This window comes from Ammodytes marinus (assembly GCF_949987685.1).
Source record: "Ammodytes marinus genome assembly, chromosome: 11".
NCBI classification, from domain to species: domain Eukaryota; kingdom Metazoa; phylum Chordata; class Actinopteri; order Uranoscopiformes; family Ammodytidae; genus Ammodytes; species Ammodytes marinus.
Window position 1 is genome coordinate 19,061,707 of NC_137215.1, and position 123,651 is coordinate 19,185,357.

Genomic DNA, 123,651 nt, shown 5'->3' on the forward strand with positions numbered 1-123,651 from the left:
TGCTCTGCTTCAGTATGTCACAGTACATGTTAGAATTCAATGAACTGTAGATCCCCAGTGCTGGCAGCACTCATGCAGCCCCAGACCATGACACTCCAACCACCATGCTTGACTCTAGGCAAGACACACTTGTCTTTGTACTCCTCACCTGGTTGCCGCTCCACACTCTTAACACCATCTGAACCAAATAAATGTATTTTGGTCTCATCAGACCACAGGACATGGTTGCAGTAATCCATGTCCGTAGTCTGTTTGTCTTCAGCAAACTTTTTGTGGGGTTTCTTGTGCATCATCTTTAGAATAGGCTTCCTTCTGGTATGACAGCCATGCAGACCAGTATGATGCAGAGTGCGGCGTATGGTATGAGCACTGACAGGTTGACCCCCCACCCCTTCAAGCCCTTCAGCAATGCTGGCAGCACTCATACGTCTATTTTCCAAAGCCAACCTCTGTGTACGACGCAGACCATGTGCACTCAAACTTCGTAAACTGGGCCGCAGGGTGGTATTGCAACATGATAACGACCCCAAACACACCTCCAAGACGACCAGTGGCTTGCTAAAAAAGCTGAGGGTAAAGGTTATGGCCTGGCCAAGCATGTCTCCAGACCTAAACCCTATTTTTTTTTTTTTTTTTTTTCAATATTTTTATTGAAAATATGGCACAGTGCATACATAGACATGTAAACTTGACGAGTCAAAACAAATGCCATATTTCTGATTTTTCTTTTTTCACAAACATTACAGGAAGGGATTATCAAGCTGTAATAAACATCATCATCATCATCATCATCATAATAATAATAATATTTAAAATACAATAACATGTACAAATAAAACAATTAGCACACAAAAATAAAATTAAATTAAATAAAATTAAATAAAATAAAATAAAATAAAAGGGGGGGTGGGGTGGGACCTAACAGTCAGGAGTAGATCTGCAACGATTAATTAATTAATTACTCAATCGTTTCAGGTCATTTTTTTTTTTAATAAAACATTTCCAAATTCTCTGATTTCAGCTTCTCAAATGTGAATATTTTCTGGTTTAATCCTATTATGACAGTAAACTGAAACATCTATGTGTTTTGGACACAACAACACATTTGAGGACGTCAACATGGGCTCAGGAAAATTTATCAACACCCTTCACCATTCTCTGACATTTTACGGACCAAAACACCAATCGATCAACAATCGATTAATCGAGAAAACAATCGGCACATCAATCGATCATCAAAACAATCGTTAGTCGCAGCCCTAATCAGGAGGCATAGAAGAAAGCGAGTTGAAAAACGTTAAGAAGGATTGCCACTTGTTGTAGAACTTGTCTGTGTTACCTCGCAGTGAATATTTAATCTTCTCTAACTTGAGGAAAGACATGACATCACTGAGCCATCGAGAGCTGGAGGGAGCTTTAGTTGACTTCCAGTTAAGGAGAAGCTGCCGTCTCGCCAGTAAAGAGGTGAAAGCTAAAATGTCTAAGTGCTTGGAAGTATAACGCTTGTAATCAACAGGAATCCCAAATATAGCAATGTGAGGAGAGACAATTATTGTCCTCAAAAGTATTTTTGACATTGTATCAAAGTAGTTCTGCCAGAAGCGAGATAGTAGAGGGCAAGAATAAAACATATGGGTTAAATTACATGATGAAGAATGACATCTGTCGCAGCTATCGATGACACTGGGATAAATTTGTGACAGTCGAGCTTTGGAAAAATGGACTCTAAATATCACTTTGAACTGTATGAGTGTCAAACGAGCGCAAGTTGAGCTTTTGTGAATTTTGTCAAGAGCTAACTCCCAGTAGCTATCCTCTAAGTTCAGCCCCAGTTCCTGCTCCCAGGCCGTCTTGACCTTAGTGGATGGTAAGCTGTCATAGGACAGGAGTTTGTTATACGTTTTAGAAATAAGAGATTTTTGAAAGGGGCTGGAACAGAGAAACTCTTCCCACAACTGAACCGTAGGTGAGGAGGGGAAGTTTGGAAACAGCGATTTGACACAGTGTCTGATTTGAAAATAGCGAAATAAATGAGAGGGAGGGAGCTGATATACACAAGACAGGTCTGTAAAGACCTAAACCCTATTGAGCATCTTTGGGGCATCCTCAAACGGAAGGTGGAGGAGCGCAAGGTCTTTAATATCCACCAGCTCTGTGATGCTGTCATAAATGGATGGAAGAGGGTTCCAGTTGCAACCTGTGAAGCTCTAGTGAACTCCATGCCCAAGAGGGTTAAGGCAGTGCTGGAAAATAATGGTGGCCACACAAAATATTGACACTTTGGGCCCAATTTGTAAATTTTTTCTAAGGGGTGTACTCACTTTTGTTGCCAGCAGTTTAGACATTAATGGCTGTGGGTCGAGTTATTTTGAGGGGACAGTAAATTTACACTGTTATACAAGCTGTACACTGACTACTTTACATTGTATCAAAGTGTAATTTATTCAGTGTTGTCCCATGGAAAGATATAAAGAAAAATGTGAAGAAATGTGAGGGGTGTACTCACTTTTGTGAGATACTGTATGTCAACAAGCAAACGTGTATGCCATATTCCCCTTTACATGCCAAGCTCCGATGCATCAGCCATTTTGCAGTAGTGTAGTGTTAAGTGTTAAATGGTAATGCACTCCAGCCCAAGCGCGGCTCTCACCTTAACTGGCCCATTACAGGATAAACTGAGGGCACCTGGGAATGAGAGGGGGAGAAACAATCCTTCAGAGTGCAGCAAGGAGGGCCCCCAATGTGAATAAAAATTAGGAGGCGAGGGAGGACACACATCCACTTCCAGTGAAAAATGACACAGGAGGTGTATGAGGGATCTCCTCTCAACCTGCCCAGCAAGTGCTGCACACAATGATTGAGAACATATGTTGAAATCAATCATTGTGTTGTTTCCATGTCACAGTGCACTTAAATGGGAAAACGTGAGCCGATGCATCCTTGGACTCCTAGCATGTACGGTTAACACGATAGGAAGAAAAAACAACAACTTGCAGCAAGGGTAGTGTCGAAAGGAGTGAGGGGTATATTGATCCAGGTCCAGGCTGACAAAGCCAATTTTCCCAACAAGGTCCTTTGAGATTACTGTAAAGGGGAAACACAGCAGCAGCTGCCCTCCGTGTCAAAGGTCAGTAAAGATGCATCTGTATTCACAAACATCTTTGATCGATCATCTAGAAGGAACAAGCCCAGAAGGCCGAAAGCTCATGATCACACACACATGCCGACTCTGTCCATGGTGCTGATCCTACTGTACGTGGAAATAAGATGGGTCTTCTGTACCTCTGCAGCTTTTAATGGACCACTTTCTTCCTCCCTATTTATTTTTATGATTAAAAGTCAAAGCTTGTTGCATGTAGCTTTTGCCGGTCTCGATTTTATAAATTCGAGGTTTTCCTAAATAAACTCAAGTTGTCCTGTAGTTAAGTTACTTTATTAGTCAATGGTTACATTGAAATTTGTCTTTCTGCATAATCCCCTCTCAAATTAACACGCTTCGGAGGGGTTAAGAGCGCAGGGTCAGCCGTAGTATAGCGCCCCAGAGCAGTTTTGGGGTTAAGGGTCTTGCTCAAGGACACAATGATAGAGATGGTGGGCACCATAGACATAATACCAGCCAATACTAGTATTATAACTAACACCCTCCTGTCTGGTGCCGGGGATCGAACCAGCGACCTCATGGTTACTGGTCGGCCACCTTTCCTGTAGGCTATCCTACTACCCCAAATATTGAATCAAACACAACTTTAATCCATGTACAGTATGTGTGTTTCTGGTTTCTGTCAGTGTGTGTGTGTGTGTGTGTGTGTGTGTGTGTGTGTGTGTGTGTGTGTGTGTGTGTGTGTGTGTGTGTGTGTGTGTGTGTGTGTTTGTGTGTGTTTGCTTGCTGGATGAAACCCACTCTTCCTGCTGAGAAGGATTTGCCATCAAGAATCCCGATAAAAATTGACTGTTGCCCGACACTGGAAGGGGGGTTATTTGGGGGGCGGGGTAGTTCTAAGGGAGCTCATTCAATCGTGGAACCTGCATTTTATTTATTTGAAAGACATCTATATCCACTTGGCTTCTCAGTTTATCAGCAGGGGATTGAGGTGAATCCTGTCCTACAATGTATGATTTTCCACTCTACAGGGTCCCTTGCCTCCCACACGTCTATTTCGAAAGCAGGAAGTTGTTTTGGATGTGATATCTCAACTCTTTTATAGGGTTATCATGTCCAAATCCATCTCCTGTACCTTTTTTAAAAATAGATATTTGTGTTGTTAATGCCTTTCTGCATTGCATTCACTTTGGCCACACTACACACTCTTTGGAGTTGGACAAACTTTTTGTACAACCTCAGAATCGTAGCCTTTTTTCCCTGAGAGGAAAATCTTGTGTAGAGCATTTTTCTCTCTACTAGACCCTCATGACAACAGTCCACTCAAAATCTGCTGCAGCAGTTCTCCTATACTTATGTGCCTTTTCAATCCACCCACCTCTTCGACAGCTTGCAGCTCTCAAGGGCAGCCAGAGGAGTGGAACCCACAAACTAACTACATCATAACTTTTTTCGACAGGCCTGAAATTCACAAAGAGGAGGAAAGTTTCAAGCATCCCCCAGGGGCATTTCAGCCAACATGTGCCAACTCTTTTACCGTCATAATCTTTTTATCGAGCACCACTTCAGAATGGAAAATGCTAATAGGGGACGGCCTGACAGTGGATAAGCCTGCTTTGGATGCTTATCTCCCTAACACATGCTCGTATTGGTAACCAGCTGCAGTCCATGTGTTGCAATACTGTTGACTTGTTTTATATTCAAACCCGTGCATTATCATGTTTAACTTTGGATTGTGTCATTATGAATTGAGTAAAACTAATTATACCACTGCCTGACAGAGCACATCGAGGCATTGGCAGTGCTTTTCTTATTTAGGTTGTTTTTATTGTGTTAAGACCACAAAGAAACAGAGGCCAAACTTACAAAGACCGACAGGAGGCTGAGATGTAGGCGAGGGTCTGTTAATTACTGGTGAAATGGCTGATCGGACAGCTTTACCTCCCACGGGCTGCTTCCCGGGCGGTTGCTGCAAATCCCTAGAAGCAGCAAAATGTCACGGTCTAGTGCGTTTTGCTGTGATGCCAGAGCTCCGGGAGTAAATCTCACAAACGTCACACCCTACGTCCTAACTGTATGTTTATTTACCCCCAAATGCCAGTTCTCAAAATCCTCAACCGAAATGTTTAATTTTTTTTGCAGGAAGCAATAAAAGCCAATATTACTCCTATTTATTATAAGATGATGAAGCATGACGCAGCCAATTGATCCCAGGATAACACAATGCCGTTTCATGTTTGGCCCGTTGAGACTTCTAACTGTAAAGTGAAGCCAATCTGGCTCTCTCCCCCCCGCGATTCATTTATCACAGTGACAGCCCCCTCCCCCCCCCCCCCCCCCCCGCCCCCCCACCTATCCCCCACGTCCATAGGTGCTATCTTCCACTTCCCCACTACTTTAATCTAGATTTGTGGAGATAGTATTCTGGCTTGGGACACATTGTTTCAAATACCAATCGACGTTTGAAACACGTGGGAAACATTCTGTCACATACCTGCATATGGAAATATATGTTATCTGTTTTGTAACAAAGGCCATCTGTGGATATATTCTATATAGTCAGGTTGGTTGTGCTGCATAATACCACATGGGAAAATCCTACTATTGTCCCCTTTACTTTCATGAAATACATTATCTAGAGGAAAGTAGCATATACTGTATATCTAGGTGATCTTAAAGCAAGTCAGTGCATAAGCTCTATACAACAGGCCAAGTTTATCATAATTAAAAATAATATTACAGAAGAAATTTGAGACAAGACTTAAGACGATGTTTTCCCCCGCATATGAAATAATCCTACACCATTCTAAAATACAAACATTGTTAATTTGGATTTACTCCTACAGCAGTTTTCTTTAAATCCGTATGATATAAAAAAGATAGGAAGTAAAAGAGGTAAAAAAATCAGAGGCAGTCTAAATTTCAATGCCTTAATCCTCAGAGAAAAATGTTCAGCAAATAATGCCTGAACTTACATGTGTGTGCGTACATGCCAAATTGAGAAAAGTACCCTTCAAGAAAAACAAAAGTGATGCAGTAAAACTCCTGTCCGGATTCAGTAAAATGAATCTGTGCTTTTAAATATTTTTGGCATTTCCACTAAATGACTCACAGAGGGCAACCACAGCAGCTGAGAAACACTCTTGTTGCAAACTGGATGTTAAGCAGCTTTTGGCGAGGGCGTTGCAGTATGTTTTCATGTTGTTGAACAGAGGCGAAGAGGAGAAAGAAAAAATCTTGTTGCGGTGCATTAAAAGTGATTTGATAAGGTATGCTGCATTCTCAGCAAGCGTCTTAGTCAGCAGATTGCTAGAGCCTGGCGCAGCCCCTCAACGCTGTTAAAGGTTTTCAAGCCTCTCTCTTTTCAGACAGTGGGGTGACTGTACTAAACTATGTATGGATCCAGCCTCCTGTACTGTAGGTCATGGCCTGACGAAGTGTGAATAGCTCACACACCCACACATAACAAAATAAACGTTTTCCTCCAGAGTTTTATACCTGTGAAATAGGATATAAACGGCAGAGTCCTGTTGCAAAAATATATTGTAATAGCATAAAACCTGTTCTTTAACCATATACAGAAAAGGCCGATACAGTTCTCATGCTGCACCGAGCTCATGTTAAACCAGATATGCTGCTAAAATTGAGATTGAAAGCCTTAAATGGACAAATAAAGAGAAATGACATGAGAAACACAAATTAATGATCCTCTGCTAACACATCTACATACTCCTGTGGATGAGTTTGACTTTATATAGAACTATGTCATATAGCAATGTGATTAAGTACTCCCACAGGAAATAATTGCCAGATTAAAAAATTAAATAAAGAATAAATTGGAAGAGGCTGTGCAAAGTGTGACAATGTGAATAAATTGGGCAAAATGTTGGAGTGAAACTTCTCCTCCTTACTTCGAAGGTAACTTCTTTTTTTTTTAACAAAGCAATCAACCATGCCCTTAGGTGGAGAAGAAATTATGGGTAGAGTAAAAGTCACCCTCACTGTTCATCTGAGTTATATTCCATCAAATTGACTTTGTTCATTTCACATAAAGCCTACTTGCAAAATTGGAGGAATTGGGAAGATTATTGTCTACCCTTATTGTAGGATTTAGCCCTTCAAAAATCTATACCTATAAATGATATTGTCAAACATAAACTGGTGCTTTAGAGCAGTAATGGGATCAATCAATTTAAGCATAAATGGACTAAAGCCTTTTTCAATCGTTATTGGTTACTTTGTCTTATATTGGCACTTCATTAGTCATGCAATCCGCATTATGAGCCTGTACTCATAAAGCCCAACCGAATGTTTTTAAACAGTCAGATGAGTAAAACAAAGGTTATCATGATGATACAGACCAGAAATGCACACGTCGTCATCTGATGTTAACACCTACCAAACAGGAAATGTATGTCTATTCCTGGGCAGAAGCTTGAGATCATGGCACAGCTGACTGATGCTGCCTCTCCCTCTATAGGACATGATCAGATTACTGCTTCTTTCTTCTCTAATGGCTTTCTCGGTCTCAGCCCCACCTCCAAGAGCTCCGAGGGGGAAGGGGGGGGGGGGGGGGGGGGGGGGGCAGCACAGTTACCAGCAAGGTTGCTTTTATCCTCTGCCACAAAAAAAGGGTGTTATTACAACTGGCATAGTGATAGTGGGGCAGGTATAGATAACCCCTCTTGCCATTACCCAAAAGAAACTCCCTTCATACCCCGTGCTTTGTGAGACTAGCTGTTACCATCAGCTCTCGCCTTTATCACAACCCCATTCAAGGTTGCACCGTGACAATGGTGGCCCCAGTAAGGACACACTGGAGACATTTCTAATAGGCTAGAGTGATGTTTGTCTGATCGCTGTCAGCAACAGCTGAGTATCTATCTGGGTTGCCAGATGCCTTGCAGCGTTCAACTTTAAAAGTGTATCTAATTAGACAGACATTTGCAGCAGTGCAAAGGCTAATTGGAACTCACTTGATGGGATTCAGGGAGATAAGAGAGAAGTTTCAATAGTGGCCCAGCAAGACTGCATTATAAAGTTGTAACACAGTCTGGGCTGTCAATAGCCTGGTGCTACCAGAGCATCTTACTATTTCATTTGTACAGAAGGTCTGGAACTGCTGTAATTGGCAAACGTTCACTCACTTGGAGGTGGGTGTCTGTTGAAGTTTAAAACTATTGGATCTGCTCAGTGCCACTCTGGATTAGCCAACCAATCGCACAACGTTTGGTCGTGCCGTACGTCATGAGCCGGCTTCTGACGTGCTTCTGGTGCGTTCCAGTTGTACTGGGAACTCGGAAATTTCCGACTTCACTACATATTGTAGTCTATGGATCTACCGGTACCTGGCAACGGTAACTTGGTAGAGCCTAACGTTTAGTTATTTGGATGAGAAAGGTTGTAGGCGTCCATACTTTCCCGAGCAGATGCACTGGAACACAGACAGGTCGGAACTCGGAACTACCAAGTCGGAAATTTCAGAGTTCCGAGTATAAAGGAACGCAGCATTCAACTGAAACTGGTGCGTGACTTCGACGTCATCGTTCTCAGCCACTCGCTCTGTTAGCTGATTGGACAACCAAATCTCTGGACGAGCAGAATCCCACTAATACGCCTAGACTGACTAGGGCCCAATCTAGATCCACCCCCTACACCCTATCCCTATCCACTATCCCTCCGTTTGCGCGTTCGCGGGGAGGGCCCGCCATATTGAGTGCCGTCCCAAACCATCGAGCCTCGAGTGTGAGTGGGTTATGAAGCCCTCAATCACCGAGTCTGCATCGATGTTGCCTCAGCCCTACGTTTGACACAGGTGTCCGCCAATCAATTAATGTCCGGAATGGAGGAGCCAACCTCAACAAATGAGAGTTCCATGGAGTTTGTTTCCCGAATTATAAATGAAACGTACTCTTACCTCAAACAGACATTTGATTGATTACTTTTATGCATAGCCCTAAATGACGGAACCGGAGGGTAGCCTACAATATCGGAACGAACATGTTGTTTTACACTTGTTGATTTGATTATGCCACTTGTCTACCGTTAGTGTATTTTCAGGTCCATGGATAAATGATAAAACGAAGCAGATGAAGAAAATGCCCACAAGTTAATAAGGGACAGTGATTATTATTTCCTTAAATTGTTAGTAAGATTTGTGTTACTGTTAAAGCCGATGAGGGGTAGTAATAGCGGCGGTGACGTCAGTCAGCTAGAGCGCATGACTTTTCTTATTTATGACCACCCTTGCAGTGCATTATGATTTATGCACGCTAATTAACTGCTGCGATTTGCGGGTCGTATTGGCAGATTAACGTATCATGACAAGTGGAATACATGCTTTGGCAGACTATTGTTCTTTTCCCTGGTTTTGTATGCTCTGCATGTAAACTAAAAGAATAATTAAACAGCGGATCAAACACCCACCCGTTTTCTCCAATACAGACTGAGCTGGTAAAATTAAGAATATGCAGTTAGAAAATGTTTAACAAAAACTAAATTATGCAGCCAAAAAAGCATGGGAGTGAGTTTGTTTTTATTCAATATTACATTTTACTCTCACATGCGTAGCCTATATATGAATGTAAAGAGTGTTTCAGGTCAAATATAAATGTGGTGGAATTTTATTTTAGGGTGAGAAATAAAGACTTAACAAACTAGTGTCTCTAGGTTTCTTCCTGTTTCCGTCTGACAAAGGCAAGGGCTTACCAAAGCTGCATCGTTGTTATACCCTCTCCCTTAATGATCGAGTGGCACTTCACAGCCGCGAGGGTGACTCCACAGCAAGTGACACTCGCTCACGGAGTGCCTAGGGAGTCATTTGGGATTGGGCCTGCGCTACTGAAGGGAAAATTAAATTTGGGCGGAAGTAGGTGGGTGGGCGGAGCCATGCTAGGCTGTCAACCTGATATCATGGGTCCATGTCCCCCACAATTCACTGAATCTGTATGTCGAGCGAGCAATGAAACGTGTTTCCTATGAACCCCTTAAGCATAGGAAGTTAATTGCAATCCACTGCGAGAATGGCAAAAGAAAATAATGTATAGGCTACACTAATATTTGCAGGATTTGATCATATTAAATGGCGATAGTTGAAAGATATGCCAACCATAACATCGAAAAACAGGGTTTGATTTCATGAAAAGGCCACCATGAGTAACTTTGTATTAGCATAACAGATAGATATCTAAACTACCTGTTGTTGTTGTTGCTACAGCCTTGAAAAAAAATGCTGTATATAACCACACATGTTTTGCTATAAAATATTGTAGAGAGAGAGAGAGAGAGAGAGAGAGAGAGAGAGAGAGAGAGAGAGAGAGAGAGAGAAAGATTTGTCCGTATTCCGACCTTTTTCATGCCAAATACCTAGAAATTAGCACTAATGAGTCTGGTAGATAAGATAAGACTGGGGCTGAATCTGCTGTTTAAAGCATCGGGGTGTTAATGGCATCTGGAAATGCGAATGACGCTGACCACAGAGAGAGGATGGAAATCTAATTGCTTGAGAGATAATCCTGTGGCCAGTGCAGGCTTCTGGAAGCATTATCCCTGTTACATAAAACATGTTCATCAAGGTACTGTATACCTTCCTCCCCTCAAGATGCTGAATCTTTTAACAGCTTTGTGATGAATTCTCACACTCTTATCAGACCAATACAAATACAACCTATTCCCGGATGGAATCACCACGGAAGACCAACATGACTACAAGTGTCCTCATCCCTTAAACTGCCATGTTATTTTTTGTTATTTCCAAAAGTGTCATGGTAGTAAAAGAGCAAAGGTAAATTGCAGCACTGCAGTCAATACTTTCAAAGAGCAACATTAATCTTTTGCTTTCTCCCACAGCAATGATAAAGAAAGTTGTGATATATGCTGACGGATGGAACAAAAGGGGGAAAACTGAAAAAAAAAGCAATTATGCCCTCGGGGGAGATGTGTAGTTTTGTGTGTATCCCCAGCTATGGGAAATGCCCTGTAATGGATCCTATATCCGAGGGAGACTGCAATTTAACTGCTCAACATTCAATATATAGTATTCTTCCCCAAGAGCGACTCTTGATGTTTAGATGCCTGTTTTTCTCCGCCAAATCCCACCTTTGATGTCACAAGGGGAAATAAATGTGTGGAAAATAATGAGATGGGGGGGGGGGGGAAAGCCTCGAAGTACCTATGGAGAAACAGATTGGTTGGCATGTTTTTCACATTATTCAAAGACCCCATATACCACCTTTTTTCAAAATGTATTAACAGCCCATGCCTGCAGAAATTCGATTCTGACTTATGTTGATGTAATCACTTTTCATACAGAATATAAATAAGATATAACTTGAACTGTGTAAATGAATACAGATCTGATCGTTGACTTTCAACATAATCTTTATTGGACGATTCTTCTGTTTATTAAAGGTCGATTATGTAACACTGAGTGAATAGTGACCAACGTAACCAAGATATATAACGTATCATTTTATGTGGCACTCTGTCCACACGCAGACATCAAAATCGGACACAAAAACCAGAGGGTTTTGAAAATGATGGCCAAAGTGGAGAGATTGGAAAACTCTGTATTTCTGTATTCGTATTCGGAAAACACTGAGAATGCACCAACCTCACTCAACAAGAAGCCTAATCTGATGCTCACAATGTTCTTCTATGGTTTTTGACGTGTCACATTGTTGACCAACTACTGGCCTGGTATGATTACGTCAGTGTTTTCAATAGTTTTTTGCATTGTCCTGTGTTCTAGGAAAATATTTTCTAAAACACTGTCTGGTGTACGTGGATTTCTCAGTAAACAAAGGAGGGAAATAGCTGTGTACCTGTGGGCACGGCCTAACAATGTCACTTTTCATCAGTAAAAAGTAATGTGTGATTTATTTTCCACACCCACCTGCTCTTTATTCTCAAATTAGCTACAGTAGTCGCCAAGAATATCTGTTTTGACTTCCTGCTAATGCCTTGTTTAACTGAGCCATTACAGTTAAGATTCTGGTTTATTACAGCGTAGTTTCTCACTCTTTCAGTTTTGGCCACCATTATTCACTTGTAATGATGTGGTATTCTCCAGTGTGACTGCTGAGATATGGGAATACATTGACATGGACAGAGGTCCACAGCACTCAAGAATGCAAGCTGTCAGACAATTAGAACAACAGGGTTTTGAGCAAGCCAACAGCAGTCACTGTGTCTCAGTCTGCCATTAGCATGTTTATCATCTATTCTACACAGTCACAGCTCATCGTGGGACACTTGCATATAACAACAAAACCATTGCTAATGTCACTTTGATACACGGCAATAGAGTCATGCCTGCTGGGAAAATTGTGCAATCTGCCTGATTGTTATGGCTGATTGGCTCACCTTATAAATAGAACAGAGCCATCGTTGAGGTTATTAGTTACACCTGCACATTCCTGGTACGACAGGTCAGAATAAGTGCTGAGACAGCAGTCTGTGTGCCAAGTATGCAAGGTGACTTGTTAACAAAGATGAACAGCTGCTGTTGCAACAGACCCCCCCCCCCCCACCACACACACACACACACACACACACACACACACACACACACACACACACGCACGCACGCACACACACACACACACACACACACACACACACACACACACACACACACACACACACACACACACACTCTCTCCCCCAGGATAATATTATGTCAGGCTAAGATAAATACACAAATAATGTGTATCAGGATGTGCAGACCTATGAGTTGTGCCATGGTATTTATGCATGTATACTACACTTCTATAACACTGTTGACTTGTGTATTTCAGGTGTGTGTTCTTTAAGCAGTGCCTGATTTGACCCTTAAATATTAAAGCTGTGTAGTTAGGCTGGAATTAATTATCATGGGCTGTTGCAGATAAGGCCAGTTCTATAAGACAGGCAGAGCTGCATCGTCTCTCACTCTTTTGCTCCTTTCGTAACATATGGCACACAGCCTGATCGTGCGCTGAGTAATGTGGGTGGGTGGCAGTGCAGGGGTAGCTCCATCTAGTGGATCCACTCTACATCGAAAAACCAAAGCAACACTCAAAAAAGACTGTAGCGATCATTGCTGCAAAGACTTACTAATCACAATCAGAGAGTGTGTCCTATATACAGTAAATAAATATATCTGTGTGAATTGAATGTCTATGTGCATGCAAGGGATAGACATTGGGACATAGAATTATATTGTATATATTGCATTTATAAATACAGTATGATTTATTTTTGGTTGGTGAGAGTGAGACTACGTGCAGGCCATGAAAATGTGTTTCATTATTGGACAATAAAGTCTATATGAAAGGTACTTTTTAGTCTTGGCTTAGGCATTTGGCTTCATTCCTTCATCAGTGGTTTATTCAGCTAACAGCCAACCAAATACTCATCAAAACGCTGCAGGAAAAACATTTGAAAATCATCATGTACCTTGTGTGTCTATGTTTGTGTGTGTGTGTGTGTGTGTGTGTGTGTGTGTGTGTATGAAACAGGGCCCTCAAAGATGATTTGCAGTGCTCTTTGCCGTGCAGTGCTAATCCCCCCATGCCAGCTACAATGACGTTTTTGAAACAGGCCCTTCAAGCTGGCACGGCCTCACTGTGACAGGAGGCATGGGCACAAAACAACCAGATGATGACACCATGGGAGATGGGAAAGGGGCAAAGGCCTGGTTTGTGTACCAGCCATTTATCATCAATCAGTGTCCAAAACAGTTGAGCAATAGACAATTTTTTTCGACTTCAAATTGGCAATATAGAGTAAACGTTTTTACAAAAAAGTATACTTTATACTAGTTCATTTTTGGTGCAGGTACAACATTTGAGATCATGTCAGACAATTATGCGAACCTCTTCAGTATGAGGGGGATTTCAATACACTTTGAATAAGCCAATCTGCATCTCTAAATTATTGGAGAAATTAGTTTATGCAAGAATATCCAAGCACTTAACTGATAATAAGATCCTATATGCTCACCAGTATGGATTTCGTAAAAAACATTCAACAGAGCATGCATTACTCCAGATAACTAATATAATTTCAACAGCTATGGACAATGGTGAGTTTGCCATTGGGATATTTTTGGACTTAAGCAAAGCGTTCGATACGGTTAACCACAGTATTCTGATAAGCAAATTAAATAGATATGGAGTAGAGGATATTGCCCTGAACTGGTTTAAGAATTACTTAACTAACAGAGAACAGTATGTGTCGCTTAATGGCTATTCTTCTTCCAAGTCCAGAATTATACATGGGGTGCCACAGGGCTCAATACTGGGCCCTTTATTATTTTTGATCTATATAAACGATTTAGCCATGTCTTGCAAACATCTTTTTCCTGTATTATTTGCTGATGACACTAATCTCATAGCAACTCATAATGACTTTAATTATTTGATTGTGAATGATGAATTATGCTCTATTGCCAAATGGTTTCAAATTAATAAATTAACACTTAATGTGAAGAAATGTAACTTTGTGATCTTTTGCAACATAAACAAGTCTTACCCCAAAGAACAAGCAAAAGTACTTATTAACGGATCAGAAATTATGCAAGTAAAGGCTACCAAATTTTTGGGAATTCTAGTTGACGAAAGACTTAATTGGTCAAATCACATAGACCTGGTTTGCAAAAGGTCCACAAAGATGATGGGCATATTAAGGAAAGTTTGTCCTTTAATTCATCCTTCTGCCCATTTAACTTTATATTATAGTTTTTTGTTTCCTTTCCTGAACTACTGTAATCTGGTCTGGGCAGCTTCATATCCCAACCATTTCAAAAAATTATGTATTATTCAGAAGCGATTTTTAAGATTCATCTCACATTCAAACAGATATGCTCCGTCAGCACCACTTTTTATTCATTTTTATATATTTCAAATTCACAAATTGAATACCTATCTCATATGTTTATTCATTCACAAGTTTATTTACAGAAACCAAGATCTCCCGGAAAGCTTTCTGACTTTGTTTACTTATTCATTTAACATACATTCACATCACACTAGACAGAGCACCAATAACAACTTATCTTTACCCTTTTCCCGCACATCACATCATCAATTTAGTATATATTATAGAGGCCCGGCTTTATGGAATGTCTTACCTCCTCTTTTAAGATCCATATCATCCCACTCACTCTTTAAAAAGCAGCTTAAAAAACATCTTATCTTTTTGTGAATCTTCTAATAACCTCCTGTCTTCTCCTTTGCTTTTTTCTTTTTCTTTTTCTTTCTAATTTTTTCATTATCTTTGACATGTATTTATCACATTTTTTTCCCATCTATTTTTGATTATTTTGAGTATTTATGTACCTTGTCTCCTTAATTTCTAGAGTTTATTTGTTAGCCTGAATATGATTTCATTGTGATTATTGATAGGGGTGGAACTCTGTACAAGCCCATTGGGCTTCGTTCCCTCCTTGCACCATTAATTGTTAATGTGTGCTAAATAAATAAACTAAACTAAACTAAACTAATTGGCTTTTGGTAGTATGGTGGGAGTTATTCAGATTTGATTGCCCGCTTGACCCCTCATACAGAGGAATGCAGGGGTCGACTATAATTATTTGGTCTTTAGACAGCTTTTAGAAGGAAGAAATAATGAGAGGCAACTCAAGATGACCATCCTTCAGGCAGAAAAAAAACAGGTGAAGCCAAGATCCGTGGAAAGGTTTTTGGAGAGGAAAGAGGTGAGAAAGCGCAAAGACAGACGACGGCAAGTCAGATTAGAAGTTTATTAATATTTAATCAGTTTGGCCCTTTCTCTGAGGAGGCGGCGTCCTGGAAGACAATTATGTGAGAAGCTCAGAGTTCAGGTGATAATGCATGAGGCAGAGTGTGTGCCCATACACCTCTACATTTAAACACATAGGCCTATAGTATGTGCTGTTCACTGTGGTGATTCTCATTCTCTAAGCAGACCACGCTTTGTAACGTTTGCTTGGCTTCCAGGTCCTCTTCTCTTGCAGACATACTTTTAATTGGGCATCAAAATCTCTGGGGGCTTCATAGCTTTCCTCTTATCGATCTGGTCTTGAGTTTGAGTGGCACATTGAGTTTATAGGTATTGGACTTCAGCCTTACTCCCGAGGTAATGTGCTGAGTGGTCTCCCCCATCAAACTATAAGCCCCCCAAGGTGTGTGTTATGTAAGTGACTTTACAAGAAGGCCCAGTTAGAGGTTTCTGAATGATGACAGATATGTAGATTTCAGTTAAGAATATATCAGTACAATAGTTCAATTTTTAAAATGTTTCATTATTCCAATTGCAATCAAAAATAAATAGTTGTCAAATTAGAACTTGCTTTGATTGAAATTACACATGGAAGCATGAAAATATTCAGTGGTGGAATGTAATAAAATGCATATTCTTTATTATAGTATAGTATTTCTACAGTATGTTATGCTACATCATACTTCCACTCAACTTCATCTCAGAGGGAAGAATTGTACTTTTTGTACAGTGCATTTATTTGACAACCTTAGTGAAAAGTACAATTTACAAAAGAAAATTCAACAAAAAAATGGTGCATTGTTTAATATTATATAGTGGTTCCATACATTTTTGGCTGGTGAAGCAAAGAAAATCGAGTGTCTGCTTTTGGCCTCTTATATTCCATGTCTATGATTTATTAGCACTTCCACCAAAGAGACATGTTACATAGTTTAATTTAAAAATGTGTTCACAAGGCCCAAATAATGAATATCACAAAATAAGATTATAATTTATTTTACGTCTTTCCAACCACATTAATCATCTCGGGAGTCCGGACTGCAAAATACGACTTAAACATATGTTATGATAACAGTCTATGGAAGATTTTATTGGATTTCCACTCATTGGAACCTTTTTTTTGGTACCTCTTTTACCACTGCACACAGACATAGCACTGTAGATAAAATGCAGAGGGGTGTGTGTGTGTGTGTGGGGGGGGGGGGGGGGGGGGGGCACTTTATCAACATCAGCACTTGTAGAATATACAATATCCAGTCAGCATCAAACCATGGGAGTTGACAGCACATCTCCTCCCAATAGGGCTTTTCATAGGCAGTTTGTGTCCCACTTAGCCATGACAGTGCAGCCAGCATGCACTATACCAGGACCCAGAAACTGCAGCACCTTCATGGAATTCGGCCATCATTACCTGTGTTACAGACACCAATTTGCTTTTCCTCCAGTGATATGTCAAAAGGTCTGTATGCTTCTTCCACAAAAAAATGTGTATTATATTATTCAATTCATAAATACTTTATTCAAAATACAAACAACAGCAGTGCAGGAGTATTATAGTTGGTTGAAGACCATATGATATGATTCAAAGCTGCTGAATGGACCTTGTAGGTGAGATTGTTCTGTATACTCAACTGTTTCCAAAGCGAAGAATGAAAACTGGGCTAATTCAATTTGTTTGAATCCATGGGATATAATCGAATGCTTCAGAACATCAGCTGATATGATTTGACTGCACATCCTCCCTGCTGAACGCCTCAGGGTGAACTGCAATGTATAGGGGAGCTCAATCCCTCTGCCGTTAACCACCCATCGTTCACACTCAGTGTTCCCGGCACCCATCATTGATCAAAAGTCCTGCTGAGTCGTGAAGATTTCTATCAGAATGGTGAAAAGATGCAAATCACAGCATCATTTTAAGTCTTCTTCATTCGAATGGAATTGGCCCCAAAATGCCAATTACTTTTCAACCGGACAGCAAAGCCTGACTAAGAAATATAGGCCTATCGCAGAGATGTTTGCACATAGCCATATCCCAGAATTTAAAAAATGCCACATATTTAAACCATGACTCACTCCTACAGTGTGATCTTTCCTATCAACTTCTCTGTCTGTTGCAGTTTTCATTGCATCAACCAGGGACATTATGACTCAGATACTTTCTATCTTTAGATATGCACTGGTATGAGACTGATATAAAACATCAGAATGCAGGGATATTACCACAGATCATCGGATGAATAATGAACTTTGATCTGTTGGTATTGCATGGACCAATTTCTACAGTGAAAAAAATCCGATCTACAATACGAGTAAAAAAGCTGTGGCTCAGTATAGGCCCCAATAACAAAGGCATCACACAAATGATATGTGCTGGCCCTAACATGATGCATTGTTCACCACCCCTTAAGCAGAAAATAAAGCAGATAAAATGTATAACTATATATGTGTCACACACACGCCAGTGAAATTTGTTCAATCTCAACTTTTATAGTTTTAGGTTTAGTATCTGCAAATTTCTTATGTGCATTTTAAGGGAGCTATACATTTGATATAATGCTTCTAGTGGATGTAGTTCTCCTGAATATAAAACAGATTTTCAGCAGTTTCGATTGGTTATTGAAAGCATGAATCTTTGAAAGAAAAAAAAATACTGCAGTAGAAAATCTCCATGCTGCTCAATACAACCTTTACAAAAAGAATGTTGTAGTTAATATGCTTGTGATGGCATCACACTGGTAAAACTAGTTAAGATGGGAGAAACATAGCCTACCACTCGTGAAAACACATGACTGGTACTGGACTCATTAAAACTGACCTGAAGCAAAATGCAGTTAAACGTGCTATAAGAGTGCCCTCTTATGTCCAAGCAATGCTGTTGTATGCAGTTTCAGCACTACCTTCTTATTCTTTTTCTGTGGAACAGTATTTTTCTTTGTTTTTTTTTTCTATTTGGTGCTTGAGTTTGGATAATAACCTGGGGAGAAGTAAGTTACTTCCAATTCCCAAAAAATCCAATAAGGATAATTAAAGGGATAATAAAAAGAGAGAGATAATAAATTAAGGAAACTTAAGCCACACATTTTACCATTTTAGTCTTGTAAAAATTATCACATACATATTAGAGTACATTTTACTTCATTTTAGAAAGTCTCACGCCAAAGAGATTTAAATGCACAGTGGCACACTCTCTTGTACATGAATTTGGATTGCAAAAAAGAAAAAAAAATATAATATTATGATCGTGGGGTTGTGTTTCAATGCCAAATACTACATTTTGTATACAAATTGTTGTAGCAGCATTACATTTTGAACACAGCATAACAACTCTGTGTTTCAGCCAAACCTTGTGATTGTGATATAGCCTTGTTCAAAAAAGCATAACTTTTTCTAAGCAAATTGTAACTAATGTTTATTTGACCAGTTAAATCTAACCAATAACGTTTTCCAATATCACAATCTGAAGATGGTAATACCATCATCAGGAGCTATTTTGAAAGTGACATGAAAGATATTGTGCATAGTGCATTTCTTCCTTCAAGTGGCGCTGTCGCCAATACATCCCGGACTGGCCCTTTAACTCTGACGTTTCAGTTTTCCTCCACGTTGGCCAGACATGCGCAGACAGTCCGGTCACCTGCTGGAGATTAGGAGCGAACAAGGAAGTCTGAGCACTGAGGATTGGATGTCAGGCTAAAAGAAAACCAAACACATCTCCACCGGACAGTGGTCATCTGCTCGTCTCCCGTTTGCTTCGTTGGCGTGACAAGATGTTTAAGAAGCTGAAGCAGAGGATAAACGAGGAGCAGTCCCCACAGAGGAATGCGCAGTCACCACAGCAGGCCCAGGTCAGTTGTTGTTGCTGTGAGCTAAGTCGCTAAGCTAACTACTGTTTACACTGCTGATGTGCTAGCCAAGGACGATAGCTGTCATTTCGCATATATGCTAGTTCACGCTTCGAAAATGAATGCTTAGTAATATCTTATTTACATAACTTTATGAGCTGTCAACTTTTGTTATCTTTCTTATGTCAGCTTGACCCTTTCTTTTTAAGGTTAGCACCATGCTAATTAATTTAGCTGCTTAACATAGTTGTCATCAGCTGCTGCTGGTGAGCTGCGTTCAAGAAAACTTGTAACTGGTAAATCTCGTTGTCCTACCTATGGGCAGCCAAACGTGAACTACTTTGTAGCCTAAACACAAGTCAGAAATTATATTTTAGACTATGGGCGTATCTGTTTTAGTGTTGCTTACCTCTGCTGCAAGTGGACCTCAGCTTGCAGCTTCATTTGACAAATCCAGCAGGTGCCTGACGCCTGCCATCGCAATTCATGAATATTAAAAGTCAGCGATATGAAAGGACAGTTTTCAAGGTGGAAGTTATAGTAAATAATCATTACAAGCATTGCTACAAGCTGCTTAATCTCTTGCTAAACAGTAGTTTGCAATGCTTGGTTTAATCCTAACCCTGCTGTTCAGGTTCAACCTGTATTTTATGTCACTGCTGATTTGTAAAAGCTTTGCATATGTTGTTTTAATTTTGAACTATTCTATTGACTTTATGAATGGTTGGGGTTTGCTCTTTCTAAGGCATGAGACAATATGAAATTATAATGTATAATAATTTTTATTGAAGATCAATCTTAGCGAAAAACAATTAAACAATAGTAAAATAATTGGGGGTGGGGGGGCGGGGTGGAGCTATACATGGACAAGTGAAACCTTATTTCATGGATACAGGTTAAGGATTTAGGAATGACTGGAAAGATGCAGCTCCCCTTAAAGGCAACTCAAAATAAATCAGGAAATTAATATACAACTTTCAATTGAACTCATAAGGATACAAAGGTCCATGATGACCTTGATAATAGAAATAACCTAAATCGACATACAGTAGCCTATAGTGTGCTTTATCATGATTTAAATAATACATCCTACCAGCCCTATAGTCTTTAAACGTCTCTTGTCGGGTTTGTGGAGCGAACTTCAATGTATTAGTGTTTTTGTGTTTGCAGTTCAGGACATCCATTAACCAGGACATTAAGCTGGTTGGGGCCAAAGGTGAAGATTGACAAACAGTGGGGGATTCAATGACAAGAAAAAAATTAGATCATGCAAATAGTAGTATCATATTGGTCCATCAAACCCTTATCAGTAAAGAAGGGGGTTTGTGATTGTGTTTGATTTTTTTTTTTAAATCTAATAAATACACCTACTGTTTTATATGTTTTAACAGATGGGCAGTGGAGACCGGCGAAGCAGCCAAACTCCTCCGTTGCCTCACGATGGCTCTCCGTCTCCCAGTGACAGAGAGGTGAGCGCGGTGTCAGTCTGTGACGGATACATGATTAACTTCCTGTAGCGATGTCTTGTTCTCTCCCAAGCTTTTCTTCAAATTTTCAGCAGAGTGATGTTTCCGTCAGCCCTCCAGAGCCTCCCGTGTGTTTTGTTTTGCGCTTAATGCCCCCTCAATAACAAGCCAGTTCCTTTTTGATTGCTCGGCCAAGGGGAAATAAATCGGTCACCAAGTAGTGCTGTCAGTTTTTAAAATCAGTTGGCTATTCCTTTTACACTACTCATCTTCTATTCTCAAATGCAGTTTGAACAACAGTCTCATAGCTCTGTCTGATCTTAATTTGTTAATATAATAAAAGACTTGTGTTATTCCCTGCTCTTAATTCCCAAAGCATATTTCTTCTGAAGTCGTGGCCGCTCCATTGCTTCAGGCAACGAATGACAATCTGCCACCCGGGTAACAATTACCATTGTATTTTGATGAGAACACAAGAGCCGCTTTAAAACCTTGAAAACTAATGTCACGGAGTAATCGGCTCTGTGATCTCCTTACACACAGGTATGGTCGGTTAGGTTTTCTCTTCATTCAATTGCATGTCTTATCACATGGGACAGTGAAGTAAAACATTTAAATTCAAATCAGGGGCATTTTCATGTTAATCTTCAAGAGCATTTGGCCAATTATTATTACAATGATGTCTTAGGTTAAAAAGCTTTTTAATATGAATGACATATAATTCAAGATAAATCTCATTTAACATTAAGTTTTTCTTTATCTATTCTGAAAGTGCTTGCCCCAAAAGAGATTCTCATTCAGAGACATTGGAAACTGTACTTTAAAGGTGGCAAGCAGCCCGCATTTCAGCATGAGTATGAATAATTAATGTTTTATGATTTGTTGCAATATTTTTCCCCCAGTGGATTATGGGCAAGTTTATTCAAAACTTTCATGACGGAGGTAGACCGACAATGAGGTACTGACCATGACTGTAAAATTGCTGATGCAACATACGGTCAAATGCATCTATTTTCCAGCATAAGACATGGATGTTTACGGTAGTGTCTGTTTTCTTCATTCCGACACTGATAAACCCTAAACTGGAATTGCGACAGTTCCCCCCTTTTGGTCAGGTTTCTATATTCTCCTTTCTCCAATGGAAACACATATGTGTTGTTGTAACCCCGGCCCTCAGATTAGAAGCTTCTTATCATCGCAGCATCCTTTTTTCACCTCTCAGAAATCTCTTAAAGGCCTACTTCACCGGTTTGAATATGAAGGTGTATTGAATTCTGAGATCCTATGTAGTATAAATGTGCAAAAAAAATTAAAATCGGTTCATCCTAGCCTGAGAAAAGGCAGAAAGAGTGTTTTTTTAACCCTATATTTCTCTTTCTCGTGACATCACAGAAAGAGAAATATAGGGTTAAAAAAAACGTACTTTGTAAATATTACTGTGATGTCACAGTAAAAGACATCACAGTAATATTTACAAAGTAATTTTTTTTTAACCCTATATTTCTCTTTCTGTGATGTCACGAGAAAGAGAAATATAGGGTTAAAAAAACACTCTTTCTGCCTTTTCTCAGGCTAGGATGAACCGATTTCAATTTTTTTCGCACATTTATACTACATAGGATCTCAGAATTCAATACACCTTCATATTCAAACCGGTGAAGTAGGCCTTTAACACTTTGACATCTGTGAAAGAGCTTATTTGGTAATTGATTATTGGAGGCATATTTAGCCTGTTTGGTTTCATAACATCCTTACTTAAAAATGCACGCAGAGATGTCAAACTGTTATTCATAACATTAATGTTGTTTGAGTGATTCACTTTCCCGTTTTTCATGTTTTTCTTCCTATCCCATATAGTCTCTCTCTCCTACTGTCTCTCTCTCTACCTCCCTCCCTCTCTACCTCCCTCCCTCTCTCTCTCTCTCTCCATCCATCTCAGCCTCTCTCGGCCAGCCTCTTCCTGGACAGTCGGGCCATAGACACACTCCCCTTCAGCGCTCACTTCACGCTCATGGTGTTGTTTTTTTCTCATTGCTCTCTGTGTTCCTCTCGTCCCGTTACCGCACTGACGGGGGTCAGATGCTGGCCGGGATGATAGCAGAACCCGCTTTTCTCTCTGAGTATACTATCTTTGCTCTGGACCATTCAAAACAACCCAAAACGGCCCAGGTAGCCAGTGTGGTGAGTTTGTCCTCACTTCCTGTCTCTTCCTCCTCCTCCTCCTTCTCCTCCTCCTCTTGCCCTGTTCCCTCCGCCCGTCTCCGCGCCTTTGGGGAACCGGTAGAGGACTGTGGCCCCAATGTAGGGACAGCTTGTTCCCTTGCTCTCTGTCTCCTGTTTCCTTTGGATTTTAGCAACAAGAAGGCATCTCGTATCTAGGCTAACCCTGCATCCAATGGGAGTTATGGTTTACATTATGGGAATAGAAGCTTGTGTGCTTTGTCTGCCATATGTTGGTTTACAACCCCTACCTTTCAGTTATTATTCTACGTGACCGAAATGAATATTGCCCCATTGTCTGAAGGAATCTTTAGTTGCTTGCTGTAGAGATCCCCCAACACCCTGTTATGTTGCCTGATGGCCTTCGTCCCTTCTCCCCCTGCCACATGTCTGTTTATTTGGAGAGTTTTTGGAGATGTTTTTCATTTTACAAGCTGTGTAGACAGGCTTTGTAAGCAGTTGAAATGTTAAATGGCTCGTAACTCTTCCAAGTAAACAAACAGACCGTAGCACTTTTGTATTTGCCCTTGTGGACCTGAAAAACTAGATGTTCAGTACTGTGGTTACATGTGGAGGCAGTAAGAGGACAATAACATTTGTAACTACTAAGCATTCATCAATGGTGATACCCAACAGATTTTAAATGTGTACAGCCCATTCATTTTTAACATTCTGTATGTCTGTTTAAATGTCTGAGATCAGATCCGTTTAATGTAGAGTAAAATGTCTGTTTGATCTATATTAGATATTTGTGTTTTGACTACTTACTAACTACTCCTTGTGAAGGGGGTTTAGCTAACTATTTGCAGTTCCTGTAACGCACGTGTATTTCAAAATATCCAAAATCTATAATTGCATTATACTTAACAGGTTAACCTTAAACCTTTTCCAATGATCTGGAGAGTTTTAATGTTTGCTGTTACATATACATCTAGGGCCGTTATCATCTTTTGTAATGATCCGCACATATCTTAAGTCCATCACACTAGTCCAGTGCCTGTGTCATCACTTGGATTTTGATGGGCATCTATTCATGCTATTACGGTAGCAGACAGTGCACTATCGTCCCTTTTTTGCCACACCCAAGCACTCGTACTGTAACAGCGCTGATAGACTTGCAACAAAAGTCCAGCTGGCTTGACAAGGTTTTCATCGTTTTCTACAGATCTGCTGATCCAAAACACTTGACATTTCACTCCCATGGGTCCTCAGCAATACACCTGCCAAGTGTGAAGTAGACCGGATGAACAGTTTGCTAGAAACTCTTAAGGACAGACAAACGGACCTTCACAAACGTTTTGTTAGATTGTCTTTGTCATTTTCCATCTACATCTTATAAAAATTTTACCAACATGTCCTCACAAGGTTTCAATTTCTCATTCCATTGAGAGTTATCCCATCAAACTATCTCATTCATTTTGTTGATGTCTACATTTTATTTTGACCACAGCTTTATTCAAGGATTCCTTCTGTCTCTTGGAATAATGTTGTGCATGATTGACGTGGTAGTGATAATACTGTTGTGAGTCACAAAATCTTGCTTTGAGGACCACTTACAATTTGAAGTCAATCATGTGTTGCCGGTAGAGACATTGGTGTATTGGTTTACTGTAGGCAAAGTTGTTTAGCATCTTCACATGGTGAAGACCTTTGAAAGAAGTCAGTAAGTATTGTGTGCTATATGGAGTTAATTTTGGTCTTTAATTCACATGTAGTAAGATATCAAGTGTGTTAGTTTTGAATAAAGAGTTTTCTTGCACACTCTGACTTCCAACAATATTTTTTTTTAATTTAATTTAATTTAATTTAATTTAACCTTTATTTCACCAGGAAGGTCCCATTGAGTTACAGTAACTCTTCTCACAGGGAGTCCTGGCCAAGACAGGCAGCAGAAAAGAAGTTGCAGAATTTGCACAAGGCCACACACACACACAAATAAAGTACACCACAATTGACACTATAATGCTAAAATTACACTTCATAACAGGCTATATAAAAACAAGCTAATACATACAGCTAAAAAAACAAATTAAAAATAAATAAAAGGCATCAGGTTAAAAACAGTTGCAGTGTTCTTTTAGAGCTGATTGTAACATGTTTTTAAAGCTACTGAGTGGTGGGAGTGATTCCAGCTTTAACCCTTTACCCTTCTGAATCGTGTAACTCACAGTATAATTGGTTCTTTCTCCATGCTCTTTCAGCTCTGTTGAATCTAACAACTACCCTGATACACGGTAGAAATAATAAAAGACCAATATTTATTTAATGTCCGTTTAAATTCAGGATCCCTTGCGCCCCCCTAAAAAAACAAAAAAAAAGTTAGGATTTAAATGTCTAGGTTTTCAGAAAAAAAAACTTTCCTAACCTGTAAAACCCACTAAAACGTATCCCCGAGGTGAAGAACATTTCCAGAAGAAACGGGATAGAAATATTGTTCGTTTTGAACAGTCACCCAGACTGGTAGGAGTAGCTCGGAGCCGGACAAGGGAGGAGAACATTTGCTTACTCTGATCCTGCTTCTAACAAGTCAACTTAACCAACTGAGCTGCTCAATGTGCGCTTACTACAATTTTTTATATCTTGGGCTCTTGTAATACACCTGCACACGACACCGGCAAGCATCCTACTCAACTTTAACTCTCTGTTTGTTCTGACCTCATGGCTGTTCTTGTAGAACCTAGTTTTTAACCCTTTTTGTTGAATGTATATGTAATGTATGTAGAGATGCCTTCTTTTATGTATTTAACCCCTCTCTGTTTTTTCCAAGTTGCATGAGGGTACCCATTGCCCCTGCATTGCTCTAAGCAATACTAATATTGCTCCTCCCAGAGTAATCAGAGAGAGCCCCGCTGGGTGTGGATGACTAACAGGCCCAGGACAAGTCCACTGGCACTGTTTTCCTTTCTCTCATAATGTCTTTGTATCTGCAGAGTGCCTCTAAAGGACCAGCAAGATCTCCCAGAGGTAGCATCAATGGAGATGGACATGCTTCTCCTCTTGTAAGTTTATTACCTAGTCTTCTCCCGATTCCTCTGTGATCTTCAAGTTAAAGGTGGAGTCAGCGATTCTAGAGAACACTTGTTGTCAAAATCACTTTGTCAAAATAATTGAATATCTCATTATTATCCCCATACCTGTCTATACTGTGTGCATTGAACAAAAATATTGTGTTAATACATAGCCTAGCCTCTCTCAACTGGTATGTTGCTAGCTACAGTGCCCCCCCCCATGTTTACATACCCGTTTACAGAGCCTAGGCTGTGTTTTAACACAATATTTTTTTCAGTGCACACACAGTATGGACAGGTAGGAGATATTCGCTGATTGATTAAAAAAAAATTATTTTGACAGCAAGCGCTCTCCAGAATCGCTGAATCCACCTTTAATGTTATAATGCATATTCCTTGATGCATTAAAAAAATAAATAAAAATGCAATTTCTCGCTCCTACCAACAGAGAGATGAGACGCAGTCGTTCGCTCAGAAACTGCAGTTAAAAGTTCCCTCTATGGAGTCGTTGATTCGAGTGGGTGCCAGTCGGGCAGAAAACCTGTTCCGCTCGCCGTCTAAAGAAAGCCTGGTCCGAAGCTCGTCGCGAGAGTCCCTGACACTTGTGGGAGAGAGCGAGTCCCCCGGCCCCCCCACGTATGACCCCCCCTCAGACATTGAGAGCGAGGCTGAGGAGCCACCAGGGACTACCGAAGCCCTTTCCAAGGAGCAGCTGTTGCATCGACTGCTAAGAGTGGAGAGGAGCCTGGGCAAGTACAGAGGGAAGTACTCAGAGGTGAGAGTCACACAGAGAATGGACCCAAGAAGATTACCATTTCATTCACCTCTTTAGTATAGTAGCACAGAGCAGTACAAGTGTATAACTACAAATGCTTTAAAAGTAACATATTATGCTAATTTTCAGGTTTAAAATTGTAATTTGGGTTTCTTCTAGAAACAGTTTTCATGGTGTAGTGTCCAAAAAAACTTTATATTCCTCAGTGCCATTGCTTAATCTCCTGTTTTAAGCCTTTGTCTGACCCATGTGGGGGAACAGGCACCACCTCCCACTGCCAGTTAGATTTGGGGGTTTCTGGGGGGTGTGCTGCTTATTAAAGGTGCAGGTAGTGTTAAGTTAGGTTGGTGAGGAGGATAATGAGGGGGGTGTGTCCCCTTATGACGCCACAAGGGGAGAAACATCTGGCTGGGCTTTTTGAACCCAGGTTTTCAGCAAGGTAGATCTCTGTAAACACCTGGGACCCATATGAATATTGAAAAACCATGAAATAGTGCATCTGACACAGAATCCTCATTCATGTTTTTATCTCTTCTCGGTTTCGTCCCTTTTTACTCGCCTCGACTTCTCCACACTGCAGCTTGTTACTGCGTACCGAACTGTACAACGAGATAAAGAAAAATCGCAGGTAATTTTTTCTAACCTGCACGTTGGCAAACATAATGACATCTTCACACAATGTGTTTCCGGTGATTTGGATGTTCATTTCTGTTCTGCGTCCCCCTCAGGTCATCCTCAGTCAGAGTCAAGATAAAGCTCTCCGTCGGATAGGGGAGCTGCGGGAGGTATGGCTATGTTTGTGTTATGAATGTTGTTGTCTCCCTGGCTCAACATCTGTCTGGCTTTTTGATAAATGATTTGCCGACGAGTGAACATATTCAACGATTCGTAGGAGCTTCAGATGGACCAGCAGGCCAAGAAACATCTACAGGAAGAGTTTGACGCCACGCTGGAGGAGAAAGACCAGATGATCACTGTACTCCAAACACAGGTGTGTTTGGGGACATTGATGGTGGCGTAGTTGTTTTATTATACAGGGCAGCAGCAGCTTTTAAGACATTTGTGTCCTCATATACAGTACTCTCTCTACTCTAATTAATAAGAAATAAACATGGCTGATTAAGAAAGATTAAGATATTATAAGGCTACTTTACATGTTTGCTTTAAGATATTTCATAAAGTAATTGATACTGTTTTATATTTAAGTTTGTGACTACGTAACGTTTTATTTTGCTAACTTTTGTTTTTGCTGTTTCCAACAGGTCGCTCTGTTGAAGAAACGAGCCAAGGGAATCTCCGGTGCTGTGCCACCTGAGGGTGACGGTCCTCAAACTGAAGATGTTTCAAACTTACCCTCTCCCATGCAAAGCCCTATGAAGGAGCACGGAGCAGAGCCTGAAGTCACCGAGGGTAGGCAAACCATTTTTGTTTTTAGCTTGGGGCAAAAAGCAAAATATTAATTTTATGAAGATGAGACTTACTCTAAATGCGAATTATTTCCACAGCCTTTGCTATGCGTTCAAACCAAAAGTGTCAAATACGCCTGTGGGCGCTCGGGTCGCTCATATCGCGCTGCCAGCCCCTCTTGCAGTCGCTGTCAGGGGCGGGACTTTCAAGAAGCACTGCAGACATCACTCTCACTTTGTGAATAGTCAGCTTTTTAGTAGAGTTATGCAGAACCAAGGAAGTTAAAATACATGTTTTCTACTGCATATTACTTCGTACGAAAACATGAAAATTAATGGCTGCTGGCTGCCAGTGTTGCTCATGTTGCTTTTGCTGTGAACGCAGGCCGGTGTAATATTATCTCTTCTTAACTGGTGCATTTTATTTTCTGGACAGGAGAGGGCAACAGCGATCCAACCAAACTCCTGGAGGCTCTGCAGAAGAGAGTGAAGAGGCAGGAAAACCTTCTGCAGAAATGCAAAGAAGTGATGCGCACACACAAGGAGCGCAGCGCCCAGCTGGGCACTGAGAACGAGACTCTGCAGGAGCAGCTGCAGGAGAGACTGCAGGAGCTGGAGAAGATGAAGGTGGCTAACCGTGGTCATACTGTAACATTAGGACATTTTTATGAATTTTAGATAATGTCTCAGCTTATAATCTTTATCACTTTGTCAATAATGAATTTAGGAAAAAGTCCAAAGTAACCACATATTTTAAATCATCTTCCTGGAGACAGCTGCTCACTAAGAATTGATGTGGCAGTAAACTGTGTAATTACAAAGAGGTTTGATAAAAATGGGGCTGGGCTGAGATGCCGCAAAAATGGCTGAACAGTGTGTTTAGGGTCGTTAATGTTGTGTTGCAAAGTGTCTGCCAGAGTCGTTGTGGTCCCGCTGATAATGTGACTCCATTATCACCGTGACGCAGTGGCTCGCTGTGACTCAGAATCTGTGAAATTCAAATTCTCTGGCCAAGCTCCAGGGTGCGAGTTCATTTCAGTGTGACACGATTCAACCATTGTTTTCATTGATTTCAAAACATTTTGCTTCGTGGTATGATCGGCTTGTTTAGCTTGTCCATTGCTGCTCTTATGTTCTGCAGTGTCTGATAACAGATGGTTGTTGTTAGAGAGACGCTGTGATAATAGGCAGCTTGTCTGTGACTGTACTTTCGATTGAGGGCTTTTCATTTTTTTTACCATTGCTTATGTGTTGAGTCTGTGAGCGCTCTGTTTGGGAATAGGGCAGTTCCTGTGTGACAAAAAGCAGAGGTTAACAGGCGTATAGCCCCCTTAAGCAGCATGAAGGCATCCTGGAACTGCTGGGCGGGCTGGGCTCATCCCCTGCCTCGGAAAGATAACCCATAAAACAGACCATCTGTCTATGATTCCAGACCTACAGCTCAGGGCGCTTTTTCTTAAATTCTTAATTAACAGTCTGGTTGGCAGAATATACAATTTGACATATATATCTCAAATAGTTTTTATAAATTCAAGATACTGTTAATCCAAAGTCTGCATATGACACTCGTGCCTCCTTGCAAACATGAATCAAACAACAGAGAAGTACAGTCTGCCCAGCATTTCCTGTTTAGTAACCACTGGTTACATAGTGGTGTCACGGAGTCATAGCTACTACATGCCGCTGCTGCTAAAAAGGGCTATAATTTGGGTCTACATGTTGGTTTAGCTGGGCTTGTGTACACACTGGTTATTTGGCTTGTGGGTGAGGCATCATGGGTGGTGCAGAAAAACATCTCATATTGAAGTCATTTGACCAAAGCATAAACAAAATAATCCAGAAATCAGAAATGGGTGAATAATATGTGACTTTCTCATTTGTTATTCAGTCAAATGTTTTATGTTTTATAGGAACTGCACACTGCAGAAAAGACTAAGCTGATCACTCAACTGCGTGACGCCAAGAACCTCATTGAACAGCTGGAGCAGGACAAGGTGGGTGAGGAGTTTGTTAGGCATTGGATACATCTTGATTAAAGGTCCTGCACATTCAGTTGTATAAGAAGACAGTACTTATTTTGTTGTCCTTACTCTGCCATTGAGCGTAGAGGTCAGACACCTTGAAGTCCCATATTGTTTCTCTTAAACTTTGACCCCAGCTCTGCATGATGGACAGCAGCTGATGCGATTTCTGTGAGGAATGCCAAAAGCACTTTAAGTCAAAAACTAGTACAGACACAGGGCTTGAGCTGGGTGTAAAATACAGAGATAGTACTTATCAGATCAAATCAACATCAACATCAAATTCAGTGTCAATTTGCTGTGCTCAGACTACACTCAAAAGTTTGATTTTCTTTCAGGGAATGGTTATTGCTGAGACAAAGCGCCAGATGCATGAGACACTGGAAATGAAAGAAGATGAGGTTGCACAGCTCCGTTCCAGGCTACAACAGGCTACTGCCCAGAAAGAAGAATTACAGGATCAGAAAGAAAAGGCTGAGAAATCTGGTGAGTGGAATCCACATCTGTAACTGTAAAACAATAATTGTCCTTTCTGAATATATTCTGAATTTTTTTTTTTACAAAAGTATTTGAAGAACTTGAACGGGCGCTGGGTGTAGCTCAGAGGGCGGAGGAGGCCCGAAAACAGCTGCAGGTTCAGCTGGAGGAGCAAGTGAAAGAAGTTGAAAGGGCCGGCGAGGAAGAGAGGAAGAGTCTGCAGCAGGAGCTCACAAGAGTCAAACAGGAGGTCGTCACTATCATGAAGGTCAGGAAGTGACTTCTGCTGAATACTTGTGTATTTGTTTACAATTTAAAGAAGTAATTAGTACATTAGCATTCATGGTATTACCCTGTTGTAATTGTTTAAACATCTGAGGTCACATCCTGTCACTTATTAGAAGCAAAGTATGGTAATTACATTGACCAACGGATTCACATTAGAAAAAAATATTTTAGAAGAGCATACTGTTATTAACAATATTGCCTGTTAAAACTACTCCACCACTGACATGGAGATGCATTTTTTGCTTTTGATGCACATTTTGAGATATTTGCAATATTTGGTATGTGATTAAGGGTCTTTGTGAACACAGAAATGCACTATATCAATCACATTTGTTGTTATCGTTATCAATTATATTATTAGAAATCATCAGAGGAAACTGTGGCCAAGTTGGAAAAACTACACAGTGAGGCTTTGGCTGCTAAAGAAGAAGAGATGAGTGCCATAATCAACAAAGCTGTGGTTTGTGCCAAATGTTTTCATTAATTTAAGCACAACACATAATGAAGTCAATCAATTGAAATACAATCCCTTTTGAAATGTTTTGATTTGACTTGATTGTGCTGCCTGTGTATTTAGGAGCAGTGCAAAGTGGAGTTTTCACAGTTAGGAAAGGAGCAAGAACAGCAGGCGTCTCTGGCTGTGGAGGATGTAGAGTTACAGAAGACCGCTCTGAGGACAGAAGCTGAAAGCAAGGTTAAAGAGATCCAGTTGGAGCTGGAAGCTGCAAGAACTGTGAGCCTTTATTTTTTTTTATACAATATTTTTTTTTTAAAGTAGTTAATATTGGACCTAATTAAGACTTAAGTATGGCTTACTCTGAACTTTGAGGCTGCAATGTATGTTTAATCCCCTCTTTTTTGGCAAGCTGTTGGCTTTACAGGAACACGCACGCACACACACACACACACACACACAGACACACACACAGGATGTTTAAGATAAATGTATTCACTGCAAAATCCTACTTTAAAATAAAGGAATCAGGCAGTTAATTAATAATCAATGAAGGTCACTGCTTTTGAAATCCTCCACATATTTCAGCATACTTGAGCATATTTATTTAAATTGCAAAATGTAAGTACAATTTCAAAATATCTATACACTTTCATTTTAAGTCATTCCACATGGAAAAGGGGTAGATAAAAGTGACATAATAGTGTCTACCTAAAAAAACTGAAACAAGGTGCTGTTCAGAACTACCACACACCTTCATCCCTCCACGCCATTAAAGCTACCTGTCCTAATTCAGTACTGTCAAACTTTAAAAAAAAATGTTTTATAGCCGTCTCACGATAATTTGTAGTGATGTTATAAAAGGATCTAACTTCCTTAATGTCTGTGATTGCAGAGAATATTGGAGCTGGAGAGTTCTTTGGAGAAGATCTCACAAGATGGATCAAGTGTGTCCCATGAACTTTCCAGCCAGATGGAAAAGCTGAAAGATAAACACAATAAGCAAATTTCCGCAGTGAAGGAGAAGCACCAGAAGCAGCTGGAAAAGCACAAGGGCACCCTAACCCAGCAGCATAACACCGCTGTGGAGGGGCTCAAGGAAAAACACAGAGTTGAAGTGGAGACCCTTCTGAAAGATAAAGAACTGCAGTTCCAAGGACACGTCGAAGACATGAACCAGAAAACTTTCGAGAAACTGGAAGCAAAACAGACAGAGGTAGAGGCAGTTTCTGCTGAACTTTCTGAGGCTTTGAAGAGTAAACAGCTTCTGGAGGAGGAGTTGGTAGATGCTCAAAGGTTAGCTCAAGACTATGAGAAGAGGCTTCAAGATTTGGCCGCAAAGCACAATGTAGAGCTGGCCAATGTCAAACAGGAGCAGGGTGGTATTGAGAAAACTCTTAAAGAGGAACTTAACGCCATGAATATTGTTCTTAGGGAAAAAGAAAAGGAAATGAAAGAACACATTCTTAGAGAAAAAGCACTACAAGAAAAATCACATTCCACTGTACAAGAATTGAATTTTAAGGTTAAGGAATTGGACAAGCTGCAACAAAGTTTATCCCAATCCCAGCTGGAAAATGGAGGCTTAAAGGAATCTAGTGCACAGTTAAGTAAAATCTCAGATGATCTTGATCATTGTAAGAAGGAGTTGGCAGATTTGCAGCATCAGTTGGAAGTAGCAAAGAATGAATGTCAACAAAAAGAGAAGTCTCTTCAACAACTAGAGCAGCAATTACAACAGAGCACACAGGAGCTCTCGGAGAAAGAAAAGTCCTTTAAGACAGAACTGAACACTAAACAGGAACAACAAGCAGGCCTGAAGAAACGGCTGGATGACGAAAAAGCTGCCCTTGAGAAGAAATTGAAAAACACTAGAACTGATCTGGAAGCTAAGCTGAAATCACAGGAAACAAAACTGGAAAAGTTTAAACAAAAGGCCAAAGAAATGCAAGAGAGTTTTAAGAAAAAGCTTCAGCAGAATGAAGAGAACATGAAGGAGGAACTTGCTAAGAAGGAGAAAGAGCTTCAGCAGAAAGAGCAGCAAATCCAAGAGAAAATTGTAGAGATGGCCCAAACAAGCTCCCAAGGCCAGAGCAGCGCAATATCAGAGCTGCAGGCCAACCATAAGGAAGAAGTGGAAAAGCTTCATGAGACCCATAAGCATGAGATTGAGAAGCTGGAGCGTTGTTGGCAGGAGAAGTTAGGACAGCAGGAGGAAGAACTAATGGAGAAACACTCGCAAATACTACAGGAGAAGACGCAGGAACTGGAGGACATTTCTCAGCAACTTAGCAGAGGCAAAGAGGAGAACGAGCAATGGTTGCGTGACATAAAAGCTTTAAAGGAGGACCTGGCGATCCGAGAAACCACCGTGCAGAAGCTGCAAGAAGAGCTTAACCAAGCGGCAGTTAAGCTTGAAAGTTTGTCTCAGGAAGAAGCAATGCTCCGGCAACAGATGGAGTCAGTGGAAAGGAACCTTAACCAAGCTCTAAATGAGAGGAACTCCCTCCAGGACCAGTTTAACACTGCTAAGGAACAGGACGGAGAGAAGTTAAAGACCTTGACAGATAAGTTTGAGGAGACCGAGAAGCAGCTTAGAGCTCTGGAAGGCTCCAGGTGTAAGGAAAGTGAGGACTTGCAGAATAAATTTGAGGAAACTGCCGGTCAGCTTCAAGCCAAGGAGGCAGAGTTCCAACAGCAATTAATCGCAATCCGAAAACGAATGGAGGATTACTGTAAGGAGGTTCAGTCAAAAGTGGAGTCCGGCTCTAATGAACTCTGTCAAAGAGCCATATGTAGGTTGAACGAGCTGAATGATCGACTGCTCTCTAGCCAGAAGAAGGTAGAGCATCTCAAAACCACTATCCTTACGAAAGGAGATATTATTTGCACTTTAGAGGAGAATCTTCGCCAGCGAACGGAGGAGAACAAGAATCTATGCATTTCATTAGAACAGATGACCACTCAGGTGAATGTTCACACGGAGCATGTTAAATCGTTAACACACAATAATGAGGATCGCTCTCAGTCTCTCAGTGAGAAGGTTCGGAAAATTGAGGAGCTGAGCGAAGCAAACCGAATCATATCAGAGAGTATTAAAACAAAGGAGTCACAAATCAGTAACTTGGAAGGCATCATCAGTGACATGAAAAATCAGCTCGCAAGTAGCACAAAAGAGAAGGAGGAAGCCATAAATCAACTGAACCAGCAGTATGAAGAGGAGAGACGAAAGGTGGCCGCTAGAATGGAGGAGACCATTGAGAGACTGGAGCAGGAGAGAAAGTCTGCTTTAGAGCAGGCCGATGCACTAAGGAACAGACTGTCTGAGTGCAAGAACAAGGCAGAGACAAGGTTTGCGCAGAACGACAACGCTATTAAATCTCTGCAGAGCCACCTTGAAGAGCTGGAGCGTGAAATCTCTGAAAAGAACGAAGCCCTGCAAAGGATGACTTCAAGCATCGACAATCAGTCCATCAGCAAGTCTGAGATGGACCAGGTGTTGAGTGAGAAAGAGCAAAAGGTCAGCGGACTCACCTCTGAGCTGGAGGTTTGCAACAGTCGACTAGTTGAGCTCCGGGAGCAGTTGGCCTTGAAGACAAAAGAGTGCGAAAAACTCACGGCTGACCTCGAACAGCAGCAAAACATCAGAGAGAATGAGAAGAGAGAGCTGGTGGAGCAGCTGCAGCAGAGCCAGACACAGTGCACTCAGAATGGCGATTTGGAGCAGGAGATGGTAGAAAGACTACGCTCTCTTGAGGAAGACAACCAAAAGTGTGAACACAAGCTCCAAAGTCAAAGAGAAGAATTTGAGAGGATCAAAGATGAAATTATCATAAGCAAGGAGGTGAGTCTGAGGACCACTGAAGAGAGGTTGGCGGCAGAGAGCGCTCGCAAAGTGTCTGAGCTGAAGAAAAAAGCCGAGCAGAAAATCGGTCAGATTAAAAAACAGCTGACGGCTCAGCTTGAGGAGAAAGAGAAGGCCGTCAAGGATCTTCAGAGTAGCCTGGAGGAACTCAAGAGTAACGAAACTTCAGGCAAACAGCATGCAGAAACATTTGAAGAGAAAACGAAGGCACTCGAGGAAGCTCTCGCCAAGCTAAAGGAAGAGCAGGAGAAACAACTTGAACAGGCTCTGAGTGATGAGAGGCTTGAGAAGGAAAGGTCTTTAGAGGAATTGAAAAACGTGTACGAAGAGAAGCTGTCGTCACTTCAGGGAGATGCAGCTCAACAAGGGGAGCTCAAAGAAGCTGAGGCGTCGTTACATGAAATCGAAGCAAAGCTAAAAGACGCAGCAGAGCAGAACGGAAACCTTCTCGCAGAAATAAATCATCTGAAAGAAGAAATACGTGAGAAGGATGCCCAGCTGGATCAGGCCACTATCAAGCAGGTCCAAGATCTATCAGAACATGGTGCCGAGATGATGGTGAAATGTAGCAGCGTACAGCAAACCAAAAGTGCCTTGGAGAAACACTCTCCGATGGAAGAAGTGGATGGGGATTCAGTGGTCTCTCTCAAAGACGGTCTGCGTCAAGTGAAGAACGAGAAGGAGAAAATCCACAAGGACTTCTCCAGGCTACAGAAAGACATCCGAGTACTGCGGAAAGAGCACGAACAGGACCTAGAAGCCCTGAAGAGAGAGCTTTCAGACGACAATGAGAAAAAGATGAAGTAAGTTTATGATGTCCCATTGCTACAAGTTTATCTTCAGTAGTTACAATGGATTTCTTGTGAAACTGTTTTGTGGTGTCCGTTCTAATTTATTATATTTACTTTTACCATCTGTTCCTGTAGACTAGAGTTGGAAGACATGGAAATGAAGCACAACTCTGCTCTCAAGCAGTTGATGAGGGAGTTCAACACACAAATGGCTTTGAAAGAGAAGGAGCTGGATACAGCAGTGAAGGAGGCCATTGGTGAGCCATAAGAAAATATTACAGTCTACTTATGTTTTAGGCACCCAAACAACTTCCTTAAAATGTGAAGCTTTAAGTGAATATTATTGCTTTTCATGTTCAACAGAAGGGTGGAATCACTACATGGAAAGATTATGATTTTATTTATTTTTTAATCTCGTCACTGGGTGGAACAAAATGAAGTGATCATTGCATCTGGAAACAGTTTGTCTGAATTGCCCTGTGTCCTTGTTTCCTCCTTGGTTAAACCATGTTAAAGTCCAGATGGGATGTGACTTGAGTGGTTTGGAATATTATTTATATATTATTTATTTAGTCTTTTTATGTGTTAACACTGGCCTCTTTCCTCGACATAGGGAAGGCCCAGAGTGTTGAATCAGAGCTCATCGATAGCCATCGAGAAGAAGCCAGTCAGTTGAGGAGGCTGATTGACCAGAAGGAGGATGATCTGCAAAGAACTGTTAAGAAATATGAAGAGGTTATACAGGTACTGTAAAAAACATGTACATTTGATATGGTTATCATGGAATCATGGAAAGGATATTAACCCCACCCACCATTTGAATGCTGTCACTGTTGGCATAAACTTCATTTCAAAAGCAGCAGTGGTTCCCAACTTTTTTGTCACACACACCCCACAGCCCTGCCGGATGATATTTTAGCTACAGTATAACGATTTCAATCATATCCAATACCAGTCAGCAATTTTGGCTATTTCAACAATGTATCGAGTACGTTTTGCTTTTTCGAATCATTTATTTTACATGTATATGAATATATTGAAAAATGAAATATTACTATAAGATATAAGTAAGGGTACACTTCTAACATTACAAATTAGATTTGTTGATGTAAAGATAGTTCTTGTCTAGTTTAAAGCCAGACTGGAATACAGAAATCACTGAATTCTGACACTTAAGAAGAAAGGTTACTTTTAGAAAACGTATTTAATTTGTTAACCATTTGAAACATTTATCCATTACTTTTTGTAAGATATTGGATTGTTTGTTCATTACTCTTTTGTCATTACACCGTCAACAGCTTGCTAACTAGTTGTCACACATTCTTAACAACATTGTTTAGATGTTATAGCCAAATTACTATGTGGATATATTTGACAACCCTTTCTCCTGCGGAATCTACTAAAAGCTTGACTTCTTAGTCAACGCCTGATGCACGATGTATATTTGGAAATCCATCAAAGTGTTCTTCATTGAACAGTCAGCTGCTGGTGAATAATTCTCTGTTTACTTTTTTCTAGACGTAATTAAGGGCGGTAGCTCTGAACCAAGGCTGTGACTTGACTGAGCGATGTGTCTGACAAACTTGAGTTGAGATGAAACATAGGAAATGGGCTAGCCATTGTTTAAAACAATTTATTGTCTTGTTTTCAGAGTCGAGAGGAGGAGATGGGAGACAGGGTGTGGCAGGTCCAGAAAGAACTGGAGGACTTGCAAGGAAAGAGCCATAACAATTCTGAGGTACAAACAATTCTGACCCTCTGCACACACTCACCAGGTCTTTAAACATCTGCAATCCCTGTCACAACTGGTTGATGTATTGCCGACATTTTTACGTTTACACAGCTTTAGAAATTTGTACCTGCAGCTATTAAAGCCCACTATATACAAGACTGGAGGTTAACGTTACGTTTATGCAGTGGTTCTGTTGAAATCATAAGTCACTTTACAATGGCTTCATGGTATAACAATGGCTGTATGGAATCATTTCTTTTCAGCTCCCTCCTCTGAGATAAGGCTGGAGTGTGATAGAAACATTACTCATTTCGATTGACAGCCTAATCCAGATGAGCTTTTGTGTGTGTGCCAAAATATTTTTTTTTATTATTTAAAAGTTCACATTCAGGTTAACAGACTAAGCAGTTTCATCTTTTTTCCTTGGTCTTGCTTGGTAATTGAAGGATTCCGTCTAAGAGCTCAGGGACAATTTGCTTACATACTTTGCTCTGATCAGTCTTGTGCTCCGGTCGTGTGGCTGCTCTCCAAAGCGCGCCGGATCCTACGAATCTTGTTTGAAACGCTCAGGAATGCTCTCCTCGGGAAACAGAGATTGTGAGGCCGCAGCCAGCCTCCATCCCTGTTCTCAATTATTATCGTATGTGGTGATTCTTAGGCCTAAGATTTATACCTCAGCAATACTCGCATGCAAGATGTGCATGCTCTAAAAGGGGCCAGATAGGACAAAAACCTTCCCCGGGGAGTGATTTACCCAGGTGTTGAGGTGCCATGAGACCCCTGCGCATTCTTTTGCCGTTACACTGTGTCCAGATGCACACAAACACAGAGTTACGCTGCTCTCTCTCTGCTGCATTTTTCTGAGGTAATAACTTTATGAGTGGATTGTATGGGGTTATTCTTCTGGAGGCCTTTCCTTACTGCGGGCCTCACAAACCATTCTTCATTTAGACAGTGGGTCAGTGCGTCCCTCCATACAGACAGCAGACAAATTCTCTTTCAAAAGTACAAGTCTGTTTAGTCTGTCTGAGCTCACTTGACTGGGCTCCAACAGTCCTTTACCTGTACTGTGTTATTAAAAGACTAGGCAGCTGGTACTCCATATAGAGGATTAGTATTATGAGTGTAAGTCCATCCCTCAGTACTTTCTAACTTCTTCCACATGTATTTGGTTCCCAAAATTTCCGAAAAAATACAAACTATTTATATATCATTTTAGTATACATACAGTATTATAATTTCACAAAGAAACGTACTCTTTAAAAAATTTACAAAACATTGAGAAATGTTAGCTTTTAGAAAACATCCGTAAAAAGAGCTGAATCACCTATTTGTCAGGAACTATTTTCAGCAGTGGATTGATACACATTTTGTTCTCTAGCCAGTACTGAGTATGTGGGATTGAACTCAAAATAAACTAGTGCCCACATTTATCGGATTCAAGAAACATGTCACAGGGAGTGACAGTGTGTCACAGTTCATAGTTCATGTAAAACAATATAACTTGGTACAGAGCAGTACGCTATATTACACTTTGCTAATACTTGTTCCTGGGTAAGGATGGGAATCGAGACCCGGTTCCGCTTCAGAACCGGTGCCGAGTCAACCAATTCCCTGGAATCGTTAACATGCATGCTTAACGATTCCGCTTATCGGTTCCGCTTGTTGCAAATGTGTCATGACTTGACACTCGCGCTGCTTTGTTTTGGTTCAGAACGCAGCAAACATGGCGTTGAGACAGAATCTCTCTAAATGTTGGTTGTTTTTCACTTGAAAAGACGACAATACGGCCACTTGCAAACAACAGTTTCCATTTCGTCAAATGACACGCGCACGAGCGCAAGCGAGCAGACGGCGATCCTGACGGTTAAACGTTTAAATGTCCGCTGCCTGTCTAGTCGACACCAGAATTGCCCATTGGACTTGTACATACAATGTGTGAGAATTAACGTGTGTAGGCATATGTGTGGGCTAATAAAAGAGGGAGAGAGATAAAAAGGTGAGAGCAGCATAAAGCAAAGCAAAAAGGTGTTCTTGACCACTGCCTTAAGCCCCGCAGTGTTTACTCACATTCGTCAGCTGGTTTGTTTCTTTTTCCTCCAGTCAGCTGTTATAGTGCTGCCTTTACGCACGGCGGGTGGAGACGAACCCTTAACAACATACAGCGGAACTCTACGGTCCGGTGATAAGGAAACAATAGTCTACACTTAATTTAACAATAAACTTCATAAAGACACACTTAAAATAACGATCTCAGCCCATACAGAAAGCATTGACTTGGATAACTTGATGGAGCGATTGATGTTCAAAAACCATCCGGCACATGTGTCTGATGACGGGCCGTTATATTAATAATAAACAGCGGACGGGCTTATAAAAAAGGAAGAGAGATAAAAAGGCGAGAGCCTTTTTCTTTTTCCTCCCGTCAGCTGTTTTAATGCACCCTTTACGCACGGTGGTTGAGACGAACCCTACACTAAAGTTAAACATGACACTTTGTAACTACACACTTAAAATAACGATCTCTGCCCATACAAAAAAAAAGGCTTGGATTACTTGAGGAGCGACCGATGTGCAAATGTGTCTGATGACGGGCCGTTATATTAATAATAAACAGCGCGCTGCACATTAGAACAGCATGTACATAAAATATCTCGTATCCTTCCTGAGAGGGCATACATGATATTTTTTCTGCAAACAAATGGTTAATTTGCCAAAGTTGATAGTTGGTCTTATCTTTACAGAAGACTTCTTTGTATTTTTTATGTCAGTTGAATTTTGTTTCAAGTTGAATGCAAATGAGCACAGTTAATATTCCAAAAGGCACAAGCTCTTCCTTAACTGTTTTCAGTCTGTGTTTTTAGTTTTTAGGGAACATAATGGCATTTGGGCTTAAAAAGGCAAACCTTTTTTTTTGTCCGGACCAATTAATGTGAAAATTGACAATTTCCTAATCCTAAAGTACTCTTGATAATCTTTGCACTCACTAGAAACACTTCTGATCAGATATTTAAGCAGGTTAATACAAATAAACACATTTGTACTTATTTTCTCACACAATGAGAATCGATAAGGAATCGGATCGATAAGCAGAATCGGAATCAGAATCGTTAAATTCTTATCAATTCCCATCCCTATTCCTGGGATCAATTTATTGTCGATTTTTATCTCTTCATGGGATTTGTAGACAAGTCGAACTGTATTAAGTATTATTTTTACATATTACTTTTTTTTATTCTATTCTAACATAATGTACTTTCCTTTTTTCATATTTATACAGGCTGAGATGAGCATGGAAGAACTACAGGTATGTCTGCTGGTTCTAGTCCCACTGGTTTCACTGTTTCCAGGATTCATATAATTTATGCCCATTACGGCTGTAAAGCTGTTTGATCGAGAAAACGTACATCCTTGCATTCCTTGTTAAACCTTCCACTTCTCTGTCCTTCTCTACCTCAGGCTCATCTAGCCGAGAAGACGACTATGTTGAGCGAGGCTCGGCTGAAGGAGCAGAGCTTTGTGGAGAGAGTGAGTGTACGGGCCACGTGTGTGTGTGTGTGTGTGTGTGTGTGTGTGTGTGTGTGTCTGTGCAGACGCTCTTCGCGGGGACAAGTGAAGAGCAAATCCCATGCAGTGTATTCCCAGGATTCTGTGTCCCCAAGCAAGAGGAGCTACTGCTCTCCCGCTGAATCAACTTAATTACACAGCACATCTGTTTACATTTGGTTTAACCCTATAAACAATTAGACCAACGCCTCCCACAGTTTTTCTCACACACATCGTCATTTTCACACGATCGACAATTAAGCTAATGTATAGAATTAACCCACCTGGGTCAAGCTCTCTCTCTCTCTCTCTCTCTCTCTCTCTCTCTCTCTCTCTCTCACTCTCTCTTTTTTTTGTATTATTCATTTGTGAATGTGTGTGTGCTTCTCCATGGTAGATTCACTCGCTTGAGGACAAGATTAAATGTTTCCAGAGAAAGACTGTTGTAACTCATCTCGGGAGCACGGGGAGCATGGGGAGCACGTTCAAAGGTAACGTTAACACCATGAACCGTTTAGTTCTGCTACTTGAGCCAATTTCCCTCTAATCATCACAACAAAGATGGTATGAAAAACGCCTGATCAGAGTACAGTATCAATGCAAAATCTAACATTAACTGTTTACTCTTGAAGTATTTGTCTGGTTACCTATGGGGATTTTTAAGTAGTAAAACATACAATATACAAACCAGAGCCTAGCTGCCCTGTAAGATGTCAGAGTTGGTGTTTTTGACACTCAGTCAAATCCAGTAAATCCGCCACCTCCCACAGTTCTTCATGGATCGGAGATGGACCAGAAGCTGCAGATCCGGAGTAGTGTGTGGGCGTGTGTGGTCTGGTTAAACTACAGTATGCTTTCAATGACATTTTGGCCCACTCAGCAAGATTTTAAGCTTACTGGTTAAGACTGGGGCTGCGGTTATAATTGGGGTCTGGTTAGGGTTAGACATATAACCGTTGTGGTCAAGGTTAGGCAAAGTCTCTAGGTACTGACTTTAAGTCAATGCAGTTTTGTCAAGTATATCATAGACTGAATGTGTGTGTGTGTGTGTGTGAGAGGGTATTTAGAGAGGTAGGTGAGATTGGGTGACATCTACATTTCTCTTAGTCCGTCCCTGCTGGTGTAGTAAAGAGAATATGCTGTCAGAAGGGGGGGGGGGGAAGACACCTATGGACTTAATGGGTTTTGCAGATTGTGCTCTGTAACGCTTCTCGCACAGGACCATGCAGCACACAGACTTTTACCTTTCAATACACATACAATATTTAGCCTTAAACCTACTTTGTCCTGTTGGACCTAAAGTACTCATTAGTGAAAGGGTCTCTCCGTTCATTAGAAATCTGTTGAGCTGACTTAAATAACCTAGAGCTGTGGTTGAAGGTAGAAGGGCCGATCTGGTTTCATATATTTAGCAGCGTGACTGGTGGGGATGGTCGGCTCAGCTAGGGCAACGTGGGGTCAGCAGAACAAAGGCTATGTGATCTATTGGTGACCCTGTTACCTCGCGTGAGAGATCAAAGAGTTATTTGCTCTTCTCTATCACCATCGCCTGCCCTCCAATCACACGGCCCTCTCTTCAAGAACATTTAGTGTCGTCCGAAATTATTATTCCAGACAGGCAGAGAGTGTGTTGGTGTATCCATATTTAAGAGCTGATGGGAACGTCTCAGTTGGTAGAAGCGTCAGTCTTAAGTGTTACCAGCCCCATCCATGTTTAAACACAGTTTTCCATTCATAGTTTTTAGAGGCATAATGGTGTTATGGCTTTGGGCGGAGAATTAAAAGGTTTATTCTTTGACTCCCCCAGTATTAATGTGCCTATGCCAGTATTAATGTGCCCATGCTGAGCCTCGCCAGTCTTTCCTGTGCTTATAGCTGCTGCTTAATTTGAGCCCATACTCCTTACAGAAAGTGGCTTCGTATATTGTCTGTAACAAGAAGAAGAAGCTCTGTTTTTGTGTCCGTTTGTGTATGTGTGTGTGTGCTGTGGGCCCTTACGTGTGTGGTAAATGCTAGTATTTGCTTAAACTAAAAAGGAAAATCAAATATACCTTAACAAACCGGATTTGTAAATTTTTTAAGAATGTCATTCTTAATGATGTCTTATAGCAATGTTTTGTTTGTTTATTTATTGTTTAAAACCAGAGAGATATTTTCCTTTTCACCAGAGACACGAGGCCCATTCGTACAGGATTACTACTATGGGGGAACGATGGCTATAACATTGTAGCCATGCTGCTCACTTATTAAACACGCCAAACGGCCTTTGTTGCCTAAAAAGTGCACTGGGAAACAGTAGGTTTCTGTGGCTGGAATTAATAAAGGGGTGGTGGGGCAAAAAAACACCCACATGTGTGCTCTGGACGGGATTTAAATTACTGGATTGTGAAAAGTAATAACCACATTTCCCTACCTCCCCTAGACAAACACATCCCTTCCCAATAAGGCTTTGGCCAAAATGGCAGCAGAGAGTAAAACACACATGACATATTATTTGAATGTGATGATAACATTCTTACTCAAATATACACAATAGTAACATACCAGGTTGCAGATGATAACATGGCTGTTATTGCTTGTTTTTTTTTTACAGATCCTGGATTCACTGATGCCATGTCAGAACCCACTGAGATGGAATACTTGAGGAAGGTGTTGTTTGAATACATGATGGGAAGGGAAACAAAGGTATGTCTCTTGTCTCCTTACAATATTATAAACAAAAATCATAGAATAATCAATTCTAGTTTTTTAAGTTCCATTTTCCAATATTAGTGATACTATTTAAATCTTACAAGTGCAACGACAGATACACGGCAGTAGGTGTTGTGCATCCCATCACTGGTCTCATTGCTCTCCAGCAGCTGAGCCAATCACAGTCTTCCTTTTCATTTTGAAAGGAGGACTAGTGAGTTATGACGGCACTGTGCCTGACTGTCATGGAACTTCATTTCTCACTTCAAGTTCTACGAAAACATCTTCCACCAAACTTACCTTCAACTTTCTTTGCGCTGTGTCACTCCTGTTTGCACCTCTCCTCCTCCCATAACACTGACGAGAAAAACAAACCGCTTTAGATCGTTAAACAGGGCTTCATGACTTAATCATTCTTTCCCTGACAAAGACAGACATGTCGTACTCCATAAATATGTGGTCAATAAAGCCAACCAAGCTTCTTAAAACCAAATGACCTCCATGTGCAGCACACAACACAAGACCGTTCAGAACCACATGTAAAAGTCATGTTGTGTCCGGTGTTTGTTGGGTCAAATTAACAGCGATCGCCCTCATTAACAGTGCTGTTGACACGGTCCTAAAGTCAGCAGGGCTTTCCCAGCTCGTCCTCTGCAAACAGTTAGTCTTTATGGCAGCATGGCAGACCTCCCCTGTGTGGAGGATGTCCCCCAGGCTGCCCTGCTGGGACATGCATACATCTTGCATGACGCAGACTTGCCATCCAAAGACATGCTGGCCTTGTTGAGTGTTAGTTGAGCGGTTAGGTTTCCTACACAGCAGACCTGTTTCTGATTAGGGTTACTGTGTATGCCCTGTGTTTATGGGGAAATACATGCACCCTGGCAGATAGGCCTGGAGTTGATTTGGGTGTGAGTGGGGGGCAGCTTTAATTGTCTCCGATCATTGTGTCAAAGATAGGAGTTGAGTGTATCTTGTGTTTGTGGAAGGGATATTGAAATTTGTACTAGTAACATCAACAAAGCATGCATTAAAGGTTCAGTAAGCGAAATGGTACTATTAGCTAACTTCCTGTCTGTGACTGCAGTAAGCAGTCCCCCTCCCTCGTCCCCATACCGCACGTGCACCGGCAGTGAGACGTGCCGGTCTGTAGCATTCGCTCTTCTGATTGGATATCAGGTTGTGGTCTCTAAAAGTTTATTTGACGATTACATGCAGAGCGGGTGACTGAGAGACCTGTGTTATGAAGCGTGCACGCTATATAAGTGATCACTGTATGAATATAGAGCAATTTAACACTTATATTAACATAAATATATTGCTCACTTCACCTGTAACAACAAATGTGTGTATACCAAAATAAAAATAAAAATAAAATATTTGGAGGTAAGTCAAAGTGCATTTATTTTGAACTAAAAGTCCAGGACATCTTTTTACATTTTTAAATTTGTGTCATGCATTTTCTCCTCATCCGCAGACAATGGCCAAAGTGCTTGCCTCCATGCTCAAGTTTTCTCCAGACCAAGCGCAAAAAGTTTTGGAAAAAGAAGACGCAAAACCGATTGTAAGCATCTGAGGATAATAATTTCCCTTTCAAGTCCCTTCAGTCCTGTTGCAGTTAAAAATACATAACTTCTATATTGAATTGATCATTGTTTGTTTATTTAATTCATTTCGTATGTGTCCATCTACAGCCTTGGTTACGATGAGGGTCGGAATGATTCGGGTAATTTGGGAGAAACATCTGCTGCTACTGCTGCTGAATGAGAAGACTGCCATGGATTTGATCATCAAACCCTTATTTCTGAATTTTTAATTATTTTATGTGTGTGAGTTTGTTTCTATGTTTTTAGCACAAACTGGGGCGTGTGTGTGTGTATGTGTGTGTGTGCGTGTGTGTGTGTGTGTGAGTGTGAGAAAGAGAGATGCTGTACGTCTGAATATATCTAAAGGTATGAGGGAATTAGAATAAATGCCAGAAACACAAATCTTCCATAAATCCAGTTTTATCTTTGAAATTTAATTAATTTATAATCTTTAGAATAAGTTATAATGTCTTATTTTTATTTTAAAATGTGTGTTTATACGGATTGGCTTGTGCAATAAATGATATCACTGTCACGTATTGATTTTGACAGGTCAGTTGACTTTGACAGGTTTCTGTGTTGTGCTGTTGTCTGAATCACTTCCTCTGTGAAACTGTAAACGACCCTTTAACTGTGCACTCGCACAACATTAAGATAATCTGTCCTCTTGACCGTGTGTGTTTAACACTGCTTTTCTATGCTTTATATTTTGTCACTCTGCACCAACATAGAAACCCAAAATACACAAACTGTAAATTGTCCTATGATAATTAAACCTGTACTTAAGGGCACTATATGACTTGCTATACATTTTCCAGACTAACAGATTAAATCTTATTTATAGAACAATTTTTGTCACTCCTTTATCCTGGTTTCCCCACACTATCTTATGTATTTAACTCAAATGCTCTTCCCATTCAGCCTGCCTAACAGAGGCTAAGGTGTGATAACATCCTGTTGAAACTGACACATGTGGAATGCAGACATAGGGACACATCTGGGTTTGACACATACAATAGGAAGGGTAAGCTTTGTTTGACTTGTATTTGAGGCACACCTTTCCTTATAAAGTACACGCATCTATCAGACTATAGAAACCCTAATTGAATGAGAATCGGAATACATATTTTACTTGCTCAAGTAAGTTGACACAATTACTGAATCTGACTCCTATTCACAATATAAGTAGCACAGTGCAGAAACTGAAAAACTTGATTTAAACGAATACAGTCTGAGTAAATTTGAATACCCTTCAGAACTGTTTCAAGACACTTTCAAATACTCTGAAGTCTTTTTCGATAAAATAAAAAATAAAATGGCTTTATTTATCACTTATCTATGAAAATGAAAATATAATATTTTAGCATCATGTTATTATCTAAACTGACTGTGATGTGAGAGCAAAGTGAGCACACAACTTCAGCACATGAATTTCTATATTTTTTTCTGCAATGGTGTGTTCTTTGCCATACATAGAACGAGAGGATATTTACACTAAATCCCCACAATACAGTGGTTCCAAACCTGCAATACATTGCAAGATATGACTAAGAAAATACAAAGCAGAAGGACAGCAATATTACACAGCTTTATTGTGCTTTTTTCATTCTACCTTTTAATCTTTAATTTTTTCTGGTAAATCTTTATACTGAATTTTGCCAGGACACTCAAGTTTTCAAATGAAACATGGACATTACAATCTTTGGTTGACTGTGTTCCCAACTGTAAGACATTGCTTAGTTTTAAGAGAACAGTGAGAGGAACCACATCAGAGGGGTCTCTTGAAACTGTCCTACCCCTAATTTGAACTCTTATAATGTCAGATCTTGAATCGATACATCAATTAAACAACAATCAACTTTATTTTAATAAACTTTTATTATGATATATAAGAAAATAGGAATTTACTCTAATCATTGTTCATTGTGATTGGAAAACGTTAGATGGCAGCAGCGGGCCCTCCTCTCCTACATTAGGTGAGTGGAGCCCCCAAAAGCCCACGGGTGAAATGTGATGCTTTGTGCCTCAAAACCATTCGCGTCTCTCCATGACCGCGTTACCCGTGTCAGTGCAACAAAGTTAAGAAAACAACATACAAATAAAATAGACAGATTCCGGGTTTACCCTTCACATTCAAACAATCGATTACTTTGAAGAGTTGTAAGAGGGGGTTCAAACAACACTGGTGCTTTTATTTTGAGACTATCTTCTCGTATTTCCGGTCCCATCCCGGCTAACTCTTGTTAACTTGACACACCTGACCGCATTTATCTCCACGACAGGGGAGCTTGGGAGCAGCAACTTTCTCAGATTGACACAGAATGGAGAGGAGCTGACGCACCGTTATTTACCGGACCGTTAACTTTTCCTCCTCAAACTTGTCTTCATGCCATCGCAGCCTGCATGCTGCGCTAGACCAGGAAACAATAACTGTAAAGATAGTTTTGGAACAGTTTAACCACTGAAGAGCTGACCAATCCTTCATTACTGTTTTTGTTCCCCCACCTCTCTTTTTGGACACTTCAACCGCGTTTTTACGCATGATGCGCAAAGGGATGGCTGCACTTCGGAGACACAAAACGGGAGTACAACATGTTTTCTATGTCTATCTCTCTATTTCGGCGGCTTACTCTTACAACATAGACTTGGAACATCCTTTGGTGTTCCGCGGACCAGAGTCTAGTTTTTTCGGCTATTCTGTGCTGGAGCATTATCATGACAACACACGCTGGTGAGTCTCCCTTTCTTGCAATGTTCATGGAAATGCTGTTTTATGTCCTGTCAGACAGTGATGCAATGGATTTTTGCACTTTTTAAGCAAATGTTGAAGCGTCACTAGAGCTCGGGCTGCACCCACACCCAGTATACAGCTCACAAAACAGTAATGGGTAATATTCCATTTCTGTTTGTACTGTACTTTTATTTGTAACTTTTATTTAAAGGTTTTAGCGACACATATTGAGCATGTTATGATGTGTTTGACCGGTCAAAACCCCAAGCTGTGTCCCATTCTCTCCCATCTCTCCACATGTGTGCAGGGTAATAGTAGGGGCTCCGAAGGCAAACTCTACCTACAGTAGCTCCGTGCACTCTCCTGGCGCTGTATATAAGTGTCGGGTTCACAGCAACCCGGACCGCCGCTGCACAGAGATGGATCTGGGAAGAGGTCAGTCTGTCACCACCGCCGTGTGCGGCATATACAAACAAGAGCACATGATTGACATACAGTACGCGCTGACTGACTGGAGCCTCAGGGCAACACATGATGCACCTACTCACTAGGCCTACTCCTAAATGCACGTTCATCTTCCAGCAAAGGTCACTCACTAGTATCTGGTGCCATATGATAGTCCCCACAAACGCTCACTGGAGCTTTCCTGTGTCTTTTTTTTGTCCCTCTTTGCTTAAAGCATCTGTTTTGTTTTATCAGAATAATGCAGCCTTATACTCGTATGCTGCTCTTAACAGTGCTACAGTTGTTCCTTTATTTATACGGTTATAGACCTGCAATATGGGGACAGGCAAAAGACAAGAGGGTTCTCTGTGCAGATTGACCCTGATAAATGTTTTGATATATGATTTATGCCCCTCTGCTAATATTTTCCAAGCATGTGAGCCAAAGATTCAAAATTCATGTCCCCCCCCCTACTCAACCCTACCCCAGCTCTGTTCTTGTGGTCAAGAAAGCCGGGGTGCAGTGCAGGCATTGCTTTAATATTAACTCAATATGTTCAATATATTAACTCAAGTTGTCAATATGTCAAAAAAAAATTAAATTAAAAAAATAAAAACATACATCAGCGCAGTCAGAGAGCGTGTCCTGCCTGTTGCTCAGCGAGACAACATGGACCAGAGGAGCTGAACTCTGACGGGCCCCTGGGAACCTTCAACACACTGTCACAGAGAAGCACTCACAGTATACATGCCATTGTGCTGAATGAATTGTCTTCGGGGAGAAAGAGAATAAAACTCGGGGAAAGGGGTGATCCAGGGTTCAAACTCACAAGTGTTTACAGCATTGAAAAGTAGCACAAGATACACATGTGTGAACCGTACAGTAAGTTATGTGGGTTATTATATTTGCGTTTGCTGGATGATGTTTCCTTTCCCACAAGGACATTTTAATGGCATTCTTGCATTGTTCTCTGCTGTTAACTGAGAACATGACTGACACATTGATGAATGCAAATATGCATTAGTTACAGCCCATATACGAGGACTCTTTTTTGTGACCAAACTTGTTCAGCACTCAAATATCGATATTCATAGTAGGCAGTGTATACCTAAAAAATCCAGTGTCTTTGGGCCATAGCCTTCTAACTGTCACAGTACATTTTTTCCTCATATATAGTAGGTGATACAGTTTGAGCCGTAACAGCTGTACAGTGACAGAAAAGTTGTTTGTAAATACTTCAGAAAAGAAAGAGACATATTTACACATACACTCACCGGCCACTTTATTAGGTACACCTGTTCAATGGCTTATAAAAACAAAAAGCTAATCAGCCAATCACATGGCAGAAATGTTATGCAAACCCCTTTCTTCCCCATTCTGCTGCTCGGTTTTAACTTCAATAAGTTGTCCTGTCCAGGTCTTCCTGCCTAAATGCATTGAGTTTCTGCCATGTGATTGGCTGATAAGTTATATGTGTTAACAAGAAAATGAACCGCTGTACCTAATAAAGTGGCCGGTGAGTGTATTTGTAATGATAACATTTGATCAGCTCGGTAAAAGTCACTTGCATGTTCAGCAGAAATCCCGAATTAAAACCTTGAACTCCAAAGTCCGTCCGTCCTGATGACTCAACGTCCTCAAACTGCTCTCATTGTCTTTCAGGAAACCAGCCCAGAGAGTCGTGCGGAAAGACGTGCCAAGGAGACAGGGATGACGAGTGGATGGGGGTCAGCCTGGCCCGCCAGGACACAGCCAACGGCAAAATACTGGTGAGTTCGGGGACACAGTTCACCCTGCCAAATTGTATAATGCAAACCACGTACTGTACACTCGTGAGAACGGACCTGATTATTATACCGACGTCAATGATACAAATGTCTTACCATGAACCGCACTGTTAAACCACAGCTGCTCTCAACATTGCAGCCCCCTCGTTCAGCAGAGAGAGGCCTTTCGTACCCCTCTCTGTGTTAAGCGCTTACAAACTCTGAATTGACCGAGTATAGAAACTGAACTTGAAGGATAATTTCTTTGCATGCTCAAAGAGCTAAAGTTGGACAGATTTTGAGACTTTGCTGTGTGTGTGGTTACATAATACTGTGAAACATTCACCCAGTGCTCGGAGCGAGACGAACGAGTCAGTGGAACTGGGTTTTGTCAAGAGTAGATTGTTGTTTATAAAAAGCGAGAGAGGGATTTAGAGAAATAGACTAACTAGTGGTGCTAATCCCAGAGGTGCTCGGCAGGGTATTTGCACAGAGATCATAGGGCAGCTGGCAAGAGTTTGTTTAGGCTTCGGTCCCTCTGCGGTGGTCCCGTCGTAGGGCAGCCAGCATTTCATTAAACATTAACCCCCCCTGTCTGCTGTGTGGTGGTGGGTATAGCGAGTGAACCTGCAGCAGCCCTTTCCATGACAAGTTTGAAGGCGACCGGTGGACCGAGACACTCATGGCAGGTGTGAATGTGTTTCGAATATCTGCTGCTGATTGACCTCCCCCTCTGGGAATTCTTAAAGAATCACAAGAATTCCTCCCCGCGTGCAGAGGTCCAGAGAAACTGTTTCGGCCTGTTAAACCTCTATTCCTTTCAATGTGTTTGTCTTTGGTCCAGTTCTTTATACCTCAGTCAGTGGAATGCATTGGCTTGAGTTTCAGACCAATACCCTTGGCCCTTACTCGTCGTCAGTGGGGGCCGGCAAAATGTGAAGGCTTCTTGGAGTTCTGTCAGTCTTGGGAAGCTGAGCGTATAGCGTTGCAGAACAACACAAGCTCCTAGCTGCAAAGCTGTTTTAGCCACCAGACAGGGTATGTCAGGATTGTACCAAAATGGCAGGCCAGAACCCAATAGCACGACAACAAACGGTTCAGGTATAGCAACAAAGTTTATTGAAGAATCAAACCAGGTGGTAGCGAGGCAACAAGTCCAAGAGGGGCAGGCAAAGGGATAATCCAAAATCCAAAAAGGAAGGGTCAAAACACGAATAGGCAGGCAGGTAAACAGGCAGGAATTCAGGATAGGCTGGAGAGCAATGTAACACAAAGACAATCTGGCAGGGAACTGAGGGAATGAACCGGTATATATACTGTGGGGCTAATAGCTGATGGGGAGCAGGTGAGTGTGGTTAGGCCAGGTGGAAGTAATCAGCAGGGAGTGCAGAGCAGGGGGGAGTGGCCGGGTCTGAAATGACAAGAGAGTTAATATGGGAACAGACAAGTGACAAAAAACTAAATTGTGGCTGAAGTAGTGACAGGGTAATAACAAATGAAAGGTGCTGATACTCCAGAGCCACGTGTCGTTGCTGTGCCTCCCATATTTCCCCTTTTTTTTAATCTCATCTGAAAGACGTTTCTATGCAACAGGAGGTCTGCTTGGCAGATGTGCACCGTGGTGATTTCATCTGCGCTTTCAGTAAAGGCTTTGTTTGTGACCAGCGGGCCCATTTAACTGAACAGGAACATGACAACGGCAAACACTCCATACAGAATGAAGCCATGAAGGCCTTCTATTGCAAGAGCTGCCTTTGCTATGTATAGATCAGTGGATTTCTTTCTTTTCAAATAAATACGCTTCTACTCAAGAGCGACAGTTCATGCTGGTGTTGTTACTACTGTTGGCCAAGCTGTCATTTGAAACACAAGTGTTTTCTTCTTGCTTCCAGACAGTTATCTGACCCTCTGTTTGCGCCCACCACAGTCTGCCGAACTCTTGTTTTCATTTAGATTGGCTCTGTTAGAGAGAGAGAGTGTGTGTGTGTGTGTGTGTGTGTGTGTGTGTGTGTGTGTGTGTGTGTGTGTGTGTGTGTGTGCGTGCTCGTGCATGCATGTGTGTGTGTTTGGAGTGACTGGGGTTGGGGACTGGGTGAGTTAAAAAAGTGCAAAGGGGAAATTAAGTGAACTTTGTCTGCACAGAGGCGTCCAGATCTGTCCCCAGAGCCACAGGAGGCTCACCACCATCCCCCCCCCCCCTGCGGGTACCAAATTATTACCACATTTACGCACAAAATTTTTGGAGAGTTGGAAATCCAGTCTATATTATCCTGTTTGCTTACCGATCTGTGGAATGTTTTATTTTTCAAAAAACACAGCAGCAAAATATTGTTTCGAGAATTGCTCACTGTCAGTTTTAGAAATGTTACTCCCCTGCATGATAAAGTAGGAGTTTGTTCTTTTGTCTTTTGATCCACTGTTTTTGTTCATTGTCTGAACTTTTGGCTTCTGCAGCAGCTGCCTTTAAGGCACTGGAGGAGCTTTTGTTCTGAAATTAAGAACTTTTTAAACATTGCACATTGCAAAACGCTGCTGAGGGATCGCCGATGCCGAACTGCAGCTAAGATATTCACACCACAGACCATGGCTGTTATGGTCAGGGTTATGGTCTTTAATTCCTCCCCTCTCATTGACGATCATTTGACAGCCGCAGAGACGGGCTGACTCCAGACCAGCCAGGGAAGGGTCTTTAACTATATCAGCGTGGCCCGAGAAACTGGCAGCAGCATCCCAAAGTGTTTGTGTTTACAGAAGGAACATGTGTCTGAACTGGTTTTCCGTTCTCTCTCTTGCAGGCTTGTGCTCACCGCTGGAAGAACGTCTACTACGACTCGGAACATATCCTTCCACACGGATACTGCTCCGTCATTCCTCCTAGTCTTCAGGGCAGAACCAAGCCGCTCATCCCCTGTTATGAAGGTATAGTAGGAGGCAGGCACCTGAAACTGTTCATTACATGTTCCTTTTATATGCAAAAACAAATAAATAAGAGGACATTATATAATTCTGTGTAGGTATTGTTTTTTGTCACTCTAGTGGTTTGGTCAGTACACCACTTTAGTACTAAAAATATCTCAACAACCTCTACATGGAAAACATTTATTCAATATTGTGCCTGTATTAGATCCCAGAGGATGAAGCATAGTGACTCTCGTGATATCCTTACTCATCTAGCGCCACCATAAGATTGACATTTATGGCTTTAATTGAAATATCTCAACAACAACTGGATAAATTGCCATGGAATTTGGTACACACATTCATGTCCCCCTCATGGGTGAATTGTAATACATTTAAAGGTCACTTAGCTTTACTCTTCGATAATGCCATAATGAGATCGAAAGTTTGATTTGTCTAAAACTTTGTACTTGTACTTTTGGTTCAGAGCAAATAAGCCAATGTTAGCATGTTAGTATTCTACTATATAAGGGTGGGGTTTTGCTAAACAAAAACTCATTATAGTTGTTTAGAATTGCAATACTGGAAATTCGCCCCTGGGAGTCATTTAGGGCGTTGAACTTAGCTGTTCACATGAACAGCAACATAAATAGTTAAAAAAAAAGGGATCTAAAGAGGGAAGTTAAAACCTTGCTAACTTTCTCACCTTTGCGCAGTGAAAATAGGATACGCATTCAGTAGCTCAAAGTAACACTGTGCCTTAAGTACAGCCTAGCAAAGCCGCTAACGTGGCTGTAGACTTGCCTTGCTTATTCCTTCAATAGTATTGTTACCCCTCTGATTTATCTTGGGACCCCTTCACAGGTCCAGACCCCCAGGTTTGGAGTTACAGGTTTAGTTGGTTTATCCTTTTCTGTGGTTATATTTTTATTATGGCACGTGATCTCTGTTGCCGGCACCATCAGTGCAAAGCCCCACATCTGTTTCTGGCTTCTCTATGGTGTTTTGGCACTAGAAAACAGTAGCGGGGAGAGCCTTGAAGTGTGATCTCTCTACCTCAGCCCAAATCGAGTACTTACTGGAGGACACAGTTTGTTAAGATGAATATATTGGCATTCGTAAAATGGAGATGGAGAGTTCATATTCCCAATGCAGCTTTTAACAAAAGAAAAAACATTTTCACAAAGGTGTAATAATGGTAGCCTATATACTTTGCTGAAGCACAGATTTTGTCTTGGTTAACCCGCAAAGATTGGCTTGCAAGGTGGAGGAATCTGATTTTATTATGGCTTTTGTAAATCATATCTATTTCGGCTGCAGGTGGTTTCCCTGTGTGCACCCTCTATAACACTTACAAAAATCAAGTTCCATTTAAAGAAATAATGTACTGTATAACATTTTAGGCTGATTCATGCAAATGTGTTCTTCACATGTTTTGATATGTGACTCAGAGCTATTCATCACAAGCTGTTTAACACCTTAATGGTGCTCCCAGGTCAGGGTTTTCACTTCCTTCAGTAACTCTTGTTGCCAACAGTTGAGGAGAAGCCAGAACGAATTAGCATAGGACCAAATTTACAGGGCATTTTGCACGGATCCAAACTCAATATTTTCGTAACCTGAGAGCACTGTTTCTCCCCCCCCCACCCCCCAAAAGTAAGAAGTCTTCTTGCATGTGGTGTTACACCCCTTCTCCCAGTCTACTTTTTGGCCCCCAAAAAATTCCTCGTGGATGGGATTGGGACTTTGACTAGCTCCATATGGAATGCAGGAAAAACTCCAGTAAATGCTGGCTCAAGCATACAACCAAATCATTTGCGGTTTGTTTTTTCTTGCAGACCATAAGCAGAAGTATGGGGAAGAGCACGGCTCGTGCCAGGCCGGGATAGCGGGAGTTTTTACGGAGGTCAGTAACAGTCCTTGTTCATCTTTTTAATCCGTGTAATGCTCTCTTTCTGCTAGTCTAACATAGAGATATTTGTTTGTTGTCATCCAAACTGTGTTGCCTGGGCAATCTCTGAGCTTCAACAATCAATGTACTGTTTGGTAAATTGAGAAGTTGGATCATGTCTTCGAATGTAATAACCGTTTGCATTTCCTGTTAGGACAACTAATACAACATTTTAGTAGTTCTCATCTAATTTACTTTCTCTTTTTTTTAACAGGGCACTCATTTTCTCACTTGAAAGTATGATTTTGTTAACATAACCACATCCCTAATGTTCTTCGCTGACTCTTTGTTGACTTTGACTCTTTGGCATTGTGAGGATAGTGTGCCGCGATGTCATAAATGGAGCTGAAGGGGAAGTTGTTTAAGTTGTCAAATGGTGTGGAAAATCTGAATTCTACAGCCGGAGATACTCGAGTATTTTTTTGCAGAGCAGCCAGCACACTGCTGAGGAACTGCTGCTAACTGTTAGCTTATGTTTCCATATGCTGTGGCGGCCTCACTTCACCCCTGGTGTGGCTCCACATGATAAAGTGTTTGAGAAAACACAAGATTCCTTTTCTCTTCTATAGCGCATACGCATTACTGTTTTTTATATGATGGATGACATCATCCTTGGTTGCACGATACCTTGTTCTGTATCTTACAAATAATGTAAGCAGTCTAGAAAGATAAAGATTGTTCAGCGAGTAGGAGTTGTGAAAGAAAGGTCAAATAGATTGAACGTTTAAGTGCAATTGAAATAATATATAGTTTGTCAGGAAACAATGTGTAATAACACATTTGGCCAGTTTAGACATTTGGCGTTCTCTGCATTAGTGATAAAATTATTTCCTGATGTTTCCCCGTGACTGACATGTTCTGCAAAGGCTCTTTTCAAGTCTTGAATAACAGTTACGCTCAATTTGGGACATACAGTAAAGTAGACTGTAGCTTAAATGTGTCCTTGGGGCACAAGCTGGGTGCCGCAAAGCTGTGCCCTTTTTACTGGTAAGAAAGCAACTTTCAATTTAGTAACATTATATTAGCCTCATAGTTATCCTGGAGTTAATCTCAAGCCCCTCTACTAGAGCCGCAAACAACTGTTAGTTGAAAGCTGTTTTAAACACTGATTAATCCTTAAAGTAATCTTTAAACTGAAATGATTCACTGGTTCTTCAATGTGAGGATTTTCTGCTTCTCTGTTTTATAATTTTATCAAATGAATAAATTCAGATTCTGTCTGTTGGTCAGACAAAACAAAACATTTGAAGATGTCCACTTGGGCAGTGGGACATTTTTTTTTTAATTGACCAAATGATTCATCAAGAAAGTAAACTGCAGGTAACAAAATTAATGGTTAGTTGCAGACTGAATCTCTACATTTACTTGCACTTTAAAATACACTTGACTCAAGAGCATGCTCATACAGCATGGAGAAACTAAAATAGGATCCTATCACATGATCTGCCTGCTAACTTGTTGAACATTTCACGACAGATTATTTGATATGCACTTTTCAATGCAGCGTCAAAGAGCCTTTGAGAAATATTGTCCACTGCTGTAATAAACACTCAGGCTTTCCCCAGTGTTGCTGTTACATAATGTTTATTCGGGCTTAGTTTCATTATTTTACTACGTAAACCTCTGTCGAAGAACTTTTTTTATGTTGAATTTATAATCTAGAAATAACTGTTCAGGTGTTGAACTGTACAAGTTTGCAGCAGGAGAATGTTAGCCAGCATCGTCTGAAACCTGTGAGTAACTCTGGAGAGAAAACTTTTGGCTTCAGGTGGGAAAATATTCTGATAACCTTGGATTCCACAATGAACCCAGTTGTTTTTTAAACCAAAAAAGAAAAGAGCATCAAACCTAGACGTTTTTCAGCAACTGAGGACGTCAGTGTTGATTAGAACAAACCCCTCCTTTGAAGGAATGTGTGGAATTTCAAGAAAAGATCTCCAACCGTTAAACCTTATCCTTGTCTGAACCTCGGTGTTCGTACGCCCTGGTGGTGCCCAGATGCTTGACACCACACCACAGGCTTTATAGACACTGCTGAGTCAGGTCCTTGCTGTGTTGTTCAGACGTTGTTTGACTTCTCAGTGGTAACTACACACATCCTCTGACACTGATAACATCAGGAGTGAGAAAAATGCAGGAAATGGTGAGCACTGCAATGGAACAGTACCTCTGCTGTTAGTCAGATCAGAGCATCTTAATGGTCGTGCTCTGGTCCCCTTTGATAGCCGTGGAGCATCGCGCAACAACATACAAAGCTGTGAACAACTCATTTTACAGCTGTCAATTTAGCTGAATTCCTCGTGGCATCAAAGGACGCACGCTTCAGCTGGCATGCCATCTGGATGTGAGGTTATACGAGCAGATAGCACAAACCAGTCTGTGGGCTGTTGGTTAACCAGACATACACCCAGCAAGGTTTTGCTATTTATTTTTTCTCTCTCTCTTTCACTCTCTCTCTCTCTCTCTCTCTCTCTCTCTCTCTCCCTCTCCCTCTCCCTCTCCCTCACGTTTCTCCAGGAGGCTATTGCAGTGCAGAAAGAAGGTGAATCAAGATCATTTGAATGAATGAATGTGTTATTTTATCTAAATTTCCTTTTCAGGAGCTAGTGGTGATGGGGGCGCCAGGGTCGTACTACTGGACCGGCACGATCAAAGTGTACAACCTGACCTCTGACACCTTCTACAGCCCAGTCAAAGAGGACGTGGACTCGCACAGATACAGCTACCTTGGTGAGAGAGTTATGCCTGATGTTGACAAGGATGATTGTGTTGAATGTCAAATATATCAAGTGGAAAAAGAGCAATGGCTGATTCTTTTGGACTGTTTTTTTACTGCGTCTCCTCTCCAGGCTATGCTGTGACCGCTGGACACTTCTCCTCTCCCAATGTAATAGACGTAGCTGCTGGGGCGCCTCAGCACAGCGGCAGTGGAAAAGTAGGGATCTTCATCTCCTTGTCTTGTTCCCAGCTGTTGGATTGAAGTCATCATGCTCGCTACAGTGATTTTGTTTTTCTCCTCCCCGCACAGGTTTACATTTTCAAAATCGATGGCTCGTCTTTGGTGAAGAGTTTTCAAGCCTCAGGGAAAATGGTATGAGCTTGGGACGCGATCTTAAAATTCTTATCCCATCTTAAATCATTGTACAGCATACAGCATATGTTGAGGCGATTGTCATGCTGTATTTTTCTTTTCATCGTAAACATTACAAGAGTTAAAAAAAAGAAGAAACGTAGGATGCCTCAGGGATCATGTCTTTGATTCTTGTGATCTTGTGTGCAGACATGCTACTCTATTGCTTGTCTGACTTTCACTGTTCACGTCTACGTCAAGAGTTTAGACAGCAGCAGGGATTTAAACAAGGAACACACTTGCCAGAAAACCAAAGCCAGGGAGGTAGCTAATGCATTCCACTCTCAGAGTAAATACCAAGGAGGTCCGGGAATAGCTTTAGGACGTAAATTGTGTAAATAATCCTTTAATATTTGGTGTAGATACAAAAAGAGATAGTCAGAGCAGTCAATCGTATGTCAATCATATGAAGTGTCTGTGTGATCTGACCCATTGCTCTGTGGCTCGGCTTGGTTCCAGATGGGCTCTTACTTTGGCTCCTCATTGTGTGCAGTTGATTTGAACCAGGACGGCTTGTCAGACCTGCTGGTGGGCGCACCCATGCACAGCCAGCTCCGGGACGAGGGCCAGGTGTCTGTGTACCTCAGCAAGGGCAATGTGAGTGGGATCCGTGGGTCAGTGCACTGTGGGAACATGATATCCTCACTCGAAAGGCTTATTCTACTACACTATGTCCAGTCTCGGTCGTTGAACTGCACAGATGTACATATCTATACTGTTTTTTTATCCCTGCACCACTATGCTCGCGTTTGATTTTTTTTTAATTATCATGATAGTCTACTAAAACAAATAGCGTGTGACAGAGAGAGAGATCATTTACAAGTATGTGATCGTGACTACAGCATCTGTTTGTACATTTTATACTGGTGAATTACTGCGAGGAAGTCCACTGACTCTCTTTTGGGTTGTTGGATTGTTTGGTTAAAAGCCAAAGAATCTGAGAGAAGCTGCAATCATTTTTATTGCAGCCGTTTATTGTAGGACAGTTCCTTTTTTTCTTCTGGCAGCTTATCTCTCCTGCTTTTTTTTTTTAAGGGGGTGATGGAGGAGTTAGCCGTTTTGAGTGGTGACAATGCCTTCAATGCACACTTTGGAGAATGCATTACGGCAATCGGAGACATAGACGACGACGGATACCAAGGTACTGTAATAACATATTAGATAAAGAACACTAAATTCCTGCTTTACACATTTTCATATGTTCACTTAGTATTGCTTGTTCCCGGGACTATTGTTAGTATTTCACAGAATGTTAACATGTTAAGAAAGATCGCAAACTACTATCTGGTGTTTATTTACTGTATTTTGCCAATGGAAAGCCAAGTTGGAAAGCTACTTAAAAGAGTGGTTTCCAAACTGTGGGATTCCACAATTCATTAATATGATGGAGCTATGAGGTGATTAATGGGATAGGAAAGAAGAAAAGCTCTTTCACAATTTTATTTTTCTTGGAAGTTTAAGCTTCTCGAGCCTCAAACAATAATTTAATAACACAACCTGAGTTATGTATAGTGGATAAAATCAGTCTTTAAAGGAACTGCTCACAATCTGAAACCTGAGTTAACGTGTCACTGCTTTACTCTCAGGGATCAACAGCCAAACCTCTGACGTAAAGGACCACCGTTGGAGTTTAAGATGTGTCAGTCCATTACACACTGATCACTTGAGTGCTGATTATTTTTACAAAACCAGGCCACAAGGCACAGGACCGACTTCTTAATTGGTTTCTACACTGCGATCAAAATCAACTTGCTGCAACTTCAAACCTGTTTGACGCAGGCATCACAGTCAGAGAGTGCAGAATTTATTTGTTTGTTGTTACCGTGAAAGTTTATTTAGAGTCCATGAATGCACCAAAAAATTCAAAAACTGCTGGCATTTGACCACTAAGCTATCCCTGGGCATGTAAACCGCCACACGCTGTAACAAAACACCGGAGCCACCAGCTAGAGGTCAGACCAACTCACATGGGGGTCTGTGGTTTTTCCTTTAATGTGTATAAGTCTTGTAATGGCCCTCCAGTGGTTGATAAATCTGTAGTCCAGGCAATGGCAACCACTTTGCAATAGTATATAGTGCTATTTGTGTGATAACGTCCTGTAGTCATGCAACAAAGCTTTTTCCTCCGTCATCTGGTGAATGATAAAGTCCCACACTTTATATTCCTGACCACAAGTAGAGGTTGGCCTGGTGGGATGCTCCGGAGGTGCAACAGAGCCCGTCATTTTCACAGACATTTTGTTTCGATTACCCTGCGGCGAAGGGGGGGCGGGGGAGGGGGGGTCTTCTTTAGAAAATATTGCTCTCTGTCACCCTTGTGTGCACAGAGCCATCCAGACGTAGACCAAATAATCCACACACCCACGGAGACGTACAACATTTTGGTTTTCGGTTTTCCTGGCACTCGCTCTGAGGGGCTTGACTCTGGCGTCCGTCTCCCACTCCGGGCTGGAAGCTGTGGCCCGGTTTCATCTCCTGCATGAGACACGCCTGGAGGCTTGCAGCCTGGCACAATGTCTGTTCCTGTGTGTGTGTGTGTGTGTGTGTGTGTGTGTGTGTGTGTGTGTGTGTGTGTGTGTGTGTGTGTGTGTGTGTGCGTGCGTGCGTGCGTGTGTGTTGAGAAGAATGGCAGCTAGGAAGTATAACTCATCCAGCAACGCTTCACTCTCAAAAGTGCCGAAAAACCAAGACTGACACTCTATTATTTACAGCTAAACTGCTACCGTTTAATTTGAAAGAATCTCTGTAGAAATCAGAAAGCACATTTTTTTCCACAGACAAATGACTTGTTTATTTCTTCTTCCGTATAATAGGTGATTAATGTGTGGTATTTAGAAGAAGATTTTTTTTATAATTTCTGCTTTGGTATTTGCTGCAGCAAATGGCACATTTAAGTGTTTTGGTTTATAAAAAGAAAGTTTAAATCTGGACTTGTTGTGGAAATGGGATAAGGAGTCATTGTTTCAGTGCGCGTGCCAGCACTTTATAGTCCTGTTTCCACTCTCTCAGAGGTCGCACACGTTTTTATGGCCACTAACAACACTTCATTGTCTATTAAGAGTCTTACTGTAACAGCTTGTTTTCCCAGGCACAGGCCGGCCCAAAGTAAACAGAGGGTTAATGAAAGCCTTTCTACACCATTAACAGATGCACAGTAATTTACGTGCTCATTCATTAATTTTTTATAAATTTTTTTAAGATATTTTTTGGGCATTTTTTATGCTTTATTGATAGTGAGAAGAGACAGAGGTGAAATGGGGCAGAGAGGGGAGTGACATGCAGAGGGCGGGAATCGAACCCGGGTCTGCTGCTGGACCCAGCCCGGGGGGGACGCCCTACCAACTGAGCTAATTGCGCCCCCTACGTGCTCATTCATTTCTGTGTTCTGTTTTCAAAGAGACACTTTTTTTTGTCTTCTGTTTGTCTCCTCAGATGTAGCCATTGGAGCACCTAAAGAGGATGACTATGGAGGGGCTGTTTATATTTACCATGGGGACGCCACAGGAATCATCAGAAAGTACTCCATGGTAAGATCTCTTCCTCGTGTCCGACTATTAGAGTGGTGTGCAAAGTAATATTATGATGTGATTTTCCCTCATTTGTGTATTAATAGAAGTTTCTCTGTAGCTTCATCAACGTGTGCTATGTTTTGATGAAAACCATGTGTTCACCTCCTTATGAAAGGAGCTGAGTCATATGTGGTAAAGTCGCAGGTGGAGCCTTTAAAGTACATTTAACACCCACGCAGCTCTGAATGAGGAAAATACAGTTCTTTCTTGGCTTTTTCTTTACTAGTGTCTACAATATATAAAATTATTAAGAAATGATCTATTTAGCCTACACATGCTGTTGATCATCATCACTGCTGAGTGAATGCTTTTACAATTCTTTGCATACAGATTAAACAAACAAGATATGCCCCTCTCCCCCACACAGTTGTTGCTACACTAACCAATGTGTTATTTACTGTGAAAGAAAAAGTAAATATAGTTGTATCTATGAAAAAGCAAACAGTGAGCAAACAATCTTACAACGTGTTCTTTTTTCCATGTTGGCTCATACTTGTTATTTGAAGACTGGTATCATCTCTTTTACAGAAACTGTCTGGGCGCAGTGTAAACCCTGGTCTGCAGATGTTTGGCCAGTCCATCTCTGGCAATGTGGACATGGATGGCAACGGATACGCAGGTACGGTCCTACCATACGTAATGGAAGCCTGAAAGATATTTTTTTCTTACCATATCGAGGTGGAAAAAAAGAAGAGAAAATAAATGTATAAATATTTGGTTTTCCACACTCATGGTTTTTCACTTTCATTCTCTTGTTACGACAACACTGCAAATACTCGTGATAGAGGCATCTTGTTTACTGCATTCCACAGCTGACATCCAGACTTAGCCAGCATAGCAGTAAAATACCTCTGTGCATTGTTTTGGATTTGCGGATGCAACAAGAGCTGTTAGCTGATGTTGCATAAGAAAGAAAATCATCTTTATGTGCGTTCTGAATCAATCATGTGTATGATTTTGTTGCAGATGTCACTATTGGGGCTTTCATGGCAGACAGTGTGGTGCTGCTGAGGTGAGTGGCTGGAGGATCACTCTCTGTGTTACACTGCAGTAGGTTGTTCTTCTTAAACCTCTGACTCGTTTTAATGTCCACTCTCTCCCTCGCTGTGTCGGTTGATGTGGTTGCAGGACCCGGCCTGTCATTACGGTGGACGTCTCCATCTTCCTGCCCGTCTCCATTAACATCTCTGTGCCACAGTGCCACGAGGGCCACCAGAACCTCAACTGCTTCAACGTCACAGTCTGCATGCGCTTCAAGGGAAGGCAGCTGCCCGGACAGATAGGTAAGGAGGGACATACCCTGACAACAATACTCTAGTTGTCAGTCCACTTTGAAAGTGCCACTAGACCAACTTTGACTGATTTTACTTCCACAGACCCCAATGCTCTCAGCCATTTAAACAAAAAACACGTTTCAGACATATTTTAGTTGTTCTGTCTCTTATAAATATTTTAGGGAAATCTGCTAATTTGATGTCTCGCCGAGAGTTAGAAGTTTGATACCACTCTAGTCTGTGTGCTATATGTTTGGAGCTAGAGCCAAAAGGGGCTTTGCTTAGCTTAGCATAAAGACTTGAAACAGAGGGAAACAGCTTGCCTGGCGTGCTCGAGTTGTACAAGTTACATTCCGTTTTTGTTATTGCATTCTGGCACAGTGAATCTCAAAAAGCCATACATCTTAATGCCGGTGTTGATCAACAACCCGTCAAAGCCCTACATTTTGGTCATCTTATGTTGTGAGGAGGTGAAATTCATACTCCTTGAACGTTTAGTGGTCGTTTAAATGGGGAAGATTTGTAAACACGTTCATGCTGAGCAATTCTCCCCGTACTGGGAGACGGTCGGTGTGGTTAGCCTTTGGCCCGTGGCAGAGTGTCAGTGTGTTTGCCCGATGGTTTACCCCTTCAGCTCTTTGCTAACTGGTCCTGGGGTGCGGTGCATGTCGAGTGCTGAGGTGCAGTGCTGTTCCAGTGTTAGGGTGTGGCCATTCACAGTCCCCCCCCCCCCCCCCCCCCAGGGAGCAGGAGCCTTGTCGTTACATAATGACCATGTCCCTGGCTCACAGGAATAAAGCCTCTCTGTTTAGCCGTCTGGCCAACGCCATGGAAAATGCAGCAGCATGTGTTTGGTGAGTCCCATAATGAAACCTTCCTTTGCCTTCTCTGGAGTGAGCTCATGGCGTTCCCTCTGTTGGACGGAGGAAACAGTAGGCCTTGGTCCAAGTGGGGTGTGTTTGCCACCCTTCCCACTGTTTTACCAGTAAAACACACACCCTCTTCTTGAAGCAATTACTACAGACTGAAGGTGATTCATTCAGAGAAAGGGGGTTTTAAATTTCCCGAGGCCTATACATGGTCTTCCCGGAAATGTTGGTAATGTTTGACTTCATGTTTATGATTTCCCAATTTGAATTATATTTGAAGGGGCTCTGTGTCTCAGTGTCACTGAAGCCAGGGGTGTAACCATGAGGAATGTTGTTATTGAAATGTTTTATTTCACAGTAATACTAGTTATTCTTCTGGAAAATGTATTTCTGTCTATTATCCGCGTCGGCTCACCTTAGGCTATAAAAATATGGGCACAAAAACTTTTTATTTCTCTAAAAAATCAGTGTGTCAGCAGTCATTCTGGCATGAGCTAACATTCATTTGAAGGATTGTGCTGAATATGATCTTAATAGGGGAGAACGGGGTAATTTGTCACACGGGTTGGTTGTCACAGTCGTTATATCTCGGAATCAGAAGGCGCTGTCTGTGAAATTTTGGTATGTAAATATCCAGAATTGGGATCAGAGGTCACCTACATAGTCTTCCTTGGAGTTAGACTGCTGAATTTGAGGTGAGAGGACTATTTGTGTTTTTCATGTCAAATTGAAAATAATTAGCTCCTCAGTATTTTTCTTCTAGGCTTTTACACAATGGGTTTATAACAAAACACTTGTTACCCATAAAAAGTGTGAAGGGTAAACTATAGTTTAGATTGTGGTTAGCAAGCTAATTAGTTGTCAGATGGTTGTTGGCCTTGATGCTAGCAAGAAGTTCAAGTTGGGGTTGGTCGTCACATTTTTTGGGGGGTTGGTTGTCACATGTTATCCAAAGGCTGCAGCCAGAAAAGGAACCCAATAACGAAAGAAATTGTCAAGTTGCATCCTCACTGACACCCAGAAGAAGGAAGGAATAGAGCAGGAAAAGGCAGCTAGCATGCAAAAGAAAAAAGGGCAACAAAATCAAAACAACCCAGTGCATCCCAAACTAGACCAGCTGCCAAGGCTACAGTAAGTTATGTAGGCCTATTTGTCAACTTGACAATGCAATTAAACTTTCAAATGTAGTTCTGCTTTATTGCTTTCTTTTTAAGATTATTCCCATTAAGATAACATTGTGACAAACAACCCCATAGTGTGTGACAACCGACCCCTTGATGGGGTTGGTTGTCACAATGTGTAAGGGTGTCTTTGATGATTAATTTCTTCTTTATTACAATAAGATAGAAAAAGTGAGGGGTACACATTTCAAGCCAACACCTTAAGCTTAAATTTAATGTAGGAATGACTATTGAAAGATGTTTAGGTGATGAGCAATTCTCACTAGAGTAAAAAGTGTGCCTACTTACCCCGTTCTCCCCTACTCTTCTACATAAATATCTCTCTACATTACATTTAAATTATTGATTTCTCAAAGCCAAAGCTGTCACTGTTCACCAACGGCAAATAACATTAAATGTACCGAAACTAGCACAGTTGTCATAATAACCCAATATGAAATAAAAGGCTTTTGTTAAGTTAAAGTAATATCAGATGATATGACGAAGAATTGTCGAAAATGTACCCAATTGCCCTCTGACTCAAATTCATTTTACTGTACAAGCGATCATTTATTCCCCCCCCCCCCTTATATTTTGATGGCAGTTACCAGAAAACCCAAAGCCAGCATGCTTGCAGAGTTTGTCAAGATTATTTTACACACAAAGAAACCATCAATATCGGTGGATATTGTGTGTAAACAGAGTTTTGTCTCTTAGAATTGCTGTATAACTTGACGGCTGATGTGGATAAGCGGCAGAAGAGCCAGCCTTCGCGGGTCTACTTTGCTCAAAGCGGATCTCAGAACACCCAGATGAGCCAGCAACTCAGCCTGGACATAAACCGGGAGGAGTGCCAGCGCTACACTGCCTACGTTAAGGTAAGGTTTGGGATTTTCTGCTCTAAGCTCTGGCTAGCGTTTGTGTTGGGTTGACCATGTGTGCTTGCTCGTGTCCTCAACTGATCTTTCCCCTCGTCCTTGAGCACTCTCCCTCTGCAATGTTGACGGGCTACATGAGTTATTTGCTTATGTGGCCTGTTATTCCTTTCTTATCTATTCATGACGCTAAAGTAAAATTACGACCTTGTGATGAAAGTAAAGGCCATCACATAAGGTTGTGGTGGTGTTAGAGCAGTAGCCGCTGTGGCTTAAGGCTACGGATCAACAGGCATCTGCTGGGGAAGCTCATTGTGTCACCCTGCTGGGGAAAGGTTAAAGGTGACAGTCAGGCACTTTATGGTTCGTGAAACCATGCTGCTCAAGTGTGGGTCTGCAAAAAAAAAATGACTGAAACAGGAAACAGGGTCTCCTTTGTCACTGCATAGTCCCTCTATTGTGTTCCTTTGTGATTTAGCTCCCTGGTCTCAGAGAGGGTCCTCGTCCTGAGGGCACCATCCATGCCTCACCTCCTATAATACGGAGGCCCCACTGTGCGCCTGTAAATTTCACAAGCATTCTTAACTGTGCTCTCCAGGCACTTTCACTGTGGGAGGCTGAGCTGCCAACTGAGGGGGGTGGTGGGGTGGAGCTGTCATTACCACGCCTGCCTCTCTTCCTTCAACCTTTCCGTCTGTAATGAGTATATATCACACAGCGCTATTGTAGCAATAAGCTCCTTTATTTTATCACAACATATGTAGGCCAATCACAGTTACCGGGGAAGTCTGGCTTGTGTTTATTTAGGCTCTTCAGCAAACTAGGGTAGAGGAATCTAACCTTTCAAATTACATTACAAGTACAGTTTCTGCCCAAAGACATTTCAATGCTTCAACCAAACATATTTGTATTGGTGGGTGGACATGCTTCTAGCTGACACATATCTGTGGCATCTCTCTAGCTGTGAAAGAAACAATCTTAAACTTTTGAGGGCCATCAGGCCAGATGTTACCGCTGGGACAAGACTTGTTTTGAATAGTGCTCTTTTTGGAATTTTTTGGAAATATTTTGGGTACGTATTATCGTACATGCTTTAATTTAGATTGTTCTGTCCTAGAGAGTCCACCTATCAACACCATAAAGACTCCCTGATAAACATGTATTTCACGCTTCTTAAATCTTCAATCCAGTCTAAAGTTGAAATAAGCAGTTTTAAAGGAGGGGGTGCAAAAGCTTTTCTTGGCCAGGCACAGCAACTTCTCATCCAACTCACAGCAAAAATAAGCCAACTTCCCATAATGTAAAACTATTCCATAACTACTTAATGCTACAAATAACGAGTGACTTCATGCAGATAACATTACATCTTCTGTCTGTAGTAGCATGTGGATTGGCAGCCTGGTTTGCCACTCTAGCTGTTTGGATTATTTCGCTATATGTGGCCACACATTTCACCTGCTCAGCAGCTAAAAAAGCTTTCCCAGATTCCCAGAGTTACCAGAAGATGGAAAAAGCCACACAAGACGTTAATGGTGTGGTGCCCCGATTACAACATAACCCAACTGTTTACCGGCTAAATGACCTTCGATATGAATCAAAAGTAAAAGGGACAAAGATTATGGCCTAGCACGATAAGTGTCTGCCATAAGCCTTCATCATATGGTCTGTGTTTGTCCTAAACTTGAGAGAAGAGCTAAAGAATCACCGTTATCAGAGGTCATCTTGCTGCGCTCTGAGAAACGGGTCTAGTCTGCTTGACCAATCGTATCATTTATCTTCCTCATGTGTCTGCCCATATGAGCCAGTCCTCTCATTCCCCAGTAGAGGTATGTTAATGGAAACCAGCTGGTTGCCAGACTGCAATCTCAAGGGATTGGACACCCCTGCCCCACCCTTCTTTCAGCTAAAACATACAGTGAAAACGCAGGATTGAGGGAAGCGTCACAGCAGGGTGCTGTTGTGTCAACTGGAACGGCAGTCTGGCGCTGTTGATGGAAAACCTTCACGCCAGGGTTGATTGCTCAAGCCCTGATGCATGAGGGGCCGGTGGACTCAGGCCATGAGCTATTCTGAGCCGCTCTCACGTTTGTATCTCTGCTGACCGCCTGTCGACCCCATTTGTTGACTCAATGAATTACCAAAACATGTTTAAGAGGACCTCAGTTAACAGCCAAACTTAATGAGGGGCGCTGTTAAAGTTCTATTTGTTTTACATAATGTACATGCTGCAACAACACTGAAACAGGCATGCTCAATTTTCACCATCTGAAATCAAGTTAAAAGCTGTAGAAGCCACCCAGTAAAGCATGAGGACACAAGAGCATAACAAGAGTGAGAGTACAGGAGAGCAGAGTACAGAAGCAGAACAGAAAAAAACTTGTTCAAGAGTAATTTCTTCTGAAATTATGCAGGTCCTTCATTTTGATCATTTTCAACATGTTTTCATTGGCATCGTCTAGCAGCATACCAGCCCTACAGATGGTCTTTGTTTGGTTATTTTTAGCTAAATAAACTCCATGCTGGCTTACACTTCAGTTGTACCACACTTTTAGGAAGGGAAAACAGTTCCGAGCATTGGTGATTGATGAATGATTGGGGTTCAGATGGCCAGAGGAGCTGGGAGTGAGCAGGAAGGAGTCATTTAGCTAGGGAACCATTGATTTGTCAGTTTGATGTGTTTTACTAAGACATTTTGCACTACTCGCATGTTTTCCTGCTCGGCAGTATCCAGGTGTCTCAACTTATTTTGCCAGTTACAGCTTAAAGCTTTCAGGTTTTTAATATGTCTACAGCCATGCTAGGTGTTGTTGCTTGTAGCTAAATGCTAACAATGCTTACACGCAGATGTTTAGCAGGTTTAATGTTAACTACATTCACACCGTCTTAGTTTACCATGTTAGCATACGGATATTTGCTAGTTGGCAAACAAAGTCATTGGGATACATCATCTGGAAACCATGTTCAGAATTCCATCCAATTTTCCAATTTAATTAGAGATCCATCCAATATTTATTGAGATAATTCAGTCTGGACCAAAGCAATTGATTGAACGATTGGCTTCCACAGAGCGATCAGCTTGCATGGCTGTACACAAAACAAAGAAAGTAGTCAAATGTATTGTATGCTGTATGTCTTGTATGTGAAAACTATTCAAATAATGTTTTTCTAAATCTATGCTCTCTATGCATATGTTGAGTGAAGGACATCGATGTCCATGGATTTAAAGTGCAACAAGTGTAATGTTAACACTACATTTTGAATTATGTCTTACTATAAACTATAAAGCATTCATTATTAATCTTGTCAGGTGTTATTTGGTTTTAGAATACATTTTACTGCCCACTTGGCTTTGATTTATTGATTGTCTTAGTGAACATGTTTTAGTATCCCTTAGTATTTAAATGTGCTACGCTTATGTTTACATTTTTGGCAATTTATACATTCCTGTATACTGTATATGTTCCTACTCCAGCAGTCCCATTACAGCTCAGTGCACGCGAGCCTTGAAATCATGCCAAGAGCCAATTCCATTTGTGGCCATGCCAAGAGTGGTATTGTGTGGCTCTGCATATGTATGTACATCGTTGTCTCCGGGGAGGAGCTGAAATAGGCAGCTAAAGCCCTGCCTTTAACAGTTGTCTGTTTAATTTAGCTCATAAAGTATCCTGCTCACTTTCCTCAACTCTTCCCCCTGGCCTATATTCCTCTCAGTATGTGGCCTATATCTCATGCCCCCGTCTCATATGCCTGGCACCACCGGAGTATGTAAAGCTCCATCAAACTTTAATCTGATGACTGCGGCTGTTATCAGGGCATCTGCAGAATGAACATCTATCTTTCAAAGCTAAATGTACTGAGCCCATCGCCAGCCTCGAATGGAAAAAAGCCATTGAAGCTATTCAACGCATGAGATTTTCAGACTGGGTAGATGGACTGATGGTGGTCTATGAAGCTACAGATGGAACCAGGTTGCCTATATCATTCATTACCTCTGCAAATTCAATTGAAGGGAGTTATTGTTTTAACCTGCCTGTGTGTCTGCTTGTTAGCGTCACACTGTACCACATTTGCATCTCATTCAGCTAAATTTGGTGGACACAGATACATCTGCAAACGTGCTTGTACGAAAACAGTGCCCGGAAGACGACAACAAATACAAACTGATAGAGTAGAGTGTTGTGTGTTCTGGTGTGTCTTACAACGTCTCAGTGCTACTTAAATAAATGCTACTTGCAATCAAACAATGTTTCCACAAATGACCAAATTCTAAAAATGTATCAATAGTATGCTACAATTATCATTTAATTCAATGATAAATTGTTCAACTGCAACAAATGAATGATATTTATTTAAGCAGCATACCCAGAATTCACCAGTTGAAAACTCTGATGACAGTTTTATTGAATTGAAAACCAGATATTTCCCTAGAGTTTCCATTCCTTGAAGACTTTGAAAATGTATTTTTAGTTGCTTTACCTTTTATGGATATAGTACCAGACAGGAAGTGTGGTTTTCAGGATATTATTTTTAAGTCCCACCAAGTCTTCAAAATTGCAATTGACCGACAGACAGGGTCCTACACTTTTCTGCGACAGCTTGCCTGGCAGTATTTGAGCTGCATTTTGCAGCAGTGAAATCCACTAATCTGTTCTTCCAAAAGAGTCCAAACACGTACCAAAACTCATTTACACCTACTGTTTGACCTTAGTCTGCTCTCCAAAGAATAAACAGGAAACCCTGGAGAGCACGTCAAGGCAGGAGTTCCTGTCGCTACATCCCCAAGAATCTCCAGTAAGACAAAGTCCCAGGGTCTCAGCACTGTCTTGCACGTGAAAAACCCTGCTGCCACACTGCCTGCTTTGTTTGCCTCTTAACAGTTCAACAGAAACGTGCCATTCCCTTGACGCTGTTCCCCCCGGTTTCATTTACCTCGGGCCAAGAGAGCTGATACAATGAAAGTATATAGCAGAAAGTTAATCAAATCCAGCTGTCTGCTATTACACATGGCAGCACGTCAACCACCTAATATCTGAAGATTACACTGAGAAAAGGTATATATTGCTTTTACGCTCATATACCCAAGCATTGAACTAGGATAATAAATCAGGTAGAACATTTGACACTGTCATATAAATAAGTTCAGCCGAGTGCTTCTTCGGCAAGTAGTAGCGTTAATAGTATTCACGGGATACCGAAGACGAGCCATTCGGGTTAATTTTAGCTCAGGGTAATATTATGGTCAGGATTTCCCTACATGGTCGTGCCAGAGTGACCATTAGACAGTTCTTTTCCAGGCTTGTTTTGAGAGTGCAGGGCCAACATCGCTTTTGTTGCAGTAAAATAAGTTTTGTTTCTCATGAAGTTCCTCCCACGCATGTGCATTGAAGATGTTAAGTGGGGTATTATTGTTGGTATGGCTGCTGATTATTAGACCCGCTCCGTGTTGTTGTTGCCATAGTAGATCCATCGTTGCTACCCATATCAAGATTGACCAAAGGTCAGGCAGATTTTTGGGGTTGTTGACTTTGGCGGCTAAGCATGCTGGGCAAACTGTTTCTGCAGTCTTTTGGCTGCGTTACTGCCACACGATGCCACCGCAAGGCAACGTAATGGGTGGCCAAGTGTGACCACAATGATAGAGTTTCTCTTGCCGTGTTTCCCACTTCCACTACAGAGGGAACATGTATGTGTGTGAGTGTACAGTGTAAACGTGTGTGAACCCAGAGTAAGATAAGCGTTGCCTTTGATGTGGCCTTTGCTTGACCAAGACAAAAGGCTGTTATTACTTCACCACTTGGCATCCTCACAACACTTCCTTAACAACCTGGCAGTAACTCTGTTATCATTTCCCACTGCTTGACCCATTTGTTAATATTACTATGTATTCCTGATGTGGGCGTACTGCTTCCTGTATAGACGTACAAGAGCTGCCACAAAGGAAGGGGAGCAGGTCAATACACAGGAGATTTGTTTATGTCCGGCAGAGGCTGTAACCTGCCTTCTTCAGGTGGATTTGACAAATGTGTGTGTGTGTGTGTGTGTGTGTGTGTGTGTGTGTGTGTGTGTGTGTGTGTGTGTGTGTGTGTGTGTGTGTGTGCGTGTGCGTGTGCGTGTGTGTGCTGCCGTTTTATCAGGTCTTTGTCTAAAAACAATGGCTCCAATAATAACAGTGAAGTAAAATTGCCCCAGATTATGTGCAAAGTGACGAAATCAGTTGCAGGAAGCATCTGGAGACCTCCTCTATCACCAGAATGGAACCAACTCAAACACACACACACACACACACAAACCCACTGAACTCCCATTTTAAAATCAGCACATTTTGAGCTCCTGGTGGTATCTCATCTACCACTGCGTTGTTTTCTCCTAAGATTTAAATGGCAATTTTCCAAAAAATGCACGATTGTAATCACTGGTTAGTCTGTCACAAAAACATGAGGCAAAGATCAGCAACTGCCAACTTTACAAATGAGTCTTCATTCTTTTGAAGCAAAAACAAAAACAAACTGCATCTCTAATTAATTGCATAAGAGTGCAGATAACAAACTTCCTGTTTATTCACATAGAGACGGTTTATCAGGATGTTGACGAAAATTAATCTCTCAAAGACGGGAAGTCTTCAGATGCTTGTTGTTCTTTCTAAACAGCAACACGAATCAGAAATAGAATTGTTTTAGTTGGATGGGTTTATGAGCAAAGCCAAATAAAATATTGTCTGAAATCACTTTTTATTTGCTCTCTAGTGCACTATAATTTAGCCCCCACCATTTCATTTGAGTGTCTGAGACCCGGAAACTCAATAGCATGGCTTCATATATGTCCAGAAATCGAAATTACTCTTCACATTTGAGCAAACAATTAATTGTTTATGAATGGAATAGTGCTTGTGAACTACTAGTGAAAAACTGTTATCTCAGTTGTCCAGAAGCATGCCTCCTCTTCTCCCTCTCATTCATATTAGCATTATTCCCATTATTGCGTAAAACATAATACAGACTTAAGTGTTGACTAAAGCCACCTTGTTTCCATTTGGTTCGCAGTCCTCAGGAGCTGAAGACGCTTCCTTAAAAGGACCCCATCTGGTTCTTCCTTTGTCTTTTCCTTTTTTTCCAGCACTAGGTTTGTTTTGCTTCTTAGGGAAGCCATGTGTCCCTTTGGTGACTCCATAACTCGTCAGTCAGGTTACAATAGAGATCAGCGAGGGGTTAAAGGTATATAGACGATGATGATGATGGGTCAAGAATTTGAGGAATGAAGAGGCTAAGTTACAGTACCTTTTAGACTAATTAACACTTGGCTTCTGTTAATGTTGCTGCTGCTGGATCTCCAGAGCTGACTTTTTCCGGCTTTAAGGGTCATTCCGGGAGTGTAAGACCGCGTAAAACAAATGAGATGCAGTAATGACGCTAAAAAATGCAGGAACAAATAATGGGCTGAAAATATCACAATGAGGGAGTGGAGTGAGGAGGAACTGAGATACGAGGGAACCCATCTGGGTATTTATAGGAGGCTGGCTGGACTTCAGTTCCAGATATTACAGTAAACGGCTATAGTTTGCATTGGCGTTAAATCAAGTTGTTGTTGATAGAATGTAGTAAAAATAACACACTATTGAATTTGGTATGTTTGAGCAGCAAACCTATTCCATCTGCCAATTTCCACTGGGGAAGTGAGGCACCTTTTCTCTCCTCATTTTTATAAATCCCAGCTGTGGCTTTAACTGTCCAAGGGTCAAATGTTGAATGCCTTCTTCATGATGCATGCGAGGCCATAAAAGTTTCCTGTAATTTGTGTTTACGCAAACGCTGTTTTAAAAAGCAGTAAATTTGGTTACACTTGTTTTTTTTTCCAAAAGCGAAAGAGACGTACATCTCTCTATATCTGCACCCTTGGGAATCTTTATTAGGGAGAGTATTTTTACTGAAATTCTGAAGAAAAAGAGCTTGTGTTTTTGATTTGCGTGCGGTGAGAAAAGTCAGTGTGGTGTGAGAGAAGGACTGTAGCATCTTTAGTATGTAAGTGTGCGAATGAAGGTTCCCATGTGCATGCTGCGTTAAGAGCAACGTGGTATTTGTTGGTGTGACGGCCTCGTGCATGACAGTACAGATGGTATACGTTTCCTGTCAGTTAAGTGATGGGGCTTCTCTTTGAGCCCAGAGGAAATATGCGTTTGCTCATGGGAGGCATTACAACACAACACACACTGCCCCGTATCTAGCTGCACTCTGTCTTTGCTAAAAGTTAGGATTTGATTTAATTTATGTTTTCATGGAGCAGCAGCCCAACAATGTTGCTCAAAAAATGAGTGATCAGCTTAACTGCTGTAAAGAAAACTGAAGTTTTCTTTACAGCAGTTAAGCTGATCACTCATTTTTTCTATGGATTTTTTCTCTAGTGTTCTCTGACTTTTTTTGGGGGGGACGCAAAGGATGTACTTAATCAAGCACTAGCAGTGACTCATGATCCTGGCAAATGTATGGTCAAACTGGATATGGATCATGAATGAAGTGAAAACATGAGAGTCATCATTGCAAAATAGTTTTTTTTTTGGGAGAGAATAAAGGAATAGAGGGGAAAAGTTGAGAGGTAGAAGTAAAGGACTAAATATTCTATATGACTCCATGATCATGTGATTGTACCCACAATACAAATGTAATTCAGAGGGGGTTTTGATTTCTTAACATATTTAAACCCTGTTGGTACTAGACACAGCGTATGCTGAACTCTGTACCCTGCTCTACCCTTTTTTGAAATGGTGAAATGATGATCTGTTTGATTTGATTGTGAGCACGTAGTTGCAGTGTGTGATTTATTATCAGGTTTGTGCCTGAAGCTGGTCAGACATCTGAGAATCACTGTCTCTACTACTAACATCAGGCAGGCTGAAATATTTTCCAGTGGTTGAAGTAAACAGGGGTCATTTTCAACGGGAACAGTTCTCAGAGGCATAACTGCATACATTTTGTATGACTGGTAGTCTGGTATTTTCGGATTACTCAATGATTTGGTTTTGGACAGGCTGAACGTATTAGAAAACCTAAAAGTGCATTTTTTGTTGATTTGTAACTTCCTTTAATCAGGCAGGCCATTCAAAACATGCTTTAGTTTCACTGATCCATTGTTTGAGACAGCTTATCTTGCTTAAAGCAGCTATGATCAAATTTTTTTTGTAATAACAATCTATCAAATGACACGTGAAAACAATTTAATTAAGTGAAAGGGTTCCTTTTACCTATATAGAATTTTCAGAAAGGATTTGCAGCTCCAGGTTCACTGACTTTAATAGTGAGTTTTAGCTCTTTGTTTTGCCATCCACTCCGCACCTCTTACCTTTTGGGTTCACCCTCCGTGGTCTCATCATTGTTGTTTCCAGCAGCAGCCGGCAACTGTTTTAAGTGAAAAAGCTGATAAACCAACTCCATGCCATATGCCCAGCATGCCAGTGAACATAGTGGAGCATTTAGCAGGTAAAGAGCCATTTCCCTCAGGAGACCAAAATAAAGCTAATAGGAGAGTGAACTGTGGAATTATATGCCAGGTGACCGGAAACATGTCTCCAAATAAATGCTAATGATGCATTGTGGCTGCTAGATAATAAGCAACTATTCGCATCATCAACTTTATAAGGTGATAATATGTCAGGGGAGTGTTTACAACTTGTTCTGCTGCCCCCAGGTGTCCAGAAAAACAATCAATTGATTCCAAAATCACACCAGGAACTTGACAAATATACAAATGAACAAAATAAATAAATAAATACAAAAAAAACTTTAATTCATATTTAAGGGGCAAAAATACTCCTAAATTGAAATGACAAGCCGATGAGGGCACAATGGTGGGTACAGGAAGTGAACAATAAAGGCACATTTAAAGAGGAAAAGCACATAAACTTAATAGTTAAAATCTCAAGGTTCAGAGGCAGCTGCAGTCATTCTCACTAAGAATGCCTTGACAGTGTCCTTGTAGGAAAGTTTTCAAATAAAAAAAAAAAGGAGATCCTGACAATGTCAACAGCAGTCTAAAATGATGAGCTGTCCCTGGGGGATTTGAGCAGGAAGTAAAGGGTGGTTGTCATTAGACATTGGCGAAGTTCATGGCAGATAAATCGAGTAAGAGGGGATCAAAGCAAAAATATTTATTTTAGATATGAGTATGAGCCATGAGTTTGTTAATAGATGTGTGATCTTTTTTGGTTTTGGAGATCAGAGATTGCTGTCATTTTAAGAAGCTATGGTGATGAAGCGGGGTACCCACTTTGTTCTTCCTGCCATGACAAGTGTGGCCGGAAAGATTTAGGAGCCGGAGGATCATTTCCAAAGACAGAATGAAGCTGTTCGCTCTCGACTTCTCCTAAAAGAGGTTCCTTGCTAAAACAATTGGACGTGTCTTCACTACGCCTACACAGTGTTGTCAATCTAGGCTCCTCAACATCTGCTAACCTATTTGGAGCAGAGCAGCTGCTTTACATTGACCTGCAGTCAATTTGGCACAGAGTTGCTCTCTCCAAACTTTAGCTATTGTCACACTTGTAGACGTGTTTCAAGGACGAGCTGAGATTCGCTGCTGAAGTGCATGGGTTGCCATGTGCTGCAGACATTAATGTACATAAATTAAATGTTAAGCTGTCTCCTTGTATCTCAGTATACACACATAACCCTCCTTTGACAGGCTGAATCCATTCATCACTTGACTAAAAAGCTTTTTTCCATTTAAACCTAAGATTTGCTGGCGTGTCGCCCCTGAATGAAATGGCCTCGACCTGCAATAAATCCAAACAGTCATTGTCCTAAAAAGGAGAGTTGTGTGTGCAGTTCACTCACAAGTTAATAACGACTTCCCATGACCAGGCTTAAGCTATATGCTTTTGAGGGAATGGTTTGGCTGAGAGAGGAGCTCTTGTGTGTTTCAGCCAAGCATGAGGCGTTCAAACTGAGGATCAGAGCCATTTACAGCCTGACGTCATCCTCCCCGCACCCACCCTGGTGGAGCTGCCTCCGTGAGCTTGGAGGGGCGACTTGGTGCGTTGCCATCTCGTTGATCAGATGAACATGTGAGAATCAGGGCTTGCAACATTAGCTCGAGGACATCCTACATTTCAGGGAGAAATCTATCCAATATGTGCATCTACAGTCGGATTCATCCATACAGTAGCGCTGCTCATGTTCCTAAAAAACATGCAAGCATTAAGATGGGTGGGGAAGAGTGTTTCGCCAGCAGAGAGGGAAATGAAGATGAAATAATGGATTGTAAAAGCGGGGAGTTACGCTCTGCTGTAGTGAATACATGTGTCCTGAGTGTGAACATAAACACTGGAATAGTATATTGCCAGGAACCTTGTTCCACAGAGAGTGGGTGTTGTAGGTGAAGGTTTGATTCCCAGTTGTTTTCTCTTAAAACATGCAGAGTGGCAAGCTGTCCTCCATCCTGTGGGTTAACTATATGAATATGCATTCAGGGAAAAAAGGAGTTTGTGTCACGTGATGTCATAAACGATCGCAACTGCTGTAACATAGATCCTTTCGTCCTAGCCTTGAGAATTTACAGTTGCCTAAGTATAGCGGGAACTGCTGGAGAACAGTTGCTTCCTGCTGAGTTTGCTGGCATCAGTACAGTACACTGGAAGACTTAATACTGTATGTCATTTCGTCCATGGGTTGATGAGAGGGGTTCAGACCACTTTTTTTTTTTTTTTTTTTTTTTTTTTTTAAGATTTCTTTTTGGCATTTTTCATGCTTTATTGATAGTGTGAAGAGACAGAGTTGAAATGGGGAAGAGAGGGGAGTGACATGCAGAGAACGACCGCGGGCGGGAATTAAACCCGGGTCTGCTGCTGGGCCCGGCCCGGGGGGGGGACGCCCTACCAACTGAGCTAAGGGCGCCCCGATGTTCAGACCACTTTTAAGTGAACATGTAGGACATTGACCTTTTTTATTGAAAGTATACAGTTCGGTAAAATACATTTTGATTGAAGCCATTAAGATTTGGAGTACATTTTAGGCTTTGGCAGCCCCTAGTGGTTGTATCAAAACAGACCGTGTGTCACACAGGAATACTGTATATGCCCCTAAACTGATCAATGGGGCTGAAATATTTACTGCACAAAATTTAACCAAGATTCTTTTCACATTTCTTCAAAAACAAGATTCTTTTCACATTTCTTCAAAAACAAATACAACTTGATAATCAACATAAATGAATGATTTATCCTTCCGATGCTAATGTCACTTTGAGTCAACAGGAAGCTAAATGGAATTGTACCCAAAGCAGAAAACAATTAGCATGTCTCCGTTGTGAAGTGTTTTAGTCTTGAATTGAGAATTGTTTTATGTTGATAAAAACACTGAAATGTTTATCTGTGACATGTTTAAACAGTGTAACTTAGTAAGTGAGATAATACCAGTTATAATTGCTAACATTAGCTTACTTATACTACTATAAGTTTCAGGTCATACCAGACCAAGTGAGGCTATTGCAGCAAAACCACTTAATGTATTTAATTAAGCCATGGTGCTTATGAGTAAAATGTTTTATTTGTAAACGTTTTTGTTTCTTCTTTACAATTTCATGCACTATCAATTTGAAACCCAGAAAGCTGTTAAAAATATGTTGTTTCATATACCCGCTTTCATTGTAATGGTCTTTATAATACAAATTCCAAATTTGCTCTATCTGATCTGAGAACAGGGACCCACACTGTAACCTTTGTGTTTGAAGGAGGATTAACACAGTGCTAGCCTTTGAGTAGAGAATGACCTGTGACAAGCTTTCTCTTGTGAAATTCACCAGCATGTAAGGAACAGTTGTTGGGGTTCCTTTCCATGAAATTTTAGGTAGCAGGCAGTTAACAGTAACACTAGCCGGTGTCCCTCTCAGCTGGTGCTCAGGAACTCCTCTGTTCCATAAATACAGGAATTGAAAGCAGGAGGGAGTAGGTGACTGGGCCACGGGCGTGGGCCTGGGTGGGGCAATTGGCAGCATTGATCAAGGGATAATAAAATCTTAGTCCAAGTGTTACCAACTGGCCTCCGGCACTTCTAATTTGCACTTGCTGTGTGTCTTGGGAGCTCTCCGCTTAGTTAACAGTCCATGTGTTTCAAGAAGAAAGTGATCCTGTATGTGCACAATAATAGATGGTCTCTTAAAAAAGAAAGATTATGTCTGTTTACTTGTGCATAAAAAATCACTCTTGTTAGAGTGATTTGAGATGTGAGATAAGCGGTGGGAGTTTGGGGCTGGAGACCCGGGCAGTCGACTCCCAGGGGGTCAGTTCACTCAGAGGCCACCGGACAGGGGCCATTTCAAGCATTCTGCTTTAATGACCGCTGAAGCTGAGGGCTTTTCCAGTGCATAGTATAGTACAGCAGCACTTGTCCAGCACTGACTACAGCATTGTGTCGTGTTACCTCCCAGCTGAGCCGACATACTGCTAGAACAACACCGTCTCTATAAGACCAATGAGGCGTGAAATGCTTTCAAGTGATGGATGGGAGGTCAGCCCTCATGCGTCTGGGTTACTCATCTTAATTATTGACCAGTTCTACTGCGGCAATGGGCAATTCATGTCATTTTCAATTAGAGATGCAATCATTAGTTGATTAATCGATTGGTTGTTTGTCAGAAAATCATTCTGCAATTCTTTTGATGAATTGTTTAAGGCTAGGGACAGCCATATCGTCCGGGTCAGTCCATTTGCAAATGGCATGCTGGTGAACTTGGTAAACATACATGTCTCATAAGAATCAACATATTAGACCTGACATGTCATCGTGGCCTGCCCCCCTCACTGACCTCCAAAACAACTTGTTCAAATACAGTTTCTATCCAAATGCAATATAGACTTTGAACACTTTCTTGTGTGCTGTGTATTGTCTTTTCTGTGTTGGAACCAGCTATGTCAAATGATGCAGTGTACTGAAAATGAACTCCAACAGCGTGGCTGTGTGGTCATTAAATAATCCGATCTAAACTTAGCTATCATTCTGATGTTAGCATAAAGCACAATTCCAAAAATCACAAAAGATTGATATCACCATCAAGGCCATGTCTTTATCTGTGTGCAGCGCCATTTCCCAAATAGTCTGTTATTGTCTGTTCATGTCCTGCACTAACATTGGCTCTTTCCTGCTATAAATCTCTGGCTGTTGATGAGTTGGGTGGGTTAGCCACTGCTGATGTGTTCAAAGCCCCAAACTGGCTGTGCGCCTGCCTGAGGAAAAAGGATGGGTGGGTGGACACTGGAAAATTATACGATAACGGACAAAACGAGATAAAGTGCAAATGAACGAGTGGCCTTAGTGACCCCAGGGAAGCCCTTTTTGTTTACATAGTAGCTTTGTCTTCAGGTTGGTAGACATCAGTTGGGCAAAGGGACACAGGTTGCCTACCGAGCTTGTGTTTTGTTTTTGAAGCAGCTTTTAGACACTTAGACCCAAGGGCAGACCCACCAATCCGCCTTCAAAGAGTTTAGCTGTAATGGACAGAAGAGATGAAAAAGAGTTCCGAACTCAGTATCTACTTTTCCCATGTACGTCTTTCAGCGCTGTCAACTAATGAAGATATGGGATTTGATCACATTCAGCTCTCTGTTTTCATTCTGTCTGCATCGTTTCCAAACCCCTTGCCAAATCAAACACTTCTTTTGTGGTCTCAGATGGAGCCGCCAGCAACGCAAAGATATCTCTCAGAGACTGTGCCAGCAGGTTAAAAAAAAGAGACCCATATGTTTTCGTTGCTGAGATCTTGGTGGTGGCCCTGCTTTAATCGCTTTCAGCAATACGACAAGTATTGATGAGAAAGTTGTGTCACCCGTTCATATCAACCAATTAGAATGGTTTCTGTGGTTCTTTGAGGCTTGCATCTGCGTTCAACCCATAAGGATCTTTGGCTCAGCGATTACAGTGACAACATCATATCCCAGACTGTATGATCGTCCTGTAATCTGCAGCGTAAACAGTCTTCGCGCCAGGGCGTCAATTGGAGAAAGATGTTCCAATTACCGTAATCTCCCGGAGCTGTTACGCGACAGTTATTTCTTTGAGGTTAGAATTTGTTTACACAGGTTTTGCGCCGATGGCATGACACTTTCTTAACACGAGTCCTTGTTGTTTCGTGCTCTCTCCACAGAAAGATGTGAAGGAGGTGTTCACACCCATCACGTTTGAGGTGGCCTACAGCCTGGGGCAGCATGTGGTGGAGGGACACCAGGAGCGAGACCTGCCCGCGCTCACTCCGGTGCTGAGATGGAGGAAAGGAAACAAGATGGCAGTGAGGAATGAGGTAAGACGCTCTTAGAAACACTGATTCAATTATGGGGTTATCAAGACAAAGCCACATAAGACAAGTAAGCGGATGTTCCAAGCATACAACATGAACATACATATCAAAAATACCTAAATTGAAGCCTATTTCAATCTCATTTTGATTTATAGTTAGAAATGATTCAGATTCTGTATAATCCTAATGATGTGATATAGAAAAGCTTGGGTTCAGGCGTGATGCCACATATGTGAATAAGAGGACGATCAAACTAATACAACACACTTATTTTCAACTATTTGAGATTCCGATACAGCTCATCTCCTCCGTTAATTGATTAGAGAGAACAAAGTCACGTCTTGCCTCGGACCACAGAAGGAATGGAGGAAATAGCTTTAAAATTGAGGTTATAACGATTTGGTGTTGGTTACCAGCTTATTATTGTCTGTGTTAGCTTTTCTTGAGCGGAATCCAAAAAAGCCTGATTCATTTATTTTCTTTGCAACCACCTCTAACCTGCCCCACATGTGTTTCCTCACTGTCTGCACCTCTTGAAAAAATTTAAAAAAAAAAACTAGAGGGATTATTTGCGTCTCTCAGCACCTATACAGAATCCGTTTATCTGAAACTCATCAACGTTACAACCAACTTTTACCGCTTGACTTAAGTTTCCTTTTGATGATTTAGCCTTAAACCAAAGACCATCCATCCCCTGATTAAAAGGGGAGATCAGACAGAGGAAAGATGTGTGCCTTCCTGGATACCAAACTACCGTACAGCTCTAACAACAACACAATACCGCCCCCTAGTCCGAACATGGAGTCATGGAGTGTGTTTCAGTGCGTGGACAGGCATGAGGTCATATTAACTGTGTGTACTTTACTGTTTCCTCCTCAGACTTGGTTTGAGAAGAACTGCCTGTCAGACGACTGTGCTGCAGACCTGAGGCTTCACGGGAAAATGTTGCTCTCTGGGTAAAATCCTTTTCGACTTTTCGACAGTTTTTGATTCATTTTTTACTGTCTTGGTCTCGGTCCTCATGCACTGAGGAGGAAAGCAAGCTGACGTCATAGGCCATGTGGGTGTGGGCAGTGGAACCATGACACACGCTTGGAGAATATCCATGTGTTTTTCCATACTTAGGGAGTTCCCTTTCTCTTTATTATGTATCTTTTGTAGCATATCTATCTTTGTCTTACACCGAAAACAAGCAAGAGCTCCATTTGAGTTTGTTTACTTACAATTTAGAGTAAAAGAATTTCAAAATAAAACAAACTTAGATTCCCTGTTAATATAAATCGTTTCCTACTGCCCCTTCACTGATTTTCCCACAGCACTTACAAGACATTTATTTATCTCTGAAATTCACTGTTTACTGTGTGTTTCCATCAGCCTGCATAGCGTTCCCCATTTGGCCCTCGGAGGAGTCAAGAACGTCTCTCTGAACCTGACCCTCTCCAACGCTGGTGATGACGCCTACGACACCAACATTTACTTCAACTTCTCCACAGAAGTTTCCTACATCAACTTCTGGCAGAAGGTCTGTAGCTCCGGTCCTATGAAGCATCCGCTGTTTATTTACCCGAGTGCATGTGTTTATTTCTGTAATGTACCTGTTTTTTTTGTTTTCTTTTTGTTTTCTTTTTAAGCACAAGTGAACCCCTGAAATGAAACAGAGACCCAAATTGTACGAAAACGTATCATCTCTATATCCTTAGTTGTTTTTTTACTAAGGTGTGTGTTCTCTAAAAGACGGTTTATTTTAAAAGACTAAGATTAAATGTCAGGAGTGCCGTCTAGACACTAAGCCATACACTGCGACAGTTTGGCCTGAGCTGTGTTGGCAGCCCTGCTAAATTAAAGAATAAAGAGCAGTAGAGCCCCAGCAGCAGCAGCAGCTGTCCCATCTCATAGGTCGGACGCCTCTGGCCGACCTGTCACACGCTTCTCTGACTCATTCAAGCCAGACACACCATGTCAACAACATATGAGCTGTGTGCATGAGAACACGGCAGATCACACGTACTTCATATCCCCACAAGCTTGACTTATGTCCCGTTCAAATCGCGTTACCTCTCATACGGCCATATTCAGTCGTGGTAAGTGCACGTATGTAAAGTTATAGGATTGCGACTGACCTTCATGGAGGCCTCCTGATCAGGACTCACACTCTCTCACCTCTAGCAGGAAACGATCTCAGCATTCCGTCGCTGTTAAATAAATATCTACCCACTGCCATCCTACATTAAACCCCAGAGATTTTTTCCTCGGAGTCCGTGTGGATGGATTTCACAGCGGCCACCTCTGCTTTTGTCAGGTCTGCTCACTCACTTGTTGCGCTGCGGCCAGCCAGGTCTGAGAGAGACGCCACGTCAGAAGCATCGGCAGCGTTTCAGATCGCTGCCGATAATAATGGACCTAGTTTTGCTGCGCTTTGCTCCCCCGTGATGGATCAGTCCATCTCTCTTAAGCTCAAAAGCTGTTACATGATTTAAAGCACCCCCCCCTCCAACAAAGCTAAAATTGAGTTAAAATAGACCACATGCTGCAGGCAAATATTAGAAAAACAGTGTTTCAGTTTGAGTTTCAAGGCTAATCTAATGAACTGAGTATATATCAGTTTACCAGCAGCCGCATAACCTCATTTTGTTCAGGAACCTGATAAGGCAGGGCCGCCCGCTACACAAAGGGGAGACAGGAAGTGAACAGTATGAAGGGACGTCAGAGAGGCCACAGGGCAGATATACCACCGTATGCTCTATGAGACATCTCTAGTTACTACTGGATAAGTCCAAGGTGACCCCTTACTGCAAAGCTAAGGTCAGCTCCCAATCCTCCCCTGAAGCTTTTTTTTTTTTTTTTTCTCCAGCGAGCGAAGCATGAACTTGTACTCCCCTCATATATTGAAGAGTGGGCCGTTTTTATCTCGTGTCTGTTGTTCTTGCAACACAAGCTGTCAGAAAAGCAGCGGAGGTGAATAGGTTCCAGGAGCACTGCCTTCACTCCCGTGAGACTCAGAGAATGCTGCACTGGCTTCTGTTTTCTTTTTCTTTCCTTTTTTTTTTATCTCTGAAATTCTTCAGTCGTCTTCTCGACGTTTTGGTTTCCAAAAGGCCAGAGCTGAGGCAGATGTTTGGTGTCATTGTATTTTCGGTTACAGCTTTATACTTCTGCTCCATTCCACTCCATTTAGCTAGCTACTAGTCTCTTTGCAGATTGGGATTTTATGCACAAAACACACATACCTGCCTCTAAAGTATGATTTCCTACCACACACATATGAAGACTAGAAATAGAAAAATGGGTGCAAAATCACATATTAAGAAATTTGTGATCAGTATAATGCACTACGTTCCATTGTTATGTATTAGATCAGACAAACAACTAACTTTGGTAGTTTATGATACAAATGCACTCAGAATCTTTAATAAAGATTAAATATATTTAAATTTTCAGAATGTGATCCCACTACATGTACTACACCACTCTGCAGAATGAGTACATTTACTTTTTAAACATTACATTTATTTTGCTGATAGTGCTTTACTACATTTTGAATCCAGAACTTTAACTTGTAATGGAGTACTATTATGAGGTGTACTTCTGTTGGAAGAAGCAGCTATCTGAATACTTTCTCCATCTCTGCTTTCTGTTGATGCCTTCTGGACAGTTGAAACAAATGGGCATAGTGGTGAAACACGCAGAAGTTGAGAAAATGCAACTGAGAAATGTGTGAACTTGTGAATTTAAGTGGACCTTCAAACCTTAGAATATTTGCTGATATTCTTGGCTGTGAAGTGTACATTAGCACATGCCATGAAAGCCAAAGGGTTGCTCATAATCTGCATACCTGTGTCAAAAGCATCAACTAGGGAATGATTCTGGCTTGGAAAAACTAGACCAAAGTAAAGCCAAATGACATGCAGAACATGCGGAAAATTGGCCTCCTGTGGGTTGTCATCCACGCTGTCATACCACTCCAGTATATCTTCAGCTGACACAGAAGCAATGTGTAAGCACATGGGATATTTAATGGGCCGGACATTTGTGAAAAATCCCAGCGTGCGTTTACTTGACAGACAAAGACAAGAGAAAGTAAGCAAGAGCATGGACGTTAAGAAGTGCTGAACAAACAGACTTTTGTCACTCTTCCACCCGTGGAGGCACAGCACGCCACATGTCTGAGTGCTCTGCTCTGTCTCAAGGGCTGCCAGGTGGATGATGGGTAAACAGCCTCACTTCCTCAATCCTGCCCAGTCCCGTGGGACAGGCGGTGTTTGCACAGCAGCGTGGAGGAATACAGGAAATAGAGGAAATTCCATCATTGCCAGTTGGGCATGGGTCCCCACCTCCCCCTGATGGACTCGTCGTAAAGTCTATGCAGCACTGCTTATTTTAGCTGACTTAATGAGGATGGAGGGCACGGCCACACCCTGGATTTTCACTGGGAATCTGCTGAATAAGGGGAATTGGAGTGTTGATAATGAAGCGATGGACCTTTAAATGTGGTCAGCAGAGACAACCTTCACACCTCTTTTCTTTATCACTTTTGGAAACATTCTATAAACACATCAGGCTCAAACTGGACGGCTGCCCATGTATGTAGACCTTTTGTACGATTTACTCTAAGCCTCAATGTTCCAGAAGTGCACGTCTGTTTCTTGCTTTATCCTTGAAGTCGTCAAGTATACAGTATCTGCCTTCTTTCTCGCTCCCAGCCGTCAGCCTCTCAGTGAACTCTCGCTAAAAGAATTCTTACTCCTTGTCGGGTCAAGGCCCAAGTGTTTACACAGCGCAGCCGGTGAAGCTCCATATTGTTTGGACAAGCTTCCAAACACACAGCCTGGAGGCTGTCCAATCACCCACCCGCTATGATGTGTGTGTGTCCCATCGATGCTTCGTACATTCTTCTTTTAACCTAATTTAGAACTTCAATAAGATATAAGAACCAATGGTAGTCTGTTAATGATAGACTTTGATCTTACCGTAAAGGTTGGCACGTGTGTGTGTGTGTGTGTGTGTGTGTGTGTGTGTGTGTGTGTGTGTGTGTGTGTGTGTGTGTGTGTGTGTGTGTGTGTGTGTGTGTGTGTAAAACTTCAGGGGTTATGATGTTGCTTTTGCCATGAAAATGATGTGAATTACATTATATCTATGATATTTGCAATTATTTTACTATCTAAAGCCATTTCTGATTTCTTTTTGTCAGGGAGCTTGTCGAAATTGTTGCAGTCTGGTCCTCGTCTGCCGTCTTTCTCTCTGTGTATTGTGTCTCCATGAGTGTCACCCACTCTGTCTCCAGCCTGTCTGCTTTTATCGCCTCCTCATACTCTCTGTTTCTATCTGTCTTTTTCCAGGAAGAGAAGGGCATTTCCTGTGGACTTGTTGATTTGGACTTCCTCAAATGCAGCGTGGGATTTCCCTTCATGAGAGCACAGACTAAGGTAGCTCAAACCGAGATAGAACTAATTGTGCAGTGTAAAAAAACTGTATGCAGTCTACATGTCATTTTTAAGGTGTTTTAATCTTTGTAAAACACAGTGCATCGACGTGCAGGAGCCTCCTGCAGCCTGTATTTTGGATGTATGGAAAAAGAAAACTAACAGTCAGTGACACCCTGGTTTATTCTGTCTTTTTCTCCACAGTATCATTTTGCAGTGATTTTTGACACGAGTCAGCTTTCTGGAGAAAATGACACATTGCAGTTCTTAGTTAAAGCAAAAAGGTAACTATTAAGCTTCTCGAATGCTAGTATGTGACTGTAGCAGTTATGTTGTGTAATGAGAGGATTCCTGTGAACATACATGCTACTGTATCCACATTAATGCGTGCAACTTTGTGCCCAATGGATTACATACTTTTTGAATGTAATCCTCAATTGATTTTCAAAATGACTCCTTAACTTTGTTGTTTCTTGTTTTTGTAGCGCTAATCCTGAGCACAAACTCTCCGACAACATTTTAGACCTGTCCATCCCTCTGGTTCATGAGACGGACACGACTATTACTAGGTAAGAGCAAGGCAAACACGAACACCCATAACAGCGTTAATATAGCCAAAATGGAGACTGTAACTGGTTGCTCATTTGTTGGCTCTGGGGAGTAGAGGGAGTCATTTTGTCAGTATGGAGCACGTCAACTTGAAAGGCCTTATCTTGGAATGCTTTATCATAGCTCTGCCTCAGAGTCAAGGGAAAGAGATGTAAAACAGCCCAAATCCGCCAGAACTCTGACATCTGATAAGCTCTGTGTGCTCTCTTTAATCTGAAGCTGGACAGGTCTGACTTATGTCTCGCTGGCTGAAGAATCTCTGCTGCCCAGCTAGTGACAGCAGAGATTCTGTCACTAGCTAAAGCCACAGAAGCCAGAGGTTTTCATGAAGCTTTGCTTTAAAGATGATGTTCTTATGTGCTGTTGTTGGCAGTGTGGTGACACCGAGCTCCTTTGTGTATGGAAACTCAATTGACGCCTCACGCTTCGTCCAGTTGGAGGACATGGAGTGCCACTTTCAGCCTCTCAACATTACTTTCCAGGTACTGCATTTTTCAGTGTTTTACATGTTTCTCTTTGAATATATTCTCTCCTCTTTGCCTTTGTCTTCATCTTTCCCTGTGTTCTGTGTGATGTGCTTCCAGGCCATAAACAAGGGGCCCAGCAGGCTCCCTGGCTCCACCGTGGACATCAGGATACCAAACCGGCTGGCTGGCAGCGGAGCTGACATGTTCCACGTCATTGAATCACAGGTGGATGCCAACAGCAGTCTATCTACGTTATTTATTCAGCCCATACAATTATTTATTAGTTTATTCGCCTTCAGGCGGCCACATTTTTACCTCATTCCATTCAGCCTGTGCCTGTGGATCTCACATCTCTATGTGGCACAGCTGCCTGTTTCCACTGCGGAGGACACTTTTACAGTATGTACAGAAATTTGCTAAACCGTGGGCCTTTTGTAATGGCTTTGGCAATGTGCTAAGTGTGGGGGCACAGCTTGGCCAGTGAAAACCTATGCGAGACTGTTGACGTTGCTACTGAAGCTAGCCAACCATTTTGTTTCACAACATTATGCATTTAGATAAAGAAACATAATACCCCCACTGGGTTTGAATGTTTTCTTAACCCCTGAATTGCTCCTTTCATATAGGTAGATTGTGAGGGAGCTCAAGCTGTTAATTGTATTTGCTGTGAATGGGCAGACGGCATAGACTGTATCCCACCCTCCTTGAGCCCATCTGGAATCACTTTCAGGGGATCAGACATCTTGCACGAAACGGGAATGGGACACCTGCGGAGCTGGCTACTCCCCAGTACCATCCCCAAGCCTGGAACAACACATCATAAACACTGTTAACACTGCATCTAGCCTGTGGCACACCGGACAGTTGCACACTTATATTTTACAGCCAGATATTCTTACCTTTTACACAGACCTTCATTTGTCCCGTGATATACAGGTTCCTGCCGTTTGCTCCATATGTTCTAGCATACGTCCTGTGCAAAATAAATCCCTCAAGCTTGGTTCTCTACTGGGGAAACAGTGCTCTCATGACAAGGGATTTTACCAGGTTAACGTTTGTGCAGCCTATCAACTTTCACACCAGCGATGGCAACAAGAACACAGGACATGAGAAAGTGCGGCGAAGCAAGCAAGTCAGTCAAAGCTCAGACATGATGGGTGGCAACAGAGCAAACAATGAGGAAAGCCAGAGGAGATTTCCACCTCCAGAGCTTCAGGTCATACTGCAGAGGGGGGAAAGGGGAAGTGCTCCCAGGGGGGTGGGCAGTAAACCAGACACCTTTAAATCACTCCATATGGGCAAGTCTGTGTGTGTGTGTGTGTGTGTGTGTGTGTGTTTTGGGGGGAGGGGGGTAACTTCCTGTGAGCCCTGGAGACCCGTAACAATAGTAGGGATTAGGCCAGTTTAAGTGACAGAAGTGCTACTGTTGAGACTTGTGCTGTAAAAACAAAAACAAATCCATACTTAACTTTTTCAACATTAACTTAACAGAACTCCTGCTCCGTGCCATTATTACTGTACTGTTATATTTCAAACTTCCTTAGCGCATTGGTTGTAAACTCTTGTTTAACACAACTCACTGTTTCTCCACCCTTGTCCTGTTTGTAGGTGGCCGACGGCCGAGGGAACTGCACCCCTCACAGGAACCCGACACCATGCACCGTCCCCCAAGACAGAGAGAACATCTTCCACTCCATATTTGCCTTCTTCACCAAATCGGGCCGCAAAGTCTTGGTAAATATGCAGTGGGCCCTCATGGTGCACTTTGACATTTCAAAGGTCACCCACGGTCACCCCATTGGAGGATTCTTGTTTATATGTTGTTGTTTTTAGTCGGTGCAACATCTGTTCATCACACATCCTTCTCTCCTCTCTTTCCTGTCTCTCTCTCTTTTTTCTCTATCTTCTCTAAAAGGACTGTGACCGGCCTGGGAGAGCGTGTATGACCATCTCCTGCACTCTGGGTCCGCAATTAAAAGAAGAAGCGTTGAGCATAGATATAAAACTTTTACTCAACACGGAAATTCTTAAGAGGGTAAGAAACACGTCACAAGTTTGACACATTTAGTTGCAGGTTACTGTGATTGTACTTGTAACTGTAATCCCCTGTCTCACAACACACAGGACAGTTCCTCTGTGATCCAGTTTGTGACAAGGGGCAGCGTGCAAGTGAATGACAGGGCAGTGGAGGTGCCCAATGGCCTGCCAGAGGACATTTCTGTGAGTACATGACCTTATACCTACATTCATGGCAATACTTGACACCTTTGACAGAATTACAAAATAGTCATTTTACAGCACACTAAAAAAAACTGTATCAACCATCACATTTGGTGATATATAGCAGCTTTAGAGTATCAAAGTTTGGGTTGTAATATTGAAATTGTTAAACTAGGTGTAACCTAAAAAATTATAACCGCACTCTGCAGTTCCCCCATAGCTATTTCTTTTTTGCATTTTAGCCTCTCTCAGCTCATTGTTTTGGTTTTAAAGCCAGCAGCTTAACTTCGGTTGATTCTCACCACCCTCCACTACTTTCCAGCCACAGCCATTGAAGGTGTAATTCAAGAAAGAGAACGTGTACACCAATGTGCATGACCAGTATCAAATGTGAGACAGAGAAGTGGGTGTCTAGCTGTAGACCATAGTGGAGCATTTAGCTAAAAGGCCCTGATATACAAATCCTATTTTGTGTAGGGTGAACTGAGCCTTTTAAACGTGTTTCGCATAAGGCTCTGTATGGTTGAAGTGCCTTGATACATTTTTCTCTTGCCAAGATGTCACAGGCTTAAGTGCAGAGCAGAACCGCTGAAGCTGATAAGGCTGCTTTTGTCTCGCTCAAAGTCACCGTGGCAGAGGAGACGATGATTGAAGCTTGTGTCTAGACGTTTTGGTTGAAAGAGATAGTACTCACTACTACACGGCTATGCCAATAAAAATATATCAATAACCATAGATTTTAGCTTTAGATGCACAGTCCAACATACTGTGGTTAGACAACCCTCGAGCTGCTGATGTGAGCCTAGGGAACAGCTGGGGGACTGTGAGTATTAGTAGTGTATGGTATGGTGGCACTTCTATGGGGGCCCTTTTTTGGAGGCGCTCAGCTGTGCTCAAGGCCAGACCCTCCCCCCCCTACTGTTGTTCGCTGAGTGATTGAATGGCCCACCAGATCAGATGTGATGATCACATTGAGGGCCCAGCACGCTCGCAGTGAGATCTCTCAAGTGATTGGGGTGCTGACCGCGCCACAGCCCCCCTCCCCCTCTCCTGACCCCGACCTCCAGACGTGCTTGGAAAATTCGGACCTGCCGTTAATATGTCCATATCGTGAAACTCTTTCAGCACTTAGTGAGTGTGCTCATACCCCAACAGACTCCCCACTCTCCACCCCTATGGTTTTAGTAAACACAGTTACCTTATACCCTCAGGAGCCCTGCCGGCTAGAGTACACACTTTAAAGTATAATTTGTGGTCCCCTGGTTGTCAGCAGAATGTCAAGCACACTTTTTTTTATCACCCGTGAAATGTAAACAAACTGATGTGAATCCGTAGCATTCCGGCCATAAGTCTGCAAGTAACAAACTTAGCATCGCAGAGCCGAGGTTTAATGAACCTCATGTCCAATCGCACATTCCCAGAATGAACTGATTGTACAAGTTATATTGGGGAAAGTCAGAGAGCAACGACCAGTAGAGCTTTCATCTTTTCTGTACACGCAAGCGCATTGGCATGCATTACAACAGCTAGATTCCAGAACGTGGAATAAGGGGGGCTGGGGAGGTGTTAATGTGGGAAACCATACAACTGAGAGATTAATCATCACTTGTCCCCTTGGTTTTGTCTTGGCTCCCAGTTGTCGTTTCATGCCGCACTTGTGCTGAAGGAACATGCAGCACAACACATTGAAGCAGCAATGTTCCTCAGCCAGTTCTGAAATTGTCCCACCATTTTTTTCCAGTAATAAATTACCCAGGGTGATTTAGGATGTCACACACGGTTTGCCTTTGTTAAAGATCATTAGTAAATAAACCCGTTTATTTCACGACCCTAGTGAATTTGTAATTTTTCTATCTAAGGCCTGAATGCTGACATGAAAGCATGCTTAACTGTGGTGCGGAGTTATGCAATATTTCACTCAAACCACAGTTAATTTAGTTTTGTTTTGACAGACGTTTGTTGTGTACAGACGTATCAAATAGCTTCAAAGTAAATCTGTCACACAAATAAAAGTGATGGGAATCTTTAACATCAAATAAAAATTCAAGCACTGCTGCTTGAAATTGATTTTTAATAACTTTGTTTGACTTAAGTTACAGCAAACATTACACAACATTAAATAATACATTAATACAATGGTTACAGTTTGCATTGGTTTGATCCCCTGACTTTTAAATTAGTTTTCTGTCAGTGACAGATTATCCAGCAGGGTCAGCGTTTACTCATGTCATGGGAAACGGCTTCAATAGCTCTTATTTATTGTGGAACCAGGCTATTTTCTAAGAGTTGCCAAGCCTCCCAGGCTGGATGAGAGAATTTCCGGAATTCACCACGAGACTCCAAATTGCAAAGAAGGAGAGTGGATGATATATTATTTTGAAGAGCACTGACCTAATAAGATGAAAACGTGTTGGCATCAAGCACATATACACATGTTATAAAACAGTGATGGTCAAGCTAACTGAATAGTTCAATGATATTAATCCTGCTACTGATAAATGCATATGGAGGTGGCCACTTGTTAGAAAGTTGGAGCCAATGATGACCACCAAGAGTGTACAGCCCTTCTGCTCTGTAAGGCTGTACAGCAATGCTTTGAGCTAAAGCTAACTTAAGGCAATGTCATAGTGTTATAGGAAGTTTTTCGTTGACCAAAGCATTAGACAAATTCAAATGGAGACCTAGATAAAAAGTCCACTCTGGGGACCACCAGAGTCAGTTAGACTTATTGTGTGGAGACCAGGAATGTGTGTATGAAATGGCCTGGCAATCCATCTTACAGTTGTTGAGATATTTCAGTCTGGACCAAAGTGGTGGACGGACGGATAGGCTGACATCACTATCCATATAGGCCAGGCTGCACAATTTGGGAAGGGAAATATTTTGTTGCAGCACAAGTCATTAACATTTTTTTTTGTGATTCTTATTTGTACGATTGATTCATTGATTTGCTCTATATGAAATATCCAATATCATGCCGTACAGTGGGGCTTTAGGTTGAACATGCAGCTCATTTTTAATACAGATCAACAACAGTTTGAAGAGCAAATTAAAACAAGATGTGTCCTGGGTGTTTCTGTTGCACTGTATTGCATCACAAGCAACGCATGACTTAATGAGTGCTCTCATTTGTCCCCGCACGTGTGTGTGTGTGTGTGTGTGTGTGTGTGTGTGTGTGTGTGTGTGTGTGTGTGTGTGTGTGTGTGTGTGTGTGTGTGTGTGTGTGTGTGTGTGTGTGTGTGTGTGTGTGTGTGTGTGTGTGTGTGTGTGTGTGTGTGTGTGTGTTGTATTGTATTGGAGCGTGACTCACAGACTGACTAAACCGATTGTGTTTCAGCTGGTGTTCGAGGCTCTCCACAGTCAGGAGCCGAGAGGTTACGTCGTGGGTTGGATCATCGCCATCAGTCTGCTGGTGGGAATCCTCATCTTTTTGCTGTTAGCTGTGCTACTCTGGAAGGTGAGGCAACACATGAATGCACACTGTTTTGCTCAAGAAGTAGAGGCAAATAAATTGTCAGTTGTCACTAAACGTGTGCGTCTCAGCCAAAAGCCCTGTCTAGCAATGGCTAGAGCAGCACAGTGTCCAGTTGTGCCAGAAAACAGCTGGAGGTTAGCGGAAGAGGTGGGGGTGAGAGCTTGTTACTTGGGTTTTTTTTAACAACAATGAAAATGACAAATCGCAGACTGGGACAATAATTCACACCTTAGCACTCACATGAAAGAAGGATATAAAGGGGAAATGGCAATTACACTGCTGTCTAGAGGGGCCTGTGATCACACAACTCCTTTTCACTTTTTTTCACTCCCTCCTGTTCCAATGGGAATACCACAACTAAACCTTGGAATGTTGGTCCGGGGATACATTCCCCCCCCGATCCCCAGGTCCTCGGACCTTGCCAAAATAAACCCCACTTACAAGAGCAGCACATGTCCTGTAGTGCTCTTTTCGGGAAATGCCTGAGGAGAGTACAGGTCTGTATCAATAAACTTTAGCAGTCAAAACGCAGATAAATGAATGGAGTCGTAGTGAGGGAGGCATCATCCCAGTGTGGCTGCTTTGTTTAGAGACACACCAGGAATCTAATGCTCGCTTCACTCTGTTGATACTCACACTTGATAAATGCTTAAGTTATTCCTGACGAAACAGCAGACACGCTTGATTTGCTTCCATCCACGCTGGTGGGTTTGTGTGGTTTGGCCTATTAACTTGAAATTGTGTATGTTTTATGTTGCTGCCGCACATTTTTCAAAACATACCACGCCGTGATGTTTTAAATTGATTTCCTACCTCCCAGGCATCTGTTGTATTCCATTTGTTTCACTGCAGGAGAAATCCCAACCTGCAGACATTTGTAACTTGAAGATATGTAATCTGTCACTGTGAATTCAAGGTTTGAGTTATTTCACGTTAAAAAGCTTGCTATTATTGTACGAAGGCAGTGGATAGAAGGGGCTGTTTTATATTAACTCTCTCATTCAGTAACACTCCTGAGAGAGTCAGTTGCTAGTTAACATTGCATTTACAAGCTATGTCAAATCAAATCCAGAACACAAGCAAGACAATGTAGGGTTAGTTGTTTCACATTAAAAGTGTTGCTGTTCTGTTGCTGATTCTCATAAGTGATAGGCTGTGTTTTTTTTGGAGCTCTCCTGTTTAACAAAAGTGCCTTTTTTGATTTTTGATTTATTATTTTTTTCATTGCCCAATGATCAGTGTGAGAACATTCTACCATGGAGAAAGTGTTTTAAAAGAAGTAACCACACAATGACAACATAGATTTAACATCTACTTAATATTGACAGTATAGCCTGACAGACACAGGATATGAATAGGCTCATACACATTTTGATATTTAAAAATTTAAAAATCGAATGATATCCTGGAACAGACAACATTTTAATAAATTCATAACACTTACATACTCTTTTGATGAGGAGAAATATTCCGGCACATAACTCCCCCAACACAGCATTGTGCTTTACGCAGCTAACTGGCGGCTGTCTCCACCTTCACATTTTCTTCACTGATATGAGAGAGTTATCTATCTTCTCATCTCTTTGAAAGAAAGCGAATAAGCATTGAACAAATCCTTTTGAAGGGTGACATATCTGCAGATACTGACAAATCTGTGTTGAGCTTTTATGGGGTGATAATATCAGCAAGTGGTTGTGCCCTAGGTCACAGCTATGCATAATAATCCGTCTCAAGTCAATTTAGTTTGAAAAAAAATGACGGCCATAAGATATGTCATGATATGCTTTGGACTAAGGTCAGCGGTAATGGTAAGTATATGAGATGTGGACACAGATCAGATGCACCTTACTTAACGCTCACATTTTCCTCTCTCGTTCCCCGACAGATGGGATTCTTCCGTCGGCGCTACAGAGAGATCATTGAGGCTGAGAAGAGCAGGAAGGACAGTGACGAAAGCTGGGACTGGATGGAAAAGAACCACTGAGACTGGCAGTGGGGGTCCCAGAGGAGCCAATGAGATTAGGGATTGGGTCGGGAAGGATCCAATAGCAGCCCAGCCGCCCCAGTGGCACCAGGCCCTTCAGTCTTCCATATGTGGAAGAGAAGAATATTCTCCATATTTTTTGGAGCCTTTTTTTTTTTTTTTTGTGGTTGGTGTCCAGGAAACTTCTGACTTCTGAGGTGACAGTGTGGCTTACCAGAGGACACTTGATGTGGAATTCAGCTAATCTCAAAGGAGGTAACTCCCAGCCAGCGGAGCTGTTGACGGAGACCCATATCCGTACGGGGATGTGGAGACGGCATGAATACTGGTGCACAACGAAACCCTCAGGGCTGTGTTACATAGCAAATTTATTTTTATACATACACTTTAAGCCATATTGTGTAAAACTGGGCTTGGAGAAGAGTTGTGGTTTTGAAAGGCCATTATAAACATACTGTATCTACGGTGTGTTTTTCTAAAAAGCACTGATGTTTGATAAGAATGAATGCCTTGGCTCCATAACTTTACTTTTTATGCCAAAGATATGTCATGTATAGTATATGATTGGAGTCGGTTGTATATTCAGTTCTTCCTGGGGAGTGAAAGATTGTATCTTTTCTGTACTATTTCCGCCTTATGAATATCTGTGTCACACATCTGACTGTCCCTCCCTTCCACAGATAATCGGCCTGAGCTAATTCTCTGTTTTTGCCCCGAGAACGCAAAGATCAGAGCACTGGGTCCTCACGTCATGCTCGTGTTGTCAGAGAAGTCTCCGAAGGCCTAGTAAAAGTGCACTCTGAGGTCATTAGGGCCCAGTTCAGGATGCGGCAATTAGCAGCACTGCAGAGTTCTCTATTAACACTTTATTTGCCATGTTTCCTTTATTATCCACGCCCGGACGGCAGAGGATGGGGTTGTAAATTATACTGTAAGAGCCGCTGGTCACATTTCAAGCACTGTGACTCTCCATTAGCATTCCATTTGTCATGGCCTGGTTTTTTTCAGCGAGTTGTGTGTAGGGGGATGGCAGTAAACGTAAATGATGTTGTCAGATTTTAAACTTTTATCTTCACTCTCTGCAATCCTCAACCACCTCGAACGTGCAATGTGCCATAGATCGAATGATCTGAAACTGCTTCTGCAAATAACTATAGAACTATCAGGTTTGCAGCCAAAGAGGGACCCCCCAAAACGTGAGCAGGTTCAAGTGACGATATGTTAGTTCATTCATACTGGAAATATTGTAGGACATGATTCACTATACGTCATGACACTAAGACCTGATCGTGATTTATTTTCAAAAACCTTCCCAGACTTCACCAAAGCGGACCATATATAATATTACTATAATGTTATTAGGCATTTGGTTTTTGCGTGAAATGTGAGATGCATTACTCTCCACGGCCAGATGAAAGTCTGCGTTGGGAGTCCACATACAGTCATTTACAGGGGGCCCATGGTATGAGTAATGCCCTAAGAATAGGTGGGAATGTGCTGCACTCAATCACTACACATAAACGAGCTCTTTTGGGCTCCTGGGAAAAGCGTATTTAAAGTCAACATGGAGGAATGTCAGCGCCCTGAAGATCTGCCACTACTAAAGTTCTCAGCTCCTCTGTACTAAACTACTTTTTTACCCCACATGTTCTTGAGACTTTCTTAAAGCTGGGCTTGATTGTGGATGAATTTTTGCAGAACACAGTGAATTGAATTTCTGTAATTAAAATTACACAAAATAATATGAACTATTGTATAAATTTTTGTATCTTAAATCATGCTCCAGAAAATGTTTTGACGAATTGGATGATGATGATTTGACGAATGAATTATTTGAACAGATAAGCGGTAAACATTGCAGTCTTTTGAATGAAAGAGTTTTGGATGATTTTGCAGTAGACCTCGTCAGATTTTAACGTGCAATGCCAAAGAATAAAAAAAACTATATTCTGACGAGTTTCACACTTTTCTCTCAGACTTCAGTGCTATGACACTTTATGGCTCAATTTGATTGCTCTCCTCTATATTGTGCTGATTCAATCTTGTATTGTTCCAATACTCTTTATTCTACCATTTATTTCCACTGGCTTGACGGCATATACTGTAAACATTCACGTCTTCCCTCTACATCCGATTCCATATCTGAATGCAGAGAAACCAACACTTGACATTTTTTTTATTTGTAAAATTTTGACTGTGATGGTTATATATATATTGTATGTTTGTTATCACTGTTAATCACACCGTTATTTGGGGGGTTTGTTCTGAGTTTACTACTGTCAATGAATATCATTTCCATTATAGTGTGCTTTATGTTTGATGTTTAAAGTTGTGTCAGAGCTGTATATTTATCTGTTGATAAATTTTAGAGTGAAACGTGGTGGCTTTGTGTGCTGTTTTTGTCAGAATGAGTGCAAAGTGTGACCTTTGGTGTGTTCACTTTTGATGGTGTGTGGTGCTCTCTGCTGGCTGCTTTGCTCTTGATGTGCAGGAAGAAAAACACTGGGTAACACTTTAGTTCGATAGTCCACAGTTGACACTCAACAAGCCATCAGTTGATACGCAGTTGAATGTCAACAGTGAATGAGTTTACATATCTCAACAGATACGTAACATAAATTCAACTAACTGTAAGTTAAGTCATCAGTTGATACGCAGTTGCATGTCAACAATGAATGAGTTTACGTATCTCAACAGATACGTAACATAAATCAACTAACTGTAAGTTAACCATAAGTTGCACTATTAGTAGATGATTAGTTGACATTCAACAGAGCTTGTTCAACAGATAAAAAACAAGGATTCAACTAACTGTCTGTTAACTATAGGTTGCACTATTAGTAGATGTTTAGTTGATATTTAATAGTGATTAAGTTGATACATATTTAGAATGGATTCAACTGTCAGTTAACTATAAGTTGCATTTTTAGTAGATGTTGTTTTGTACACGTAACATGCATTCAACTAACTGTCAGTTAACTATTAGTTGCATTATTAGTAGATGGTTAGTTGATATTAAACAGTGAGTTAGTTGATACTTAACAAAGCTTATCAACAAATATGTAACATGCATTCAACTAACTGTCAGTTAACTATTAGTTGCATTATTAGTAGATGGTTAGTTGATATTTAACAGTGAGTTAGTTGATACTCAACAAAGCTTATCAACAAATATGTAACATGCATTCAACTAAGTGTTAGTTAACTATACGATAATTTTATTGTTAATTTATTTTTACAAAAACAGTCTGCAACAGACATTGTACTTTTTATTAGATTTTCTTTACAAATATTCAACTATCAGTTGAGTGTCAACTTCTAGTAAGTTGACTATCAACTGCTGTTATCAACCAATTCTCAACTTACGTTTCATATGGATCAACTTTCCCCCACTCACAAGGAACACATCTAATGAATGAACATTCAACCCTCTGTTGATCATATATGTTCATTGTAAAATAAAGATGAGAATGTTTTATCAATCAATAGGCACCCTGTGTAGGTGACTACCTGTTGATTGTCATACGACTGTCGACAAACTATCAGTCAATATTCAACTTAGCATAAGTAGACAGGTCTTGGGACTGTCAAATTAAAGTGAAAACAGTTTAGTGTCTACACACTATTAACAGAGGAAAACAGAGAAAATAGTTGACTATCAGTTGATTCTCAACAAACTATCAGTCGATGTTTAACTAAGCATTAGTAGAAAGGTCTTAGGACTGTCAAATTAAAGTGAAAACAGTTTGGTGTCTGCAAACTATCAACAGAGCAAAACAGAGAAAATAGTTGATTCTCAACAAACTATCAGTCGATATTCAACTAAGCATTAGTAGAGAGGTCTTAGGACTGTCAAATTAAAGTGAAAACAGTTTAGTGTCTGTAGACACTCTACAAACTAGTAACAGTACAAAATAGAGACAAGTTTTGCTCAACTGATCAGTAACACTGGATGACCGCAAAGTGAAATAAACAACACATAAGCAGCATATCAGATAAGAAAGCAACTTTATTATTAACAAAAAAAAAACTTTAACAATACTTTTGGTGCAAAGGAAGAGTTCAAAGAGTCAAACGAACCAACTATAAACAGGCCTACTATACACAAACAAATAAAAAAACTTTTCTTTTCAAAATAAATTAAAACACTCTACCCTTTCTCCTCTGTCCATTTCAGCCTATTTTGATGTAAATGGCTCCGCTTACTATAGCCCCTTTTACACAGAGATTGCGGCATATTGACGGAACAACATCACTCCAATATGCCGGCTTTGCTTGCTTCTGTGTTATTTACACAGAACCAAGCAACGCCGGCCTGCTGGCGCATCAGTAGTCCCTTTTACACAGCGCTCCGGAATGAAAGAGGTGCTTGTAAACAGCGTCAGGTGTGACGTAAACATTTAGCGCCGCGCCGGTCAGCTGCTTTACAACAACAACAATGGCCGGTGAATTGAGAGCAGAAGTGCTGGAGCTTGCAGTAAGAGGGCCGTATTTTACTGTCCCCACGATGTGCCAGTTGATCTCGCTACGCGCTGAGTCCAACATCACTGGGACAGTTAACCAAACTGACTAAATCAATCCGACCGCTTCACCTCTGTGTGTGTGTGTGTGTGTGTGTGTGTGTGTGTGTGTGTGTGTGTGTGTGTGTGTGTGTGTGACAGGTTGGTTGTGAGCGAGTCTCTTTGTGAGGGCAGCGATCTGCCAATCAGACATACACATACACACAGTGTGTGAAGTCACGTTACTGTAGACAGAAATAAAGTGTGGATATACGCTCAGACTTAGGATAATAATAGCGGCGGCGGAATGTGTTAGCAAAACAGTAGCTATGTGGCTAACAGCTGAGCCGGAGCCTTCAGTCAGCTGAAGCAGACAGTCTAGCGGGGCGAGCAGACTATTCCCCCGTTACTAGGTCGACCTTCAAGCTGAACAAGAGCCCTCCGCTGCGCGTCGGGCTCCTGCTTCAGCTTGTCGGTCTTTATTTCTAGCAAGTGACCCGTTCGCTATACTTTATCCCTTACTTAGCCTAGCCTAGCTTTCCATTGTACAACTTCTCCTGGGCAGAAATAGACTCATACACTCTGCAAAATGAAGCGCGGGGGTTTGGATTGAGCAACGGACCTTATGATCACCTAGATTATACACCGTTCCTTTTATTTGGTGATTTTTACGGGACATCAGGCCGCCGTGGTTAATGTTAAACACACGTCCTTCAACTGCTAACATGGTCGCATGTTTAGAACGTAGACTATGGAACGTCAAACGCCCCCCTGTTCCGCAACAACAAGCTGGAGCATTTAAACAGAGAGGCGGAACTGATCGTGTCGGGAATCTTACTACCCCCCGAGGTAGTAAAATTCCCGGAACGATCACTCGCACCTTTCTTCCCTCGTTCCGCAACTGTCGCATTTACACAGCTGGGGGGAGGGCCGAAAGGCCGGCATATTCCCGGCTTTCACTGGCTGTGTAAAAGGGGCTTATGTCTGGTACGAACGCCTTATGTCCTTGACCAGCCTGCCAAGGACACCTTCTGAATGTTTCCTCGCTAACCAGTAGGTCCACTCAATAAAGCAGAGCTGCTCTTTCAAGGCCTTCTCCGACCGATTCCCCCGCATTCTCCAAATTTCCTTTTTGTAGGTCTGCCACGCTCTCTCGAGGTTCTGGGTGTGGAGTCCTGTCTGAGGGTCAACATAATTTTGGCTGTGGTTCACCCTGACATGCCTGTAGCCCTCTGTGGTGAGACCGGCATACGCTCTCCACTCATCACTTACAATGAGACTGTGACGCTTCACATGCTTTTTTACTATAGGAACAAGGGTCTCCTTATTCCGTCTCTGGACAAGGCGAAGAATAGGACGCCTGTCAGACCGTTCGATTTCGAGCATGCCAAAGACCCATGTCCGTTTTCTCCTCCAGCTGTTCCCGAAGCGCCCTCTTCCGTACTGCCAAAACACAATATAAATGTTATAAAATAAATAATACCCTAAAGTCAAATATTTACATAATCAAGAAAACCACTCAATGGTATATTACAGCCAGTGACAAGTAGGATGGGTATGCTAATTTCAAAATGATATAAATAATGGAGTAATATAAAAACTTTAGTTTTTTTAAGTTTGGAATGCATATTATTATTAGTATGTGTTGTTGCATGTCAACAGTGAATGAGTTGATAACTCTTTCAACTAATAAGTATCATGCATTGAACTAGCTGACAGTTACCTAGAAGTTGCATTATTACCTTGATATGATATAGCCTACGGTCTAGCCTGTTTAAAGAAAGAAGACTGTATGTCATCCTTCTCATAATTTTTGAGTTTATGCTCTTCTCTTCCTATTTCTTATTTCAGCTTGTTCTACCTGAAAAAACTATAATGCAGCCCATGTTTTTTTAAGGTATAGATTAGTTATAGCAAATAGTATCAAAACACTCCGAGGCGTCTTCCATACTTATTGAAAGAGGCATAAAGCACACAAGTCATGACCTTGTAACTTTTCATCGGCCCCTCCAATAAGCCGAATTGCATGTGAATACCTTACATAGTGCTATTTATTTGATTGCATTAACATCAAGTACTTAAATTAATAATTGTTTTCAAGTGTGGTTAAAACCATTCCAGGGAAAATATTTTGAATGGTGAGGCTTTAAATACAAATTGAATGAGCCCATATTTAGTGAAGTATATTGCAAATGTACCTTGCGCTTGTGGCAGAACTTGCTCTCGTCAATGTGGACGATAGCGTTGACTCCACCGATTTTCTGGCCTTTTTTTTTTCTGTGCCTTTTAAGGCTTTTTGTGCAAATTCTTCTCAGTTTTTTGGACATCATTGACAGTGTAGCAGTGCTTTTTGTGATGCCATCCTGAAGCATGTCTACCTGCCGTAGCTGCAAACCCTGTGCAAATCTACAAAGAAAACAAAGATTTAATCAGAACTGTTTACATACACAAAGAAAACTCTAGTCACGAAGCATATTTTTTTCTCATGAAAAACTGCTGTTGCGACTTGCAACTATAGTTTCAGCTTAAATTGTACAAACATTACGCACTCTGAACCTAGTACTGAAATCTGTGAAATACAGGAGTTGGAGAAAACCTAAAATGATTACCTGTGAATGTACTTCATCCATGTGAAGAGAGTACAGTGTGAGTTGGAGAAAAGAGACTTGGTCCTTACACTTCTCCTCAAACGTCCACATCTTTTACGACGGCACTCCCTGAAAATGGCAAACAAATTGGAAATTTAAATGATGTCTATAAGTTGGACATATAAAGCCTACCAACTGCTCAGCCTAAAGAATAGTGGCAATGTAAATAATCCTAATTGATGATCATGTCATAAATTATAACTTGATCAAATAGATATCTTAAAACTTAAACTAGCTTGATACTACATATCAAGCTACATACTTCCGGCTATTCGCTGTGTACAAGCTTATTCAACATTTCAATCATACATTAAAAAGGTTCCGGTGTCGTGCGAAAGTTACATCCGACAAGAAGTGCGTGTGTGTGTGTGTGTGCGCGCGCGCCCAGAGGTGAACTTAGCCATTACGCAAAGGTAGGCAATTGCCTTGGGTCTCATGTTTGTTTTACTCTTTTCATTAATCACAGATAACGTGCGGACGTCTTCGTTATTGATGAATGAGAGGGTGATCCTTATCTCGTACGAGATATTATCTCGTAATTACGAGATCCTGCTGTGAAACTTTTTTTTATTTGGTGAATGCTCAGCGCCACCGTAGATTTCCAAACGGATATGGATTGAACGGAAGATACACGGATTCAGAAGTTCATCACATGTATTTCTCTTTCAAAATATGTATACCGGTGTAATAGTCTCTGTATGAGCTTTTATGAATAATAAAGTCGAGAGAACAAACACAACCGTCTCCCCTCTGCCGCGTTCCCTCATTGAAATGAAGGGAGGCGGCGAGCTGCCGCGCAGTGGAGGCGCGGAAACTCGCAATAATATCATATTCCAACCTAAATGGTTGTGCCGATTGCCAAACAACTGATGGGCCCATGAGTTAACAATAATTAATAACATTAGCACACTTACCAGATGTGTAGGTCTGTGGACTGTGTATAGTAGACCATCTTCATTTTGTGTCTGCAGTTTTTGCATTTCACTTTTCTTTGCAGCAACCCTTTCTGTTGTAACCATGTTATCAACTTGAATGATGTTTTTTTTGTCTCCTTGACATTCACTTTTCTCAAAAGTGTTCCCGCAAGCGAAGCCATAGCACCGGTGGGCAGAGGAAATAACTGATGTTACTGGCCAAAATGTCCCTAAATTCAAAATCTGGCGCACTTTTCTGTTATTGGTTCAATATGTGGAGGTACGCTTGATTTATACAACTAAACACCTCCCACCGCAAAGGTTGGGCTGATTCCCTGGTTGATTCCTGACTCAATCATAATAATCAAGCGCTTCCACCGTCCGATTGGCTAAGCCGCACCGCCAACTCGGTGCCGTTGAAAGAGTCCGAGCAAAGAAAATTAGATCTTGTCGCTATGGTAAGTACCAACCCTCTCACAACAGTTATTGTTTTATTTCGAAAGCAGGCGCCATTACTTGTATATGTGAACCACTTATGTTAGGCCTTTCTCTTGTTTCAGCACCAGCATATGTTATTTAAACAATTAAGATCGAATCAACCCTCGGCCTCGCCTGAAGATATCATGAATAGGCCTGAGGTGGAAAGGCCTGAGCGCTCTACCCGGGCCAAAATACAGCGGGGGAATGAAGAAAGCTCCGATATGCCTACTGCTGGTAAGTTGGGTCGACACATTTGTAAAGTTAGTGTAATACTCAGAACTGTTTCTGGCCGGGCTCAGCAAGAGCTAGTAACGTTAGCTTTGCCTAGCTAGGGGGTGACAACGTTAATAGCTGCTTGGCGACATAGTAGACTGTTCTTCCCGTCTCGATATTCACATACTTTGGCGCATGTAGCAGTGTTACGGGTGGTCATTGCCAACTGAATAATAGAGGATTGTCTGGATAACAACCAAAGGCTCATAATTAGCTTTAGACCATGAACCATAAAAATGTGCCACTTTTTATTAACACCATCACAAGCGTTTAATTGTGAGACGGTGGCGAGACTACTTTTCAAAGTAATTATTCAGCTGCAAATAAGCAACTGTATTTCACCAAAAACAGAAGCCCTTACCAGTGATATTTATCTACATAATTTTTGCAGGTTTTTGTCTCGTGTGACCTGTGCGCCTATCAAGGCGCATTTTAGTGTCATAAGATGGTATTACTCATGCATTTAGATGTTTAGTGGTGTGACTTAGCCTACAGTATCTTACCTTCACAGAGAAGTGAATTAAAGCTGTAATTTACACAAAGTTTGGAGAACTTGTCTTCATGGTGGACACCCTGCATCACCAAACACTTGCCTTGCACTCCATAATATACCTAGTGTTTTAATTATGATATTGATTATAGCTTATAAAGTTAAACGTAACATGCTGTGATATCCCTGCGCTCCTCCTTGCACATAAATGTACAAGCATGAAATGTGCAAGTATGCATGCGTTCACCGCATTTCATGAAAAATAACTCGCTGTGTATGCTCTATGGTTCCAATTACTAGGAAGTACCAGCTTCAAATTCTACGATATGCCACTGAGAAATTAATGGGATGCCATCCTTCAATCTGGTGTTGTTATAATACATCCCTTACTGAATGGTTCATGGGGCAAATTGTGGTGGGGCAGAATTAATCCTTGTGTGTGATTTTTTGTTGGACTCCGAGTTGCCTGAGAGTGGCAGGTGCAGATTCATGTGCTTCATGAGGAGATTTGAATTTCTTCTATGCTTGTCAGTGTGTCCAGTCGAGACTTCAGTAGTATGTTTTATAGATCAAATATTATTATGCATATAAAAAACATTTTACTTTTCCTACAAGGTCTGCCTCATATACTCTACTAACATGATTTTTGTATGTATCATGTCCTATGTTGCAGTTGTTATAGTAATATGGAAAATATTCAATTTCAACCAGGCAAAGTCCAATGGAAAAAGAAGGCAGAAGAGCTGCAGTCCCGGATAGAGTTGCTGGAGGAGGAGAATGCTTTACTGAAGCAGCAGCTTGAGCAAAGGCCTTCAGCAGAGCAAGGTTTGTAAAGCTAGAGTATAGTTTTACCTGAGGACTTCAATACAGTTTTTTATGATCGCTTAACCACAGTGGGCACAACTAGAGCGACAGCATGCAGTTCCTGTGGACCAACCACTAGCTCATTTGTCATTGCTTAAACACCATTTTCAGAACTCTACACACTTATCTCATGGCTTACAGTATATCACAACCTGCACAACACTGGATTGTCAGCACTTTGTTCAAATGCTAACACACTGCTGTCACAACTGTAAACCACACATTCAAAACAGAATGGACTTCATCCTGGTGCATTTTACAGTTTGTTTTCGATTGCTAACCCACAGTGGGCGCAACTGTAGCTCAATGTGCAACACTCTAACTACAGTCTGCACTACCAACAGTCCACTTCACCTGCAAAATAGGCTCAGTGCAGCAAACACTATGAATTGTCCTCATTGAGATAACACACACAGTCACTCAGAATATGCTCAGAGTACAAACACTAGCATCAAACCCCAATACATAAATCACAAACTTTTAATCTTTACAGTTTGAATAATTTGAGTTATTTCACACAAATTACGTAATATTTTCTTTGATGAAAGGGTGAAATTCTTTCACATGAAATTTTTTATTTTATAACATACCAGTTTTTTTAGGAAAACAAAAATAAATGAAAATCAGAAGTTTGATTCAATAGATACACATTGTGTATACTTTATTAAAAACATTTCCAAATGTTGTATTTATCTGTGTAAATATTCTATAATTGTAATACAGAAATCTATCCTGTAATGTTGTCATTTACTGTAAGGATGCAACTCTAAGCTGTTTGTTTGCTGGAAAATTCGTATTACAGATGCAATTTAAGATTTTTGCAGATTGGGTTGCACTCTCAACCCTGCCTCTCTCAATGAGAGACCATGATTCACAACAGGGTCTATCAATGTAGCCCTTACTGTATTTCATCAGACATTACAGCTCTATGTCTTCCTCCACACTCTCACTGCCACTCTTCTCACACTCTCACATTCTCACACTCTCACTGCCACTCTTCTCCCTCCAACAACCTGTCTTCATTGGTCCATTTCCAAAAAAAATATATTTTTGAGCTTTCCCTTTATACTGTATATGTTCACTAACAAGTCTAAAACAATACATCTTACAGTAGTGTTTCAGTTGAAATTGCAATCTGCAGTGTTTGAAATGCACTAGGCATTCATTCTGTTTTGATTGTGTGGTTTACAGTTGTGGCAGTAGTGTGTTAGTGTTTGAAAAAAAGGGCTGGAAATCCACAGTGTTGTGCAGGCTGTGGTTAAGCCATGAGATTGGTGTGTAGAGTTTTTAAAATTGTGTTTAATCAATGAAAAACGAGCTAGAGTTTGGCCCGAATGAACCGCTGCTCTGCATAGTGTAGTTAGAGTTTTGCACATGTCGCTCCAGTTGTGCCCACTGTGGTTTAGCAATCGAAAAAAACTGTAAACAATGCTGTTTGCAATGTCAACAGAAACACAAGGTGTCTCGTTTTAGACTTGTTAGTGAACATATACTGTATACAGTACTGTATATAGGGAAAGTGCAAAAATACTTTCTTTTGGAAATGGACCAAAGAAGAAAGGTTGGTGGAGGGAGAAGAGTGGCAGTGAGAGTGTGGATATGTGGAAGACCTAGAAGACATAGAGCTTTATGTCTGATGAAATACAGTAAGGGCTACTGATAAACCCTGTTGTGAATCATGGTCTCTCATTGAGAGAGGCAGGGTTGAGAGTGCAACCCAATCTGCTAAAATCTAAAGTTGCATGGTAATACGAATTTTCCAGCAAAAAAAAAACAGTTGAGATGCATCCTTACAGTAAATGACAAAATTGAAGGGATTGATTTCTGGATTAGAATTATAAAATATTAAAACAGATAAATACTACATTCAGAAATGTTATCAATAAAATATACAAAAGATGTATCTATTGAAGCAAACTTCAGATTTTCATTTATTTTTGTTAACCTAGAAAAAACTGGTTTGTTATAAAATAAACAATTTCACAGGAAATAATTTCACTCTTTCTTCAAAGAAAATATTACGTAATTTGTGTTAAGTAACTCGGATTATTTAAACTGTAAAGATTAAAAATTTGTGAATTGGGGTTTGATGCTTTATCCTCTGAGCATGTTCTGAGTGACAGTGTGTGTTATCTCTCTATGAGGCTGGTTCATAGTGTTTGCTGCTCTGAGCATATTTTGAAGGTGATGTGAACTGTTCAGCTCCAGTGACTGTTGGTAGTGCAGACTGTAGTTAGATTTTTGCACATTGAGCTCCAGTTCTGCCCACTGTGGGTTAGCGATTGAAAAAAAAAACTGTAATATATGTGGCTTCACTACAACAACCTACCACAACAATATTGGAGTTCACCCATCGTATGAGGGTCACTCTACGTCACAACATCTGATAGATGCCAGTAGGGTTGCAAAAGGGTGGAAAGTTTCCGGTAAATTTATGGAAACTTTCCATGGGAACTTTCGCTCAGGAATTTTGGGAATATTCAAAATAGGGAATTATAGGAATGAACTAGTGCTGTCAAACGATTAAAATATTTAATCGCGATTAATCGCGATTAATGTCAAAGTTAACTCGCGATTAATCGCATTTTTCTATTCTAGCCTAAATGTCCCTTGATTTCTTTTTGTCCCATTATTTTTTCTAATTGTAATGCTCTTATCACATCCATTCTCTACACCCTTGTAATTCAGTGTATTTCTTCTAAAATATCATAATTTCCAATTCAGTGCAAATAGCCCACAATGTAGATCCCCCCCAAAAAACAGCATAGACAAACATAATTGGAACTTATTTTTTTATTTAAAAACCAAACCATAAAACAACATAGGCTATATAAAACAAATTAGTATTCAGGCTAAATTAAACTGGTTGTTGTAGGCCTAAATGTTTTGGGAGTCTTTCATCCACGGCTTATTTCATACTGTGTGGAGTGGACACACTATACGCTTGTGTATGTGGGGTGGTTGCTATGGTGCTGCTGCGGCCGAGGCTCCAGTCGCCCTTCGTAGCGAAAATTAAAGTGAAAATGAATGACTGCTGCCACTAACATTCATGGAGGTTTTGGTGTGCGCGCAGGGTTATAAGTAAGACTTCTGCAAATGACAAGCTTTCAATTCTGTTCTTTTTCTGCGAAGTCCCAGACTCAGGCCGTGTCCGGACTGCCATACTAGCGTCCTACATCCTACATACTCACCATCTATATACTGCATACTCTCTACTCAAAGATCGATTGTGTATGCGAGCTGCGTCGAAACGTTCTCAGTTGAAGTATACTCAAACAATGAAGAATTTCTTCTTCTTCTTATAAGATTCAGGCAGTTTAGACACTGTTAAGCTTATAACCGCCCTCTACAGGTTAGATATTGAACTAGATTTTTACAGTCCTGTGTTCATCATCTGTGTTTTAGACCTTTTGTTTTATAATAATTATGTTTTGAGGTGGAGGATCCCTCCGACGCTCTCTGTCCGGCTCATCAGCACTCAGCTGTCTGTGAGTTGAGCTGGACGAGCCGCGGTGTGTGGAACAGCAATCTGTTCTGATCTCTCTCCACTATCAGACTCACAACACTCATTTCACTTAGTAACTCTAATGTTGTTAGGTATTTATCTTCAACTCTTATCTATTGTAAGAGTTTATGAATGACTGCACGTACAGTTGTCAGATCGCGGAACCCCAAACAATGTTGTTGCCTAGCAACTTGCTCGAAAATATTTCATTTTCCTGGGCGGGTAGAATTGACCCAATGCATTGTGGGGCGGTTGAGGAGGAAAAGTATACAATCGATTCATACCCAAAATCTTCCCGGAAGTTAGTACTCATCCGGGAATTTCTCACATACCCAAACTCGCATACCCAACCGTCACATACTCAAATTGAAGTCAAAATGAGTATGAGTAGGACGTTAGTATGGCAGTCCGGACACGGCCCCACACACGGAAGAAGCTACTAGTAAAGGTTGCGCAGCTGAGCTATGAAGTGCTAGGTTCCGGTTTCTGCTTAAAAATAAAAGTCATAATTGACTGGACGTTTAGCCGTTTTGCCAGTTAAATTATTTTAATGTGAAATTACGCTGTAGGACATGTTCCGTTTGAATTAACAGTAACTTAACTGTGAGCCATATGTATAGTTTGTGGTGTTTCAGTTGTTCTAACATTAATAGTTGATGCAGCTTGTGAAAAAAACACAACGTTTGCTAGGCCATGACGAGCGTTAATCACGCGATAAAAAAATTATCGCCGTTAAAATGGATTTGCGTTAACGCCGTTAATAACGCGTTTAACTGACAGCACTAGAATTAACTAAATGGCCGTAATTTAATTATTTATTTATTTTCATATCCAAACATAAATCTAAACATGTAAACACTATGTTTGGTCATAGGCAGGCATCCATGCAAAATAATACAATAAAAAAACATTACATTTGAACAGATTTATTTGTAAGTATAACTTTATCAAGTTTTGATTATATTATGAACAATCAATAATTTCACTGAACAACAAACATGAATGTTTTGTTAAATATAACACATCTTTCTGACCCCACCCATTCAATAAATTAAGTAAATTGCCCCCCATGTGATGGAGGAATGCACACTGCATGTAGGGGGCGTGGCCTCAGTACCCCTGCAGTAAGATGTGTGCCATGTGCAACTTGCCAAGTGTACTTGCATGAATTCTGGTTGTTTTAGTCAAGATTATGCTCAAATATATTTTCCCAACTATATTTATAATCACTGTTTAAGCCTCTGTAAACCTGGTCTAGTAAAAATCAATATATGATATCAAGTTGGGTGTCTCAATAAACTTTAAAAAAAAATCTGATTTGAAATTAAATGTTCATAAATACTATAAAACTTTTTTGAAAACACTGCTTTCTTTAGGTGTTGTAAACTAGCATTTATGCTAATACACTGTAAACAATGCATCTGATTCGTCCAATGACATTGTCATGTCCATGTCCAAATAAAATCTACTAAACTACTGTCTAGAACGTTTGCTAGGACTGAAATTACATAGTTAGAAGGATTAGGTGCATTTGGGTTGCTTCAAATTGAGTAAATTCCCGTTTATTCCTGTAAATTCCCAAAATTCCTGTTAATTCCCATGGCAAGTTTCCAACTTTGAAAATTCCCGAAATTTTGCAACCCTAGACGCCATTCAATCACAGGTGGGCACTTCACACCTGCGCCTTACAGGTGAACGCTGCAAAGCCGGCCCGCTGCGCTCTTTTAAAAAATACACAACTGTTACGGTAACACCCTTAACTTTACTGGCAGTGGGTCGGAATGAGGAGGACACCGATTCTTGACAGGCTTACTTTATTCCCGTTGCACTCACTTTACAGTAGGTTACATTAGCTTATGCTGCTTTCTCTTGCTTGCATTCACACACCCAGACTCATTCATTGCTTTGCTTGATTGACATATGCTACCGCTCGCTCTCCTCGCTCGTCCATACACTCACTGAAATCCCTCAAACAACAACACACTGCCATTCCCGCTCACTCACTTAGGCTACTCTGTCTCGTAACACTACTATCAAGACACATCATCTACTTCCGAATTTCCCTACAACAATTTAAAATGAGAAAAATCCTCCACCTCGAACAACACATCTGTGTGGCATATGAGCTCACATCGTGTAGTGATAGTGCCTTTAGACTTTCTGTCACTCTGTTTTTCAAGGAAGTTATATAATTTAGATCTTCCTGAGTGACAGCTAGCTTAACCCAGCCTCCTTTACAGCCACCTCCTTCCTAACTGTGAGCCGTCAGAACGCATTTTTCAAAATTGTGCAGTGTGAGAAGTTATGCTGAAACAGGGGGTAAAGTTACCCTTAAAGGTTGTTTTAAGTGTTTTTTTCTGCTTTTCGTCATTTCCAAGGTGACACAGAGGACAAAGCTGACACCGAACCAGAGTCAAGCACTGACGCGAGTAGCAACTCCAGCACAGACTCTGATTCCAGCAGCAGCAGCTCATCCTCCTCTGATGGCCGAAAGAAAAAGAGGAAGCACAAGAAGAATACTAAAAAAAGGAGCAAAAAGTCCAAGAAGTCCAAGAAGTCAAAGGCCAAAGGATATCGTGGTAAAGTAAACTATATAATTGTGCTGTATTTCTTTAGGTTCAGACATTACATATACAGTGCTGCTTGAAAGTTTGTGAACCCCTTGATCATTTTACCATTATTAATGAATTTTTATCAATACCAGTATTTTTTTTTTTTATTACAGAATTGTTTATCAATTCAACATTTTTCTTTTCCGGAAATCAATTTTTAAAACAGATAAAACAAATGATTTGCCAACTGTTGTATGTGCAAAAGTTTGTGAACCCTGAGCTGCATTGCCTAAAATCGAGCAGGTAAACACAATCAGGTGGGCCAATTTGAGTGATGAAATGGACCAATGTAATGAGAGATGTTTAGGGAAGAAATTGGGCGGCACTAGATTAAACAGAGATAAAACCAGGTCTGCCACCAAATTGGGTAGTGCCGGCCAATTTCTTCCCTAAAGATCTCTCATTACATTGGTCCATTTCATCACTCAATTTGGCCCACCTGATTGTGTTTACCTGCTCAATTTAAAAAACAAACATCTGATATTTAATATAAAAAATACTTGTATTGATAAAAATTAATTAATAATAATTAATAAAATTCCAAAAGGCTCAAGGGGTTCACATACTATCAACCAGAACTGTAGCACCCAGTTGAGGGCAGAATTGTTAGCCCCCTATGAAAATGTCACTTTTCTTAAAGTACTTACTAACCCTTAGGGCCCGTGTCCACCTAACGCCTTTTTCCAGCGTTAAACGCTGGCTGTGCGCTTGTGTCTAATGAGCGTTTTTTTCTGACGTTTTTGTCAAGCGTTTTATGCGCTGGGAGAGAGAACACTGTGAGCGGGGGAGAGAAAAACCTGATCGTCACCTGTCACTGTCAGACCTATGATCAACACTAGCCCCTTTTACACAGAGATTGCGGCATATTGACGGAACAACATCACTCCAATAGGCCGGCTTTGCTTGCTTCTGTGTTATTTACACAGAACCAAGCAACGCCGGCCTGCTGGCGCATCAGTAGCTCCTTTTACACAGCGCTCCGGAATGAAAGAGGTGCTTGTAAACAGCGTCAGGTGCTTTACAACAATGAATTGAGAGCAGAAGTGCTGGAGCTTGCATTAAGAGGGCCGTATTTTACTGTCCCCGTGATGTGCCGGTTGATCTCGCTACGCGCTGAGTCCAACATCTCTGGGACTGTTAACCAAACTGACCAAATCACTCCGCCCACTGCTTAACCTGTGTGTGTGTGTTTGTGTGACAGGTTGGCTGTGAGCGAGTCTCTTTGTGAGAGCAGCGATCTGCCAATCAGACATACACACACACACAGTGTGTGAATTCACGTTACTGTAGACAGAAATAAAGTGTGGATATACGCTCAGACTTAGAATAATAATAGCTGCGGCGATCCGGTCGCAGCCGCTTAGCCTAGCTTAGCCTAGCAATAGCTTTCCCACTTCATTGTACAACTTTCCCCGGGCAGAAATACACTCATACACTCTGCAAATGAAGCGTGGTGGTTTGGATTGAGCAGCGGACCTTATAACCAGCTAGATTATACGCTGTTCCTTTTATTTGGTGATTTTTACGGGACATCAGGCCGCCGTGGTTAATGTTAAACACACGTCCTTCAACTGCTAACATGGTCGCATGTTTAGAACGTAGGCTATGGAACATCAAACGCCCCCCTGTTCCGCAAACAACAAGCTGGCCGCATTTATACAGAGAGGCGGAACTAATTGTGTCGGCAATCTTACGACCCCCCGAGGTAGTAAAATTCCCGGAACAATCTCTCGCACCTTTCTTCCCCCGTTAAGCAACGGTCGCATTTATACAGCAGGGCGGAGGGACGAAATTCCGGCATATTTCCGGCTTTCACTGGCTATTAGTATTCTTATGAAACGGAGAATACTTTCCACCATCCTCCATAAGACCTACCCTCTCAATGTAGAAAATGTAATATTAATATTTTTAATTCTCCGCTCAGGAGGATAATTCAGATTATTGGCAGAGGTGATTTTACACCAATGAGGACATATTTAGAATGAGGATATTGATTTTAGCTAATAGCTTACTTCAAACATTACACAGTGTCCCTTTAAAGGAGTTTTTACAATAATAGATTACTATATTATATCAACAAATCAATTACTACATTTTTTATTGTTGTTGTTAATTTTGTTTATTTATTTTCCTTTTTCAGTGACAACGATATCGGATGTGGTGAAGCGGTACCGCCAGATCCTTAAAATCATTCAAAGAGGACACAAGATGTCGAGAGCATTCTTTAAGGCAGGCGTAACCAGGAATGCAGTGAAGGACACCGCTGCAATCGCAGAACTCTATATCGCTGATAGAAGTGTCCTAGAGGGGATAAAAGGCAAAAAGACGCTCATCCATTTGGCCAAGGTCTGCGAAGCAAAAATTGTTGGAGAGCTTGCTTTGAAGATTGAAGATCTTAAAATGAAAAAAAAACTGATACCATTCACCAAAAGAGTCTGAGGCGGAAACGGAAAGGGAAGAGTGTTTTAATTTAAAAGTTTTTTATTTGTTCAAACTGTTTATAGTTGGTTCGTTTGACTCTTCCTTTGCACCAAAAGTATTGTTAAAGTTTTTTTTTTTTTGTTAATAATAAAGTTGCTTTCTTATCTGATATGCTGCTTATGTGTTGTTTATTTCACTTTGCGGTCATCCAGTGTTACTGATCAGTTGAGCAAAACTTGTCTCTATTTTCTACTGTTACTAGTTTGTAGAGTGTCTACAGACACAAAACTGTTTTCACTTTAATTTGACAGTCCTAAGACCTCTCTACTAATGCTTAGTTGAATATCGACTGATAGTTTGTTGAGAATCAACTATTTTCTCTGTTTTGCTCTGTTGATAGTTTGCAGACACTAAACTGTTTTCACTTTAATTTGACAGTCCTAAGACCTCTCTACTAATGCTTAGTTGAATATCGACTGATAGTTTGTTGAGAATCAACTATTTTCTCTGTTTTGCTCTGTTGATAGTTTGCAGACACCAAACTGTTTTCACTTTAATTTGACAGTCCTAAGACCTTTCTACTAATGCTTAGTTAAACATCGACTGATAGTTTGTTGAGAATCAACTGATAGTCAACTATTTTCTCTGTTTTCCTCTGTTAATAGTGTGTAGACACTAAACTGTTTTCACTTTAATTTGACAGTCCTAAGACCTTTCTACTAATGCTTAGTTAAACATCGACTGATAGTTTGTTGAGAATCAACTGATAGTCAACTATTTTCTCTGTTTTCCTCTGTTAATAGTGTGTAGACACTAAACTGTTTTCACTTTAATTTGACAGTCCCAAGACCTGTCTACTTATGCTAAGTTGAATATTGACTGATAGTTTGTCGACAGTCGTATGACAATCAACAGGTAGTCACCTACACAGGGTGCCTATTGATTGATAAAACATTCTCATCTTTATTTTACAATGAACATATATGATCAACAGAGGGTTGAATGTTCATTCATTAGATGTGTTCCTTGTGAGTGGGGGAAAGTTGATCCATATGAAACGTAAGTTGAGAATTGGTTGATAACAGCAGTTGATAGTCAACTTACTAGAAGTTGACACTCAACTGATAGTTGAATATTTGTAAAGAAAATCTAATAAAAAGTACAATGTCTGTTGCAGACTGTTTTTGTAAAAATAAATTAACAATAAAATTATCGTATAGTTAACTAACACTTAGTTGAATGCATGTTACATATTTGTTGATAAGCTTTGTTGAGTATCAACTAACTCACTGTTAAATATCAACTAACCATCTACTAATAATGCAACTAATAGTTAACTGACAGTTAGTTGAATGCATGTTACATATTTGTTGATAAGCTTTGTTAAGTATCAACTAACTCACTGTTTAATATCAACTAACCATCTACTAATAATGCAACTAATAGTTAACTGACAGTTAGTTGAATGCATGTTACGTGTACAAAACAACATCTACTAAAAATGCAACTTATAGTTAACTGACAGTTGAATCCATTCTAAATATGTATCAACTTAATCACTATTAAATATCAACTAAACATCTACTAATAGTGCAACCTATAGTTAACAGACAGTTAGTTGAATCCTTGTTTTTTATCTGTTGAACAAGCTCTGTTGAATGTCAACTAATCATCTACTAATAGTGCAACTTATGGTTAACTTACAGTTAGTTGATTTATGTTACGTATCTGTTGAGATACGTAAACTCATTCATTGTTGACATGCAACTGCGTATCAACTGATGACTTAACTTACAGTTAGTTGAATTTATGTTACGTATCTGTTGAGATATGTAAACTCATTCACTGTTGACATTCAACTGCGTATCAACTGATGGCTTGTTGAGTGTCAACTGTGGACTATCGAACTAAAGTGTTACCAAACACTGGGAAAACACTACACACTACATGAAGAGCTGCATATTCAAAGTGCTTGGGAAACTCTTTTGGAAGTTGTATTGCGCAAAAACAGCATTTTAATTATGAGGGTCTAACTTTTCATAGCTTTATGTGTATGTATGTGCATTCTGGAGCTGACACAGATATAGACAAATCAACGGGAAATTAACCAGCTACAGTTTTACTTATACTAATATACTAATTTGTAATTTATCAGGCAAAAAACAAAAACATTCTAGTTCCAGCGTGTCAAATATGACCATTTTGGCGTTTCAACGATATATTGTTGTAAATTAAATATCAGTAGATTTTGTGTTATTGGATGTTAAATTATACCACCTTAATATAAAGTTAAGACTGAACAATTCATAATTACTCAAAGCCCTTGTAGTGTGTAAGGTCCAATTGATTGTATTGCTGTTTTTGAAGTTAAACCCTGCCCACAATGAGGATGTCTGAAATAAAACTGACTGTTCAATGGCAATGAATCTTTAGTCATTTCAATCAGCAAATTGTCTACATTCGGCATTGTCACTACAGGCCTGCATACACCACAACATGTCATCACTCTTACAACATAGTGAGGTTATGAAGTGTTTGGTCAGGTGATCCCAGTTGCTATGGAACACTTAAAACAAGCGCAAGAGTACAATGAATTATTAATACAGCCACCACACTGGATACAGCAGGAACACCACAACAGATGGAGCGGCTCTCTTGCCCTTGAGCAGAGAGAATCACTCTGCTACAATGTCCTCTTTACTGGATCATGGGTTTATCAGGACTGCGGCTGTGGAGAGAGTGGTCGCTCCAATAGCAAGTCACTTGTGCCACTTGGTGCTGCTGTGTGACAGTGCAGAGGACCCCGAACAGTTCTGCCAGTTGGAGGGGGCGGCTCAGGCTGTGGCTAAAGCTACTCAGAACATGGCAGCAGTGGCCTCCAGGTATGTCCAATGTGGAGTCTACGGAGGAAAATAATAGAGATGTAATGTACTACTAAACGGCAGATCCAACAGTCCATAAAAGTCCCACTCAAAACACTTTTAATTCATGTGAGAGGCTGACATGTGTATTGTATTATCAGATGAACATCAGGCTCTTTGCTTCCAGGCGAATCCGTGGGACAGAGGATGAGGTTTTGCACATGGAGATGTCGTCCCTGCTGGAGTCAGTCACTGTGTCTGGACAACATGTGCTGCTGGCAGCGCAGAAACTCAGCATCCAGCCCAGTTTGACTGAGCACAGGGAGGAGCTCATCACTGCTACACAAAACGTCTTCCTGGGAGTAGTCAAAGTAACGTGGGATTTTCCTCCTTTAGGCTGTTCATACATACACCATTCAGTGTATGATATCACACCTTTTAAAATGAACAAATATAGGAAGGAATGGATGATTAAAAGCACGGATTGGTTTCAGTAGATTCCTCTTCCACAGCTGCATCTGGCTTTTACTTTCCCATAGGTTTCCTGAATACTACTTGACAGTACAAGAGGCCAAATTGCTGGCATTAAAAATTTTCACCTGAATTCACTCTGGTATTCACCCAAGATGCTAGCCTGGTCCTACCAGACCATTGTACCTCATTTCATGACTATGAAAGGGAAATGGAAATTGAGCGGAAGTATGTAGGCGGGCGGTGCCAGGCTACCAGGATGCTTTACCTAAACTCCCAGTGTCATTGGAGATAACAGCTTATATGACCATTTGTTAAATTGTGATGACAGAGAGCCTTTTCCAGTGTAGCTATACTGACTGATATCTGTAATGTTATGCCAGTATACAAACTGCCTTTAATTATTAAAGGGAAATGCAAAAGTCTACTCTGTTACTGACAGTGAAATACTCATGTATGCATTGTATAAAAGTCTATACACTGGTAAAACATGATCATATGGTAGATGACAGGCACCATACGCTCATATACAATATATGTTATGCTCTTCAATCTGCTAAAACTATTTCGACAAAATAGATTTTTACTCACACACTAAATGTTTGTGAACCATAATTGTCCAAGTTATGGAGATAGATTGCAAAATGATCTGGGACTTCTGTCTTTACCCACACATGCTGTAAAACAAGTTGCTTTCTATAAACACCACCTGTGCACCACGATGAATAACCGTGTAGTTAGTCTGTGTTTGATTTATATGCACACAAATGCTTATTGCTAACATAAGAATACCTAATATCATACCTGTTATCATGCCGATGATCAGCAAGTATAATCTTGAGGGCTGATGATGGAGGAATGTTATTTTTTGCCAGCATTTTAACTAAAGTATTGGACAAATAATTTGTTGCTATCTGAATTACAATTTGGGAAACATGAATGTCTTAACAACATTTCATGTCAATCCATGCAACAGTTAAGGCCAAAAATCATGATCACACTATAGGAAAAAAATAGGTGTTAACCGTAAAGCAGTTGTCTTAATCTTTTTTTGGCAGCATAGATGTTTGCAACACAGTTCAAGGCAACCTACCCAATAGTTTTTGAGACATTTTAATCAGGTCCAGGGCAGTGTAATGAGTGACCGACCGACAGGCCGACATTGCCATCCACAGTTCCATGCTGGAAGCACGGCTAAAAAAATGACAAGAAACTTTTCAGCAGCAGTAACAAGAAACCTCATCTGTCTCTCTGCCCTTAGGTCCTGTTGGTGGATGATGATGCTACTGTAAGAAGAGTTGTAGCAGCTGCTGAACAAGTTGTGGAGTGCCTTTCTGAGCTCGGCTCCTCCTCAGACATCAAGTCTCTGCTCAAATCATTCCAGGTGTTTTCTGAGGCTCTGCTTGTCCTCAACCGTCTGACAGCGGAGAGAGCAAATTCCCTACAGGATCCCAGACAAGAGAAACAGCTTCTTGATTCCTTGGAGACCCTGAGGAGGTGCATATCCATGCTGCACACAGCCATGTGCACAACCATCAATCACCCAACAAGTGAACAGGCACAGGAATCCAAGAGGTACATTCTGGACAAGGTGCAGAGCACAGTGAATGACATTATCATAACCCTGAAAAGTGAATGCTACAGTGGATCATCACTGGGTCCCTGTGGGTACTACATAGGTAGGAGGAACAGTTTGTTGCAACTAATTACTAGTTCCTCCACCTCCTCAATCCAAAGAGGTGGCTTTGACAGCATGGTGAGAGATCTTGTGTTTCACTGCATGGTTGTGGCAAACTCTTCTCGAAGAGAGTTGCAGCAAAGAGTAGTGGGTCATTGTCAACACATCCTGCAGTCCTGGTCTGACATAAAAGGGATTTTAAAGTCCCCGGAGAATCCTAATGATTCTGAGCAGAGCCTTGAGAAGACGCGCACTTCGTTGGTGCAACAAATACAAATACTTGACCAATCTTTGATGACTTCTGTTCTTTATCAAGTCTTGGACACATTTCTTACAACATCTTCTACAGTTGAGGAACTCTCAGGTGTGACAAGACAGATTCTTGTCGAACATTCTTCTAAGAATCTGGACCTGAACTTTATTCAGCCGCTAGTCGAGGATTTCATATCTTCAACAGACAGAATAATCAGAGTGGCAAATTTTATCTCAGCTGTGTCTGTCGATGCAAAAAGTTTGGAGAACGTGGAGAACTCTCGAGCATGCCTTACAAGACTCCGAGGTTTTATTGCACCTCTTTCACTGGAGCTGGCAGATAATTCAATGAAAACTGTTCATAAGCTTCTCGAAATGTGTCAAAAATGGGAGGAGGAGACGAGGCAGCTACAAGATGCTCTCAGTGATGTAATGGATGTGAGAGAGTTCACCAGTATTGCTGTTAATGAGATGGTCAATGACCGGCATGGGTGTGACGCAGCGTACAGAGAGCAAAGTTATAAACTGTTTGAGGAACATGCAACAAACCTCATTTGTCACATGAAGCTGGTGATTCACTCAGTGAGGAGGCACCTGAACAAAAGTGATAACCCTATTTACAGGAATGGCCTCCTCGTCCTGCTGAAACAGGTTCAGTCCACTCAAACCAAAGTGGGCGAGTCAGTCAGAGACATGCTTTTAGGTTCCAGTCTAAATGTAGAAGTATATACAACTTTTTCAGATAACGTGTCTATTGCCATTCAGCATTTTAAAGTGCTCCGAAAGGGACTGGACGGACAACAGCATCCACATCTCCTGAGCCCGCTGCGAGAGGGGGCACGCCAACCGGAGTACTCATATTCATGTTTACCAGTCAAAGACGACTTTGAACAGAACCTGGACCATACGAGTAGATGCTCTGATACTCCGGTTTTAGAGGTTATGGAGCAGGATTCCCAGGCCGAACATGAGGAGGAGAACTTAGATGAGGAAACCGTAGAGGCAGAACTGGCTCGTAAATATGACAGAGATGATTTAAAGATCCCAGCTGTCTATGACGAGCCTAGACTAATCCACAAGCCCCTTGAATTTGACCTTTTGCCCCTCTTGCATGAAGTTGTGACTGTGACTAAAGGGAAAGATGTGACAGCGCTCAACCAGGCCTGCACTGGTGTTCTCGAGCTGTCAAACTGTTACGCTAAAGCTGCAAAGGAGGCCTTGGCCATTGTCGATGCGGTTGATCGTCAGACTTTGGAAAGTTTTAGAGCAGAGCTGGTGTCCCTGACTCCGCTGCTCGTCCAGACAGCTCAAGAGACGGCTATGAGCTCAGCGATGAGTACAGAAAGCATCCACAAACACACCACTCAGTTTTCCGACCTTATTAACAACACGCAAAAGGTTTTACTGCCAGTGGCCGGAACCTGGTATCATGCAGTTTGCAATGAGCTGCACGGAAATCTGCCAACGATGGCAGCAGCTGTAACACAGCAACTAAATGAAGTGATGACGTTATGTGCCGATGTGGTCCAACTCTTGACATCATCCGAATTAACCTCCAAAAGTGATGGTCAGGAAACATTTTGCATTTTGCACAACAAGCTGAACAAAGCACAGAACAACACGAGATATCTGGTAGAGTTTGCCACCTCATTGGATGGACAGGTAGATCAACTTGAGGGACTCTGTATCCTCTGGGGCCTGTCTATTCAGATTTTGCTGAATTCTCTTGATAAGATTTTGGGAACGTCAACTGCAATTAGCCAGTTGTGTCCTCAAAAACAGCTATCAGTTTTGTCTGAGAACTCGCTTCGAATCCAAGAGGCGGCGAGGCTAACCAGCCTGAATTGTAAAAGTGCTTACAAGTCAAAACAGTTAACGGGATGCCAGGATGAGCTAAAAACACTGACAGAAGCCTATCTTAAAGCTGCTGAAGAGATGGACATAATGCCCAGAGTGATGCAACTTGCAAAATCTGAATTCTTTCAGAGGCATCTTTTGATCAAAATGAAAGTGCTTTCTGGTCATCTCAGCAAAGCAAACAAAGATTATGATGTTGCACTACAAAATGTTGCCAGCATTGCCTATTATGCTGCTGAACACTACAGGGACAGAAACACAGAAGATGAAGAGCAGAAATTTGAATGCGCAGCAGAAACACTTTTTGAAAATGTAAATTTTGCGACCAAAATAGTCGAGGACTGCTTGAACTACATCCACGAGCCACGTGCCCGTTCCAACCTGAGGTCCATCAACGACCACCTGTCTTTTCAGATCTCAGATATTATCAGCAGGGCGAGGCTCATGGTAGAGACTCACTACATATGTGAAACACTCAGTCTAGATGTGCAGATACAGTGCTGGTCAGCCAAAGCTCACTATGTGGTGGAGGAGCTGATGAAGCAGGATGGGGTTCACCAAGAGGCTAAAGAACACATCAGAGCTGGTCTCCAGGGACAAACACCTGAGGACATGAAAGGAGTGTTGGCTGCAATCCCATATAAATTTAAAGAGGTGGAATTTCCATCTGTCACATTCTGGCATAAAGGCCATATAGAAAGTGCAGACAATGCAACAATACCAAAAATGGACATGGCAGCTGTAGCCAAATATGAACCTGGAAATATCGAAACATATGTAGGTTTTTCATGGTTTACAAGATTTTACAGTTCAGTGATTCCGTCATGTCACAATAAATCATGTCTATATTTTTCTCTGTAGGATGGTGTCGGATCTGGAGCATATAAAGAAGCTTCTTCTTTGACCTACACCTCCCTCTTTCTAAAGCAAGAAAGTGACAGCTGGGATCCCAAGGACAACAGAATTGTCCAGGTCACCAGGAAGATGGCTGACATAATATGTTACATGACTCAGTACTTGAGGAACAAAGGCCCAATACTGGTAATGAACGCCAGAGGGCACTTTACTGCCTTGATCTTGATATTTGCTGGGGCCCTCTATCAACAATCATTTATCTTTCTTTTTTTTTCTCAGAATAAAGAGGCATTTGTCACTGCAGCCAAAGATGTGATCTCAAACTGCCAGTCAGTAACTCAGTTTATCAGAGTTATTGCGAACCACTGTCTGGATAAACAGTGCACAGTTGAACTCTCCCTCGTCGTTGAACAGATTCTCACCATCACCAACCAGCTCAACATCATATCCAGGTCAGAAAAGTTTAGACATAAATCACTTGCAGAAAATGATGCTAGAAAAACAAACAAATAATAATCTAATGGGAGTCTCTCTTAATGTTTACCTAGTGTCAATGCTGTCACACCTGGATGCAAATCATCCGATGAGATCCTGGTGAAGAACGCACAAAATCTACTCCAGACGGTCCTGCGTGGTGTCCATGCTGCAGAGACAGCATGCATCACAGTAAATCTAATATCTAAAACCTTACAAATCTTCACATGATATAGGATATCCTGTGATTTGTTTCCTAAGCCATTAAAACTATAACATTATTCCAGGGTTTGAAGCAGCCTGAGCCAAACTCAGACGACGCAGAGGCCACAGCCTTGTGTTTCCAGTGGAGGAAGAATCTGGAGATCCATCG

The 123,651-nt window shown here is 41.2% G+C and overlaps 3 protein-coding genes across 4 annotated transcripts; all 3 read left to right on the forward strand.

Moving 5' to 3' along the window:
* The first annotated feature begins 19,483 nt into the window (after positions 1-19,483).
* On the forward strand, positions 19,484-46,558 carry golga4 (golgin A4). Of its 2 annotated transcripts, XM_080037160.1 has the most exons (24): positions 19,484-19,686; positions 21,075-21,152; positions 26,300-26,368; positions 26,826-27,152; positions 27,733-27,780; positions 27,881-27,937; positions 28,045-28,143; positions 28,415-28,562; positions 28,995-29,185; positions 30,469-30,552; positions 30,918-31,065; positions 31,146-31,324; positions 31,706-31,804; positions 31,922-32,077; positions 32,694-36,466; positions 36,590-36,711; positions 37,068-37,198; positions 38,106-38,192; positions 41,467-41,493; positions 41,646-41,714; positions 42,130-42,223; positions 44,326-44,417; positions 45,901-45,987; positions 46,118-46,558. In XM_080037160.1, exons 1-24 carry the CDS (start codon positions 19,609-19,611, stop codon positions 46,130-46,132), a joined length of 6,258 nt encoding a protein of 2,085 aa, XP_079893286.1. In that variant the 5' UTR covers positions 19,484-19,608; the 3' UTR covers positions 46,133-46,558. The 2 variants fall into 2 exon arrangements, with proteins under 2 accessions (XP_079893286.1, XP_079893287.1); XM_080037161.1 differs by lacking the exons at positions 19,484-19,686; positions 21,075-21,152 and adding an exon at positions 23,238-23,330.
* Positions 46,559-48,351: 1,793 nt separating this feature from the next.
* On the forward strand, positions 48,352-98,458 carry itga9 (integrin, alpha 9). The gene is made up of 28 exons (XM_080037074.1): positions 48,352-48,740; positions 49,048-49,175; positions 50,847-50,953; positions 53,746-53,869; positions 55,687-55,754; positions 58,400-58,529; positions 58,649-58,734; positions 58,828-58,890; positions 59,389-59,526; positions 59,965-60,070; positions 62,362-62,456; positions 63,027-63,117; positions 63,465-63,510; positions 63,627-63,781; positions 66,519-66,679; positions 81,800-81,952; positions 82,829-82,905; positions 83,324-83,471; positions 87,286-87,372; positions 87,574-87,653; positions 87,855-87,938; positions 88,352-88,460; positions 88,563-88,670; positions 90,054-90,179; positions 90,361-90,480; positions 90,570-90,665; positions 94,003-94,122; positions 96,026-98,458. The coding sequence occupies exons 1-28, from the start codon at positions 48,550-48,552 to the stop codon at positions 96,122-96,124; spliced, it is 3,096 nt and encodes a 1,031-aa protein (XP_079893200.1). The 5' UTR covers positions 48,352-48,549; the 3' UTR covers positions 96,125-98,458.
* A 6,350-nt stretch (positions 98,459-104,808) lies between these two features.
* On the forward strand, positions 104,809-114,848 carry LOC307257875 (uncharacterized protein; the record flags this gene model as incomplete). Its single annotated transcript, XM_080037237.1, has 4 exons — positions 104,809-104,903; positions 106,111-106,253; positions 112,185-112,376; positions 114,550-114,848. 4 exons carry the CDS (start codon positions 104,809-104,811, stop codon positions 114,846-114,848), a joined length of 729 nt encoding a protein of 242 aa, XP_079893363.1.
* Between the last annotated feature and the right edge of the window lie 8,803 nt (positions 114,849-123,651).

What these genes read in the sequence shown, in the direction of transcription:
- golga4 (XM_080037160.1), top strand. Translation starts at nt 19,609, where the DNA reads ATGTTTAAGAAGCTGAAGCAGAGGATAAACGAGGAGCAGTCCCCACAG. An exon ending in AGAGCCTGAAGTCACCGAGG is followed by an intron (nt 28,563 to 28,994) that starts GTAGGCAAACCA and finishes TTTTCTGGACAG; the next exon opens with GAGAGGGCAACAGCGATCCA. An exon ending in AGAGCCATAACAATTCTGAG is followed by an intron (nt 38,193 to 41,466) that starts GTACAAACAATT and finishes ATATTTATACAG; the next exon opens with GCTGAGATGAGCATGGAAGA.
- itga9 (XM_080037074.1), top strand. Translation starts at nt 48,550, where the DNA reads ATGATGCGCAAAGGGATGGCTGCACTTCGGAGACACAAAACGGGAGTA. An exon ending in TTCAAGCCTCAGGGAAAATG is followed by an intron (nt 58,891 to 59,388) that starts GTATGAGCTTGG and finishes GCTTGGTTCCAG; the next exon opens with ATGGGCTCTTACTTTGGCTC. An exon ending in GCTACACTGCCTACGTTAAG is followed by an intron (nt 66,680 to 81,799) that starts GTAAGGTTTGGG and finishes CTCTCTCCACAG; the next exon opens with AAAGATGTGAAGGAGGTGTT.